The sequence below is a fragment of the Coregonus clupeaformis genome, chromosome 24 (assembly GCF_020615455.1).
Source record: "Coregonus clupeaformis isolate EN_2021a chromosome 24, ASM2061545v1, whole genome shotgun sequence".
Taxonomy (NCBI): domain Eukaryota; kingdom Metazoa; phylum Chordata; class Actinopteri; order Salmoniformes; family Salmonidae; genus Coregonus; species Coregonus clupeaformis.
This window is the reverse complement of record NC_059215.1, coordinates 43901330-44045508: the sequence shown is the minus strand read 5'-3', so window position 1 is coordinate 44045508 and position 144179 is coordinate 43901330. Positions and strand designations below refer to the sequence as shown.

At 44.5% G+C, this 144179-nt stretch overlaps 2 protein-coding genes across 4 annotated transcripts; both read right to left on the bottom strand.

The window, feature by feature from the left end:
- Positions 1-6954: 6954 nt before the first annotated feature.
- On the bottom strand, positions 6955-17993 carry LOC121538574. Its single transcript, XM_041846714.2, has 5 exons — positions 17430-17993; positions 15095-15283; positions 13227-13374; positions 8238-8402; positions 6955-8122 (listed from the first exon to the last, which is right to left on the bottom strand). The coding sequence occupies exons 1-5, from the start codon at positions 17512-17514 to the stop codon at positions 7741-7743; spliced, it is 969 nt and encodes a 322-aa protein (XP_041702648.2). The 5' UTR covers positions 17515-17993; the 3' UTR covers positions 6955-7740.
- Positions 17994-50760: 32767 nt separating this feature from the next.
- On the bottom strand, positions 50761-140306 carry LOC121538573 (FYVE, RhoGEF and PH domain-containing protein 3-like). Of its 3 annotated transcripts, none has more exons than XM_045207223.1 (19): positions 139965-140306; positions 75493-75657; positions 74234-74435; positions 73206-73848; positions 70353-70442; positions 69496-69632; positions 68664-68820; positions 68370-68508; positions 66910-66968; positions 66003-66149; positions 65760-65864; positions 65547-65626; positions 65372-65402; positions 62472-62576; positions 61622-61675; positions 60792-60893; positions 60478-60606; positions 59081-59221; positions 50761-52736 (listed from the first exon to the last, which is right to left on the bottom strand). In XM_045207223.1, exons 1-19 carry the CDS (start codon positions 139987-139989, stop codon positions 52491-52493), a joined length of 2757 nt encoding a protein of 918 aa, XP_045063158.1. In that variant the 5' UTR covers positions 139990-140306; the 3' UTR covers positions 50761-52490. The 3 variants fall into 3 exon arrangements, with proteins under 3 accessions (XP_045063158.1, XP_045063159.1, XP_045063160.1); XM_045207224.1 differs by having other exon boundaries at positions 73215-73848; XM_045207225.1 differs by lacking the exons at positions 75493-75657; positions 139965-140306 and having other exon boundaries at positions 74234-74495.
- Between the last annotated feature and the right edge of the window lie 3873 nt (positions 140307-144179).

Sequence of the window (144179 nt, the reverse complement as noted above, 5' to 3'; positions counted from 1 at the left end):
GAGGTTGTTGGCCAAGATCTCGCGATACATGGCCCCATCCATCCTCCCCTCAATACGGTGCAGTCGTCCTGTCCCCTTTGCAGAAAAGCATCCCCAAAGAATGATGTTTCCACCTCCATGCTTCACGGTTGGGATGGTGTTCTTGGGGTTGTACTCATCCTTCTTCTTCCTCCAAACACGGCGAGTGGAGTTTAGACCAAAAAGCTATATTTTTGTCTCATCAGACCACATGACCTTCTCCCATTCCTCCTCTGGATCATCCAGATGGTCATTGGCAAACTTCAGACGGGCCTGGACATGCGCTGGCTTGAGCAGGGGGACCTTGCGTGCGCTGCAGGATTTTAATCCATGACGGCGTAGTGTGTTACTAATGGTCCTGCCGTGTAGTTCTGGGCTAATCCCTCACCTTCCTCATGATCATTGATGCCCCACGAGGTGAGATCTTGCATGGAGCCCCAGACCGAGGGTGATTGACCATCATCTTGAACTTCTTCCATTTTCTAATAATTGCGCCAACAGTTGTTGCCTTCTCACCAAGCTGCTTGCCTAATGTCCTGTAGCCCATCCCAGCCTTGTGCAGGTCTACAATTTTATCCCCGATGTCCTTACACAGCTCTCTGGTCTTGGCCATTGTGGAGAGGTTGGAGTCTGTTTGATTGAGTGTGTGGGCAGGTGTCTTTTATACAGGTAACGAGTTTAAACAGGTGCAGTTAATACAGGTAATGAGTGGAGAACAGGAGGGCTTCTTAAAGAAAAACTAACAGGTCTGTGAGAGCCGGAATTCTTACTGGTTGGTAGGTGATCAAATACTTATGTCATGCAATAAAATGCAAATTAATTACTTAAAAATCATACAATGTGATTTTCTGGATTTTTGTTTTAGATTCCGTCTCTCACAGTTGAAGTGTACCTATGATAAAAATTACAGACCTCTACATGCTTTGTAAGTAGGAAAACCTGCAAAATCTGCAGTGTATCAAATACTTGTTCTCCCCACTGTATATACTTTAAAAACAATATATACAGTATATATATTTTTTTACAATGTATAGCAAAAATAGGACTTTGGGTTCAGAAGCACATATATGGTATCTTGCAATGTCAACAGAGTAACCAAGGCACACCCCTACATGTTGTAACTGTAACTAGTGTAATAAATAATAATAATAATAATAATAATTGGGTAACGGAGCTCGGATTAAAAAGGCAGGTCTAATGTTAAACCTTGATCTGGCTGGCTCTCTACAGTCTTGTCACGGATTCAGCCGAGGCTGCTCCTCCTCCTTGCTCGGGCAGGCTTCGGCGTTCGTCGTCCCCGGAGTACTAGCTGCTACCGATCTATGTTTCGGTGGTCGTCTTGTTTGGTCTTTATTGTTTAGTCCTGTTTCCCATTATGTTACATTGTATTCCCTTTATAACCCCCTGTCTCTCATTGGTTATTGTGTATGATTGTTTTCCGTAAGGTCGGCATTGCTGTTTGTATGCGAGTATTGTTTCCTCCCTGTTAGGAGGTTTTGTTTTGTATGTTCCTTTACTGTGTAGCAGTGGCGGCTGGCCGATAGAGGGCGCTAGGGCGCCGCCCCTTAAATAAAATTATTATTTTTTAAAAATAAAAAAATAATAATAATAATAAAAACATCAGTATGTCAATATTTGTGTGTTTGAAATATGGAATGCACACAGTAATATGTGTAAGATATGATAGAAAATCATATTCGCAACCTTTCCTCTGCCTGTCAAACGCCTCGTCAGCTCTGGGCGTACAGAAAGTGCCCCGAGGAGGCGGGTCTACGTAGCAGTTAAGCCAATTGCTAATTTAAGATATGAATGTATGACATAAAATGTAGCTAATCAGCGATTTTAATTCGAATCCAAGGAGGGCGATTATTTTATCGCCCCAAGCTCGCCCCTGATAAAATAAGGACCGGGCTCCAGTGGCGCCATTTTTACTAGACGACAATGGCGAACGCAAACGTTACTCCTCCAAGACCCAACCCTAACTCGGTGAAATCTCTCCTCCAAGATCCGTTTGAGAGGAGAACTTTGTCAGAGAAAGTTCGGGTGAAAGAGCTGGGCCCAGATCAACCTGACCTCTCAATCAGACAGCAGGCTAGCGAGAAAGGGAAGCAGTATATGCGCGGCTTCTCCCGTAGCTGGTACACCAGGAAGGCTTGGCTAGCTGGGTGCACTGATGCTAATGCTTTATTTTGCTTTCCGTGCTTGCTTTTTAAAACGACGGGGTCAGATTCAGCATGGACAGGTACCGGAGTGAGGGATATGAAGCACCTGTCAGAGAAGGTAAAGAAACATGAGAACACCAGGGCACACATGGACAACTCTGTAAAGCTAGCTGTATTAGGAAGGGTGAACATTGCTACGCAGCTGGATGACGGCCACAGGATTGCGGTGAGGAAACACAATGAGGAGGTGGATAAAAACAGGCACATTCTATCCAAAATTATCGATTGTGTGAAGTTCTGTGGGGCTTTTGAGTTGGCCTTGCGTGGGCACGAGGAGACTGACTCCTCGGACAACCCCGGCATTTTCCGGGGCTTAGTGGATTTTGTTGCCTCCCTCGACAGTGTGCTGGAGGAGCACCTGAAGACAGCTACCGTTACACAACACTGTGTACGAGTACAGGGATGACCTCCTAACGTGTTTCCAGACCATCAGAGACTCTGGGAACGTTGATGCCCCGACTGTCAGAGAGGCGGGGGGCTTTGTGAGGATGCTCGAAGACGAGGCTTTCTGTTTTTTCCTGGCACTGTTCCACAAGATCATGCCAAATGTGGACATGCTTTTCAGCCAGCTGCAGAAGAGGAACATCGACCCTGTCTTCATTAAAGCACTTGTCCAGAGGTTCACAGAAAGCATGCTAACAATCAGGTAAATAACTATATTTACTATTGGCTGATAAAGATGCTGTTAGAAAGATGAATAGTTCACTTACAACAGTTTAAAAGCCTAAATGTGTCTGGTCATCAAAGTGAGTGATTATCATAGAGCCGTCACAATTATATTTGTTTTAGTATTTTAAAAGGAAAGAGAAGACATTTACATTACATTTTAGTCATTTAGCAGACGCTCTTATCCAGAGCGACTTACAGTTAAGAGTGCATACATTTTTTCATACTGGCCCCCGTGGGAAACGAACCCACAACCCTGGCGTTGCAAGCGCCATGCTCTACCAACTGAGCTACACGGGACCACATTAGTTTTGGCAAGATCTGAAAAAGAAGTTGGTGGAGTGCAACCCTCAAACATTGAAGAATTACAGCAGTTTGCTGCTGAAGAATGGGCCAAATTGCCAGCAGAAAAGGTGCAGCAAGCTCATTGATGTCTACAATAAGCATATGTTGGCAGCTATCTTGGCCAAAAGCTGTGCAACCAAGTACTAGCTCCAGGGTGCCAATAATTTAGTCCATGACATTTGTCTATATTTTCTAAATTACAATTGTAAACTTAAGTTTACAGAAATATAATTAAAGGTGTGGAGACCCATTTTTTCCTCTCATATTTCAACTGATTTTAGAAGAAATAGGGAATTATTTAAGAAAAGCCCAAGGGTGCCAATATATTTGGACACAACTGTATGCCTTCAGTCTAATTGGAATGTATGGCAGTAGAGTTGTTTGTATTTCTCCCTAACCAAAATGGCTGCCATTAGGATACCATTCAGGATTTTTTTCACCTGTGTTACCACGACAATCACGCCAAATGAGCATTGCATTTGTGTGCTCCTTCAGTGTGAATGCGCAAATTTGATATGGGTCACATGTAAAACTGATACATAATTGATACAGATTTACGGTATGTTGCCTATATATTACTATATACCGGTATTGATGCACAGACCAGTTTGGGTTTTTACTTTACCTTCTATAACGGTATTTCAATGTTTGGTTTGTTAAATGTGGTAATGCCACTCCGCCATGTGTAACGTCCGTTTTTCTAGTTTACTCCGCAATTTGGGTCGTCTCTCTCCCTCTCTCACCAAGTACCACCCCGTCACCAAGGAGCGCAGTTGTTGTTACTCGACCACGAGAACAAGTGTTTGTCCAAAAAGACACAATCAGACGTTGATAATAATGCAGGAAAGTACTACACAGTTTGTAATAATTATTCAGGTGTCCACCAGGTCAATTTCTAGAAGAGGCCTAGTTGTTATTGAAGATTAACTTTATTGCTAAGTGCACAGCAGAACAAAATTATGTTGCATCCCTCTCACAAATGTAATAGAAAAAGGCTTTAAAACGTAATAACATCAGTTAATTATGTACATCACAGGTTAAAAGCAGTTACTAGACATAGTTTGTGTGTATATACACACTATCTGTCTGTCTGTCTGTCTGTCTATATATATATATATATATATATATATATATATATATAAGTCACTGGTTGTGTGTTGAGGGGGAATTACAGTGAGCTAAGAAGTCTGATTGCAAGTTATCAAATTAAACTTTATTTTTGGACCCAGGGCCTCAATTCCCTCTTTGTGTGGGGACAGCGCATCTGACGAGCAGCAACAGCCCATCAAGCGACGGAGGATGCTGGGACCAGGAGAACAACAGAGGTTGGCTATAGAGGTAAGTTGTGATGTAATTGTCAGTGTTTCCCCATAGAACTTTTTTCAGGCCTGGTAGTATGTAGCCAAAACCCTGGAACAATCAGCACCTTGGTAATCATATACTTGAGTTGGACATAGGCATGTGTCAGTCAGGATCACTTGCATCAAAATAGCTTAATTGCAAATTAAAGCTGATGATGTATCTTTTACAGGTATGTGATACCATCCTGAGTCATGCCAAAGAGAGGTTCTCCTTCACCCAGCACCTCATCAGCGCAACACTATTGCACGGAGAGTTGTTCCCACAACACAGTGTGAAGTTCCCCCGATACAGCGCTTGAAACAACCGTGGAGGCGTACCCCATGTTGAACAAGGCCAAGCTCAAAACCGAACTGTCCCTCATCTAGAGAACAGTGAGTTCAAGGCTTGTAGTGGTGCAGTGCCCCCTGTACCAGTTCTTCATGGAGAACAACCTTCAGAGCACTTTCACAGAGACTGCCAGCCTCCTCAAGATCCTCATCACCACACCCCATGACAACTGCTGAGTCAGAAAGGTGCTTCTCTACACTGAAAAGGATCAAGACCTTCCTGAGAAACAGCATGACACAGGATCGCCTGAACGCTCTGGCCATGCTCTCCATGGAGAAGAAACTTGTCAGGGACATTCCTGACTTTAATCAAAGGGTCATTGAGAGGTTTGCCACTCAGAAGGACAGACAGGGCAAAATTCCTGTACAAATAAGATGACAGACACACACACACAGAGCAGCTCTGGCCGCATGTTTCTTTGTATATAGTTGACCTTAGCATAAAAAATCCAGTTATATATGGTACTCTAGAAAGTCTTAATAGTGTCTTTGCTAATATTACTGTATATATGTTGTTTTGTATCAATTAATTGTTGCAGTTCTGGAGCACATTAACAATTAGTCACATTTAGTATGATCATAAAATACTGTATGCTATTCTTCCAGTCAAAGGTTTGAGTTCATCCACTTGATATCCATTTCTATATTATACATCCTTTTATACAGTGTAAGATTTCCTATAAACTTTATAATAATTTCATGTTATTGTCCACTTTCCACTCTGTTCTGACAGCATGCCTGTTGCGTTGCCTGTTTACTACCAATGGTAAAAAGTTCACTTTAAATGCAAATGAAAGGCTTGGGTTTGTGTAATATGTTTTTGTGTAAGAATGCCTCAACTTTTTAATATTGGCATTAAATAATTACTGAATGTTTCACTGAGCACTGCTGTCCTGCAGTTTGTGTTAAAATATATCGCGATGGTTACAGGAAAAAAAAGTATGGCACAGCCCCACCGAGAATATTTTTCACCAGCCGCCACTGCTGTGTAGTAAAGTACGTCTGCCAGTAGCTCGGTGTCCTGCGCTTGACTTAGCTCACCGCATACACGTCACCTTGACAAGTCTACACAGTAAGCCAGTGTTGTAGGCATTAGTCCTTCACTGAGAATTCGTTTTTAAGAGGTTTAGCTTCCCCTTTTAGAAACATGAATAGATCTTGCCATGCAAGGGGCACACTACGTGTAAGATGCACCTTGCAAAAGAGAAACAAGGTTTACATTCGGTATTTACTGTTATTGCTACAAAGTATCAAATTGCTATATATTAATGTTTAGCCTATATAGGCCTACTAAAATGTAAATCACATTTACAGTACTTGCTATAATTGTGGGTCTACTCTAATGATGGTAAAATAATGAAGTTAAATACAACCAATACTTTAGTTTGAGTTGTTGTAGATTGAGAAGGTCAGCATGCAACAGGTTCTGGGTGGCGAGAAGGCATGGTGGACAGTCGTGACAGATTGTACTCTGCAGCGCATGATCCGCACATAAATCAAAAGCCCCAAAAGCTATATTCAAATTCACTAACCTGCCATGGAAGAAAACGTCGCCTCTTCACCGCCAATGACTGCCTCTTTGCTAAATTCCCGCTCTCCCTAATTTGATGCTCTTCCCATGATGACAGCACACCCCGCCGGGGGTGACCCCGGCCATGCTGTAGTGGTGCACTAATGACTATTAATACGTGACGTCACCGACTGAGGTCTAAACTATGCAAGAATGTGTACCTACACTGTAATTACACTGTAGCCTACCTACCTATGTAATTCATATATGTTTTATATGGTACCCACATAAGTATAATATTGAGTCTATTGGATAACTCAAAAATAGTCTGTTCAATGATTGGTTGTTTTATTGATGGCAAATCTCTCATCCTAACTTGGTGACTGAGATAAAACTTACTCTTTTGGTTAGATTCTATTATCTTGGTAAAACTCCCTTACAATCTTATTCCTAACTGATTATAATGCAAGGTTCTGCAACATTCTTGTTCATTGATTGGAAAAGATTAAGAACATAGAATTTATTACATGATTAATTGTCAATCCATCTGCAGTGGGACTAATCAACTTTCACAACGTACCATCATTGTCAGTAGGCTATAGGAAAATAAAAAAAGTATCATAAAATTCCTTTTACATTCCAATAGTACAGAATAACATGTAACAGTTATTTATACTGTTAAGTACCATTACATATTGTACACAACAGGATTGGGAAATGTAGGCCTACACATGCTATCCATTGAGCCACCAAAGCAGTACCATCAAACCTAAAAATGCAGAATACTGTACAACATGATTCTTTCCAGAATCATAATTACTAGAGTTCATGGCTCAGAGATACAGGACATTCCATTTCAGAACTGAAATATTTACTGTGCACATTTATTACTACTGTACATTTCCAGGAGGAACATTGTGAAATCAGGCAGCAACATAATAAGTGATTCCTATGGAATAAAGACTGTCCCTGTAAGTGCAACTCTCCGCTTCGGGCAGTGTCCAGAGGGATAGGGTCTGCGTTTAAGGCACATATCTGATGCACCCTAGAAATGCTGCCTTGTCACTGAATGGTCTACTGCAGGTCAATGTCAAATGTCTAATTAATGGTCATGTGGTCATTTAGTCCGGCGATATTCAGTCAGTGCCTCATTGGTGCCTGGTTGATAATGGCATAGGCTTGGTAACAATTCAGGTGGTCCTCTTTCCTTTTGGATATAGTTTCCAGTTGGTTGATGTTCAGTTTATCCATGACCCTGTGGTCTATGTCCAGTCACGTCCTGGTTGTGACCTCACACGGATATGACCCGTATGGGGCGCTCCTGGACATAGAGGGGGTGTCGACACACCCTGTAGGGCTCCTCCAGAAGTGGAGTGCTCACTGCTGATACACTGCCCTCTTGTTCTCCATACTGCCTGACCAGGCCTGAGCCTGGGGGTACCCCTGGGTTCTGGACCAGGACCGCGGTCCGAGATGGACCTGGATACTGGGGTGGGATGGGGTTTTGAAGTAGGCCTGGATTGTGTGGCAGACCTGGGTTGTGGTAGAGGCCTGAGTTGTGTGGGAGGATGGGCTGGTTGTAGCCTCTGCAGGGAAGAGGAGCTGAGTTGAGGGCTGGGCCAATGGTGGAGGCTGGGACTGGACCAGTCAGAGCATAGGGGTACTGATGATACCTGTAGAGAGGACAGAGGCAGCGACATTGAGCTTTGCAAGGAAGATACGCATGAAAAGGCACGCACTCACGCACACACACATGCACACACACATGCACACACACACAGTCCTCACCAGCTGGGTCTCTTATTGTCACACATTGAAGGGTCATGGTTGACCCATGGTGGAAGTGCCTTCTCCTGGGCGTTGTTATTGTTGTTCCTGCCATTGTGGCCATAGCGAGAGGCCCTGTTCTCCTCCTGTTCCACTTCCTCCAGCTGGTGCCACAGACGCGTCTCCCTGGCAACGCAGAAAGGTTTTTACAGATGTAGGATCTTAATTTGATCACTCTTTTGTTGCTGAGAATTTTCCTGAACAGCAGGAAATGCAAACTTGTAGTGTATTTGAGGTTTAAAAAGGCTTCTAAAGTTTGTAATTTCCACTTTAAAATTTCAGACCTGACTTGCCCTAATGAAACATTTAGCAAACTGGCTCAAATTAAGATCCTACATCTGTATAGTCCCGTGTAGCTCACTTGGTAGAGCATGGCGCTTGCAACACCAGGGTTGTGGGTTCGGTTCCCATGGGGGACAAGTATGAAAATGTATGCACTCACTACTGTAAGTCTGAAAATGTATGCACTCACTACTGTAAGTCGCTCTGGATAAGAGCATCTGCTAAATGTAAATGGTGTTCTGCGTCAATAGGGACTCAATATCGTTATTAATCCCCTTGACCACATAGTATCATTTACGGCTCTCCATCTTTTTTTCTTTGTGTGTGTTTTACCCCCTTTTTCTAACACCTCTCCTGTCTTCTCTTTTCCTCTCAATCCCCTCTCTTCCATTCATCTCTCCTTCTCACATGTCCTGTCTCATCTTTTGGTCTCCTCTCCTCCTTCTCCCCTTTCACTAGTCATGGCTCCTCCTCACCTACTATCTCCTCTCACCTATCCTGTCTCCTCCATCTCTCCTTCTCACCTCGCCTTCCATCTTACTTCCATCTCTCCCTCTCATCTCGCCATCTCTCCCTCTCACCTCTCCATCTCTCCCTCTCACCTCTCCATCTCTCCCTCTCACCTCTCCATCTCTCCCTCTCACCTCTCCATCTCTCCCTCTCACCTCGCCATCTCTCCCTCTCACCTCTCCATCTCTCCCTCTCACCTCTCCATCTCTCCCTCTCACCTCTCCATCTCTCCATCTCACCTCTCAATCTCTCCCTCTCACCTCTCCATCTCTCCCTCTCACCTCTCACCTCTCCATCTCTCCCTCTCACCTCTCCATCTCGCCATCTATCCCTCTCACCTCTCACCTCTCCATCTCTCCCTCTCACCTCTCCATCTCTCCATCTCTCCCTCTCACCTCGCCATCTCTCCCTCTCACCTCGCCATCTCTCCCTCTCACCTCGCCATCTCTCCCTCTCACCTCGCCATCTCTCCCTCTCACCTCGCCATCTCTCCCTCTCACCTCGCCATCTCTCCCTCTCACCTCTCCATCTCTCCCTCTCACCTCTCCATCTCTCCCTCTCACCTCTCCATCTCTCCCTCTCACCTCTCCATCTCTCCTCTCACCTCGCCATCTCTCCCTCTCACCTCTCCATCTCTCCCTCTCACCTCTCAATCTCTCCCTCTCACCTCTCCATCTCTCCCTCTCACCTCTCCATCTCTCCCTCTCACCTCTCCATCTTTCCCTCTCACCTCTCCATCTCTCCCTCTCACCTCTCCATCTCTCCCTCTCACCTCTCCATCTCTCCTCTCACCTCGCCATCTCTCCCTCTCACCTCTCCATCTCTCCCTCTCACCTCTCCATCTCCCTCTCTCACCTCGCCATCTCTCCCTCTCACCTCTCCATCTCTCCCTCTCACCTCTCCATCTCTCCCTCTCACCTCTCCATCTCTCCCTCTCACCTCTCCATCTCTCCCTCTCACCTCTCCATCTCTCCCTCTCACCTCGCCATCTCTCCTCTCACCTCTCCATCTCTCCCTCTCACCTCTCCATCTCTCCCTCTCACCTCTCCATCTCTCCCTCTCACCTCTCCATCTCTCCCTCTCACCTCTCCATCTCTCCCTATCACCTCTCCATCTCTCCCTATCACCTCTCCATCTCTCCCTCTCACCTCTCCATCTCTCCCTCTCACCTCTCCATCTCTCCCTCTCACCTCTCCATCTCTCCCTCTCACCTCTCCATCTCTCCCTCTCACCTCTCCATCTCTCCTCTCACCTCTCCATCTCTCCTCTCACCTCTCCATCTCTCCCTCTCACCTCTCCATCTCTCCCTCTCACCTCACCATCTCTCCCTCTCACCTCTCCATCTCTCCCTCTCACCTCTCCATCTCTCCCTCTCACCTCTCCATCTCTCCCTCTCACCTCTCCATCTCTCCTCTCACCTCGCCATCTCTCCCTCTCACCTCTCCATCTCTCCCTCTCACCTCTCAATCTCTCCCCTCTCACCTCTCCATCTCTCCCTCTCACCTCTCCATCTCTCCCTCTCACCTCTCCATCTTTCCCTCTCACCTCTCCATCTCTCCCTCTCACCTCTCCATCTCTCCCTCTCACCTCTCCATCTCTCCTCTCACCTCGCCATCTCTCCCTCTCACCTCTCCATCTCTCCCTCTCACCTCTCCATCTCCCTCTCTCACCTCGCCATCTCTCCCTCTCACCTCTCCATCTCTCCCTCTCACCTCTCCATCTCTCCCTCTCACCTCTCCATCTCTCCCTCTCACCTCTCCATCTCTCCCTCTCACCTCTCCATCTCTCCCTCTCACCTCGCCATCTCTCCTCTCACCTCTCCATCTCTCCCTCTCACCTCTCCATCTCTCCCTCTCACCTCTCCATCTCTCCCTCTCACCTCTCCATCTCTCCCTCTCACCTCTCCATCTCTCCCTATCACCTCTCCATCTCTCCCTATCACCTCTCCATCTCTCCCTCTCACCTCTCCATCTCTCCCTCTCACCTCTCCATCTCTCCCTCTCACCTCTCCATCTCTCCCTCTCACCTCTCCATCTCTCCCTCTCACCTCTCCATCTCTCCTCTCACCTCTCCATCTCTCCTCTCACCTCTCCATCTCTCCCTCTCACCTCTCCATCTCTCCCTCTCACCTCACCATCTCTCCCTCTCACCTCTCCATCTCTCCCTCTCACCTCTCCATCTCTCCTCTCACCTCGCCATCTCTCCCTCTCACCTCTCCATCTCTCCCTCTCACCTCTCCATCTCTCCCTCTCACCTCTCCATCTCTCCCTCTCACCTCTCCATCTCTCCCTCTCACCTCTCCATCTCTCCCTCTCATCTCGCCATCTCTCCCTCTCACCTCTCCATCTCTCCTCTCACCTCTCCATCTCTCCTCTCACCTCTCCATCTCTCCCTCTCACCTCTCCATCTCTCCTCTCACCTCTCACCTCTCCATCTCTCCCTCTCACCTCTCCATCTCTCCTCTCACCTCTCACCTCTCCATCTCTCCCTCTCACCTCTCCATTTCTCCCTCTCATCTCTCCATCTCTCCTCTCACCTCTCACCTCTCCATCTCTCCCTCTCACCTCTCCATCTCTCCTCTCACCTCTCACCTCTCCATCTCTCCCTCTCACCTCTCCATCTCTCCCTCTCACCTCTCCATCTCTCCCTCTCACCTCTCCATCTCTCCCTCTCACCTCTCCATCTCTCCCTCTCACCTCTCCATCTCTCCTCTCACCTCGCCATCTCTCCCTCTCACCTCTCCATCTCTCCCTCTCACCTCTCCATCTCTCCCTCTCACCTCGCCATCTCTCCCTCTCACCTCTCCATCTCTCCCTCTCACCTCTCCATCTCTCCCTCTCACCTCTCCATCTCTCCCTCTCACCTCTCCATCTCTCCCTCTCACCTCTCCATCTCTCCCTCTCACCTCGCCATCTCTCCTCTCACCTCTCCATCTCTCCCTCTCACCTCTCCATCTCTCCCTCTCACCTCTCCATCTCTCCCTCTCACCTCGCCATCTCTCCTCTCACCTCTCCATCTCTCCCTCTCACCTCTCCATCTCTCCCTCTCACCTCTCCATCTCTCCCTCTCACCTCTCCATCTCTCCCTCTCACCTCTCCATCTCTCCCTCTCACCTCTCCATCTCTCCTCTCACCTCTCCATCTCTCCCTCTCACCTCTCCATCTCTCCCTCTCACCTCTCCATCTCTCCTCTCACCTCGCCATCTCTCCCTCTCACCTCTCCATCTCTCCCTCTCACCTCTCCATCTCTCCCTCTCACCTCTCCATCTCTCCCTCTCACCTCTCCATCTCTCCCTCTCACCTCTCCATCTTTCCCACTCATCTCGCCATCTCTCCCTCTCACCTCTCCATCTCTCCTCTCACCTCTCACCTCTCCATCTCTCCTCTCACCTCTCACCTCTCCATCTCTCCCTCTCACCTCTCCATCTCTCCCTCTCACCTCTCCATCTCTCCCTCTCACCTCTCCATCTCTCCTCTCACCTCTCACCTCTCCATCTCTCCCTCTCACCTCTCCATCTCTCCTCTCACCTCTCACCTCTCCATCTCTCCCTCTCACCTCTCCATCTCTCCCTCTCACCTCGCCATCTCTCCCTCTCACCTCGCCATCTCTCCCTCTCACCTCTCCATCTCTCCCTCTCACCTCTCCATCTCTCCCTCTCACCTCACCATCTCTCCCTCTCACCTCGCCATCTCTCCCTCTCACCTCTCCATCTCTCCCTCTCACCTCTCCATCTCTCCCTCTCACCTCTCCATCTCTACCTCTCACCTCTCCATCTCTACCTCTCACCTCTCCATCTCTCCTCTCACCTCTCCATCTCTCCTCTCACCTCTCACCTCTCCATCTCTCCTCTCACCTCTCACCTCTCCATCTCTCCCTCTCACCTCTCCATCTCTCCCTCTCACCTCGCCATCTCTCCCTCTCACCTCGCCATCTCTCCCTCTCACCTCTCCATCTCTCCCTCTCACCTCTCCATCTCTCCTCTCACCTCTCCATCTCTCCCTCTCACCTCGCCATCTCTCCCTCTCACCTCTCCATCTCTCCCTCTCACCTCTCCATCTCTCCCTCTCACCTCTCCATCTCTCCTCTCACCTCTCCTCCTTCTTCCTCTCCTCCTCTGCTCTCTTTCTCTTTCTCTCCCCTCACCATCTCTCCTCTCACCTCTTCTCCTTCTTCTTCTCCTCCTCCGTGACACAGTCGAGCAAACAGCAGGTGATGAAGGCAATGGACATGAGGAGGATTATGGCACAGCTGATGATGGATGCCACCACTGCCACACGGAACCCAAAGTCTTCCGATGGAGACACCGCTGGGAGAAAATATAAAATGATCAATTAATTGATGAGATCTGTCTACAGACAACAAACAAGATATATAAAAACAAATCTCTCCAGAAAGTGATGGAAATATAATATATTTGAATGCCTTTTTAAGTGTATTGCATCCATTTATAATAGACATCATTAAGTACCTCGGTATCATGGTACCTTAAATATGCCATTGACATCTACATGACATTGCCCATGGTCAGAGAGCACATAAAACTATCTCCAATATATTCCTCTATATTCCTATTTTTCAGAATAATGAAGAGGCTGACAGGCAGGCAGACACAGCTCTGGGGCAGTTTGCAATCCATGCACTTTTTACACTCAATGCATTCTGAAGCTTTAATATACTCCTACACACGCATGCATGCACGCACGCACACACACACACTTTCCTAAGAGGACAACTTTCATTTTCACAATAAAGCCGAGTCTGACTCATCCATAATGTATGACTGAAGTGACGGCTGTCTTCACATGCTCTCAGCCATTGATTGGCCAGCAGAGCTGACTCCCTAGAGTCAGATGGAGAAGGGTGAGAGAGTGACAAACCTAACAGTCTCTCATTTGGACTTCTGTTCCTCATAGAATACAAATATGCTTTACATAAGCGGCTTATAAATATGAAAAGGATGTCTATGAATATTTCAAGAACAAACATAACCGGCACTGTACTAATGCTGAGTGCTTTGATTGCTGGCTGGTATGTCATTTTCTATGACAACATGTCCTAAAGGGTTGCATGCACTGGTGTCCTCAGACCAACCCTGCCATATACTAACATATTGTAACTATGGACAGCCACACCTACAAGTAAAGCCCAGTGGTACATCAGTGTGTGAGTATCCTCTCAGCATTAGATGGGTCATTCCACTAATTCGGTGCCTTTTGAGAAGTGTAACTTTAAAAACATTTACAAATGTTTTTAACATTCTGTCATAAAGAGCAGATGTTCAACTTAATAAAAAACATGTTTTCCCATCTCAAGAGGTTAAATAGAAAATATGTAATATAGTAAGTGCCTATTAAGTGCCAAATATATTAACAGGGTTGACTGTAACAGAGTTGACGATTTCTTCTTAAATCAGCCATAAATCCCTTTGTGACAGGGGCAATGAAAGCTTGTTGTGTGCAACAGGCAGTGGCAATTGAATGTAAGCTTCACACAAAAAAAGAAATGTGTTAAAACATTTCTACCCTGTCTATCTATGGGTCACGGGGTGACGTGTTATGCTCGACCCACTCAGTTTTCCACCACAAAACACCAGAAAATAGCCAAAAAGTGTAGAACCAGCTCACCTGCTTTTACTCTATTAGATGTTCAATGTTTGTTTAGAATTTTTTTTTTTTCAATAGTTTCACCATATTAAAACGTAACAGGGTTGACCTTAAAATGAGGGACAGACGTAAATTAATCACTAATCACATTAAATGAATAATAATCTTCAGAAATGACTTTGTCATAGCAACAAAATAACGAGGGCTTTACAATGATGGTGATAAAATCTTCCTAGAAGTGACACAGGTTTGACGGGGGGCCATGTCAAAATGCTGAATTTTGGCACTTGACTTTAGCAAGCCTTTATTCATATTAAAGGGCACTTCATTTAATATAACAGGCTTTTAAAATTCTATATTGGTGCACAATTTCTACATACAATATCAACGGCACTCTTTTCGTGGAACGACCCAGATACATACGTTTACACCAGGGAGAGCCTCCTGACCACTGGGTGCTGTTGCTGTCCCAGACACAGGATACCTCATTGCCCCCCACCAGACGGTGTCTGGATGGACACTGCAGGGTGATCACCGTCCCCACATTGGTGCCATTCCCCTGAATGATCTTCTGGGTGCCCAGCGCGGGCAGGGGCATGGGCGTGCACTGGCCTGGAGGGGGAGATGGTAACTATGGTATATACAGTCATATGTGAGCAGAACAGATAACTCAAACTAGAACAGCCACAATAGAACTTTCAGAGGAGAGCGTACCACATGGAACCCTCACAATGGAATGCTGCTGTGTCCCTTCAGCACAGAACACTACATTACAGAACACTCTGCATAGAAGCCCGTTGGGGGGCTGCTCAGTATTGCGTGACAAAAACACACACCACATCTGCAGCCCTGCGCTTTGCTGCATCTAATGTTGATGGTATCAAAGCAGGAAACATGATAAATCATTAAATAAAAGGCCTGCTAGCTTGGCTGAAACTCAGGTCCCATCTGTGGCCATGTTAAACAGCTGCTTATCAGACTCAGCACAGTGCTGCAGGAAAATGGACTCCCGCTGTGAGCTCTGGTTTACACACTGAACTATGACCCTTAACAGAATGACACTGCTCTAATGCAAATATACAGGAGTGTATTTCGGAAGGAATCAAAGTAAGCCACAGCTTGTGGATAAACAAAACAGCTCTGTCACATCCTGTGAAGTGTATTCAGTCAATTGTTTTTACACTGGCTGTGCTACTGTAACTGGTTAATATAACAAGTAACACATTCACTGGGAACACTTTCATCTCATCACCTCAAGAGTATAATGGAAATGTAATTTAGGGACATTGTCTGTGAAATCATGTAGCCTAGGCCTATTACCATTCTGTATAAATTGTTGCATTGTCTCCTTGCCACCACAAGAGGCCCTACATGTTCAAGAAACTACTTTTCTGAACTCAATGGTATCTGAAAGAGGAACCAAGTTGTTTTAATTCAGATAAAGTTTGAAATAGCGTTAGTAAATTCCAAAACTTCTGAGTCTCATGAGAGTATTCCTTTGAATGCCAGCGAGAGAGAGAGAGAGCGAGAGAGATAGAGAGAGAGAGAGAGAGAGAGAGAGAGAGAGAGAGAGAGAGAGAGAGAGAGAGAGAGAGAGAGAGAGAGAGAGAGAGAGAGAGAGAGAGAGAGAGAGACAGACAGACAGACAGACAGACAGACAGACAGACAGACAGACAGACAGAGCGAGAGAGTGACTGAGAAAGAGAGAGAGACATAGAGAGTCAGCAAGCAAGAGAGTTATGTTGCTGACTGACTATCGGGTGGTAGGCTAATTCATAAACCATCATTTCTGCAGGGCAGGTAGACAGTGCTCTCCAGCAGTCTGACTCATAGATTTCTGATCAAAGATATCCGTTCTCTGTCAGTTGGGCTGGGCTGGCAGGGTGAGTTATATTGCTAGGTCTTACAAGGCCATGATGAAACCTCACCAGCCTGAACAGATCCACAGAAAACACCATATTTATGCAACATTTATTTAGTACACAAGGACTCCAATTTTATGTAACTTGTGTGAATGTGTGTGTGTGTGTGTGTGTGTGTGTGTGTGAGCGTGTGCGAGCGTGTGTGTGGGAGTGAGAATGTGTTTGTGTTTGTGTGTGTGTGTGTGTGTTTGTGTGTGTGTGTGTGTGTGTGAGTGTGTGCGAGCGTGTGTGTGGGAGTGAGCATGTGTGTATGTGTGTGTTTAAAAGTGTGGCTGTACATCCTAGCTCAGTACAACTGCAGTGTTAGTTGATGTGAAACTAAGAAACCATGCATTCTGAAAGCCACCTGCAGCTTCTCAGACCATGTGATCTATAGGAACACATTCTCACTTTCCCTTTCCATTGTTTTGCCCTTATACAGGCTCAGAATAGACATCGGCTGGCTACTCTATTATTCCATTAAAACCATATCTTATAAGACATTAAGACCTTTTATTCCATTTATGTTTTGTTGTCATAGGATAGTTTGTAAACATATGCTGCGTAGCTTGTAGAAAGTAGGCCTAATGATGTTTTCCTGCAATGTAATTCATTGAGTACAGATACATCATATAAATGAAGTGCTATTTGTGTGTCATGAAGTGCATTTTCTCCCAAAATATTAGCCTACATGTTGGTAGGTCCATTCTGTGATGGTATACACACACAGTTTGCAGCTATATTTAACAAATCCATTAAACAAATTCATAATGCCTCCAATAAAGCTTTACTTTCAGGCACTGTACTAATGACATGACATCTATGACCACACTGGATAGATCCTGAAGCTCACTTACCTGTATAATTACGGCCACGGTTGCCGTTTTTGGTTGAATAAATAGTTCTGGAAACATCAACCACCGAAGCTGTAACCGTTGACATTTCGGACGTGTAATCTACTCAACGGTCGACAACCCCTCCAAGACGCGCGTAAAAACGACAAGGAGACGCACAAGAGGATGCTACCGTAGCCTACAGCTGGAGAATTATGGTCACTGTGCTGGATTGTGTTCGCACTTTGTCTCACTGCCTGTGCGTGCTCACGCGTTTGCTTTTTCGGTCTCTTTCTCCCAGGCACACGGACCCTCCAGCAACCTATCAATGTATGTTGGTGTATCGGCTCGGCTTGTCGCGCTGCGCTCTGGGAACACACTGACTGTCCCGAGCAAAATCCGTCCTTCTTTGTCTGAGAGATTCTGCTAAACTAATCGGTGTGTAGGCTATGTCCGAATATCACTTGATGTCACGGTAATAGGCTTGTTGTCAAGGCGCTCCGAAGGTTGGCAGCATATAATTAGGTATTAGAATAGGCCTACATTAAGTAATGTAATAGGATCGCTATGGTTGGCAGTGAGTTCCTCCTTTCAGTTCACAATGCAGGAGTAATCTGTGTGTTTGTGGGCTAGAGGTGATTTTCTCACATTGCCCCGCCTTTGATGATCTGTTTGTGCACACATTAGACTTTATGACAATGGTACTATATACTGTCGTTTATAGCACTAAGCATATAACCAGTCATTTGAAGCTATTTGGAAGTAGTCACATTTTGTATTTCTTATAAGATGCAATTTATAAGCCTCAGATATCTGGACTGTGCTTAGGGTGTACCTACAGTATTACTGTTGCATGATGTAATGCATCAAAGGATATCATGGAGACTTTGATAGTGTCCACCACTGCACACTTCAATCTGACATCACATGATAGGGTCTGGCTGGCTTACATCCTGTACTCACATTACTTACTCTAAAGGCATAAATCCACTGTACTGTTGTAAGCTACATAGATTTTTAACAGATGCTTTCCAAAGCAATTTGCACAGATTATACTTTGTCGGGCTGGACATTTACTGAGGGGACCGATTGCGTGACTCGGTCTAGAGCACGACAGCTGTATAGCGGGGATTTGAACCCGTAACCTTTGGCCATCATCACTTAAACAGCTAAACCATTAGTCCCGGCATAGAGATTCCTTGGCAGATTCTGAAAGTATTAAGTCCTGGAGTTTGCCCTTCTGATTTATGGAATACAAATATAGCCTATTAATTCTTTAATGTAATATGATTTACATGAGGCTCGCCACTCTGTTCTCTGTGCCAGAACAGGAATCTTTTTAATCTTTATAAACAGTGGTCATTCATGTGCATGGCTGTTAATGTTAAAAGCCGGACAAGACCAGAGATAAGGGGGGGGGGAGAGAGAAAAGGAGAGAGAGAGAGAGAGAGAGAGAGAGAAAGAGGAGGAGGGGGGGTTCAGAATCAAACTATTCAGAGCCCATAATCAATGCCAGTGAAATCTATCAGCAGGACAAGTGTTTGTTTACCCATCATACCGTTCACCACCAGCTGTCCAAGAACAAGAACAATCAGCCAAACAGGAAATCATGTCCTCATTGATGCGTGCTGTGCAGGGGTGCATTTGAAAACATGACGTGGGAGTTGTTTTCAATCACTATCTTCACATCCTGGGTCTATAGAGCAGTCCTCTACCAACCATTTAACATAATCAGTCTTTTCTCCTGAAGAAAGAGTAAACCACGTCACTGTCCAAGGCGTCCATCTCATTCTCTACTGCAGGGGTACTCAACTCTTACCCTACGAGGTCCGAAGACTGCTGGTTTTCTGTTCTACCTGATAATTCATTGCACCCACCTGGTGTCGCAGGTCTAAATTAGTCCCTGATTAGAGGGGAACAATGAAAAAAACGCAGTGGAACTGGCTTCAAGGTCCAGAGTTGAGTTTGAAGGCCCTATAGTGTGTTTTTCCTGCTCCTCCTTTTGTGCCCTTGCAGATCGTTTTGATGTGTCATAGTTCAATTAGCTTATGGTAAACCATTTAATTGGTATGAATCACTTAGCTCTATTATACTGCTCATCGGGTAGCCTTATTAAAGGAATAGCCTTTATGCCAGCCAAGAGCGATACCCTGCTCGTAGCGGAGAGACCTACACACCAACTCTACTCTACTCTCTCCACACAAAGCAAAACGGACATCAGTACAAAATTAGATGCCAGGGTCATCAACGAAGGCAAAGTAACCATGTTAATTAATGCTGCATTAATTCTGAAAAAGAACAAAGTTATACTAGGTCAAAAATATTCCAAACGGTCCTATGGAATGGACAGATTCTGGCAGATCTTTTTTTTTGGGAATCAGACAAAGCAACATGCAGCTCAAATAAAGTATTCGTACAAGGACATACCAGGGTTGGGCTCAATTCATAATTTTTGAATTGACTCCCATTCAACTCATGACTTGAAATTCAAATTGAATTGGCCACACCCCACAGGATGTAGAATTTGAGTTTGAGTGACAGAAAGTATAATTTAATTCAGTGCAATTCAAATAAATTCCACTCAGTCATAGAACATGAGAGTCTCATTGAATCTGACAGGTCACACTTGCAGATACCAAAGAATATATCACTTTTCTCGGGAAACAATGTTCATAGACTCTTTTAACCTTAGTGCTAAGAATAGCCAATTATATTTCCAGCAACCGTTTCATTTATTTGGCTTCTTTTTGAAACCCTCACGGTCAACTTGCATTCTCGGAAATGTAATATATTCCCTATATTGAACAACATTTAAGTGATTAATGAAATATAATAACTTAGAATATTCGCATACAGGTTTGTCCTGAAAATCAATTGTTTCAACAATATTTTATATGCATGTATATAACAACATGTTAGATTTTTTATGTACAATATGTATATTTGTATAGACTACACCTAATATAGAATAGAAGAAAATAAAAATGTATTTGTCACATGCGCCAAATACAACAGGTGTAGACCTTACCGTGAAATGCTTACTTACAAGCCAACAATGCAGTTTTAAGAAAATAGAGTTAAGAAAATATTTACTAAATAAACTATAGTAAAAAATGAAAAATATACTGTATATATATATTTTAAGTAACACAATAAAATAACAATAATGAGGTTATATAAAGGGGGAACCGGTACCGAGTCAATGAATTGAATTGGAATTTATGAGGCATTCTCAATTCAATTCCGAATTGAGCCCAACCCTGGGACATACATACATGGATTTGCACAGACAGACCCAGAACGTCATACATAAGCCTTTTATAAACTTCTCAGTGTTTAGTATGCATCCAATGTTCCCTATTGACTCCTGGTCATTTGGAATGCAAAGTAGGTATGGGGCGGCTCATCTCTGCTTGATAAGTGAGTCTTCAGACTTGCACAGCCCCATTCACCCGAGGTACACGAAACAGATAGCCACCACCTCAGACACACACACACGCACGAATGCACACACATACTGTATACACACACACACTCTTTATACGATTTGTTTAAATAACAACTCAAGAATTGCAGAGCCACATGACTTTGGACTGAATCATATCTTCCTTCTGCTAAATCCTTCTCCCTCCTGTCTCCTGATTCTGCCTCTTCAACCCTACTCTCCTCCCTTTCCGCCTTATTTGACTCTCACTGTCCCCTTTCCAACCGGCCGGCTCGACCCTCCCATCCTGGCTGAGTGACTCAATGCATGCTCACAGAACAGGGCTGTGGGTGACTGAGAAACAATTTAGGAAAACTAAACTTCCGGAGGACCTATCATCCTTCCACTCCCTCCTCTCTACCTTCTCTTCTTCTGTATCTGCTGCTAAAGCCGCTTTCTATCACTCTAAAATTCCAAGCCTCTGCCTCCAACCCTGGGAAACTATTTTCCACCTTTTCCTCCCTCCTTAATCCTCCACCTCCTCCCCCTCCCTCCTCCCTCTCTGCAGACGACTTTGTCAACCACTTTGAAAAAAAGGTAGATGACATCCACTCCTCATTCACGCAGTCCACTGGTCCCACTCACACAGAACTACCCTACCTACGCCTTGACCTCTTTCTCCCCTCTCTCTCCAGATTAAATCCTGTGACTCATCAACTCATCCCTGACCACTAGCTGCAACCTCTCTGACTTCAAGATGGCCAGAGTCGCCCCTTCTTAAGAAACCAACACTCGACCCCTCTGCTGTAAAAAACTACAGACTGGTATATCTTCTTTCTTTTCTTTCCAAAACACTTGAGCGTGCTGTCTCTGACCAACTCTCTCGTTAGCTCTCACAGAATGATCTTCCTGACCCTAACCAGTCAGGCTTCAAGACGGGTCACTTAACTAAGACTGATCTCCTCTGTGTCATGGAGGCTCTCTGCTCTGCCAATGTTGACTCTCTCTCCTCCTTTCTCATCCTCCTATATCTATCTACTGCCTTCGACACCACAAACCATTAGATCCTCCTCTCCACCCTCTCAGGGCTGGGCGTCTCAGGCTCTGCACACTCCTGGATTGCATCCTACCTGGCAGGTCGCTCCTACCAGGCGGTGTGGAGAGTATCTGTGTCTGCACCACGTGCTCTCACTACTGGTGTCCCCCAGGGCTCGGTTCTAGGCCCTCTCCTCTTTTCTCTTTACACCAAGTCAATCGGCTCCGTCATATCCTCTCATGGTCTCTCCTATCATTGCTATGCGGATTAACCTCAACTACTTTTCTCATTCCCCCCTTTTGACACCGAGGTGGTGACACGCATCTCTGCGTGCCTGGCAGATATCTCAGCTTGGATGTCGTCCCACACCTCAAGCTCAACCTCGACAAGACGGAGCTGCTCTTCCTCCAAGGGAAGGCCTGCCCGCTCCAAGACCTCTCCATCATGGTCGACAACTCCACGGTTTCCCCCTCCAAGAATGCAAAGAACTTTGGCGTGACCCTGGACAACACCCTGTCGTCCTCTGCAAACTTCAAAGCAGTGACTCACTCCTGCAGGTTCATGCTCTACAACATCCGTAGAGTACGACTTTTCCTCAAACAGGAAGTGGCGCAGGTCCTAATTCAGGCATTCATCATATCCCGTCTGGACTACTGCTCTCTGTTGGCTGGGCTCCCCGCTCGTGCCATCAAACCCTTGAAACATTCAGAACGCCACAGCCTGTCTGGTGTTCAACCTTCAACCTTCCCCTCTCCTCCATACACTCCACTGGCTTCCAGTCATAAGCTCCCATTTACTACAAAACCATGGCGCTTGCATACGGAGCAGCAAGAGGAACTGCCCCTCCCTACCTTCAGGCTATGCTCAAACCCTACATCCCAACTCGAGCACTCCATTCTGCCACCTCTGGTCTCTTGGCTGTCCCACCCCTACGGGAGATCAGCTCCCGCTCAACCCAGTCAAAGCTCACCCCAATGGTGGAACCAGCTTCCCCCTGATGCTAGGACAGCAGAGTCCGTGCTAAAATGTCTGAAACCCTACATCTTCAAAGAGTATCTTAAATAAGACATCTGTCTTATTCCCCTCACCAAAACAATTTATAAGAGCGTCTGCTAAATTACTCAAACATAAAAATGGAAATGTAAAATTGAAATTGAATTGACCTCAAGTCTGTAGATCACTACTTGAAAAGACGCCCCACTTTGAAGGCAGATCTCAGTTGCGATGTTAACTCATGGAGTGAGTAGAGTATCCTTCCCTGCAGCTCACTGCGTCTCTCTGTAGGCGAAAGGCAACCCCAGCCCTGGGCTATATAGACCTAATGGATGAGAGAAGAATAGCAACACACTGTTAAAATGCAATGTGAGCCCTGGGGTTCCTTTGAAATTGGGTTTGAGTTTGTTTGTTTGCTCTCTTTCCACAACTACTGCAGAGCTACATGCAGTAAAAGAAAGTAATTGTGTGAGTCAACAGAGAAATGTGTCATCATGTCTCTGAGGAGAATGTTTGCATTGCTTTTGGATCTGAGGACACCTCAGTTGAAAGGAAGAAGATAAGTAGCAGAGAGGTTTTTTAAGAAGAGGATCTTAGACACTCAACCCAACCACAACACCTGGGGCAATCTAACTTCCTCATTTATAAACATAGACAGTCAAAGAGAAAGTGTACAGCCAAGACACACCTGGCTCATATGCTGTTGGTAAAATGTAGTGGGATATTTCCCAGAGGTGAGTTGAAATGGGATCGAAAGGGATAATGGGAGTTGGACATTATACTGTGTTGACACTCACAGTGAAGCACTCAAAAAGCATTAACGATACAGATTCAGTGAATCAACACACCTGCTGTTTACAGTATTTGTCCACAATAATTGAAGTCCTTCAGGTCGGTTTACTTTTCACTATCCAGCAAGCAAAGTATCACGCGTGTGTGTGCTTAGTGTTAGTGTGCAGAGCTTGAGGGAGCACAAACGCACACATGCAGGCACGCACACGGGCACACACACTGGTGACGCTCGTTGAGTTTGGTACAGCTCTGGAGTTATCCTCTCCGGTGTTGGAGAAGGTTGCCCAGCAACTGTGAATTTGTTCTGGCATGGTTTCTGCCCTCACAGTTTGGGCTACCAGCATCATGTATACATATCTATCCATATCCTCCTCTGATCTATCCATCCCTATCCTGTTCTGAACCACAAGGGCTCAATTCAACACAGTAGGGGAATCGAGCAGCAGAGGAGGAGGAACCAATTAATTCCAATAGGATCACTACAGTTAGTTCTACGGTATCAATATGTTAGTTCTATGTCTAAAAATGGACCAGCTCCCTCACTTGATGTAGTTGTACTGACTTATTCTTATATTCTGGCAACATGATCAAACTAACATAATACACATACTTCTATATCACGACCATACAGTTCCAGCTTTGGGAGTGTAGGGTTTTAACATACAGTAGTTTGCTACATGCCAATAACATACTGTGTGTTGTGTGTGCTTCAGTTGCTGTGTTGCCATATAAAGTAAATAAATGAACAGGCACATCATTGAAAAAAACTGAGCCTTGAGCACTGAGGGAAGGAATTGTGGTGAGGGTATGAGAGGGGAGATGCTGTGAGTTTAGAAAAAAAATTGCAAAAAAGAAAAGAGGTGGATTGCGAGAATAAGAGAATGGAGGAACGGGAATGTGGGAGAGAAAGGAATGTGGGAGAGAAAGATTGGGAGAAATAAAAGCCAGAGAGTGGGTCAGAGAGAGTCAGAGAGAGAGACTGAGAGAGGGAAAGAGAGAGAGACAGTGAAAGACTCATTCAGTTGAAGGGTGAGAGATTCAGGCTGCTGAGATTATTTTATTAACGTAATCTGCCCGCCAGACTTGTCCTCAGATCACCCAAAGCCTCCTGCCCTCCGGGAAGAGAGAGTGAGAGAGAGAGAGAGGGAGCGAGGGAGAGAGAGAGAGGGAGCGAGGGAGAGAGAGAGAGACCGAGAGGGAGAGAGAGAGAGAGAGAGAGAGAGAGAGAGAGAGAGAGAGAGAGAGAGAGAGAGAGAGAGAGAGAGAGAGAGAGAGAGAGAGAGAGAGACCGAGAGGGAGAGAGAGAGAGAGAGAGAGAGAGAGAGAGAGAGAGAGAGAGAGAGAGAGACCGAGAGGGGGAGAGAGAGAGAGGGCAAACAGAGCGAGGTCAAACGAAGGAAAGAACGAATGAAGGAGTGAAAGGGGGTCACCTCGGTGTGTCCGATCTGACACAGTGACACTGCTGGAGAGACCCACTCATCACACAGGGTAATTAACCACAACAGAAGGGGCTCCACGGATGCTGCTAACACCCCCGTCAACACCCACACAACTAGGCCACACACGACGAGTAGGAGGGGTCTGGGTGGAGGGAGGAGTGGAGGGTGGAGGGTGGAGGGGGAGTCAAGGTGCCCTCTCCAATGTGTACTTCTGTACATTTCTCTCCCTGTTAAGGACGTATTTTCTGTTTCGTAATAGATGAAAATATACTACGGCAAGAGTGTCAAGGTCCGCAGCACTGCTGGTTTTCATCAGTCATCTCTTCCTCTCTCAGGGACTGATCCAGTTCTGTGATTCAATATAACTCAATCAGCTACCAGTGACAAATGAAAACCTGGGACTTGAAGGCCCATATTTGAAACCCACCATAGCCATTTGAGAGTGAAACTGCTTCTTCCATAGCCTTTCTGTGCTCCACACAAAATACAGATCCACCTCTCCTCCCCGGTGGTCCTACTGCATCATCATTAATGCTGTGATCCCCGCTCTGTGTCTCTGACTGTGGGAGCAAATGTCATCACTCCAGACTGGATCCTGCCCACCGGCCTTTCTACTGCTACATCAATAATCTACTGTACTACACCATCATATTACAGACAGATCGGTACAGTCCCTTATTCGGGTTAGGAAATGGAGAAAGAGAGAGAGAGAGGAAGAGGAAAAATAAGGAGGTGTGAGGTGGGGTAGAGAGAGAAATATAAGGCTTTAAAGGGAAATTGAGTCTATCAAGCATTTTTGTGCAACGAATCTCCCCTCAATCTCATGTACAGTCCAGGGAGGCAGGAATAGTGTCAGTGCATTAGTCAGTGCAGCATGCAAGAGGATCTAGTTTAATACCATTGAGATGATGGATACACAGAGGCAGGCAGAAAGGGAGAAACTGTCTATTAAGCGTTTCTTGGGCTTAGGAAACAGGAATTTCTAGTGTTGTAAATGAAAAGGTATGGAGAACAGTGGCTGTACATTAGCTCAACATCCATAAGGATATGGTAATAACCACTGAGCTGATGAATAGAGGATTACTGGAGATGATTAATGTGCTAGATGTCTGCAAGGGAGGGTGTTCATCATACGGCACTATGGGTGAAACCTTGAGGCTGCACACACACATGCATGGGAGAAGAACACACACACACATGCATACATGCACACACACAAACAGACACACCAGTGTTGTAGTCCTCGAGACCACATATTGAGTGTCTTGGTTTTCTCTCGGTGTCATTTGTACTCGGTCTTGACTCGATCTCGGACAGTGAGGACTAGTAATTTCTTCCCGAGACCAGCCGAGACCAGCAAGGGAACAAAACTCATAATTATCAGCTTCCATTCAGTCAGCACATAAAACCGCTTCGCCAGGCCAAATATATACACTCCTTTCTTGAAACAGTAATATCTTAACAGCCTTCATATCTATTATAGACATGTTTGCGCAGTGGCAAATTTATAGGCCTTCAGTGTGTGACAGGTTCGTGATTCTGAAAGGACAGCAACCATAATACCAGCGCACTCATGCAGGAGAGTGCACTTTTTGTAAAACACAAAGGGCCAGTGGTGTAGTAATATATAATACATGCCATTTAGCAGACACTTTTATCCAAAGCGACTTACAGTCATGCGTGCATTCATTTTTACGTATGGGTGGTCCCGGGGATCGAACCCACTACCCTGGCGTTACAAGCGCCATGCTCTACCAATTGAGCTACAGAGGACCACCCATGGAGGGTATACGCAGGTATAAACCGTAAACACACTTTTCTTTCAGTGGGCATTGCTTATACTCACTTCTTAATCCCTACAGATGCGTATCGAAGTAGTGTATACGATTGATCAATTATGTATTACAATAGAGAAATCATGCACAAAGTAGCCTACACAATTGCAAAGCAGGTGAAATATATTCACATGAGCGCCGCACACATAGTGTCACGATCGTCTGAAGGAGCGGACCAATACGCAGCGCGTGGAGTGAACATGATGACTTTATTTAATTAAAGCAACCACGAAAAAACAACAAATGACGATACGTGAAGTCCTCTGTGACACCGACAGAACATACAACACTGGAACAATAACCCACAAAACAAAGGAGAAAACACACAGAATATATATGGCTCCCAATCAGAGATAACGAGCCGACAGCTGACACTCGTTACCTCCGATTGGGAGTCATAGACCAATCACCACTAGACACAAACAAAATGAAACTCACCCATCCCCAACACCACCAAATGAAATACACCCAAACCAATGACAATGAACAACCCTGGCTCAAATATCAAAGTCCATGGAGCCAGAGTGTCACAGTACCCCCCCCTAAAGGTGCGAACTCCGGGCGCACCAATATCAGGACTAGGGGAGGGTCTGGGTGAGCGTCTGTCCACGGTGGCGGCTCTGGCCCCGGTCGTGATCCCCACCCCACCACAGTCACAACCTGCTTCGGTAGCCTCCTCCCAATGACCACCCTCCAACTAACCCCACCTGGACTAAGGGGCAACACCGGACTAAGGGGCAGCATCGGCCTAAGGGGCAGCACCGGGATAAGGGGCAGCACCGGGATAAGGGGCAGCACCGGGACCAGGGGCAGCACCGGGCTAAGGGGCAGCACCGGACTAAGGGGCAGCACCGGACTACGGGGCAGTACCGGACTAAGGGGCAGTACCGGACTAAGGGGCAGTACCAGGCTAAGGGACAGCACCAGGATAAGGGACAGCAACAGGATAAGGAGCAACACCGAGCTAAGGGGCAGCACCTGACTAAATGGCGTATCCTGGCTGGCTGGCTCTGGCGGATCCTGGCTGGCTGGCGGATCCTGGCTGGACGGCTCTGACGGATCCCGGTTGGACGGCTCTGGCGGATCCCGGCTGGACGGCTCTGGCGGATCCTGGCTGGACGGCTCTGGCGGATCCTGGCTGGACGGCTCATGGCTGGCTGACGGAACTGGCTGCTCATGGCTGGCTAACGGATCTGGCTGCTCGCGGCTGGCTAACGGATCTGGCTGCTCGTGGCTGGCTGACGGATCTGGCTGCTCATGGCTGGCTGACGGATCTGGCTGCTCGTGGCCGACTGACGGATCTGGCTGCTCATGGCCGACTGACGGATCTGGCTGATCCTGTCTGGCGGAAGGCTCTGGCTGATCCTGTCTGGCAGAAGGCTCTGGCTGATCCTGTCTGGCAGAAGGCTCTGGCTGATCCTGTCTGGCAGAAGGCTCTGGCTGATCCTGTCTGGCGGAAGGCTCTGGCTGATCCTGTCTGGCGGAAGGCTCTAGCGGCTCCGGTCTGGCGGACGGCTCTGATGGCTCATGGCAGACGGGCGGCTTTGCAGGCTTTGGGCAGACGGGCAGTTCAGGCCCCGTTGGGCAGACGGCAGACTCTGGCCGTTTGAGGCGCATCGTAGGCCTGGTGCGTGGTGCCGGAACAGGAGGTACCGGGCTGAGGACACGCATCTCAGGGCTAGTGCGGGGAGAAGCAACAGGGCATGCTGGACCCTGGGGACGCACCGTAGGCCTGATGCGTGGTGCCGGAACTGGAGGTACCGGGCTGAGGACACGCATCTCAGGGCTAGGGCGGGTAGCAGCAACAGGGCATGCTTGGCCCTGGGGACGCACCGTAGGCCTGATGCGTGGTGCCGGAACTGGAGGTACCGGGCTGAGGACACGCATCTCAGGGCTAGTGCGGGGAGTCGGAACAGGGCATGCTGGACCCTGGGGACTCCCATAACGCCTAGTGCGGGGAGCCGGAACAGGGCATGCTGGACCCTGGGGACTCACCTCACGCCTAGTGCGGAGAGCAGGAACAGGCCGGGCGGGGCTGGCGACGCGCACCGTATCCCTGGTGCGAGTGGCCGGAACAGGCCGGGCCGGGCTGGCGAAGCGCACCGTATCCCTGGTGCGTGGAGTAGGAACAGGCCGGGCTGGGCTGGCGAAGCGCACCGTATCCCTGGTGCGTGGAGTAGGAACAGGCCGGGCTGGGCTGGCGAAGCGCACCGTATCCCTGGTGCGTGGAGTAGGAACAGGCCGGGCTGAGCTGGCGACGCGCACCGCATACTTGGTGCGTATGGCAGGAACAGGCCGAACCGGGCTGGCGACGCGCACCTTACACTTAGTGCGAGGGACCGGAACAGGCCGTACCGCACGGGGAACACACACTACTGGCTGCACCTCGGGACTAGGAACGGGCCGGACCGAACTGGTTACACACCCCAGTACCTCACGCCGTGCCTCAACACCTTCCTTCCCTGCTTTACCCAGTAGCCCCCTTGACCTGGTAGCCCACTGAATCCGTCCCTTCTCTGCCTCCGTCAGCCCCCTTAACCTGGCAGCCCTCTGACTCTGCCTTGTGGCAGCCTCCTGCTGCTCCGTCGCCCAAGCCATGTGCCCCCCCAAAAATTTCTTGGGGTTGCCTCTCGTCCTTCCGACGTTGGCTCTGCCGACGCCGTTGCTCCTCTCTCCGTCGCCTCTCCTCTGTTTCGCTCCATGGACGGCGATCCATGCCGTCCAGGATTTCTTCCCACGTCCAGGACCCTTTACCGTCCAACAGTTCCTCCCATGTCCAGACCCTTTGCTCCTGGACGCGCTGCTTGGTCCTTTTTTGGTGGGTTATTCTGTCACGATCGTCTGAAGGAGCGGACCAATACGCAGCACGTGGAGTGAACATGATGACTTTATTTAATTAAAGCAACCACGAAAAAACAACAAATGACGATACGTGAAGTCCTCTGTGACACCGACAGAACATACAACACTGGAACAATAACCCACAAAACAAAGGAGAAAACACACAGAATATATATGGCTCCCAATCAGAGATAACGAGCCGACAGCTGACACTCGTTACCTCCGATTGGGAGTCATAGACCAATCACCACTAGACACAAACAAAATGAAACTCACCCATCCCCAACACCACCAAATGAAATACACCCAAACCAATGACAATGAACAACCCTGGCTCAAATATCAAAGTCCATGGAGCCAGAGTGTCACACATAGCCTAGTTTCATCGGAATATCATCTGCAGGCAGCAAGAGTGTTCAGCTCTCAACTGGTTTTGGCATGGAGCAGCTCACAGAAGAAGGACATCGGTAGCGGGTAGGGTAGGAAAGACGTTTCAATTTATGATATCTACCAGTAAATGCTAACTAAGGCAACAATGGGTATGCAAACCAGGTGTTGAAAAAGTTTAGTCCGAAGTGTTGGGGAGTGAGGCCCTGACTGGCCCACCCAATCAGATTGATGTGGTTTAAGCATGGTTGTGGATTTAGACCATCACATTTTTGTATTTTTTCTATTAAAAAAAGAATGATTTTGAAAAATCTATAAGAAAACTCATAAAAAAACATAGGAAAACATAGGATCTTTCACACAGAGTGCCTTTCCTTCGCTGGGCGGGCCGTTTTGGGAACTTTTTGGCAAAATTAGAGTACCCACTTCTCCAGGTACCACTACACCACTACATAGGGCGGATGGATTCTACGGTATCTTAGACACTTTAATCATGTTTACATATCTGCATTACTCATCTCATATGTATATACTGTTTTCTATACTATTCTACTGTATCTTAGTCCATGCCGCTCTAACATCGCTCGTCCATATATGTATATATTCTTAATTTATTCCTTACTTAGATTTGTGTCTATTGGGTAATTGTTGTGAAATTGTTAGATATTACTTGTTACATATTACTGCACTGCCGGAGCTAGAATCACAAGCATTTCGCTACACTAGCAATAACATCTGCTAAACACCTGTATGTGACCAATAACATTTGATTTAATTTGATTTGGAAAGACAGCGGTCACACACAGCATGATGTTAAAGAATAAGCAGTCCATAAACTCGGACATAATAAGCCAGTAGGTCCCAATCATGACAATACAAAAACACAACCATTAAGTGGAACTGACAGCGTTTTAACTACTTTGCAGATATGAAACAAACAGACAATCATAATATCAGTAAAAAATATCAAATTCCCAGTTTATGCTACAAAACCTACCTTATAGGAGGTTTTAAAAATAGGTTCTACTTGACTCAACATTCCATGACATACACTAAGGCATTGCTGGCAGAATAGATGGATGCAGTTCAATGCATGATTAATATAATTCACCAATACATTTCTTGGTAGTCCAAAAAATATTGCTATCAGGTTGCAAATGACAGCTGGCCTGGTACATTGTTTGCTGCCTCCCTTCGGGATGCACTGTTTCAGTTTCAATGACTCGATATTCTGGACAAAAACAAACAAATGTAACTAAGGCTGGGAATGTCAATACAATCAAACTAGCAAGGGCAATGATCACAAGTCAGTCATAACATGGCTAATAGGCTAGCGTATCTATTTATGTAGCAAGCTAAAAACAAGGAGCCTAACGTTAGCTAGATAGCTAGTCATGTCATGCCATTGGAGGAGTGGGTGAGTGACTGACTTTTTCATATCATTTTTCGGTGGCTATACACAGCTAGGGATGAAGGTGTCATTTGGTTAGCTAGCATGAACTTGAACGACTGTTATACAGTTAGCATATCTCTTGCGTTCGCAAATTCACTCTGGCTATCTACTCCGATTTCAGAGCACTCTCGTCTGAGTGTGCAGAACAACTGATTAATTTACGAACGCGAACACCCGTTGAATATGACCGGTGTCAGTAAATGTAGGCAAAAAAAATAATAGTTAGTCAAGAACGCTCCAGATAACATGCAAACAGCCTAACCAGCTCTGCTACGGCGAGTAAAATGGTCAGAGTGAAGTGTTCTCTCATTTGTGTCAGGAAGTAGCTAGCTAGCAAGCTAGTCAACTTTAGCCAGTTAGCTTGGGTGCTTGGTTGGGACAAGCATGCATTGGCAGGCCAGCTGCAGAAGGACGAGGAGGCTACAATGCCCCATCGTTTATCAGTGCAATTTTGACGGCCAACTAGCTGAAAAGTTTGAGAGGGTTTATCTTATATTCCTTTGTTAGATTTGAGCTCATCTTGCTCTGGCTAGCATTGGTTTTTGATCTTGTTGTTGTTGATGTGCATAACTGAGGGACAGAGAGCCTACCTTTTCATGGTTGTTTGATCAATAGGACTGTAAAGTTCCCAAATGTAAGAGGACTCCTGTGGTGTTTACATATTTTCAGAAATCCATTCAGGTGTATTTTGTGGCTTTTGGCAAATGCGTTCTAATGATTTAAAGTCACGCTGTTGCAACTGCCTGTAAACACACAGTTCAGTTCAAAGTGAATGATGGCAGGCCCATGTGGCAAATTGCTTGTTTGTATAAAGGTCTACTGTAACTCTGATTGGCTATAGTGCACCGGTCTGTGTAGACTCCGGTCCTGGACAAGACAGATGTTTTTATTCAGTTTTATTTACTGCAGTGTCTATTAATTGTCCAAACACACGGCCGCTTTCCCACTCTATATTGCTATATAATTTTCACAAATGCCTTAGTATTCGTAATTCCCCAAAATTCTAAGAATGAATGAAAACGTGAAAATGACCATATCTAACTGGTCGCTTGTCAGATATAAAAACATGAACAGATGTTAATAAGATTTAATGTTGCTAAAATGCTGTCAGTTCCACGTTAAATGCGAAAAATTCACACACATAAGTTATTTTCAAAGAGATGGCTAACAACAGCAAGCGCTGCAGCAGGTGTTATCAAAGTCGATGTTCAAATCAAATCAAATCGAATTTTATTGGCCACATGCGCCAAATACAGCAGGTGCAGACATTACAGTGAAATGCTTACCTACAGCCCTTAACCAACAGTGCATTTATTTTTTAATAAAAAAGTAAAATAAAACAACAACAAAAAAGTGTTGCTCATTTGTTACCTTCTCCCTTTTCAAGAATAACTTCCATCAAGATAAAAACCCTGTTCCACTCACCAGATGATGATAATTTGAAACGTAACTTCTTGTTGAAAGTTATTCTTGAAACAAAAATAACAAATTAGCAACAACATCTTATTTGATAACACCTGCTGCAGCCCCTGCAAACTAGCCGACAGCAAAAGCTAGCTAGCTAGACCGTGTGAAAACTCCTGCTCACTATTGCGCAGTGACCTGTTGGCCTTCAAGAAGGCACAAGTTTCCATACATTTTGGTAAAAATAGTCCCATTGTCACTCCAAAACGTTGCCCTAATACAGTTGAATGGCATATGCCTTTATCTAGCTTCTGATGGCCTAGCCAATGGCTGATTTAGCTAGCTAGATTTATCTCCACAGAGACCAGCTAAAGAAAATCCTGATTGGATCTTTTTTTCTCTTTAGTGTTAACCCTTTCCTTTCCAACAAAAACTGAAGAGATTAAATCAGAACATCATTGAAAATAATAATATAATTAGCATTATTTTTATGTTATTATAATAATTATTTTATAAATCCTTAGCCCTTCTCTGAAGGCGTAGAAGGCCCATTGTTCCCCATTGTGTTTGGGTTAGTAATAATTTGTAGAGTGGCTCTATTTTCCCTCAGCATGCATTTTTTCACTGTTCTGAGTGTCTAAAGAATCCATATGTTGTTCTGAAATATGAACACAGAAATACTGGGCATTTTGAACTCTTATTATGGTGGTGATTTGACAAAATTACAATCATGGTCTTGAATTGGACTCGCATTTTTCTGGTCTCGGTTTTGACTCGGTCTCGGACCCCTTGTCCCCCTCCCGGTCTTGACTCGGTCTCGCCCCCCCTCCGGTCTTGGTCTTGACTCGGACTCGATTTGCTCCGGTCTTGGTCTTGAATCGGTCTCGCTTCAGGTGGTCTCGAACACAACACTGACACACACACACACACACACACACACACACACACACACACACACACACACACACACACACACACACACACACACACACACAAACATGAATCAACTTCATGCTACTGATATATGCTACTGTTGTGAGGCAGAGCCTACTGTGTGTTGGGCCTGGTCTTGTCTCAGCAGGACTGTTGTGAGAACATTTAACATGAGGTTACTGGCGACTAGGGTCATACGATACAGTACAGGCCAATGGCACAGACAGAACCTACACTCAAAACAATCACATTGCAATAGGAAAAACAAGTAATTGATAATCAGATCACAGAGAGAGAGAGATGTCTTGGAGTATATGTCCCTCAGTGAGACAAATACACAAATGAACAGTAGTGCTGTGGCCTTGATCAATGTTTCAGTGTGTGACCTGCCTGGCCTCAGTGATCCTCCTCCATGGTCTGTCCTGAGAGGCATGGATCTGAGAAAGTAGTTATAGCTCTGTTAGCTGATAACCATGCTGGTGCAGAGAATAACCCCCACTGAGCTATTGACACAAAGCTCTCTGTGGGGGGCTGGGAGTGATCTGGAGGACAGGAGGGGAGAGTGGGAGGACAGGAGGGGAGAGGAAAGAGTTGAGAGGGGAAAGAGGGGAAGAAAGGAGGGGAGAGGAGAGTGGGAGGACAGGAGGGTAAACAGGGAGGCAAGAAGGGGAGAGTGGAAGCAAGGAAGGGAGAGGGGGAGGCAAAAAGGAAGGTCCAAGGGGTTATTGAGGGTCTGGGATGATAATATTTGTGGCCACAAGAGAGACATCCTAGCAGGAACCCAGTTTCCAGAATGACCAATTTGAAGGTTTGTTAGTCTCAGTATAGAGATGGATTGTGGGAGGAGGAACAGTGGATCTGGTACTGAGCTAAACTACAGGGACTGCAGTATCACAGACTAACAGCTACATTTACTTCAGAGGCAATTTGTAAGTGATAAAAGTGCTAAAGATGGATGTAGAGATGGAGAGAGTTAGAGAGAGAGAGAGAGAGCATTTGTACCGGCGCTGTGATTGTTTTGGGGAATAATCGTTGATGCTTCTGCTTGGAAATGTATGTTTCCTGTCTTCTCACTCTTCCTCTATGGCAGTTTGCCAGCTGCGAAGAACTCCCTGACCAGTGTCTCTGGTTGCCATGGTGATATGACTGCTTCTGTTGAGTAGTTCTGAGACTGAGGGTGAGACATAATAACCGTTATTTGAGTGAGTGGGACGGTTCAATAACTAATTGTTACTTCTTTTATCCACCTTCCCTCCCGCAACGTTCTCCATTTTACCAGAAACGAAACTATCAAAAGACTTATATGGCTGTCAGCTGTTTGTGTGGGGAAAAAACTGGGAAGAGATTCTAACACACACACACACACAACACACCATCCCTTCTTTGGGAATAATTTATATCTGTATGCAATATTGATCTGATTGAGTCAATATACAGTATCTGATTGCATTGCTACCCCGACTCCTTGCTCCGGCTAAACGCTACGCCACACCCACGGATATTAGTTTCTTCGCCACAATGAGTCTGGATCTGAGTACCTCCCTGACCCTTCAACGAATGCGAACACATTCGGGGCCGTCTGATTGGTCTAAAAACGGATGGGTTGGGCCAGAGCCAGAACACACGTGGGTAAAGCGGCAGTTTGAAAATTCCTCATTCATTGGCTTTGATACTCTGATTAGTTAGAGACGATCCAATCGCTGATTACTTTGTTTGGTACAAAGCCCCTCATGCTCCTCAGCACCACAGACGACTTCAATGATGGCACTCAGACTAAAGTATGCAGCGAACGGCAGAGCAGCGTAGTCATTTAGTGTGAGCCGTCAGGCTATATACAGTATCTCCCAATGTGGCTGCATTCTGTTGTTCTACGATTGAACGATTTCTATAAATCAGTAAACCGTTCATCTCAAATGCTCCCTATTCATGGAATACACAACCCCGACAACTTTTTGTTACCTGATGCAAAGAAAAAAAACAGAAAACTTGAGCGTGCATATGTCACAACTTCCTCCGAAGCTGCCTCCTCTCCTTATTCGGGCAGGCTTCGGCGTTCGTCGTCACCGGCCTGCTAGCCACTGCCGCTCCTCATCTCATCATTCCATTTGTTTTGTCTTGTTAATTACACACACCTGGTTCATATCCCCTCATCAGTACCTGTATAAGTGTTCCCTCTGCCCCCTTGTCTTTGTGTGTGATTGTTTATTGCGTCCTCCGCTGGAGGTGGACCTGAGCAGCGTTCCACGTCTCCTCCGCGCGCCGAAACCAGTCATCCAATGCAGGAGCTTCGGTCTGGCTCTGATGCCACGGTGCCAGAACCGGCTGATAACCTAAAACACTTTGAAATGGCGATAGGTTAGAGGAGGAGTGGCGGAGAGAGTTCTGGGCATATTCTGCCCATGGCAAGACCACTGACCACTCCCCCGGCCGGTCCTGGCAGTAGGACCACAGGAAACTACCCACATCCTGATTCACCCGTTCCACCTGCCCATTACTCTCAAGGTGAAACCCAGAGGTCAGGCTGACCGAGACCCCCAGACATTCCATGAATGCCTTCCAGACCCTGGACGTAAACTGGGGACCCCGGTCAGACACTATGTCCTCTGGCACCCCGTAGTGCCAGAAGACGTGAGTAAACAGGGCTTCCGCAGTCTGCAGGGCCGTGGGGAGACCGGGCAGAGGAAGGAGGCAGCAGGCTTTTGAAAAGCAGTCCACAACGACCAGGATGGTGGTGTTACCCTGAGAGAGGGGAAGATCAGTGAGAAAGTCAATACACAGGTGGGACCATGGCCGTTTATATTATTATTTATTGTGGAGGTTAGAGAAGCTCGGTGGAGCTCCTTGTATTTTGTGTCTCCGGGTAATTCCCTGTGTGCCTTGTTGTTTCCAGTGCACCTGTTTTGCGCACTGAAGTGTTTTGACGCATTACTGCATAACTCTGTGTTTCTGAATAAATCCTGTTATTCTGTGATTTACCCTCCTGCGCCTGACTCCTTAGAAACCACTCATAACAGCAAAACTATTCACCCCTCCAAAGTCAATACTTTGTAGAGCCACCTTTTGCAGCAATTACAGCTGCAAGTCTCTTGGGGTATGTCTCTACAAGCTTGGCACATCTAGCCACTGGGATTTTTGCCCATTCTTCAAGGCAAAACTGCTCCAGCTCCTTCAAGTTGGATGGGTTCCGCTGGCGAACAGCAATCTTTAAGTCATACCACAGATTCTCAATTGGATGGAGGTCTGGGCTTTGACTAGGCCATTCCAAGACATTTAAATGTTTCCCCTTAAACCACTTAAGTGTTGCTTTAGCAGTTTGCTTAGGGTCATTGTCCTGCTGGAAGGTGAACCTCCGTCCCAGTCTCAAATCTCTGGAAGACTGAAACAGGTTTCCCTCAAGAATTTCCCTGTATTTAGCGCCATCCATCATTCCTTCAATTCTGACCAGTTTCCCAGTCCCTGCCGATGAAAAACATCCCCACAGCATGATGCTGCCACCACCATGCTTCACTGTGGTGATGGTGTTCTCGGGGTGATGAGAGGTGTTGGGTTTGCACCAGACATGGCCAAAAAGCTCAATTTTAGTCTCATCTGACCAGAGTACCTTCTTCCATATGTTTGGGGAGTCTCTCACATGCCATTTGGCAAATTCCAAACCTGTTTGCTTATTTTTTTCTTTAAGCAATGGCTTTTTTCTGGCCACTCTATCTGTAAAGCCCAGCTCTGTGGCGTTTATGGCTTAAAGTGGTCCTATGGACAGATACTCCAATCTCCGCTGTGGAGCTTTGCAGCTCCTTCAGGGTTATCTTTGGTCTCTTTGTTGCATCTCTGATTAATTCCCTCCTTGCCTGGTCCGTGAGTTTTGGTGGGCGGCCCTCTCTTGGCAGGTTTGTTGTGGTGCCATATTCTTTCCATTTTTTTATAATGGATTTAATGGTGCTCTGTGGGATGTTCAAAGTTTCAGATATTTTTTTATAACCCAACCCTGATCTGTACTTTATAATAATAATAATATGCCATTTAGCAGACGCTTTTATCCAAAGCGACTTACAGTCATGCGTGCATAAATTTTTTGTGTATGGGTGGTCCCGGGGATCGAACCCACTACCCTGGCGTGACAAGCGCCGTGCTCTACCAGCTGAGCTACAGAGCACCACCGTACTCTCCACAACTTTGTCCCTGACCTGTTTGGAGAGCTCCTTGGTCTTCATGGTGCCACTTGCTTGGTGGTGCCCCTTGCTTAGTGGTGTTGCAGACTCTGGGGCCTTTCAGAACAGGTGTATATATACTGAGATAATGTGACAGATCATGTGACACTTAGATTGCACACAGGTGGACTTTATTATGTAACTTTTGAAGGTAATTGGTTGCACCAGATCTTATTTAGGGGTTTCATAGCAAAGGGGGTGAATACATATGCACGCACCACTTTTCCGTTATTTTTTTTTTTTGAATTTTTTGAAACAAGTAATTTTTTTCACCAATTTGGACTATTTTGTGTATGTCCATTACATGAAATCCAAATAAAAATCCATTTAAATTACAGGTTTTAATGCAACAAAATAGGAAAAATGTCAAGGGGGATGAATACTTTTGCAAGGCACTGTATCTTACATATCAACTAGGTGATGATGGCCAAGTAAATCTCACTATCTGCTTGTTTTATGAAGCCTCCATTTTGTGATGAGTCTACTTTGTGAGTCTACTAGTCTCCCTCATCAGATGTGTTCTGTCTATATTCTGTATATTTTACAGTGCGCACGTGCATGTGTGTGTACACTGTGCAGTAGGCAGGTTGTTTTCAGTTTAAACACTCTCAAGGGGGAAGCTGATATCTGCTGTGAGATGTGTTAATGTCCCATGAAATTACTCTGGTTCTGTCCTGATAAATGTCTCCTCTTTACAGGGATAGGTTTTTAAGGGTGGAGAAGGACACACTTCGTTGGAGAAATCTCAGTTGTTCTAGTTCCCTGCGCAGGGAAAACACTGGTCACTCTCTGAAACACACTCCCACTGTTAAATGGACCTCGCACTCATCATCATTACATTCAGCTTAAAGTAGAACTGACAGCGTTTTAACTACACAGATATGAAACAAACAGACAATCATAATACCAGTAAAAAATGTCAAATTCCCAGTTTATGCTACAAAAACAACTTTATAAGAGGCTTTAAAAATAGGTTATATTTGACTAAAAATTCCATGACGTTGAGTAAGGTATAATTCACCAATAAATGTCTTGGTAGTCCAACAAATATTGTTATCAGGTTTTAAATCACATTGTTTGCTTCCTCCAGCCATTCAGGATGCACTGTTTCTGTAACGATCCCGGCAGTCTGAGTCGGGTCCTGTCTGGTGACTAGTTTTTCTGTTCGTGATCTCCAGTTTCCCGAGGGTTCGGGAACGCTCCGGGGAGCTCTCTTGATTTCCGCACCTGCATCCCATCAGCAATCTGCACACCTGGTCCTGATCATCACCCTTCTTAGGCTCTGGCCTAACATCCATTCCCTGCCGGATCGTTAGCCATGAACAGTAGGTTTACCAGAGTATCAGTCTTAGAGCCTAGCGTTAGTTTTGTTGTTTTTGCACCTTGTTGGTTTGTTGCTTACTTACCCCCGTTTTGTTCCATCTGCAGTCACCCGTCCGGAACCTTCATCCAACCTCTGCCTGGTGGTCGGCGGCTGCCGACCCAGGATGGGATCAACCACTGCACCCCCAACAACTAATCAACGCCGCCCGCTCTGTTCCCTGGATTATTCAGCATCACTCTTGAATTTGTAATAAACACTCACCTTCGTTTCAACTTACCTTGTCCTGGTCTGCTTCTGGGTTCTGGCTTAGCAACTCTTGACAGAACGATCCGGCCAGTAATGAACCCAGCGGACCTGGACTCTGTTCGCCATGCCATTACCCATCAGGAGAAGATGTTGGGCCATCATAGCACGGTACTACAGGAGATCGCGTTGTCAGTTCGGAACCTTTCTACCGGTCTGACGGAGGTCCAGAACCAACGCAAGTTTCCGGTGGAGGATCCACTACCGGTTTCACCCATCTCGCCTGCCGCTTCTGGAGCTGTGTCCTTCCGTGAGCCCAAGGTTCCGACGCCGGATAAATATGAGGGGGAGCTGGGAAGATGCCGTTCCTTCCTTATGCAGTGTGGATTAGTGTTCGATCTACAGCCCTACTCTTATGCCACAGACAAGGCTAGGATAGCCTTTGTGATTGCGTTGCTGCGTGGTCGAGCGCTGGAGTGGGCTTCAGCCGTTTGGGAACGACAAGACCCCTGCATGGCTTCATACCAGGGGTTCACGGCCGAGATGAGGAAGCTCTTCGACCATTCCGTCCGAGGGAGGGACGCAGCTAGGCGCCTGTTTTCGCTTCACCAAGGAACTCGCAGCGTGGCCGACTTCGTGATCGAGTTCAAGACGTTGGCTGTGGAGAGTGGGTGGAACGAGGAGTCTCTGCAAGCAGCCTTTTACCAGGGTCTGTCGGAGCAGCTCAAGGATGAGTTGATCTCCTATCCGGAGCCTAGTGACCTGGACAGCTTGGTAGCCTTGTCTATTCGGGTGGATAATCGAGTCCGAGAGCGAAGGAGGGAGAAGCAATGGGGTCCGTCCAATCGATCAGCTTCTCAGTTCCCAGTCGGGTCGGGTGGTGGACCAGAACACGTCGATCATTCTCCACCACAAAGGATTAGTGGAGAGGTCCTCTCTCCCGATTCTGAACCCATGCAAGTGGGGCGGCACGGGTTAACCAAGGAGGAGCGTCAACATAGACGTAAGACCAACTGCTGCCTCTACTGTGGTAGCTCGGGACATTACATCTCCACTTGTTCCCGGCGGTCGTCAAACTGCCCGGCTCGCTAAAGTTGGGAGGACTTTTAGCGAGCCAGTTTCAACCTCTCAGTACCTCTGTCAGACCCCGCTTCCCGGCTACCCTTGTGAACAGGAATCAGAGCTTAGCGATTAACGCTTTTATCGATTCAGGTGCCGATGGAAGCTTTCTTGATGCCGAGTTGGTGGAACAGCTGGGGCTTTCCAAGGAGCAATTGCCGGAAGCCATTGAAGCGACCACTCTGAACGGCAGTAGTCTGGCACGTATCACGATGAGGACTGAACCGGTTAAGATGTGGTTGTCGGGGAATCATTCTGAGATGATTTCATTCTTCATTCTGCCGTCTTCCCATGTTCCTCTGGTCCTTGGATACCCCTGGCTGAAGGAACACAATCCCACGTTCGATTGGGTGACGGGCAAGGTAACGAGTTGGAGCCTTGATTGTCATGCTAACTGTCTCAAGACTGCCTGCCCCCATTCGGTTCCCAGTCAGGTGATTGAGGCTAAACCCCCAGATTTGTCCCTGGTTCCCGAGACATATCACGATTTGGGGGAAGTTTTCAGTAAGCAGAAGGCTCTGTCACTCCCTCCCCACCGACCATATGATTGTGCCATCAACCTGTTCCCTGGAGCTGTCTACCCCAAGGGAAGGTTATACAGTATCTCCCGACCTGAACGTGAGGCTTTGGAGACCTACATCAAGGAGTCCCTAGCTGCTGGTCTCGTTCGTCCCTCGTCATCACCCCTGGGGGCAGGATTCTTCTTTGTGGGTAAGAAGGATGGTTCTCTTCGACCGTGTATTGATTATCGGGGGTTGAATGACATCACGGTCAAGAACAAGTATCCCCTGCCCTTGATGAGTTCTGCCTTCGACTCCTTACAGGGTGCTACGGTGTTCACCAAGCTAGACCTACGCAATGCGTATCACATGGTCCGGATCAGAGAGGGGGACGAGTGGTTGACGGGTTTCAATACACCGATGGGTCACTTCGAGTATCAGGTGATGCCGTTTGGACTGACCAATGCTCCAGCGGTATTCCAGAGTATGGTGAACGACGTCCTGAGAGATATGATCGGTCTCTTTGTGTTTGTTTACCTGGATGACATTCTGATCTTCTCGAAGGAACCTTCCGACCACGTCCAGCATGTCCGGCAGGTTCTGCAGCGATTGTTGGAGAATCGCCTGTTCGTGAAGGCCGAGAAGTGCGAGTTTCACGCCCACACGACATCCTTTCTCGGGTACATCATCTCCAGGGGAGAGATTAGGATGGACCAGGAGAAGGTTAGAGCGGTTCTGGAATGGGCCCAGCCCGGTACGAGATTGCAGCTCCAGAGATTTTTGGGGTTTGCGAATTTCTACCGCAGATTCATCCGGGATTACAGCCGTGTGGCCGCTCCGTTAACTGCCTTGACTTCCAGTATCAGGACCTTCAAGTGGAATCCGGAGGCGGATCGAGCGTTTCTGGATTTGAAGAGGCGATTCACCAACGCACCGATTCTCTCTCAACCGGACACGGCCCGTCAGTTCGTCGTTGAAGTGGACGCGTCTGATGTGGGAGTTGGCGCCATCCTGTCGCAGCGATGCTCCACGGACAGTAAACTCCATCCCTGCGCCTACTACTCTCGTCGCCTTTCGCCTGCGGAGAGGAATTACGATGTGGGTAACCGGGAGCTTCTCGCGGTGAAACTTGCCTTGGAGGAGTGGCGCCACTGGTTGGAGGGGGCGGAGCAACCGTTTATTGTCTGGACTGACCACAAGAATCTTGCTTACGTGCAATCGGCTAAACGTCTCAACTCCCGTCCAGGCCAGGTGGGCGTTGTTTTTCGGACGATTCAAGTTTTCCCTGACGTTCCGACCTGGATCTAAGAACGGCAAGGCGGACGCCTTGTCCCGGATGTTCTCCAAGACGGAGGAGAGTGGGTCCAAGACCGAGACAATTCTCCCCCGGAACTGCGTCGTGGGAGCAGTTATGTGGAAGATTGAGGAGGAGGTGCTGGCGGCCCTTCGGACTCAGCCCGGTCCCGGTAACGGTCCACCCGGTCGGTTGTTTGTGCCTGAGTCGGTTCGTCCTGCTGTCCTCAAATGGTCCCACGCCAGCAAGATGGCTTGTCACCCTGGCGTGGCTCGGACAATGGCGTTTCTTCGCAGACGTTTTTGGTGGCCTGCCATGGCCGAGGATACTCGGGGTTTTTGTTGCTGCCTGTCCAGTGTGTGCGCAGAATAAGAGTACCAATCGGCCCAGCTCTGGACTACTTCACCCCCCTTCCTATTCCCCGCGACCATGGTCGCATCTGGCCCTGGACTTCGTCACTGGGTTGCCCGCTTCTGAGGGGAACACGGTCGTTCTGACTATCGTGGACAGATTCAGCAAGTTCGCCCACTTTGTGCCAATTGCCAAGCTTCCCTCTGCCTCGGAGACGTCCGAGATCCTGGTTAGGGAGGTTTTCAGGGTCCACGGTTTGCCCAGTGATATCGTTTCCGACCGTGGCCCTCAGTTTACCTCTGCTGTCTGGAAGTCCTTCTGTTTGGCCATTGGAGCTACAGTCAGTCTCACATCGGGTTTTCACCCCCAATCCAATGGTCAGGCGGAGAGAGCCAACCAGAAGATGGAATCCACGCTACGCTGCCTGGTCTCTTCCAACCCCACCTCCTGGGTCTCTCAGTTGCCTTGGGTTGAGTATGCCCACAATACTCTCCCTACATCTGCCACTGGGATGTCTCCCTTCCAGTGCCTGTATGGCTACCAACCTCCCCTGTTCCCTTCTCAGGAGAAGGAGCTCTCAGTGCCTTCTGTTCAGGCCCATATTCGTCGTTGCCACCGGACCTGGCATCGGGCCAGGAAGGCACTCCTTAGAGTTTCGGACCGGTATCAGCTCCAGGCGAATCGTCGCCGGATCCCCGCTCCCACCTATTCCATCGGAGATAGGGTCTGGTTGGCCACACGGGATCTTCCGTTACGGACTGAGTCTAGGAAGTTGTTACCGGGTTCATTGGTCCGTTTGTGGTGGAGAAGGTGATCAATCCGGTGGCAGTTCGACTCAAACTCCCGAGGACGCTCAGAGTCCATCCCACCTTTCATGTCTCCTGCCTCAAGCCTGTTTTCCTCAGTCCTCTGTTGCCTCCTCCGCCTCCTCCTCCTCCTCCTCGGATGATCGGAGGTGGTCCTGCCTACACGGTGCGTCGCATCATGGATTCCAGACGGCGGGGCCGGGGTTTCCAGTATCTCGTGGACTGGGAGGGGTATGGTCCTGAAGAGAGGAGTTGGATTCCGCGGCGACAGGTCCTAGATGCTGACCTCATCAGTGACTTCTACCGCCTCCATCCTGGCGCTCCGGGAGTCCGCCCGGTGGCGTTCGTCGGAGGGGGATACTGTAACGATCCCGGCAGTCTGAGTCGGGTCCTGTCTGGTGACTAGTTTTTCTGTTCGTGATCTCCAGTTTCCCGAGGGTTCGGGAACGCTCCGGGGAGCTCTCTTGATTTCCGCACCTGCATCCCATCAGCAATCTGCACACCTGGTCCTGATCATCACCCTTCTTAGGCTCTGGCCTAACATCCATTCCCTGCCGGATCGTTAGCCATGAACAGTAGGTTTACCAGAGTATCAGTCTTAGAGCCTAGCGTTAGTTTTGTTGTTTTTGCACCTTGTTGGTTTGTTGCTTACTTACCCCCGTTTTGTTCCATCTGCAGTCACCCGTCCGGAACCTTCATCCAACCTCTGCCTGGTGGTCGGCGGCTGCCGACCCAGGATGGGATCAACCACTGCACCCCCAACAACTAATCAACGCCGCCCGCTCTGTTCCCTGGATTATTCAGCATCACTCTTGAATTTGTAATAAACACTCACCTTCGTTTCAACTTACCTTGTCCTGGTCTGCTTCTGGGTTCTGGCTTAGCAACTCTTGACAGTTTCAGTATCAATTACTCAATATTTTGGACAAAACGGACGAATGTAACTAAGGCTGGGAATGTCAATACAATCAAACTAGCAAGGGCAATGATCACAAGTCAGTCATAACGTAGCTAATAGGCTAGCTTATCTTTTAATGTAGCTATTCATTTACCAAGCTAAAAACACAGAGCCTAACGTTAGCTAGCTAGCTATCGTTTTTCTGTGGCTACAGCTAGAGATGCAGGTGTCATTTGGTTAGCCAGCAAGAAATGTGAATCACTTTGCTGAGACTGGTCTCATAGACTAGACGTAACATGTCTTATTTGTATATACAGTAGGCCTACTGTAGCTATGATTAGCTACGGTGCACGGGTATGTGTAGACTCCAGTCCTGGACAAGACAGATGTTTTTATTAGGTTTTATTTACTGCAGTGTCTATTAATTGTCCAAACTCATGCCCGCTTTCCCACTCTATATTGCCATTGAATTTTCACAAAAGCCTTAGTATTCGTAATTCCCATGAATGTATGAAAACGTGAAAATGACCATATCTAAGAGCTCACTTGTCAGTAAATGTACAAAAGGTGTCATATTCTTCCTGGGGGTGTATATGAACATATTTTAATAAGAGTTAATGTTCCTAAAACGCTGTCAGTTCCACTTTAACAGCTTTTAATTAGCAAGTAATGATGCAATGTTAAGCCTCCTGCTTCTGTCTGTGAATGGGAATTCATGCTTTTTGAGCTGTGGGATAGGATTGTATTGTGTCATTATGTTACCATCTAGTAAATGTCCCATATACAGTATATTCAAACACAGGACCACCTTTAAAGCTTGTGATTCCTAGATTTTGAAAGCTGTGAGTTAGACTGTAACTCTTGAAGGACTGCTTAGATTAAAATTGTCAAGGCAAATCACCTGTGAAGCTTTGTCCTCATTTGAGACTCCCTTGTGACACAGTACAAAACCGGATAAAGGTTGTTCCTTTACCACACAGGACAGACATTACAGGAACCTATGCCTTCTGAAACACAACCTCTGAGAAACCCAACATCTGAGGACGTATACATCTCAACATACTGTACCACGGAAATGACAGGAAACCAAATGACAGGTGCAACCGACTTCCCCTACACAAATGAAGAAATGTCTACACAGTCTTGCCAAACAGTGCAACAAAAGCTTTGCTGTGTGTGTGTCTGTCTGTCTGTCTGTGTGACACAGGAAATGCTAGCTTTGTGTGTACACCCACTCACAAACAGACACTGGTGAGAGGCTTACGTTCCAATGGCCTTAAAAAACATCCACATCTACAGTACCAGTCAAAAGTATGGAAACACCTATTCATTCAAGGGTTTTTCTTTATTTTTACTATTTTCTACCTTGTAGAATAATAGTGAAGACATCAAAACCATGAAATAACACATATGGAATCATGTAGTCACCAAAGCTGTCATCAAGGCAAAGGGTGGCTACTTTGAAGAAACTCAAATATAAAATATATGTTGATTTGTTTAATAGTTTTTATGATTCCATACGTGTTATTTCATAGTTTTGATGTCTTCACTTCTATTCTACAATGTAGAAAATAGTAAAAATGAAGAATAACCCTTTGATGAGTAGGTGTGTCCAAACTTTTGACTGGTACTGTACATTAAAAACATTCTCATCAGCTGTGTTTGGGGAATATTAGAGATCCAGTCCAACCCTGTAGCCCGGTACCCAGACTGCCCTGCTCAGTGTGTACAAATATTGCTTGGCACGGGATGGTAAGATATCTCACAGCAGAATTAAGGCTGTTTGGAAATGTGTGTTCTTTGACCTCACTTAAAGCGGTTCTCTATTGAGGTGCTGGCAATGATAGCAGCCATGTTGGACCTAGTCTGTTGTGTTGATGAGAGCAGGTCTGTGGCCTTGATGAATTAAGTCATTAAGACAAGCCTTGAGGCTCCTGGTAGAGGCCAAAGGAACAAACCCTATACAACCTTGGTGGATCTGACCGTACACAGAAAAACTGGGTTGGGTACTCTGTCTTTCTCTTTCGGTGCTATTTTCTAATGCACACACACACGAACACGTGCACACATACACATGTTATAAGCCAGTCAGCTGGTGCCTACAGGGAGGAGCAGGAGAAACAGAGTAGAATTCCTAATACACGAGAAAAAAAAAATGCAATTATGAACAATTAGGGAAAGACAAAACAGCTCTGCTGCTTTACTTCAAAAGCCCCAGCATCCATACACTGCCTCTGCTGCCTGGGGAGATATGCTGCTCAAAATCTGGCTTTGCTACCAACCAAAAAGTTGAAAAAACAAACATTGAAAGTGAGTTTTCTTTTGAAGGGAGAAACGATGAGTTTCTCAGCATGGTCTCTGTTTGGCAGTGACACAATGCACCCAGCTCTCAGTTCGAACTGCATGTAAACTATGACAGTCAGGAAGTAACCGTCAGCATTTTAGGGACTATCTCTGCACCACAGCACCCAGTTTGGGAGAGGGCGCATTTTTAATACATCACTTTGGCAGCTCAAATTGCTTTAAAAAGACGGGGTTCACACAATCTATCTATAACTGTCCCTCTTCATCACACACAGCACACATACACATATTGACGTGTTAACACACAACAATCTACATTTTGTATCACAGAAAGTCATTGCAGGTGGAAAACAAAGGTGAGAAAAGGTATAAGAGTTTGTGGAATGTGTGTGTAAGAGCAGCCCTGATATTCCCCACTACTCTCTTGCTGTGGTTGAACCCTCCTACCATACCTGTGTGTGTAAGAGCAGCCCTGATATTCCCCACTACTCTCTTGCTGTGGTTGAACCCTCCTACCATACCTGTGTGTGTAAGAGCAGCCCATTTATTCCCCGCTGCTCTCTTGCTGTGGTTGAACCCTCCTACCATACCTGTGTGTGTAAGAGCAGCCCATTTATTCCCCGCTGCTCTCTTGCTGTGGTTGAACCCTACTACTATTCCTGTGTGTGTAAGAGCAGCCCTGATATCCCCCACTGCTCTTTTGCTGTGGTTGACACTGGCTTCCAGTTGAAGCTCGCATCTGCTACAAGACCATGGTGCTTGCCTACGGAGCTGTGAGGGGAACGGCACCTCCGTACCTTCAGGCTCTGATCAGTCCCTACACCCAAACGAGGGCACTGCGTTCATCCACTTCTGGCCTGCTGGCTCCCCTACCTCTGCGGAAGCATAGTTCCCGCTCAGCCCAGTCAAAACTGTTCGCTGCTCTGGCACCCCAATGGTGGAACAAGCTCCCTCACGACGCCAGGACAGCGGAGTCACTCACCACCTTCCGGAGACATTTGAAACCCCACCTCTTTAAGGAATACCTGGGATAGGATAAAGTAATCCTTCTACCCCCCCTTTACTCCAACCCCCCCCAAAAAAATAAATAAACTTTGTAAAGTGGTTATCCCACTGGCTATAAGGTGAATGCACCTATATGTAAGTCGCTCTGGATAAGAGCGTCTGCTAAATGACGTAAATGTAAATGTAATGTAAATGTTGAACCCTCTTACTATACCTGTGTTTCACTATTCCCCTCCTTTCTGACCAAAACCAGATCCCCCCATCTCAGTCTGTGTGGTAATTTCAGACACAGACACTTGTCCTCTGGTACGAAAGCAGAGGCACGTACGTCCTGGAGACAGCCAGCGAGACAGTCAAAGACATTCTACAATAACTGACCATCACATACAGTACTGTAATACAATGACCAAAGGACATGCAGAAAGCACACGGACAAAACTCACATTATCAGTGATGTCATTCATACTGTTCTACTCTCTAGTACACATAACCCTTCTCAGGGACACACTCAGATAAGCTCAGAGGCTCTGTGGCTTTATGACTACTTGTGTTGTATTATAAAATGTTCTGACTTACCAACCTGAGAAGCTTTTGTTTTCATAGTGTAATGTAGATACGTATTGTTCTGTTCTCATGGAGAGATGTGACTAGAGCTGGGGAATGATGGTATAACATGGTCCCATAGTACTATGGGCCTTTAGTTAACATGGTCCCACAGTACTATGGGCCTTTAGTTAACATGGTCCCACAGCACTATGGGCCTTTAGTTAACATGGTCCCACAGTACTATGGGCCTTTAGTTAACATGGTCCCACAGCACTATGGGCCACTATGGGACTACTTGACAAAACTTTGTAAAGTGGTTATCCCACTGGCTATAAGGTGAATGCACCTATATGTAAGTCGCTCTGGATAAGAGCGTCTGCTAAATGACGTAAATGTAAATGTAATGTAAATGTTGAACCCTCTTACTATACCTGTGTTTCACTATTCCCCTCCTTTCTGACCAAAACCAGATCCCCCCATCTCAGTCTGTGTGGTAATTTCAGACACAGACACTTGTCCTCTGGTACGAAAGCAGAGGCACGTACGTCCTGGAGACAGCCAGCGAGACAGTCAAAGACATTCTACAATAACTGACCATCACATACAGTACTGTAATACAATGACCAAAGGACATGCAGAAAGCACACGGACAAAACTCACATTATCAGTGATGTCATTCATAACGTTCTACTCTCTAGTACACATAACCCTTCTCAGGGACACACTCAGATAAGCTCAGAGGCTCTGTGGCTTTATGACTACTTGTGTTGTATTATAAAATGTTCTGACTTACCAACCTGAGAAGCTTTTGTTTTCATAGTGTAATGTAGATACGTATTGTTCTGTTCTCATGGAGAGATGTGACCAGAGCTGGGGAATGATGGTATAACATGGTCCCATAGTACTATGGGCCTTTAGTTAACATGGTCCCACAGTACTATGGGCCTTTAGTTAACATGGTCCCACAGCACTATGGGCCTTTAGTTAACATGGTCCCACAGTACTATGGGCCTTTAGTTAACATGGTCCCACAGTACTATGGGCCTTTAGTTAACATGGTCCCACAGTACTATGGGCCTTTAGTTAACATGGTCCCACAGTACTATGGGCCTTTAGTTAACATGGTCCCACAGTACTATGGGCCTTTAGTTAACATGGTCCCACAGTACTATGGGCCTTTAGTTAACATGGTCCCACAGTACTATGGGCCTTTAGTTAACATGGTCCCACAGTCCTATGGGCCTTTAGTTAACATGGTCCCACAGTACTATGGGCCTTTAGTTAACATGGTCCCACAGTACTATGGGCCTTTAGTTAACATGGTCCCACAGTACTATGGGCCTTTAGTTAATTCAGCTAGGTTTCCTTTCTCTTGATGGGATGGAGTTATTCATCCTGTCTATCTATCTCTCTCGCTCTCCCATACGCACACACGCACGCACGCACACACACACACACACACCACACACACAATGATCCTTAATCCTAATGCACCCTATCCAAAGGTAAGATCAAATATCTGCTGGCATTTTATATCTGATGGATGTTTGATGTGCGATATCACTGATAGGAGAGACTGTCAATCCAGTCAATGGAGGATCTAATTTAAGTTACCTGGTAACCGTCCAAGAGGATTGGTCCATCACTTTACATTCACGATAAACTAAATCTTAAATCCATAGACATTGCATTTACATTTTAGTCATTTAGCAGATGCTTTTATCCAGAGCGACTTGAAGTTAGTGCATTCATCTTAAGATAGCTGGGTTAGACAACCACATATCACAGTCACAGTAAGTAAATGTTACCCTCAATAAAGTAGCTATCAGCAAAGTCAGTGCTATTAAGATAAGACAAGTGCGAGTGTTAGTTCAAGAAGTCACTTACACGTCAAGTATGCATCGTTTGCAAGTAAGCATTCAGTACCTATCTCCATCTATTATTGTAGTGTAGGACTACTTGACAAACGTAGCATGAGATCCGATATTCATACCTGATTAAACACTGCCATCAACTTGGGGAATAGAAATAGCAGAAGAAAGAGACTTATTTACAGAGAGAGATAGAAGGAAGGAGACAGAGAGAGAGAGAGAGAGAGAGAGAGAGAGAGAGAGAGAGAGAGAGAGAGAGAGAGAGAGAGAGAGAGAGAGAGAGAGAGGGAAGGAAGGATTTAGAGAGAGTGAGAATTGAGAGAGAACACAAACCGACAGGACACTAGAAGGATCATGTTGGACAGTATGACACTGAGTGAGCCATATGTCTCTTTATTGATGAAATGCTTGACTGCTTATCCACAGCGCACAATCTGGGGTTAAAACACGCAATACTGAGTCTGCTCACTTTACAGTACGACAAAGAGGAAAGAGGGGCACTGGGGTTTTCAGAGTACGGTACATAAATATGAGTGAGTTTATACTTGCACATAGAGAGCCACTGAACAGTCCTCTGGTTATTTACAAGTTGCTGCCAGAGGGGTTGGGGGGCAAGGCAAAACACACAGTCTTGAAGGCTCTGCATGGTCAATCTGACATCTGAGGTGGCTGCGATGCAGCCTCTGCAGACGTCAATGCTTTCATACTTCTTGCGTTTAGCGGAGCAGGGCAGAGTTATTGTGAAGGAAGTTGTCAAGGAAGTGAGTTTGTATTTATACAGGATGTACCGCCCCAACCTACCATCATCCAATCATGTCAATGTGGAGCTATACGGAGCCCTCCGCGTTGTTACACAATTTGATAGGCGCAGGGCGATGCGGTAGGGAGCTTGATTTGGCCTCTGCATGGAAACAGGAAGTGGGAGTATCCTCCTGGCCGCTGAGGGCAGAGTTTATAGAAAGGAGAGGGAGGGACCAAGGCCATACAGGAGCCAGGGACTAGCTATACATTGTCTGTAGACACTGATTTAAGGCCAGTTTTGCGTTGTTTCCCAACATGGTGATTTGGGGAGGGGAAGCTGTTCCTAGATCTGTGGTAAGTAATGTCCTGATACTCTACAGTGGCTTCCTCTCCTCAGCTACTGGACAGGTCAAAACAACATTGGCAGGAACTCCACCCAGTCTACTAGTGGAAAAGGGACAAATTCCACCATATTAAATCGACTATCCAGTCAGATAAATGGTTTACAAAGGAGAGAGAGCAAAGAAAGAAAGTATTTTTTAAAACACTGGGACACAGCAAGGGAGTAAGGTGTGTCTGGGGGGTGAGGAGTTGGGGGGCTGATAGTGGGAGCATCAGGTGGCCAGCCACAAGCGTTCGTTCACGTCTCTTAAGTTAAAATGGAGCTCTTTTAGCTAATGACACACTATAGTATACACACTGTACAATCACCACTGAGCTGCCACTGGGTCCACAGGGGTGGGGAGAGGGGCATCTGCATGTGGGGTTCAATACGCTAACATTCAATATTGAAATAAAACACAGGAGCAACACATACACAGACACAGACACAGACAGACCGACAGGGGTTAATGGTTCACAGTCACACAATGTACAAGGAACTTCACCTTTTTATAAAATCATACAGGATCCATATTATAAATGCCTTCGGCTATAATTCAAAACATGTTAAGTCAAAGAGTATTCTGTTCTTCTTGAACTGCAGAGAACACTGAGAGAAATAAAATGTAACCACGCATACAATGGTGGCGGAGTTGGTGGCACAGTTGTGTATGTGTGTGTGTGTAATGTGTGTGTGTGTAATGTGTGTGTGAGAGAGAGCGATAGAGAGAGCGATAGAGAGAGCGAAGGAAAGAGCGAGCGAGTCTGTGTGTAAATGTGTGTGTCTGGTGGAGGAAAGGGTGAAGTGGGAGCAGAGGGGGGAAATCTTGCCTCCCTTCAAAGAAAACAAAATAAAAAGTGCAAAGGTAAAAGTGAATTCAAGTAATGTGTGCTCTGTCCACAGGAGAGGGGTGAAAGGTGGGAAGGAGGGGAGGGTCCTGTGGCCTCAGCGGAGCCGTCCTATTGGCTTTCCCTGTGCTCCGTCAGGCTGACGGGCGTGTCTGTGGGCGTTTCCCCACGGGCGGCTCTAGAGAGAAGCTCCACCCACTTGGCCTGTACTTCTGCATCCTGGGCGCTGAACAGCAAAGCCTGCTGGGAGTGACTCAGCTGGAACGTGTGCTTGAGCTCTGATTTCTCTGTTGCCGATGGCGCTGCCACGCTCACCTCAAACCCTGGAAGGGGTATGGCCCGTGCCCCGCGAGAGTCCTGAAAAGACACAACAAACAGGACAATCAGTCAAGAAGAAGCATACCAGTGCAGTTTTAATAATAATAATAATATGCCATTTAGCAGATGCTTTTATCCAAAGCGACTTACAGTCATGCGTGCATACATTTTTGTGTATGGGTGGTCCCGGGGATCGAACCCACTACCCTGGCGTTACAAGCGCCGTGTTCTACCAGCTGAGCTGTTTTCCCCTCTTTAATGCAGGGGCCTAGATTGTATTTCATAAGGCACTTTCATAAGCTCCCTCCCCCTCCTCGTTCCCCAGTTTCTATCAAATCATAAAAAAAATGCTCATCTAACAATCATTAATCACTGATTTCTGAAGCCTTTGGGGCTTTCACCAAATTGTGCCAAAAAACGGTTCATTACGCTTTTAGTGACATCTACTGGTCAGCAATGAAAAACAGTGTTTTATGTTCATATACGATTTATACGATTTTTCCACAATATTCATCAAATCTCTGTGGCGCGGCGGTTAGTCTCAGGTCTTAGTAGCCTACTATCAGTTACCATACAGGTTTGCACCTTCCATCATGCTTCCATTTTTTGCTGTGAATCCCTTTTTTTGCTGGCAAAAACTGTAAATCTATGGCATAATTTTAGATGCTTAAGACAGAAGCTTATGCTTTACTAAATAAAACTAATTTTTTGCACAACAATGTGCAGAAAGTGTGGTTTCACATAAAACTATTTTATAAATAATATGACTTCTACGGTATTCGATCCCATTCCCTGTCGTCTGAGTTTTCTGGTCCCAGAGACCCCGACTCTACCTGATGAATTACCGTTCAGGTAACGTTCCATGAAAAAATCCTAACTACATTTTAAGTAGGGTGTCAAGTAGAGGTCGGTGTTTGAAAGCAGCTTGGAATCAAAGAATGCACCGGAACCATGGCGAAATCAGTGGGATCTCGCATTTAGCAACACAATTTGAATAACCATGTGATCAAACTAAGCTTCGGACGTCATTTGATAATATTACTTTGAAACGAGCATCGGTACATTGTGTCGGATCAGTAGTGCTTTGAAAACTGCATCGGAGCATTGGCGCTCCGGTATCAATCATCCCTTCACTAGCTTTCAGCCCCGGATATGTCTGCATACTGTACCTATACTATACAGGACAGTGGTGAAGCACCCTCAGGAGGGGGTTAGAAGGATAAAGTCATCCTTCTAACCCCCCCTTACCCACCCCACCAAAAAAAAAAAAAAAAAAAGGTGAATGCACCAATTTGTAAGTCGCTCTGGATAAGAGCGTCTGCTAAATGACGGAAATGTAAATGTAAGTACTGTAGTTAGAGGTTTCCCCTAACAATTGACACAGGTTCAGTTATTTTCCATCCCATCCAGGGTTAAAATTCCACCTGGTGAGTCCCACCCACCTTTTGGAAGAGGCCCTCTGGTCACCTCTGGTCACACAGTGCAATAATATAGTAATACCACCATGGTGATGACTGTGTAATAATAGAGTAATACCACCATGGTAATGACTGTGTAATAATAGAGTAATACCACCATGGTAATGACTGTGTAATAATAGAGTAATACCACCATGGTAATTACTGTGTAATAATAGAGTAATAACACCACGGTAATTACTGTGTAATAATAGAGTAATACCACCATGGTAATTACTGTGTAATAATAGAGTAATACCACCATGGTAATGACTGTGTAATAATAGAGTAATACCACCATGGTAATGACTGTGTAATAATAGAGTAATACCACCATGGTAATGACTGTGTAATAATAGAGTAATACCACCATGGTAATTACTGTGTAATAATAGAGTAAGACCACCATGGTAATGACTGTGTAATAATAGAGTAATACCACCATGGTAATGACTGTGTAATAATAGAGTAATACCACCATGGTAATGACTGTGTAATAATAGAGTAATACCACCATGGTAATTACTGTGTAATAATAGAGTAATACCACCATGGTAATGACTGTGTAATAATAGAGTAATAACACCATGGTAATGACTGTGTAATAATAGAGTAAGACCACCATGGTAATGACTGTGTAATAATAGAGTAATACCACCATGGTAATGACTGTGTAATAATAGAGTAAGACCACCATGGTAATGACTGTGTAATAATAGAGTAATACCACCATGGTAATGACTGTGTAATAATAGAGTAAGACCACCATGGTAATGACTGTGTAATAATAGAGTAAGACCACCATGGTAATGACTGTGTAATAATAGAGTAAGACCACCATGGTAATGACTGTGTAATAATAGAGTAATACCACCATGGTAATGACTGTGTAATAATAGAGTAAGACCACCATGGTAATGACTGTGTAATAATAGAGTAATACCACCATGGTAATGACTGTGTAATAATAGAGTAAGACCACCATGGTAATGACTGTGTAATAATAGAGTAATACCACCACGGTAATTACTGTGTAATAATAGAGTAATACCACCACGGTAATTACTGTGTAATAATAGAGTAATACCACCATGGTAATGACTGTGTAATAATAGAGTAATACCACCATGGTAATTACTGTGTAATAATAGAGTAATACCACCATGATAATTATTGTGTAATAATAGAGTAATACCACCATGGTAATGACTGTGTAATAATAGAGTAATACCACCATGGTAATGACTGTGTAATAATAGAGTAATACCACCACGGTAATTACTGTGTAATAATAGAGTAATACCACCACGGTAATTACTGTGTAATAATAGAGTAATACCACCATGGTAATTACTGTGTAATAATAGAGTAAGACCACCATGGTAATGACTGTGTAATAATAGAGTAATACCACCATGGTAATGACTGTGTAATAATAGAGTAATACCACCATGGTAATTACTGTGTAATAATAGAGTAATACCACCATGATAATTATTGTGTAATAATAGAGTAATACCACCATGGTAATTACTGTGTAATAGTAGAGTAATACCACCACGGTAATTACTGTGTAATAATAGAGTAATACCACCACGGTAATTACTGTGTAATAATAGAGTAATACCACCACGGCAATTACTGTGTAATAATAGAGTAATACCACCATGGTAATTACTGTGTAATAATAGAGTAATACCACCACGGTAATTACTGTGTAATAATAGAGTAATACCACCATGGTAATTACTGTGTAATAATAGAGTAAGACCACCATGGTAATGACTGTGTAATAATAGAGTAATACCACCATGGTAATGACTGTGTAATAATAGAGTAATACCACCATGGTAATTACTGTGTAATAATAGAGTAATACCACCATGATAATTACTGTGTAATAATAGAGTAATACCACCATGGTAATTACTGTGTAATAGTAGAGTAATACCACCATGGTAATTACTGTGTAATAATAGAGTAATACCACCACGGTAATTACTGTGTAATAATAGAGTAATACCACCATGGTAATTACTGTGTAATAATAGAGTAATACCACCACGGTAATTACTGTGTAATAATAGAGTAATACCACCATGGTAATTACTGTGTAATAATAGAGTAATACCACCATGTAATTAGTGTAATAACAGCTTAATAGCACCAAGGTAATTAGTGTAATAATAGAGTAATACCACCATGGTAATTACTGTGTAATAATAGAGTAATACCACCACGGTAATTACTGTGTAATAATAGAGTAATACCACCACGGTAATTACTGTGTAATAATAGAGTAATACCACCATGGTAATTACTGTGTAATAATAGAGTAATACCACCATGGTAATTACTGTGTAATAATAGAGTAATACCACCACGGTAATTACTGTGTAATAATAGAGTAATACCACCATGGTAATTACTGTGTAATAATAGAGTAAGACCACCATGGTAATGACTGTGTAATAATAGAGTAATACCACCATGGTAATGACTGTGTAATAATAGAGTAATACCACCATGGTAATTACTGTGTAATAATAGAGTAATACCACCATGGTAATGACTGTGTAATAATAGAGTAATACCACCATGGTAATTACTGTGTAATAATAGAGTAATACCACCATGGTAATGACTGTGTAATAATAGAGTAATACCACCATGGTAATGACTGTGTAATAATAGAGTAATACCACCATGGTAATTACTGTGTAATAATAGAGTAATACCACCATGATAATTACTGTGTAATAATAGAGTAATACCACCATGGTAATTACTGTGTAATAGTAGAGTAATACCACCACGGTAATTACTGTGTAATAATAGAGTAATACCACCACGGTAATTACTGTGTAATAATAGAGTAATACCACCATGGTAATTACTGTGTAATAATAGAGTAATACCACCACGGTAATTACTGTGTAATAATAGAGTAATACCACCATGGTAATTACTGTGTAATAATAGAGTAATACCACCACGGTAATTACTGTGTAATAATAGAGTAACACCACCATGGTAATTACAGTGTAATAGAGTAATAACACCATTGTAATTACAGTGTAATAATAGAGTAATACCACCATGGTAATGACTGTGTAATAATAGAGTAATACCACCATGGTAATTACTGTGTAATAATAGAGTAATACCACCATGGTAATGACTGTGTAATAATAGAGTAATACCACCATGGTAATTACTGTGTAATAATAGAGTAATACCACCATGGTAATGACTGTGTAATAATAGAGTAATACCACCATGGTAATGACTGTGTAATAATAGAGTAATACCACCATGGTAATTACTGTGTAATAATAGAGTAATACCACCATGATAATTACTGTGTAATAATAGAGTAATACCACCATGGTAATTACTGTGTAATAGTAGAGTAATACCACCACGGTAATTACTGTGTAATAATAGAGTAATACCACCACGGTAATTACTGTGTAATAATAGAGTAATACCACCATGGTAATTACTGTGTAATAATAGAGTAATACCACCACGGTAATTACTGTGTAATAATAGAGTAATACCACCATGGTAATTACTGTGTAATAATAGAGTAATACCACCACGGTAATTACTGTGTAATAATAGAGTAACACCACCATGGTAATTACAGTGTAATAGAGTAATAACACCATTGTAATTACAGTGTAATAACAGAGTAATCACACATGGTAATTATTGTAATAACAGTGTAATACCGCCATGGTAATTACAGTGTAATAATAGAGTAATAACACCATGGTAATTACAATGTAGTAATATAGTAATAATGCCATGGTAATTACAGTGTAGTAACAGAGTAATAATGCCATGTAAAAACAGTGTAGTAATAACATAGTAATAACACCATGGTAATAACAGTGTAGTAATAATCTAGTAATAACACCATGGTAATAACAGTGTAGTAATAATCTAGTAATAACAGTGTAGTAATAATCTAGTAATAACACCATGGTAATAACAGTGTAGTAATAATCTAGTATAAACACCATGGCAGTAACAGTGTAGTAATAATCTAGTAATAACACCATGGTAATAACAGTATAGTAATAATCTAGTAATAACACCATGGTAATAGCAGTGTAGTAATAATCTAGTAATAACACCATGGTAATAACAGTGTAGTAATAATCTAGTAATAACACCATGGTAATAACAGTGTAGTAATAATCTAGTAATAACACCATGGTAATAACAGTGTAGTAATAATCTCGTAATAACACCATGGTAATAGCAGTGTAGTAATAATCTAGTAATAACACCATGGTAATAGCAGTGTAGTAATAATCTAGTAATAACACCATGGTAATAACAGTGTAGTAATAATCTAGTAATAACACCATGGTAGTAACAGTGTAGTAATAATCTAGTATAAACACCATGGTAGTAACAGTGTAGTAATAATCTAGTAATAACACCATGGTAGTAACAGTGTAGTAATAATCTAGTATAAACACCATGGTAATAACAGTGTAGTAATAATCTAGTAATAACACCATGGTAGTAACAGTGTAGTAATAATCTAGTATAAACACCATGGTAGTAACAGTGTGAGCTGCAGCAGCCCCATCTGAGATCGGAGTGACAAATCCTGCTGACCCAAATCTACTGAGTACAGACAGTGGGAACACACATGACAAGGACACAGACTGTACAGTACAGGAGGTGTAAAGCACACTGACACACAGAATATCATTGATAGGATGAAAAATAACTGACCCTGTGTCAGTTGTTAGGGGAAACCTCTACCTACATATACAGGTGGCCTGGGCATTGAGACAGGATGTAGACAAGACAGTGGTACAAAGACACAAATAAACAGACAGACAGACTGGTACATAGACACAGATATAGACAGACATGGGTGTGTGTGAGGTTAACCCTTACCTGTCCGCTGGTCTGCAGGTAGAGCACTAGAGGATCAGTCTTGGTGACAGCCACCCAGGTCTTGTTCCAGGTCTTGCCCTTCTCCTGCACCTGCAGCTGGCCACACAGCAGACAGTTGTCCCCCGACAGAGACACCTGCTTCTGGAGAGACAGAAACACACACAGGAGGCAGAGTTAAAGGCACAATCCCAAAGTTGATCTATTGCAGTGGGTGCCAATACTCAAATAATATTCCACAGTTCAACACAAATACAGTAGCTCTTTCCCCATGCACAAACCAATGTTTGGAATTCACTTTCACTATCAATTCAAAGTGATAATCAGCCTGGACGTTTAAGGGGCACTCAAGGATAAAGGTCTGGTACATTCTCTTACATAACAAACCTAGTGTCCAGCATGTTGGACAGATTTATAGAGAGATTTGGACATGGACCAGTGTTCATGCTGCTGCCCCGCTGTTACTGATGTGGTGCTGTAGCCCCCTTGGTCAGAAATAATACCACTGCAGATCACTGCCATTACGGTACTGCTACTGCGATAGATATAGTGTGTGTGTGTGTGTGTTTGTGTGTGAGACAGTATGACCCCAAGACAGACAGCCAGACCGGCTCAATTGAACCAGATTAGACTGCTCAGCTGTTGCGTCATACACATGAAGTGGAGCAGAGAGACTGCTCACTCAGCAGAGTCTGCTGCTTTCCACTAAGCCCCTTAACTAGTCATGAGAGAGGGAGATCGTTTCTTAGTAGTTTCTCTTACAGCAGCATTGTGAGTTTGATAGACATGGATAATGATACTGCAATAAAACAATGATATTCCATTAGAAAGATATTATTCAGTGTTGCCTACAGGCTTTAAGACACAACGATCTGCTTCATCCAGTCTCTGTTATGTGCTGTGCTCTACAAGGCAGTCTGTTGAACACTAGTTCACGGTGACTCCTGGTACACACACAGAGATGGATCTTATTGAGCCGTGCAGACTATAGACTGTGTGTGCCACTGTTCTATCTCTCTAGTGTGTGTGTGTGTGTGTGATTGATAGAGGTGCACGATGCTCTGTGGGGCTGTCTGGGCTGAGCTCTGTCTTCTCTGTCATACTGGGGCGACTAAGGTAATTATGCCACTCTCCAGAGGCTGGAACTGAGACAGTGTGCCCGCTGCCAACCTCCATACTCCAACCCCCTTCTTCAGACCTGCTCTGCTGGGAGTCCGCTCTTGGCAGCCTGTCCATGCTAGCTTCTCAACAACACTGTGCCATATACAATAAGTATGATGTCTGATTGTCTTATGATATTTGTGAGGGGTAGCCAAAAGCAAGTCTCTGGATGGAACATTTGTTTAAATGAAGTTATATTCTACTCTTTTCTATAGTATAAGCTGAGAGTCGGTCCTCACCTCGGCTTTCCTCTTCAGCTCTACTGGGGCCCCTGCAGTCCCCTCAGGGCCCTGGCTCATCTCGAAGCACTCCGGACACACGCGACACGTCTTGTTCTCCAACATCTTAGAGCATTTACCACAGATGGCCTGCAGAGGGAGGGAAAGAGCAAAAGAGGAAGAGAGGGAGGAATGGAGGGAGAGAAAGAGATATTTAGACAACTGAAAATCAATTATACAGGACATCCACTGGTGAAAATGCAGCATACTGGCACTAACTGTTCCCGCCCCTCCCTCCTCCCTCCTCCCGCCCTCCTCTCCCTCTCTGTGCTCACCGCTCCACAGGATTTGCAGTGGTGCTTGCGCTTGGTGAAGTTGAAGCTCTCGTTGCAGCCTTTACATGTCTGCTTCTCCTTCTCCTTCTTCTTTGAACTTTTCTGGAAAACAGAGAAACACATACAAACAATGTATCAAGATCTGTCCAATCACAAGGTCATCTCGTCTCAATACATCTTTGTGTTACCTAAGTAACCCTGAAATAGTTGGGTGAAGGGGCCTATGAGGGCCCTTTCTCTCTCTATCTCGCCATTTGCCCACTCTCTCTGTTATCTCCCCTATTCTTTCTCTCCCACTCCCAACATCTTCCTCTATAACCGGAAAATGAAAATCGAAGCCCTCCTGTTGCTCTCTCAGACTGGGGCATCGGTAGCACCACCAGCCGTTTAGCACATTCGTATTGTGGGAGGGAGTGTGAAATTCACCCCCTGATCGTGTCTCATCTCTCCACAGACACCCCTCACCGCTACTAGAGAGTGAGCTAGTGATGCTATCCCCATAGAGAAGACAACTTGCTATATATACCTCTCTGCAGCCTACTGTGTGGATTATAGATCCACACAGTCTTGTTACCTCAAACAAAGACAAGACATCCAGGCTTTAGAATAGGAGAGATCAATGTACTTCTTGTTATGAACTCAGTCATTCATGGTACACTGAACTCACATTCTATTGCCCATTGTATGGTTTCTATTATAATGTGGTGCAATGCCATTGACACTGTAGCAAATAAATATACATTATCTTCCAATCAAAAGCATAGTCAGTAACACAACAGCAGGCTATAGAGCCTGAGGAAATGTATTGTATAAGGACGTTTGACACCTACCCTTTCTTGCAGTCTTTCACTGTCTGAGTCTATGGATGTGTTGCTCCAGGGACCCTGAGAAGAGAAGAACATGAATACACGATCAGAGTGACATATTTAACCCTGGGAGAGATGTATGAGTTACATTGAAAGTACATCCATTGTTATTACACGGCTAGCACTTAACTTCAGGTGTCAACATATCACTGACAAAGCACTCTCACACATTGCCAGAGAATGGGAACAACAGCCTCTGAATATTACCTAAAGCTGCTGTGTGTGTTTGTCCCCACTAGATGGCAGCCAGGCCTCAGAGACAGACAATAGGTCTGGCGTGTGTTCCTACGTTGGCCTGTGTCCAGGTCCAGCCAGCCCAAAGTGGGTCATTGGAGATTCAGAAGAGATTTGTGTACAGTGTGCATGGGGGCTTCCCCTATTAGGTCATGAGAGAGTGCCGAGGGAACTAAAGACAGACCATGACAGAGTGTGTGTGCGTTTGTGAGTGTGTGCGACTGTCAGACACTGAGAAGAAAGAGCTCCTTTATAAGTATGCGTGTGTGTGTGTTTGTGTGTGTATGTGTGAGTTAAGTAAGAGCTTCTTTGTGTGTCTGCAGCGAGAGGCACATGACACACACGGCTGTGTGTGTGTGTGCATGCTGTGTGTGTGTGTGTGTGTGTGTGCGCGTGTGTGAGGATAGCTGCTTTGTCAGACAAAGGCCTGAGTGTGACACACTTTCTGACCAAGCCATAGTACTTTCATATTGATATATACATGCATAGTGCAGGTTGACGCATGGCTTGACAGAGAGAAACAAAGAAACAAAGAAACAAAGAAAGAAAGACAGACAGACAGACAGACAGACAGACTGACCGGTGAGTCTGGCAGGTGGTCTTCGTCCCTGGAGAAGGAGCTATTGAAGGCTTTGTTAAAGGTCTCACTGTTCTGCTTGTGCTTCTCTATGGTGGCCAGGATGACCTGGGAGTGGAGGGGATGGGGAAGAGGGAGACAGGAGAAGATGGAGGGGAGAGAAGGAGATAAGCCATTAACAGAGGCCCGCAGTTTCAGACAGTTAAAATATTCTTCACTGGTTTACAATAAAGGTGAAGAGGCAGTGAAGTCACTGATGTTATAATGGTAGAAATTCTACGACAACCTACAGCCCCTTCGGAGAGAGAGAGAAAGAGAGAGAGAGAGAGAGAGAGAGAGAGAGAGATGAGATGGCTGCTGTTTTACGGGCTCCTAACCAATTGTGCTATTGTTTGTGTTTTTTCGCGTTATTTGTAACTTATTTTGTACATAATGTTTCTGCCACCGTCTCTTATGACCAAAAAGAGCTTCTGGATATCAGGACAGCGATTACTCACCTCGTACTGGATGAATAAAAATTTTTTAGCGAGTCGGACGCAAAGGATTTACTTCAGACACCCAACAAGGCCCAAATCCCCGTCATTCGCAGGAGAAAGAGACGGAGATATCGGGGACGTAGGTCGGGGTGCCTTGTAAGGATCCAACGGCGAGTGGGTAATCTGCCTCTACCATCAGTCCTATTAGCCAACGTAAAATCATTGGATAACAAAATAGACGAGCTACGATCACGAATATCCTACCAACGGGACATTAAAAACTGTAATATCTTATGTTTCACAGAGTCGTAGCTGAACGACGACATGGATAACATACAGCTGGCGGGGTTTACGCTGCATCAGCAAGATAGAACAGCCGCCTCCGGTAAGACAAGGGGTGGCTGTCTGTGTATATTTGTAAACAACAGCTGGTGCACGAAATCTAATATTAAGGAAGTCTCTAGGTTTTGCTCGCCTGAGGTAGAGTATCTCATGATAAGCTGTAGACCAAACTATTTACCAAGGGAGTTTTCATATATGTTTTTCGTAGCTGTTTATTTACCACTACAAACCGATGCTGGCACTAAGACTGCACTCAATGAGCTGTATAAGACCATAAGCAAACAGGAAAACGCTCATCCAGAGGCGGCTCTCCTAGTGGCCGGGGACTTTAATGCAGGGAAACTTAAATCCGTTTTACCTCATTTCTACCAGCATGTTAAATGTGCAACCAGAGGAAAAAACTCTAGACCACCTTTACTCCACACACAGAGACGCGTACAAAGCTGATTGTGGACTACAGGAAAAGGAGGACCGAGCACGCCCCCATTCTCATTGACGGGTCTGTAGTGGAGCACGTTGAGAGCTTCAAGTTTCTTGGTGTCCACATCACCAACAAACTATCACTGTCCAAACACACCAAGACAGTTGTGAAGAGGGCACGACAAAGCCTATTCCCCCTCAGGAGACTGAAAATATTTGGTATGGGTCCTCAGATCCTCAAAAAAGTTATACAGCTGCACCATCGAGAGCATCCTGACTGGTTGCATTACTGCCTGGTATGGCAACTGCTCGGCCTCCAACCGCAAGGTGCTCCAGAGGGTAGTGCATCCGACCCAGTACATCACTGGGGCCAAGCGTCCTGCCATCCAGGACCTCTATACCAGGCGGTGTCAGAGGAAGGCCCTAAAAATGGTCAAAGACTCCAGCCACCCTATGTAATAGACTGTTCTCTCTGCTACCACACAGCAAGCGGTACCGGAGCACCAAGTCTAGGTCCAAAAGGCTTCTTAACAGCTTCTACCCCCAAGCCATAAGACTCCTGAGCAGCTAATCAAATGGCTACCCGGACAATTTGCATTGTCCCCCCACCCCCTCTTTTACGCTGCTGCCACTCTCTGTTTATTATCACTTTAACTCTACCTACATGTAAATATTTCATAAATTACCTCGACTAACCTGTGCCCCCGCACATTGACTCTGTACCGGTACCCCTGTATATAGCCTCCCTACTGTTATTTTACTGATGCTCTTTAATTATTTGTTATTTCTTTGTATTTTGTATTTTTTTTTTACTTATCTATTTTTTACTTAACACTTATTTTTCTTAAAACTGCATTGTTGGTTAAGGGCTTGTAACTAAGCATTTCACTGTAAGGTCTACACCTGTTGTATTCGGCACATGTGACAAATACAATTTCATTTGAGAGAGAGAGAGAGAGAGAGAGAGAGAGAGAGAGAGAGAGAGAGAGAGAGAGAGAGAGAGAGAGAGAGAGAGAGAGAGAGAGAGAGAGAGAGAGAGAGACTGCCTGTTAAAGAGAGGAGAACAAAGAGAGAGACTGTGCTGTCGTCTGGACTGACCCTGTTATACAGAGATGACATCAGCCATGACATCAGAGGGCCAAATGTATCACGGACCTCTGATCCAGCCCAGTGGTCTGTGTCAGAGACTGGCCTCTCTACTGCACTAACAGAGTGTATGTGTGTGTGTGTGTTTGTGTTTGTGTGTGTGTGCGTGTGTAGTGGGCACTGTATTCACGTGTGAATAATAGACTCTGTGTATGCACAATCTTTGTGCCCCCCGCTCCAAAGTATAAAGACTACACATTCCTCTGTGTCCTTCAGATTGCTGAAGGGCTCTTCCACTCCTTTCCAAACACTCCCATACCCACTGCCTGGCACACACCCCTCCCCTCCAGCCTATGAGCCCTTTTAAATCAGCTTTAGTCAGCTTTAATGGGCTAAATGAGCTTTAATGAGCAGCTTAATGAGTATGGCAGTGTGGAGGAAAGCCTCCCTAATACAAATACTGTTCCTAATACAGTGTAACTGTGGAGGCACAAATCCCCTATAAAACCCATTCCATGTTAGTGTTATGTTTCACAGAGTCGGAGTGGATGAATAAAAAAATATTCTGGTATTCCTGACCTGTATCCAGTCTTCCTTTTCCTCAGCCGTCCTGAAAAACAGAGGGAATGTTTCAACAACAGCCCTATAGCTATCAATACATCTATGTGTTCTAGCATGTGCCTGAAATGTTGTGTTTCCGTTACCAAAGGCACAGTTCTACAGTTCTCCCATGTAATCGCTCCATAGTTCTTACCTGGCCTGTAGCTCTAGTGAGCGCTGCTTGCCGATGATTGCGAACGTGTGGGGGAGGTTCTGCTTCACGTTCTCCTGCACCTGAAGCCGCAGAGGAGAACAGTGCCACTTTTACCTCTGAGGCACTAAAGAAGAATGTCCCTTCTATGCGTCACCCATTCAGAATGGAACAAAATAAGTAACAAGAGAAGAGAAGATGAGTGCCTTCTGTTACCTCCTTCCTGACCTCCATCCCAGCGATGTCGATCCTCTCTCTCACACTGAACTTCTGCGCCATCAGCCTCAGCTTGGGAACGCAGTACAGCACCATGTTGTTGAACTGCAGCACGGACACACAGAGAGAGGGGAAAATGGATGAGTATACACAGTAAACAGACACACACACACACATACACACTTTGATATAGTCATCCCATTCCTACACATTCTCTCCATTCCAACTCCTCCTGCCACTCACCAGGTAGAGGTATCGGTCCTGGGCCGTCCCATTCTTGGCAGACATCTTCTTGATGTGTCCTTCTTTGATGAGCTCGTTGGCTGGGTTCACAATGTCCTCCTCTCCCCCAAGTCTCTCATAGACCTGCAGCAGTTTGTTCATCTTCTCCTGAGGAACACCAAGGATAAGGAACCATGTGAAACACACACATACAGAGCAGATGGAACATGATAAAATTATACATGTATATAAGTCAGGGGAAGCTATTGGAGGAGCTATTGAACTAAAACTGTTGAGACAAAATAAGACATGATAAGTCACACACCAGAGGGCAGAAGTGTGACTGTGTGTGTGTCAGAGACAGCCGTCAGTCTTCCGCAGGCTGTGAAACTAGTGGCAGGAAACGGCAGCTTCCTGTCTGCACTAAAGCACCCTGCCTCCCTCCCTCCCTGTACGTTGTCGCAACCAACGCAGTTTGGACAGTGAAGGACGCTGGCTGGCTAGTTCTGCAAGCTATTCCCAAGGAGAGCAACCACTGCCATCTGGAGGACTATTCAAATGTATTGTATTTTGTTCTTTGCACAGTCGTTTCATTATTTTGGACATGTGATGTTTACTACAATTCAGTTTTTAGCTGTGAATGTGTAACATGTTTGATGTTTTAAGAGGACCACAATGGAAAAAAATATTCATCAACAAATGTTTCAATGCGTTGTATCCACGTTTGTGGTTGCATTGTTTTTTTAAATTGTCAAATAAATAAAATCAATGAATCAATCAAAACTCCCTCCCTCTCCCTCCCTCATATACTGTCGGGAACTACAACATCCCCACCATGAAAACCATAAAAAGTAGGAAAAGTATGTCAAAGAGATTCACAGGTGGAGGGAACAGAGAGGGCTCCAAGCAGAAAAAAACATAATCTTACCATTTTCCTGATGGCAGCATTGGAGTGGTTGGCTGCTGTGGATATGAGTTTCAGGGCCTCTATAAAACACACACAGACAGTGTTAGTGTTACTGCAGCAACTCTACATAACCATGCATCAGCCCTACACATTTGAAACACTCACTGTTTATACACTGAGTGCACAAAACATTAGGAATATTGAGATGCACCCCCTTTTGCCCTCAGAACAGCCTCAATTCATCAGGGCAGGGATTCTACAAGGTGTCGAAAGCGTTCCACAGGGATGCTGGCTCATGTTGACTCCAAAGCTTCCCACAGTTGTATCAAGTTGGCTGGATGTCCTTTGGGTGGTGGACCATTCTTGATACACACGGAAAACTGTTGAGAGTGAAAAACCCAGCAGCGTTGCAGTTCTTGACACACTCAAACCGGTGAGCCTGGCACCTACTACCATACACCGTTCAAAGGCACTTACATATTTTGTCTTGCCCATTCACCTTCTGAATAACAAGTGACATCAATAAGGGATCATTGCTTTCACCTAGATTCACCTGGTCATGGAAAGAGCAGGCGTTACTAATGTTTTGTACACTCATTGTCTATACGACTCGTAGTAATTGCATTGAATACTGTGACAAATAGGTCAGTGTCTAGCCTTTCACTGCAGCCAGCCTGTACACCATCATACTATAGGCCTACTGTAAATGACCATACATCAAACATATACAATGTTTGTGTTACACAGACAGGGAGACAGTGTTAGGCCTCTCATAGCATGTACATTACCCAACATCAGAGACACACATTCTACATTAAACACACACTGCATTAAAGTCATTAACTACATAAACAGAGCTGACGTTCCCCTCTACATGACCAGTCCTAGGAGAGTCCTGGGCCTCTACTAAACCGACTACTGACACCACGGTAGATTATGTAGGCTTTACCTAGACATTACTTCAAACAGGGACAATGTACAGTACAAGGTTATGGTAAGGTCACAAGACATGGAGCTTGTAGAGTGGCTAGTATGGTTCCTAGTGAGGGACAGACAGACAGACAGACAGACAGACAGACAGACAGACAGACAGACAGACAGACAGGTAATGAGTGGTGAGCCGTGTGTAGGCACAGACAAACAGACAGATAGACAGACAGACAGACAGACAGACAGACAGACAGACAGACAGACAGACAGACAGACAGACAGACAGGTAATGAGTGGTGAGCCGTGTGTAGGCACAGACAAACAGACAGATAGACAGACAGAGAGACAGACAGACAGACAGACAGACAGACAGACAGACAGACAGACAGACAGACAGACAGACAGACAGGTAATGAGTGGGTGAGCCGTGTGTAGGCACAGACAAACAGACAGATAGACAGACAGACAGACAGACAGACAGACAGGTAATGAGTGGGTGAGCCGTGTGTAGGCACAGACAAACAGACGGACGGACAGGCAGACAGACATACTCTCTGTGTCCTTCCTGTCCAGTGCATCGTCAGGCAGTTTCTTTAGATAGTCCTTGAGCAGGAGTTCATAGCGAGGAATCCTCTGCACAGGCTCCAGCATGTGGTGCTGGAGAGTCAGGTTCCCACACACATCCTGCTTCTGTAGGGATAGCAAACACAGCAAAACACTTACACATACAGTACAGTAAAACAGGCCTACTACATACTGTAGGTACACTACACTGTAATGCACATTTAACAACAGCATACGTTACCATAAATAAACACTGATTCTGTGGGAGAGATGCCACTTACTTGTATGTTCTGGACCACACTCTTGAACTGTGATGACCGCTGGCTCCAGGTGTTGACCAGGTCCATAGCACGGTCAAAGTTCTTCACGTACTCTCCGTACATCTTCATAAACGGAGCCAGCTTCTGGAGGATGTCTCCAATACGTGGGTTTGAGTCCCTAACACACAGACCACACACCCGCCCACATGGCTTAAAACTCAGTCAATGTGCTAAAAAAAGGTTCATGGTAGATTTCCATGTCTATGTTTGTACTGTACTCTGAACTTAAGAGTATAGTTGTAGTACACATTCCATTCAATGTAAAATTACAATATGGAATTCACAGAAATAGTAACCTACAGTACATTTACTCTATAATGTGCGCAGAATGTGACAGGTGGAATCGCTCTACATAATTTGTATGAGACTCAATAATCTCTAGACAGAGAAAGACTAGCGTTGGCACACACACACTTTTGGTACATTTCCTCCCAGCAGATGAAGACAGGCAGATAATGCCCCCATTCTACCAGGCTGGCTCACACACACACCAAACCTCCGCCCCCAACACAACCCACTGCCCAGCAACAACCCCCCCCCTCCCACTGCAACCCAGCTGTCAGAGTTCTGCAGCCAAAACACAACTGACCACCGCAGAATTATCACTATTCAGTAATGAGAGAGAAGAGCGAGAGAGAGAGAGAAGGATCTAAGCAGAAACCCAATATCACGTAGGTGTTGTTTGTAGAAGATTGAGCATCTTACTGCCCAAAGAGTCTTGATCTTACCACTGCTAATAGAACTATATAACGTTACTGAATCCCTATTACGACATTGTCCCTGGTCTCCTCACCATTCTCCAGTGATGCGTGTCTTGAGCTCAGGGAGCAGGAACTTGTGGTGAAAGCAGTAGATGGAGGATATGTTGGAGAAGATCCCCGTTATCACGTCTTGAGGGATTCCAGCTTCTGTCAGCTTAGTGCAAAATACCTACAGACAACAGGAGAATAATGGTAGAAATCATATTAAACACACAGTAATATTACTAACCACATTACTATAAATTATATAACAAACCATGGGCTCTTTGATCAAATAATATTGTTTTATAGGGGGATGTTTATGATGTTTACATCTGTCCGTCATCACCAGGTCCATGACCTTTCACGTCCTTGTCAGTCACCCAACCACAGTTGGGTTTCCATGGCAAACGGTACCACTGTGAGGGAGCAGAGGCTTGACAAAAACAGGAAGCAGCTCTGAGATTAGCCTACTGTCTGTGCCAGTACATCTCCTTTTGTCTGTAGTCATGTCTGTGATTGTCACCCTCAACAACAAATATGTATATCTCACACCAGATGTAAAACACTATGAATATGGCCCAACCCGGGAGGAGTAGGCCTTCATTAAGGACAAACTGTATGTGTGTATGTGTGTTTCCATAACTGGGTGTGTATGTGTAGCACATGGAGATATGTGAAACCTACTCCTCAGCCTTCAGTGTCCACATTTGCGCTGCTCAAGAGCTAGCGACCGGTAGAGGCGCTTGAGGGAGAACGGTGTTTGTGAAGCAGAGGTCCCACGTTCGAGCCAGGTATGTGCCGGATCGGGAGCAAGTGGTACTCGCTAAGCAAGCAGCCTGACGTCCTTTGCATGTGGTTGTGTTTTTCAGAGTACACAACCCCACTGTGTGTGTGTGTGTGTGTATACCTGGTCCAGGAGGTTGAGTCTCTTGACGTAGGCCTCCTCAGTGTGAAGGAGCTCTCTGGCGATGTTCAGTAACCTCTGGGTCTCTGAGCACTGAGGGAGAGAAGAGGACACAAACAGTCAGAACCATCCCATATAGAAAACACTCAACTACACAAACAGTCAGAACCATCCCATATAGAATACACTCAACTACACAAACAGTCAGAACCATCCCATATAGAATACACTCAACTACACAAAATAAACAGTCAGAACCATCCCATATAGAATACACTCAACTACACAAACAGTCAGAACCATCCCATATAGAATACACTCAACTACACAAAATAAACAGTCAGAACCATCCCATATAGAAAACACTCAACTACACAAACAGTCAGAACCATCCCATATAGAATACACTCAACTACACAAACAGTCAGAACCATCCCATATAGAATACACTCAACTACACAAACAGTCAGAACCATCCCATATAGAATACACTCAACTACACAAACAGTCAGAACCATCCCATATAGAATACACTCAACTACACAAACAGTCAGAACCATCCCATATAGAAAACACTCAACTACACAAACAGTCAGAACCATCCCATATAGAATACACTCAACTACACAAACAGTCAGAACCATCCCATATAGAATACACTCAACTACACAAACAGTCAGAACCATCCCATATAGAATACACTCAACTACACAAACAGTCAGAACCATCCCATATAGAATATACTCAACTACATTAGACCTTTATCATACACTAAACATTTGCCTCCGGGCCTATGACCTTTGAGAGAGAATATCAGCAACATTAGGGCCTGTTGGTGAAAGCAACCAAACTCTAACCAGTGATTACATACAAAGATAAAAGTGGTCTGAAATGGGGTTGTCCGCTGGCGCTCTTTTCATCTCGGTTGTTGAGGGAAACTGGGCCAACCTCATAATGTGTCAGTGCATGTTGCAACAATCGGCAGTCAGTGCTGCTTTACTGAGAGCTGAGTTAGTCACCAATACTGTCTTTACTAGTGGAGCTGAGATAACATGTAAGGTGTTGCGGATGTGTATTCAGTTTGACTACTTCAGGAACAGGGATTAACTTAATGGATGAAATGACATTCCTGTGACGTGACTGAGACCAGTCCTCAGTGTACTACATTGTGACATTGTGTTTTGCAACAGCCGTCTGGTACACACAGACATGCACACACTAAACCAAGACATTTGAGTAAATTGTGAAACATTCACTCTTAGAAAAAAAGGTGCTATCTAGAACCTAAAAGGGTTCTTCGTCTGTCCCCATAGGGGAACCCTTTGAAGAACCCTTTTCGGTTCCAGGTAGAACCGTTTTCTCTTTCAAGTATTTCATTTTTTAAGCAGAAGACAAAACTAAACATGTCACCTGGTGGCAGAAAAGCCACACAACATTAGTAAACAACAAAACAATACAAAACAAAACAATTGACAGCAAAAAGGAAGCAATACAAGTGAAAAAGTTTGAGTCCTTTTGGTTCCAGGTGGAACCCTTTTGGGTTCCATGTAGAACCCTTTCCGCAGAGGGTTCTACATGGAACCCAAAAGGGTTATACCTAGAACCAAAAACGGTTCTATCTGGAACCAAAAAGTGTTCTCCTATGGGGACAGCCGAATAACCCTTTTGGAACCTTTTTTCTAAGAGTGTACAGTAGAGATATGTCCACAAACAAGCACACATGCACATACTGTAAGCATGACACACACATGAACACACTCACACTCACTCACAAACACATACAAACACAAACAATATATCTATATATCTAATCTATTTCTGTAGCAGACAATGCTAAACACTGAAAGAAGAGAAATACATGTATTTCTTTTCCTGTTGCAATGTGCATCCTCAAAACCCACATCCTCTGTGACATTAAAAAGTTGTCAACATGTCAGCTATTAGTGTCAGAGAAGTAGTACATTTACATTTACGTAAATAAGTAGTACTGTTCCCTCAACACAACTTTCCTCTGGGCAGTAATGCTGATATCAGGAAACATAGGATACCAGAGATCCCTTTGCCCATTAGGCAAAGGGTGTGGGCTGCCAATACAGGGCGTGTGTGTGTCAGTGTGTGCTCATGTGTGTTTGGTGTGGTGCCTAGGTACCGGGAGTGTTGGGCTGTGCCCCATTATAACAATGCTGAGGGGATAAAAACAGTTCTGCTGACACCCATGATGACTGTCCTGTGCCAACATACAACAACTCTAACCAGTTTCAGCTCCTACTCACACACCCGTCTCTTTCTCTTTCACACACTCCTTTTCATCACACTCTCTCACTACTCTGGCTCTCTATTTTTTCTCGACCTCCTTTTCTCCCTCTCTCTATTTTTGTCTGATGTTTCTTGACCTTCCCCCTATCCTTTTATTTCAGTAAATAGACAGTCTTTTTCTGGCAGGGGGTTTAATGAATACCGGTATGATGTGAACTTCTCTGTTTGATGTGTTGGTATCACACTCACACAGATCAATGGTGGAAACATTAGCTGAGCTGAGTGCATTTTTCTGTCTGTTTCTGTCTGTCCTCTAGCTGCAGTCACCAGCTCCTGTTACAGCCCTGGGCAGGTACGCCTTTCCTCCACACCCCACAGCAGATCCATTATTAGATACGGCAACAGACGCTTGTGACCACCACACACACACTAGTGCGTCTGAAATAGTGTGTCTGTTTGTTTGTGTATAAAAAACACCTAAGTCTAGACAGCATGAAACTGACACAGATAAGAATAGACAGACAGACTACGGTTACTGAACTACGGACTAAGGAGATTGATAAGAATGTGTGTGTGTGTGTGTGTGTGTGTGTGACTCACCCTGTGTACCTCTGTGTGTGTGTCTGCCTTCTCCCCTCCCTCCGTCTCTCCACTGCTGACCTCATCCAGGTCACTGTCCTCGTCCTGCGTGGAGTCACGCTTGTTGCCCAGGGTTACGCAGCAGGACACGCTAGTCTCTGTCTCCGTGACGCTGTCGTAGCGCTCCTCCTCGTCGATGGCGTCCTCGTTGGGGAACACCTCGCCCTCCACTGCGCACGATGGGCTGTCGATCCCACTGTCCCGGTTGGGAATCTTTCCGTTCTGCTCCGAGGAGTGTGAGTCCGGATTGTCATGGAGCTCATTGGAAGAGTCTCTCTCCTCCCTCTCCGCGTTGTCAAGGCAACCAACTCCATCACCGTGGACGACGTTGAGGTCGTCCTCTGTAGAGTCGCCGGGGCCGTCGATGCAGAGTGAGGCCAGGCACAAAAGTTCTGTCAGCTCAGTGACCTCATCAGTCCGCTCCGAGACGATAAGTGCAAGTTTGTCGGTTGGGGAGGGTTCCCCAGAGTCCTTTGCTCCTGCTGACCCTGAAGGGGCATGTGCTGTGGGGTCAGGGGCAGAAGGGGCTGGGGTTTTGGATGTGGCGTCCATAGTCAGGTACAGGTGAAGCTGACTCTTCGGAGGGACACCAAGAATTGGAACCCTGGGATATAAAAAAGAAACACTTCACAAAAGAACTGTGAAATTAAACCTTTCTCACGTTTCAGCCTTGGTTCGGCTGAAACCACAACACACCACCGGAACCTAACATTCCCACAGAGAGAAGTGTGAAACACAGGTTGGGTAACAACAGAAGAACATCAGAACATTCCGTGCAAAACATTCAAAGTCCTACTCATACTGTATAACAATAACCACATCATAAATCATCCAACGAAATATAATTATGTATGAACATCTGTCACACCTCCAGTTTTTTTACACACACACACACACACACAAACACATGCACAAAACATTCATCTGATGCGTCAACAGGGCGAGAGCAACTTGTGGAATACCCTACCCCCTGCAGGACAGTACAGTACCTGGAGTTCTCGAACCTCTCGATGAGCAGCCCCACACTCTGGGCCTCTCTCTGAGGCTGTGTGGCCAGGCCAGGGGGTGTCTGGCTGGGCCGCGGTTTGGGTGGAGGTGGAGGGGCAGGCAGAGGCCTGGAGGGGGCTGGGGGGATCCTCTTGGGCTTCTTGTCCTGTCCGAGGGCCAGCAGGTGGGGGGGTTTAGGGGGCACTGCAGGTCCAGGTCCAAGAAGAGGGGTGATGGAGGGAGGAAGAAGGAAGGAGAGAAAAAGAGAGAGACAAAGTCAGGTCACTGGCGTAACCACGGAAACAGTCCTGTTTCAAGTGCCCCGGTGAGTTCCGAGAGAGAAAGCCTCCATTACTGTATTCCAGAAGGCTGCTGCTGCTACCTACTACAAACTACAAAACCACAGTCCAAATACCACCACAAAACACAAAATACAATCGCTAAACTCTGAGAGTAGGTTCTCGAACGCAGCGCAGGAGACGGTTCTGCTGCTGCTTCACAGAGCTAAGACAGCTTCCTGATTTCAGAACAGGATATGGAGATGAGTGTGTCTAAGTCACTGTGGTTTCACAGACAGATAAAGAATAAACACGCACACGCAGTCGCACAAATTACAGGCAGAGAGCAGTCCAGAAATAGACTCCTCAAATGGCCGCCCACGCTATCAGAGGCTAAAATGCTACTGTTTGGCTAGCTACTTGTTATAATAAATAATAAATAATACTTGTTATAATACTTGTTATAATATATATAATATATAATAAATAATACTTGTTATAATAAAACATGGTTACTGCAGAATGCATTTAGAGGACAGTAGGCTTTCTTTATATATTTTATGCAGGCCAGTCTTTGCTGTGTGCTTGGTGTTGTATTAGGACTGAATGAGGAAGCAGGTATCTCTGTGAGGTGTCTCTGCTTCCTTCCTCTCTGAGTGTGTGTGTGTGCAGCTACAGCACAGCAGAGAATGGCAGGCCGTTTCGTGTGGAAACTAAACTGATGTATCAACAGGCAGATAGCATGAGGCTATAGTAGGACTAACAAGGAGTTTTTTTAGAGCCGTCCATGTGTCTATCTGACTGATGTGTTTGTGGGATAAATACTGTAAACGGGTGAAGGGTGACCTGACCAGGTGAAACTGGGGTCAGGCTGATAACACGACTTTACATTGTACCAACACCGTTAGTCAATGGTAATGACATTATTGATATTATGAACAACTAGTAGTAGTGCTGAAATGAGTGATAAACCAACACTGTACCTTGAGGTTTTTGAGAGGTGGGTGTGGCTGTGAGCTGGGGGCGGGGCTTGACTGCAGGCCGGCCGTGACATGGTCTGGGAGGGGGCAGGTCTTTCTTCGCCAGCCGTGGGGAACACAGGAAGTCCACCGATCCACACTGGCACTGTAGAGAGGAGGGAGGGATGTCTGAGAGAGAGAGAGAGAGAGAGAGAGAGAGAGAGAGAGAGAGAGAGAGAGAGAGAGAGAGAGAGAGAGAGAGAGAGAGAGAGAGAGAGAGAGAGAGAGAGAGAGAGAGAGAGAGAGAGAGAGAGAGAGAGAAAGAATATATTAGATTGACTGAGTGCATTACTTCCGTTCACACAACATGCAGGAACGCAACCTGTTCTGAAGGAACACACACTCTTAGAAAAAAGGGTTCTGCGGCTGTCCCCATAGGAGAACCCTTTTTGGGTTCCAGGTAGAACTCTTTGTGTAAAGGGTTCTAATTGAACCAAAAGGATTCTACCTGGAACCAAAAGGGGTTCTTCAAAGTGTTATCCTATGGGTACAGCCGAATAACCCTTGTTGGTTTTAGATAGCACCTTGTTTTTCTAAGAGTGCAGTATTACTTTGCCAGAGAGGGAGCAGACAGCCCCTGCATCGATCCTGACACCAGGCCAGGGGAGAGAGAGGAGAGGCTTCCGCCTCAATGAGTCTACAGAGAGCTCTCTGATAGGCCTGCCTATATCTAATACATTTCTACACCCTGATCCTCAATCCTTTTAGACTGTCTGGGAGTGATACTGACCTGTGTGTCTCTTACTTTCTCTCTGTATGTCTGTGTTATCAGGCTGTGTTTTTGAGAAAGTGTGTGAGTGTGTGTCCCTGTATAAGCGCATCACAACCCACTCAACAGAACTACAAACAGATGCACTGTAGGACAATGAGGCCTTTAGCAGCTAGCTAGTTACATCAGGGAATTGTCTGTCAGTGATTCCAATCATGTGATGCCTATAGGGGCTCTTTGAAATCCAGTCAAGTGAATTAAAGTGTGGCCTTTGTAATGAATGCTGTTTTGTGTAATATGTTAGTATGGTCACATAATGTATTGTTTGTGTTTGCGATGAAAGAGGGGGAAGTGTGTGTTTACAGTATATAGTTTACAGTTTAGCAGACGCTCTTATCCAGAGCGACTTACAAGGGCACATCGACAGATTTTTCACTTAGTTGGCTCTGGGATTCGAACCAGCAACCTTTCGGTTACTGGCCCAACGCTCTGTGCCTGTGCGTTTGTGTGTACGCCTGTGTGTGTGTGTGTGTGCCTATATGCGTGCACCTGTGTGTGTGTGTCTAAGTACTGCTATGTCTTTGTTCCAAGTGCCCTAATCACAGCCTTTGTTTAGACTGGCTGTGTGTTATCGGATGTGGTTCTCCATTAGAGGACAACGATAACCCCAGCAGTAGATTATGATAATCACTATGTAAACTAGCATCCACACTGCTCCATCTCGTGCAGGCTTAGGGCCGGTATCTATTCACTCCACATGCATCTCCAAAGGATTAGTTTGGAGATGGTAGTGAGACCCCTGAGGAGCGCTTCCATGTCTAATTTGGTGTTTCCCAGCCAGTGAAGGCAGAGCTCTGTGAGTCTGTAATAGGTCCTGCTACGCTGTCTGCCCCCATGAGGTCCTGCTGCAGGCTGGATTCCCACCATGTTATACAATTTTACCAAACCACAAAGGGAGGCAGAGAGAGAGAGAGAGAGAGAGTGTGAAAGACATCTTTTCACTTCAGAAATAAACAGTATCTGTAATACACACAGCCAATAATACGTGCAGCTACTTGGTCAATAGATGTACAGTAGCAAATCCTAAAATAGAGGCCAGTTCTAGTTCTCACTTCCCTACCGTAGCAACAGAAATGGGGTAAATGTAAAGGGGTTACCGTGAATTTGACAGTAATTTACAGGCAGCTGTACACCTACTGTAATATACATATGGTATCAAAGCAAGTACTGTGTAATGACACAGAGTACACTACTGTATTATAATGTAAAAAAGCAAATGCTACCGTAATCAGAATGAATGAATGGATGAATGAAATTCATTGAGGAGAGGGGTATTGTATTTCACAGTATTTTATAAGGGATTGTGCAAGCAGGTTAAAGTGTTTACACATTACAGCATATTAATTAATATTTGGTGTTTAATATCACTTGCACTTCTAGAGGCCTTAACAAAGGCTTCCAAACTGGCAGTGACTAAAGGGCAAAACAGACCAAAACGGTATGGCAAAATGCTCAACCATTTGAGGTTTAAGACTAGCTACCCCTCCAATCTGTCCCCTATACATTTTAAATTGATGGGGCACTATAACCACATAGAAGTTAAATTGGTACAGCATTCCCACTCACGGGTGCTACAAATATAGCCTCTTACAAGGCATGCCTCAAAATATGTTAATGAGCCAGAAACAACAATACCATGAACCCACTAGTGGTCAAAATGTTTTTTGGCGCTCCAAAGATACGTTACTGAAAAAACATTTCAGAGTTTTTTTTACTGTTGATAATACCTAACATTACCGTATAAATTACAGTTTTCTGTTACAGTGTAGAGTACATAGCATCCTACAGTCTCCTTTTGCCATTCATCAAAAATAATTGGTCTTGAACATCGTAAAACAGACTCTGGTATCAGCTTTTCTACACCCGATCCTAACCATTATGGGGATGAAATTAAAGCAAGTGGTTAAAGGCAACATCTATCTACTCTGAAGTCGTTCAGCTAAACCACTGAGAAACTCTTTGACTCTAGACAGAGGTCAGGTCTTGGGAAAAACAAACAGTCTCTAGTATGCAGACAGTAATGAGACCGATGGTGCCGATGGTGCCATAGGGGTCTGGGCCTATGGAAACATTCCATAGTCATGGTTACCTAAGACCCGCAGATCCAACATCCTAACAGTAAACAGGAACTTGACGACACAGCACCGAGAGAGGAACTACTTCTACCCAACTCACCATAACACTCAACTCCATATACAACTTCATACAACTCTATACAACTATACAACTCTACACAACATTCACTTAAAACTCAACAGAACACTCCCAATTATACTACACCTCTATACGATACCGAAAACTCTTGAAGACCAAAGGTTGTTCTGTTTAATTGAACATTTTCAAGAAAATAATGATAGCGAAACAACAACCTAAATCTGATAAATAGACTGAGCTTATTTTAGGAGTGTTAAAGACAAGAAAATACAAGAACAAGAAAGAAAAAGCTACCGTCTGGTTGAATATTCTGCCTTTCCTTAGATACCAAGAATCCAGTGAACCATTTCAATAGGGAAATCCAACACACCTTCCTTGGTCAACAAAGTAACTCATATTCTCCCAGTGTGTGTGTGTGTGTGTGTGTGTGTGTATAAGACCGGAAAGCTCTCTGTGCCAGCTCCCTGCACACACACACCTGTAGTTAGGTGTGCTTTAGTCTAACTGCACCTATCTAACCTGCTCTACACACCTGCCCCTGGGCCCAGCTGATGTGTGTGTGTGTGTGTGTGTGTGTGTGTGTGTGTGTGTGTGTGTGTGTGTGTGTGTGTGTGTGTGTGTCTGCACTTCTCAGAAACAGAGACATTTGAATAGTAACCACAAACATGCAGATTATGTGCTTACTATTATGGCAACAGTAGGTAAACAGACTCCCTGATCACCCCTGTCTATGCAACAGTACAGGGCAGGAGCCCAGATCAAACACGACAACAATGATGGTCCACACACTGCATGAACACTAAGGCTATGGGAAAGATATGAACCTCTGTGTCTGTTACTTTGCACACTCCATCAGGTCCTGCTCAGAGTGGCAGAGTGGTATAGTTATGTGCGCACGCACGTGACTAAAAAGAGGGAAATTACAAATCAGAACCAAGGTTATTATAGTAAACTAAAACTAATCATGAAAAAAATATTTGGTAAACTGAAATAAAATAATGAACAAACCCGTTTGAAAAACTAAAATTATACTGAAACTATTATCTTTCACTCCAAAACTAACTAAAATAAAACAAAAACCATCATGAATTATGTTCAGTTTTAGTGTTTTGTTCTTCTAAACTTCGGACAAATATTTAATGGGGGTTTCAATGGGAAATCCAAATCAGGTCTGAAAAAACAAATATAAAAACACAAAACTATAATAACCTTGATCAGAACATAGCAAACAACTACAGGAAAAACAGCCACTAAACAATGTTTGACACAAACTGAGTAAACTAATTAATTTGCTCACAGAGGGAGAGATGAGATTAACATTCTGTAATTATGAGAATCCATTTAACAGCAATTTAAGTGGATTTCCTCTTCTAAGGTCCAATCATGATGAGGAACAGAGAAATACAACAATTTGCTTCCAAGGACAACCATCACCACAGTGCCCTGGGGAGCAGTGGGTTGCCAGGACGATCTGACTTAGAAGGCCAACTCATCAACGACCATACCCCATCATTATGGACAGGCAAAGGATTGCATCTCCTAGGCAACCTGTTGAATCACCTGCCTGTTCCTTGAGAGTGGAGATGGTGATGTCACCGCCACACACTCCAGTCAGAAGAGAACAGGAGAGATTGGGATGGACTCAGAGAGCACAGAACAACACTAGAGAGAGCAGTAACCTGAAAGACAGCAGTACTGCTAGCGCTTAGGCAGTGGTAAGGTAGTGTGTGTTCGGATACACTGAGGTATTCTGACACTCTTAAGGTATTTGGACTGCGGATATGGAAGCATAAAGGTATTGTATGTGTGTGTGTGTGTGTGTGTGTGTGTGTGTGTGCCAGAGGTGACACACTAATATAATGCAACTCTATGGGTGACATAGAGAGGACGATGTGTTGAAAAAAAATGTTTTTGCAATCCTTGGTCTATCAGATTTCACCTCTAATGACAACCTTTACCCATCTCCTGCATGCACATGTACACACAGGCATTCACATGCGCTGAGAAGTGCAGACACACAATATTCACTCTTCCCCTCCCCCTTTCTCTTGCTGAACACTGAATGTTGAACACACACACACTGCTGCCAATCACTGTCAGCCCTGAGGCGACCCTGTTGGAGTTGTTTATTACCCACCATCCCTAGAGTAAAGTCTTCCTGCCCCAGTGCTGTCTGGGAGATGGATCACTCCCGACGTGGGAGCGTCTCGTCCGTCAATCACCACTCCCCTGATCCCCCCCCAACCCCCATCTCCCAAACACACAGCTACCCCCACACCTACCAACACTCCGTCTCTCCCCTTCACTCTGTAAGTCAGTACGTCATTCTCTGTGCGTCTCTCTCTATATCTTTCTCACAATCTCCCTCTTACGCTGTCTTATCTGCCTCTTCTTCTCTCGTAGACAGTCGTTCTATCCATTTCTCTGTCCACCTTTCCCCCAACTTCCTTCTCTCCACCTCATCCCTCCCTCCCTTTCTCTCTGACCCTGGCCTCTGCTGTCTGTTGTCCTGAAATACAGAGACAGACTGAAACAGACTATCTCCTCTAATGGCACTTTGATTTATAATGGCCATTGATCAGAGCAGTGTTACACAGGCACGCTAACAGAGACACACAGAGACACACAGAGACACACAGAGACACACAGAGACACAGTGGATTGCATCCAATCTACTTCTCCATCCTGCCACATTACGCTGACAGCCACACACTCACACGTATGCATGCCCAGCTGTCTAAAACTCAACAGTATGAACTGGGCTCTGTTCTAATTACCCAGTGGAGGCAGTAGAAAGAGAGATGAGTGCATTGGCTGAGAGGGAGAGGAAAGTGTAGAAATGGGGAGAGAAAGTGAAGACTGAAGAAGGGAGAGAGAACCATTATGTCCCCTGTTATATCCCCAGGAGCCTCTATGACAGAGGTTTCTCTCTCTCTCTCTCCATACTTCTCTCTCTCTCCCTCTCTCCATTTCTCTTTCCTTTCTGCAACTCTGAGACAGTAACGAGTGCTCTGACCTTGATGTGTCTCTCACATTTATACGGCCAAACCCCCTTAATTACACACAGAGACCCATAAAGGAGCTCCACAGGAGACATGTACAGAGATAGAGAGAGACAGACTGGGAAACACATGGAAATACGCACAAAGAGACACACACAGAGGCACACAGATAGACAATGGAAAACACATTGATTGAAATACTGTAAATACACTGAACAAAAACATAAACGCAACATGCAACAATTTCAAAGATTTTACAGAGTTACAGTTCATATGAGGAAATCAGTCATATGAGGAAATAAATAAATTAGGCCCTAATCTATGGATTTCATATGACTGGGAATACAGCTATGCATCTGTTGGTCACAGATACCTTTAAAAAAAAAGGTAGGGGCGTGGATCAGAAAACCAGTCAGTATCTGGTATGACCAACATTTGCCAAATGCAGTGCGACACATCTCCTTTGCATAGAGTTGATCAGGCTGTTGATTGTGGCCTGTGGAATGTTGCCCACTCCTCTTCAAAGGCTGTGCGAAGTGTCTGGATATTGGTGGGACCTGGAACACGCTGTCGTACACGTCTATGCAGATCATCCCAAACATGCTCAATGGGTGACATGTCTGGTGAGGATGCAGGCCATGGAAGAACTGGGACATTTTCAGCCTCCAGGAATTGTGTACCGATCCTTGCGACATGGGGCCTTGGATTATCATGCTGAAACATGAGGTGATGGTGGCGGAAGAATGGCACGACAATGTGCCTCAGGATCTCATCACGGTATCTCTGTGCATTCAAATTGCCATCAATAAAATGCAATTGTGTTTGTTGTCCGTAGCTTATGCCTGCCCATTCCATAATCCCAACGCCACCATGGGGCACTCTGTTCACAATGTTGACATCAGCAAACACGCTGTCTTCCATCTGCCCGGTACAGTTGAAACCGGGATTCATCTGTGAAGAGCACACTTCTCCAGCGTGCCGGTGGCCATCGAAGGTGAGCATTTGCCCACTGAAGTCTGTTACAACGCCGAACTGCTGTCAGGTCAAGACCCTGGTGAGGACGACGAGCACACAGATGAGCTTCCCTAAGACGGTTTCTGACAGTTTGTACAGAAATTCTTCAGTTGTACAATGGATGTGGAGGTCCTGGGCTGGCGTGGTTACACGTGGTCTGCGGTTGTGAGGCTGGTTGGACGTACTGCCAAATTCTCTAAAACGACGTTGGATGCGGCTTATGGTAGATAAATTAACATTAACTTCTCTGGCAACAACTCTGGTGTACATTCCTGCAGCCAACATGCCAATTGCACACTCCCTCAAAACTTGTGACATCTGTTACAAAACTGCACATTTTAGAGTGGCCTTTTATTGTCCCCAGCACAAGGTGCACCTGTGTAATGATTATGCTGTTTAATCAGCTTCTTGATATGCCACAGCTGTCAGGTGGATGGATTATCTTAGCAAAGGAAAAACGTTTACCAACAGGGATGTAAACAAAGTTGTGCCCAAAATTATAGAGAAATAGGCTTTTTGTGCGTATGGAAAATTTCTGGGATCTTTTATTTCAGCTCATGAAACATGGGACCAACACTTTACATGTTGCGTTTATATTTTTGTTCAGTATAGTTTGAAAACACAGAGATTGATAAACACAGCCTGGCACCGGTACTGTACAAGTTAGACAAGCCTTGATCTATAGTATAAGGTCTGGCATGGTTTGCTGTTGGACTGATGTCTACTTAGAACCAGAGCTGTACTGCTTAGAACTTAAGGACAGGATTCATATTCACTAACTAGAGCAGATCTCTACACAAGCGGACACTGCTTCTTACAGCTCAAAAAAAGGGATCTCTATTATCTACACAGGGGAAAGGCTTACAGTGGAAATACAGTACAACAGATGCTCTAGGGACGCAAGGGACATAGAATATGGGCTAGAGCTCTTCCCAATTGATGGCAATTCAGCAGATTTCTCAGTCGAGTACAGTAGACTACAGTACAGTAGAGTGATACTGCTGGTTCAATCCGTGGCTTATCTATACACATACAGATGGAGAAGGATCCCATCCAATCACACAGGCTATAAGTACAGTAACAGCTGGCCTCCCTCAACAGATTACTACTTTGCTTCTGCCCATCCATTCATTTCTCTCCTCCTATCTGTTTGATTTAACCACACAACATCAGACAGCACCTCTCTCCGACATTTAGACCTAAAACCAGGCTGTGGTTCTCGAGGAATGAGCAATGCATCAAAGCCTCCATGGTATCATGGCTTCCCAAACTGCGCTACAGAGGGAAGGGAACGGGGTAAGAGGGGGATCAGGGATAAGTCATCCTGCTCCTGGCCCTGTTAGTCCTAAACCAGGTCAGTGGGCACAGCAGTAGAGATAATCAACCCAGCTCACACATTAAGTCGGAGTATTTCACCAGCTCCCACAGATTAAGATGGAGGGATTTTGGGGGGATGAGAAAGAGGAGAGAGAGGATAGAGGATGAGACAGAAGGAAGGGGAGAGAGAAAGAAATAGAGAGTATGTTTAGAAGGGAGAACGAGGGAAGTGATAGAGGAGGAGAACATTGAAGGTGTCACGAGTTGCTAAGACCGAACCCAGAAGCAGACCAGGACAAGGTGAGTAGAACGAATGAGAGTGTTTATTACAGAACAGATGCAGAATAGTCCAGTAGACGGAGCGGGTGGCGGAGATGAGTAGGTGGTGGTGAAGTAGCAGATGAACTGATGGCACGGCAGGGGTTGGGTGAAGGTTCCGGGAGAATACTGTAGACAGAACAAACGGAGGTAAGTACAAGGCAGGTCAACAAGGTGCAAAAAACAACAAAACTAACGCTAGTACTCTGAGGCTGATACGCGGGCAAAACATACTGTTTATGGCTAACGATCCGGCAGGAACTGGATGTTAGGCCAGAGCCTAAGAAGGGTGATGATCAGGACCAGGTGTGCAGATTGCTGATGGGATACAGGTGCGGAAATCAAAAGAGCTCCCCGGAGCGTTCCCGAACCCTCGGGAAACTGGAGATCACGAACAGAAAAACTAGTCACCAGACAGGACCCGACTCAGACTGCCGGGATCGTTACAGAAGGGACAAAAAAATCCCTCTCAAGACAAGCTGTAGTTATTATAGAGATCTAAGTGACATGCGGACAATAATAAGCAGTGCTGACACAGACAGACACACACTGTAACAGGAAGCAGTATGTAGGATGCAGGCCGACAGGCAGTAAAAATAGGAAACTTTCACCTTCCACAAGAGGAGCTAGCACAAATAAGTCCTGACGAGTTAATGCTAGAGTGACATCCTCCTTGTGGAGTTGCAGGCTTAATGAAGCAGGGGAAACCAGTGGAACAGGGCATCGTCACGGTAACAGACCAGATGATCCATATTGGTAAGATAGCAGGTGGGTCAGGGAGACTGGGACTACTACCACAGCTGCCCAGTTTCACACTTAGCCTATATATACGGTTAGTTTTCAGCAGGCACTTTTTCAGAAGGACTAGATACTGTAAACACCATGCCTAAACCTTCTGAGCTGACCAGAAACCAACACTTCTACCCAAAGGTGTGTAGAATCTGTTTGCCCTTTAATGAGAAGGCCAGTCCTGTTCTTCTTCACACCTCTACAGGAGAGCAGTGTGGCGTGCAGACACCAAGCACTACGACAAAGCACTCTGTCAAACCAGTAACACACAGCCTCACACACAAACTGCAAGGCACCATCTCATGGGGAAAGAGAGTAAAAATAGAGCCCGGTGTCAGTGCACCGTTCATGTGGTGCGGTGTACAGGAGAGGTCAGATGTATGGGAGGACACAGATCCACCGTGGCGAGCTGATCCTCTTCAACAGTGGCTAAAGGACATCACAGCAGCCTAACATACTCACCAACACACTCCTACCATACGTGATGTCATATCAGAGCACTAAAAAGGTTACGGTGAGTCCACTGTTGCTTCCACGAACTGATGATGTTAAGATTAAGAGTGTGTGGTTGAACACAGAGATGAATCATCATGCATGCTGCTCACCAACCATGATGGATGGATATTACGGTGACTGGAAAACTAGTCCTTTATCTTACGGTGGATTGACATTAGTAAAGAATGTGTAGTACATTGTAGGGTGTCTACCCAGTCTGTCCAATTTCACTTCCTTATGTTCTAAAATACATTTTTACCAAGACAAATATGATTCTTCATGTTCTGAATCGTTCAGTGGGGTCTTTCTCTAACATATCATTAACATTATATCCAAAAAGTCGGATTTCGTAACCTAATACATCCGATAATAAGCACCGAGCTTTGTTGACAGAGCGCTGCACTTTCTCGAAACAACTTTTGAGGATTTTACATGTTGTAGTGGTTGTCTGCAAAGTTGTTTACACGGGTCACAAAAAGTCAAATTAATATGACACGAGCTGAATGACATGTAAAAGGCTTTGATAGTAAAAAGCTTGCGGTACGCTCAGTGATCTGTTGACATTTCGCAAGATACGCTTGTTGTTGTGATAAATCTTTGAAAAAGAACAGGAATTTTGCATTAATATTAAAAGCGTATACTAAAATATGGCATGTCTCAAAATCGATATCTATCTTACCGCTATATTGTTTTGTCCTCCGGATTCAAGAAGAAAGATGAGTTCAACGGCCTGACCTGGCTACTGGTATAATGCATTTACTTAGAGAGTTAAGTAGTTTAACTGCACAAATGGATTGATTGCACAAATCAGTTGACTGCATGTGTGGGTAACATGTGGGTATGCAGACCCCGAAGCCACTGTGGCCCCTCATGATGAGTTCAGATTTTTTGTGGCCCACACCCCCATCAAAATTGCCCATCCCTGATCTACAGCTACTCAGACAGACACACATCCTCTCATTGGAAAGGAGAACACACACATGGCTGGTGGAAAACAACAGTCCCACCCTGACCACTGTCACTAGGGGAGGATGGTTGCACTTCAGTAAACCTGAATCATGGCCCTACCAACAACTAGCCTACTATAAAGAGAAAATTGCCTATCATTTAAATTGGTTATCCTTCATTATGTAGATTCTGAGACTTGATTCCCTCTAGGTTACAGGTCAATACTCTGTCTGCTAGGTTCTACTGACTAAGGGCTTCTGAAGTGTGAAAGTATTGATTATCTTAATATAAAGTGACTGGTCTGATTTAACCAATCACTATGACGGATAGGACTGGCTTACTGAATGACCAGCAGGTGACAGCATGATTGATGATTTTAAATGTGATTTTGAATGATAATTAATGTATTAAAGTCCAACCCCAACTTCCCGCACCCAATGCCACTGGTTACACACGCACAAATGCCCACACAAACACACTGTACACACACACTCAGTTCAGAGAGGGTTCACTACTACTCATTGCCTCTGCAGCTAAGCCTGGTCCTCTAAGATGTCAAACACTAAACTGAGAGTGAGACCACAAAATCCCTGTGACACTTAACTCATGTTAACATTGCTAACATTACACTCCCACTTTAACATTTTACAGCTCTCACTAAAGGTCCCACCGCTACCACACAATAACATTCTACTGAGACCAAAAATATAGCCCTACAAAGCAACTATTTCACATAGAGCCCCAAAAAACACATACCCCACACTTAGAACATTTCACAGACAACCTAGACACCTCTCACTGCCACAAAATAACATTTCACTAAACCCCAAATTCTCTTCCACACTGTAATTTACTGGCTATGTAACTGTAGGGAGAGAGAAACGGTCTGTGTACGTGTGTGTGTGTGTGTGTGTGTGTGTGTGTGTGTGTGTGTGTGTGTGTGTGTGTGTGTGTGTGGTACAGCCTGCAGTTTCACTTGGAGACAGTTTATCAAGAGACCTGCAGCAGGAAGTGGCATTTAAAGAGGCAGTCATAGCACTAACATGTGATTCTGTGTGTTTGTGTGTGTTGATACTGCACTTATACAAATGAAGCCTGCTAGGTATAGAGGTGTTATTTTCTCTGATTACATTATACATGTACACTACCATTCAAAAGTTTGGGGTCATTTAGAAATGTTCTTGTTTTCCATGAAAATATACATGAAATGAGTTTGAATAGGAAATATAGCAAAATGAATAGGAAATGTAGTCATTGACAAGGTTAGAAATAATAATTTTTAATTGAAATAATATTTGTGTCCTTCAAACTTTGTTTTCGTCAAAGAATCCTCCATTTGCAGCAATTACAGCCTTGCAGACCTTTGGCATTCTAGTTGTCAATTTGTTGAGGTAATCTGAAGAGATTTTCCCCCATGCTTCCTGAAGCACCTCCCACAAACTGGATTGGCTTGATGGGCACTTCTTACGTACCATACGGTCAAGCTGCTCCCACAACAGCTCAATAGGGTTGAGATCCGGTGACTGTGCTGGCCACTCCATTATAGACAGAATACCAGCTGACTGCTTCTTCCACAAATAGTTATTGCATAGTTTGGAGCTGTGCTTTGGGTCATTGTCCTGTTGTAGGAGGAAATTGGCTCCAATCATGCGCCGTCCACAGGGTATGGCATGCCGTTGCAAAATGGAGTGATAGCCTTCCTTCTTCAAGATCCCTTTTACCCTGTACAAATCTCCCACTTTACCACCACCAAAGCACCCCCAGAACATCACATTGCCTCCACCATGCTTGACAGATGGCATCAAGCACTCCTCCAGCATCTTTTCCTTTGGTCTGCGTCTCACAAATGTTCTTCTTTGTGATCCGAACACCTCAAACTTCGATTCGTCTGTCTATAACACTTTTTTCCAATCTTCCTCTGTACAGTGTCTGTGTTCTTTTGCCCATCTTAATATTTTCTTTTTATTGGCCAGTCTGAGATATGGCTTTTTCTTTGCAACTCTGCGTAGAAGGTCAGCCTACCGGAGTTGCCTCTTCACTGTTGACGTTGAGACTGGTGTTTTGGGAGTACTATTTAATGAAGCTGCCAGTTGAGGACCTGTGAGGCGTCTTGCTCAATTGTGCACCGGGGCCTCCCACTCCTCTTTCTATTCTGGTTAGAGCCAGTTTGCGCTGTAGTAGTACACAGCGTTGTATGAGATCTTCAGTTTCTTGGCAATTTCTCACATGGAATAGCCTTCATTTCTCAGAACAAGAATAGACTGACGAGTTTCAGGAGAAAGTTATTTGTTTCTGGACATTTTGAGCCTGTAATCAAACCCACAATTGCTGATGCTCCAGATACTCAACTAGCCTCAAGAAGGCCAGTTTTATTGCTTCTTTAATCAGCACAACCGTTTTCAGCTGTGCTAACATAATTGCAAAAGGGTTTTCTAATGATCAATTAGCCTTTTAAAATGATAAACTTGGATTAGCAAACACAACGTGCCATTGGAACACAGGACTGATGGTTGCTGATAATGGGCCTCTGTATGCCTATGTAGATATTCCATTAAAAATCAGCTGTTTCCAGCTACAATAGCCATTTACAACATTAACAATGTCTACACTGTATTTCTGATCAATTTGATGTTATTTTAATGGACAAAAAAAATGACAAGGACATTTCTAAGTGACCCCAAACATTTGAACGGTAGTGTATATGGAAGTAGTGAGAAATACAAGAGAAGAGAGAGAGAGAGAGAGAGAGAGAGAGAGAGAGAGAGAGAGAGAGAGAGAGAGAGAGAGAGAGAGAGAGAGAGAGAGAGAGAGAGAGAGAGAGAGAGAGAGAGAGATAGGAGAGAGCTAGCAACTCCTTATTCGGTCTCTATACAGATATCATTATGTGTGTGTGTGTGTGTGTGTGTGTGTGTGTTTATTTAGTATGGGCTGCTATCACTGACAGGGAGGGATGAGACCAGTTTCCCCCTCATCCTCACCCCTAACCTCTCTCCAGCCTGGCTTCATAGCCCTCCTCCCTCTCTTTTCCTTCACACGTGTGGTGGGGTCCTCCATGTTGACAGTCAGAGTGGTCCTGTGGGGGAAGATAGATCAAGTTCTGCCTGGGTCTGGGGTTGGGATTGGGGTATCGCCCAGGACAGGACAACTAGCCCTGTCTAGACCACACCAGTACACTGATGGGAGGGGATGAGAGGAGTGGAGATAGAGATGGAGGAGAGCGAGGTGAAAGGGGTGAGGACAGAACAGAAGAGACCAGGAAGAGGATGTGTGCTAGAGGTGGGGTGGAGAAGAGAGAAGTGGAGGTGAGAGAAGAGGAGATGGAAGGGGTGAGGGTGGGTTTGCTGAGGGCATGACAGGGGGTGACACCCCCCACTGATCTCCTGTACTGATACACACTGGACTCTACCCAACAAACAGACACAAAGGTCACTGCACACTGCACATTAACTGGGCTTTAGTATCTTACTTTGACGTCATTACCTGTTTCATAAAGTCACTCAGCGTTTTGGGCCTCAAAATGGCAGCGTCAGCATGGGAACGTTCCAAAATTGAAGAGCTCTCGCCACGCACGCTCCTGTTTTCAAAACTATGCGGTGAATAATATGTGAGACTCAGGACTCAAAGAGGAAGGTTCAACATTTCATGTGACTCTTGTACTTGAAACAATAACAAAACAAGATTTGTGCATGTGATATCCCTGAAAAACACAAAATCCCTCAGTTCATAGTGATAGCTAGCAAACACACACACAAACACAGTGCAGTGTGGGAAAAACGTGGCCTTGGTTATAGAGCACAGAGTGTTGCTCTGCTATAGGGGGGAACTCTGGAGCCATTAGAGAGGAAATAGCATCCTTTATTACCCTGTCTACTCTACACCTGAGGCATGTTAGCAAGCCCACAGGAGACATACCGATTTCCTGTTCACTCAGTCAAATCACGGAAACTGGCAAGGCCATTGGGCTCTTAATGAGAGAGCTGTCACCAGGGCCGGTCCTTGCCTTTCTGCCGCCCTAGGTGAGACCAAAAAATGCTGCTCCCGCAAAACTAGAATAGTCCCAGTAAGCAGAATGACGTTGAAAAGTCGTCTAAAATATACATTTTCCAGACTGTGAAGTTAGGTTCAATTTAGGTTCGGAATGAAAGGTGAAAAGACGTATTTTCCGGACGTTTAAAATACACATTTTCCAGGATGTTGAAAAGGCGCCAAAGACGTTGAAAAATACGTATTTTCCAGACTTTGAAAATATGTCCAAAAGGCATCAGCATTGGTCCGTGCTTACTGAGGTGTAGCCTACAGTGTTGCCTGAAATATAATTTTATGAACGCCCATCTATGTGATCAGCCTACCTTTGTAAAACACCAAAAAGACGCCCGGACAGGACCAAAAAAAGACGTCGGCTCGTGCTTACTGGGGTGTAGCCTACCATGTCAGCAAACAATGGAATTTTATGAATGTCCATCCAAGTGGTAGGCCCACCGTTTGTAAAACAAGCTGTTGCATTGGCTTTATTAGTCATGATTCCTGTGACTAATCAATTTGGCTATATAAGCTCTGAATATCAGCTACCCAATTTTGGGGGGAAATATCGTGAGCCTATTTGCAATGTGTTTACACAGCAGGAAATGCAGGAGTATTTTCATTTTCGCTATGATCAGCTTGTCAAAAACCACTGATCATGACAATGGGGTGAAACTCCTGGACAACAGTTGTGATTGTCCATTCCATATTGTCCATTTTACTTTTACCTGTTTTTAGGATATGTTGTTGGTTAACGTGACCCCGCATTTTTTATTTGATTCTGTGCCATTTAGGTTAGCCTATTGATGTAGAAAGTGTCCGTCTCAATACATTGTCATACATTTTATCTTCAGCCTGTAGGCTACAGAAAAGGCCACTTACCATTTCTACAATATCCTGTATCTGCTACATGATTTATGCTGGATGTTTTTTTTAACGGAGTGTTGGTGGAGCACCGCAGCGATGCGTCTCTCCAACAGCACCCTGGAAAGTCATGGCTGGGAACGCACAAGCAGAATATTTTGCGCCCCTGCCTTTGACAAAGTGGGCACTGCTTATCACAGGGCGGCATCAGCGCTCACCTAAAAATCCATATGCCACTGGTTGAGAGAAATTGTCATTGTTTCTGGGCAGAATTATGTGAGGTTTTATGTGTTGTTGTTGGAGGTGCATCTTGGTCAGTTTTGCCCTGCTAGAGCTGCCCCGGTCAACTGTAAGTGCTGTTATTGTGAAGTGGAAAGGTCTAGGAGCAACAACGGCTCAGCCGCGAAGTGGTAGGCCACACAAGCTCACAGAACGGGACCGCCAAGTGCTGAAGCACGTAGCGCATAAAAATCGTCTGTCCTCGGTTGCAACACTCAACTACCGAGTTCCAAACTGCCTCTGGAAGAAATGTCAGCACTGTTCGTCGGGAGCTTCAGGAAATGGGTTTCCATGACAGAGCAGCCGCACATAAGCCTAAGATCACCATGCGCAATGCCAAGCATCGGCTGGAGTGGTGTAAAGCTCGCCGCAATTGGTCTCCGGAGCAGTGGAAATGCGTTCTCTGGAGTGATTAATCACGTTTCACCATCTGGCAGTCTGACGGACTAATATGGGTTTGGTGGATGCCAGGAGAACGCTACCTGCCCCAATGCATAGTGCCCTGTAAAGTTTGGAGGAGGAGGAATAATGGTCTGTGGCTATTTTTCATGGTTCTGGCTAGGCCCCTTAGTTCCAGCGAAGATAAATCTTAACGCTATAGCATACAATGACATTCTAGACGATTCTGTGCTTCCAACTTTGTGGCAACAGTTTGGGGAAGGCCCTTTCCTGTTTCAGCATGACAATGCCCCTGTGCACAAAGCGAGGTCCATACAGAAATGGTTTGTTGTGATCGGTGTAGAAGAACTTGACTGGCCTGCACAGAGCCCTGAACTCAACCCCATCGAACACCTTTGGGATGAATTGGAACGCTGGCTGCGAGCCAGGCCTAATCTCCCAAAATCAGTGCCCGACCTCACTAATGCTCTTGTGGCTGAATGGAAGCAAGTCCCCACAGCAATGTTCCAACATCTAGTGGAAAGCCTTCCCAGAAGAATGGAGGCTGTTATAGAAGCAAAGGGTGGACCAACTCCATATTAATGCCCATCATTTTGGAATGAGATGTCCGACGAGCAGGTGTCCACATACTTTTGGTCATGTAGTGTATGTGTACAATCCCCAATGGAGAAAATATATTGCAGCAAACCAGCTGGGGTTGTTCCAATTACTGCCAGGACAGCTGACTATAATGGCAGCCATATCCTATTCCATGTGTCCATTGGCCAAATCAGACCCCACTTTCGATTTCTTTAGAGAGAACCACAGTGAAGCATCATGAGGACATTGCCATAAAGGGTCTCCTGGGATAAGTTTCACAGACCTGCAGATACAGCACACCTGACCACCTGCACATACTGTACAATGAATATACAGTACTGCCTGGGTCTGGGACTTTGGATAAAACAATTCTGCTAAGCTAGATGACCATATTAGTGGGATAGAGGAAGCCTATTGGTCAAAGCCAATGCCAGGCCAATGATATGTGGAGGATGTACATTTGTGGAGCTTTAGTCTGGGTGGAGAGAATTCCTCAAGGTAAACTCATAAAGGTAAGCAAAAAATGCAGAGCGTTTTTCAGGAAATTGCATCCCAAAACAAATGTGGTACCCATAAAAGCATTTAACAATCATATACTGTGGTAAATCTGGTGGAAAAACAGAACCATAATACTGTTTCCCCATTTCTATTCTTGCAACAGTAGCAACCACTAGCCTATCTAATAACAGAGCACAGCAGCATCATATGCAACAACTACAATTCATGGTAAACGAGAGAGAAAAAAAGAGTTTTCTTTGTGATGCATTTATGTGTACCTACACATTTACAGCTGAAGGTATCCCTGTCACGGGCCCATGTGTGAGCATAAGCACCGAGATTCCAGCTTTAAAGCAGCCTTCAAAAATGCTTCCTGATGTTAGTGTAGGAGGCCTTGACTCTGAAATCTTACATCCTCACACACACACGCACATACACACACACACAACGTGGCCTACAGCGGTGAGAGGGGCTCTTTGGGTTTGTTAAATGTCCTGTTATTCGCTCCTGGAACTCATCCCTCTTCTTCCCCAGACTGGTAGGAGACTAGAGGAGGGTACTACAAAGGCACAGCTCCAGCATCACTGATACCTCGCGGCTCCTGCTTTCTTTTGAAGTAATGAAGCTCTTTAAAACAGGAGACAGAAATGAGAGGAAAATGGCCTCCCCTCCTAGAGGAGGTGCAAGCTAAGAGATGTTAAAGAACCTCCTGGCTGCTAGCACTACAGAGACTTGGCTATCAAACACACACACACACACACACACACACACACACACACACACACACCACACACACACGATGCTCTGCTGAACTGCTCTTTTATTTAGATGTAGGCAGTTTGTGTGTGTGTGTGTGTGTGTGTGTGTGTGTGTGTGTGTGTGTGTGTGTGTGTGTGTGTGTGTGTGTGTGTGTGTGTGTAGGTCTAGACTTGTTTAACTATACTTGTGGGGACCAGATGTCCCCACAAGAATTGTAAAACTTTCTTTTTTTGACCACCTGGGGACATTTTGTTAGTCCCCACAAGGTCAAATGCTATTTCTAGGAGGTTTAGGGTTAAGGTTAGAATTAGTGTTAGAATTAGGTTTAGGAGTTAGGGTTAGTTTTAGGGTTAGGGTTAGGAGCTAGGTTTAGGTTTAGGGTTAGGGTTAAGGTTAGGTTTTTGGGTTACGGTTAGGGTTAGGGTTAGGGTTAGGGTTAAGGTTAGGGTAAGAGTACGGGTAAGGGTTAGGATTAGGGGTTAGGGAAAATAGGATTTTGTATGGGACTGAATTGTGTGTCCCCACAAGCTTAGCTGTACAAGGCTGTGTGTGTGTGTGTGTGTGTGTGTGTGTGTGTGTGTGTGTGTGTGTGTGGTTATCCTCTTTCTCTGATCTGATGCTGAAGTTTCTTCTAGACACAACACATATGCTTCACTGGAGAGTGCGCCTAATGCTTTCTGACTGGCTAAGCAATTCTGCTGCTGTTCGCACAGGAACACACACACACACACACACATTGTATAATCAACAAAACCACTGACATACACGCAGATACACATTGACACATACACAAACACACTGTCCTCATGCTTCTTAGAATCCAACACGCCAAAGAATCTGAGGGAAAGTTCTCCAAGGGCTGGAAGGCTGTATATATTGAAGGCTGTAGATGGTGACGGCTGTAGATATTAAAGGTTGTAGATATTGAAGACTGTAGATATTAAAGGTTGTAGATATTGAAGGCTGTAGATATTGAAGGTTGTAGATGTTGAAGGCTGTAGATATTGAAGGCTGTAGATGGTGACGGCTGTAGATATTGAAGGCTGTAGATATTGAAGGCTGTAGATGGTGACGGCTGTAGATATTGAAGGTTGTAGATATTGAAGGTTGTAGATATTGAAGGTTGTAGATATTGAAGGCTGTATATATTAAAAGTTGTAGATATTGAAGGCTGTAGATATTTAAGGCTGTATATATTAAAGGTTGTAGATATTGAAGGCTGTAGATATTTAAGGCTGTATATATTAAAGGTTGTAGATATTGAAGGCTGTAGATATTGAAGGCTGTAGATGGTGACGGCTGTAGATATTGAAGTTTGTCGATATTGAAGGTTGTAGATATTGAAGGTTGTAGATATTTAATGCTGGTCCAGTGGTCAGTGTGACATAGCAGGATACAGGATATAGTATATACAGTTGAAGTCGGAAGTTTGCATACACTTAGGTTGGAGTCATTCAAACAAATTTTTCAACCTTTCCACAAATTTCTTGTTAACAATCTATAGTTTTGGCAAGTCGGTTAGGACATCTACTGTGCATGACACAAGTAATTTTTTCAACAATTGTTTACAGACAGATTATTTAACTTATAATTCACTGTATCACAATTCCAGTGCGTCAGAAGTTTACATACACTAAGTTGACTGTGCCTTTAAACAGCTTGGAAAATTCCAGAAAATGATGTCATGGCTTTAGAAGCTTCTGATAGGCTAATTGACATAATTTGAGTCAATTGGAGGTGTACCTGTTGATGTATTTCAAGGCCTACCTTCAAACTCAGTGCCTATTTGCTTGACATCATGGGAAAATTAAAAGAAATCAGCCAAGAACTCGGGAAAAAAATGGTAGACCTCCAAAAGTCTGGTTCATCCTTGGGAGCAATTTCCAAACGCCTGAAGGTACCACGTTCATCTGTACAAACAATAGTACACAAGTGTGGTCCTCTGTAGCTCAATTGGTAGAGCATGGCGCTTGTAACGACAGGGTAGTGCGTTCGATCCCCGGGACCACCCATACGTAAAAATTTATGCACGCATGACTGTAAGTCGCTTTAGATGAAAGCGTCTAGTAAATGGCATATTATATTATTATAAGTATAAACACCATGGCACCACGCAGCTGTCATACCGCTCAGGAAGGAGACGCGCTCTGTCTACTAGAGATGAACGTACTTTGGTGCAAAAAGTGCAAATCAATCCCAGAACAACAGCAAAGGACCTTGTGAAGATGCTGGAGGAAACAGGTACAGAAGTATCTATATCCACAGTAAAACAAGTCCTATATCGACATAACCTGAAAGGCCACTCAGCAAGAAAGAAGCCACTGCTCCATAACCGTCTTTTAAAAGGCAGACGGTTTGCAACTGCACATGGGGACAAAGATCGTACTTTTTGGAGAAATGTCCTCTGGTCTGATGAAACAAAAATAGAACTGTTTGGCCATAATGACCATCGTTATGTTTGGAGGAAAAAGGGGGCTGCTTGCAAGCCGAAGAACACCATCCCAACCGTGAAGCACGGGGTGGCAGCATCATGCTGTGGGGGTGCTTTGCTGCAGGAGGGACTGGTGCACTTCACAAAATAGATGGCATCATGAGGAAGGAAAATTATGTGGATATATTGAAGCAACATCTCAAGACATCAGTCAGGAAGTTAAAGCTTGGTCGCAAATGGGTCTTCCAAATGGACAATGACCCCAAGCATACTTCCAAAGTTGTGGCAAAATGGCTGAAGGACATCAAAGTCAAGGTATTGGAGTGGCCATCACAAAGCCCTGACCTCAATCCTATAGAAAATCTTTGGGCAGAACTGAAAAAGCATGTGCGAGCAAGGAGGCCTACAAACCTGACTCAGTTACACCAGCTCTGTCAGGAGGAATGGGCCAAAATTCACCTAACTTATTGTGGGAAGCTTGTGGAAGGCTACCCGAAACATTTGACCCAAGTTAAACAATTTAAAGGCAATGCTACCAAATACTAATTGAGTGTATGTAAACTTCTGACCCACTGGGAATGTGATGAAATAAATAAAAGCTTAAATAAATCATTCTCTCTACTATTATTCTGATATTTCACATTCTTAAAATAAAGTGGTGATCCTCACTGACCTAAGCATTTTTACTAGGATTAAATGTCAGAAATTGTGAAAAACTGAGTTTAAATGTATTTGGCTAAGGTGTATGTAAACTTCTGACTTCAACTGTACATGTACAGTGGGGAGAACAAGTATTTGATACACTGCCGATTTTGCAGGTTTTCCTACTTACAAAGCATGTAGAGGTCTGTAATTTTTATCATAGGTACACTTCAACTGTGAGAGACGGAATCTAAAACAAAAATCCAGAAAATCACATTGTATGATTTTTAAGTAATTCATTAGCATTTTATTGCATGACATAAGTATTTGATACATCAGAAAAGCAGAACTTAATATTTGGTACAGAAACCTTTGTTTGCAATTACAGAGATCATACGTTTCCTGTAGGTCTTGACACACTGCAGCAGGGATTTTGGCCCACACCTCCATACAGACCTTCTCCAGATCCTTCAGGTTTCGGGGCTATCACTGGGCAATACGGACTTTCAGCTCCCTCCAAAGATTTTCTATTGAGTTCAGGTCTGGAGACTGGCTAGGCCACTCCAGGACCTTGAGATGCTTCTTACGGAGCCACTCCTTAGTTGCCCTGGCTGTGTGTTTCGGGTCGTTGTCATGCTGGAAGACCCAGCCACGACCCATCTTCAATGCTCTTACTGAGGGAAGGAGGTTGTTGGCCAAGATCTCGCGATACATGGCCCCATCCATCCTCCCCTCAATACGGTGCAGTCGTCCTGTCCCCTTTGCAGAAAAGCATCCCCAAAGAATGATATTTCCACCTTCATGCTTCACGGTTGGGATGGTGTTCTTGGGGTTGTACTCATCCTTCTTCTTCCTTCAAACACGGCGAGTGGAGTTTAGACCAAAAAGCTCTATTTTTGTCTCATCAGACCACATGACCTTCTCCCATTCCTCCTCTGGATCATCCAGATGGTCATTGGTAAACTTCAGACGGGCCTGGACATGCGCTGGCTTGAGCAGGGGGACCTTGCATGCGCTGCAGGATTTTAATCCATGACGGCATAGTGTGTTACTAATGGTTTTCTTTGAGACTGTGGTCCCAGCTCTCTTCAGGTCATTGACCAGGTCCTGCCGTGTAGTTCTGGGCTGATCCCTCACCTTCCTCATGATCATTGATGCCCCACGAGGTGAGATCTTGCATGGAGCCCCAGACCGAGGGTGATTGACCGTCATCTTGAACTTCTTCCATTTTCTAATAATTGCGCCAACAGTTGTTGCCTTCTCACTAAGCTGCTTGCCTATTGTCCTGTAGCCCATCCCAGCCTTGTGCAGGTCTACAATTTTATCCCTGATGTCCTTACACAGCTCTCTGGTCTTGGCCATTGTGGAGAGGTTGGAGTCTGTTTGATTGAGTGTGTGGACAGGTGTCTTTTATACAGGTAACAAGTTCAAACAGGTGCAGTTAATACAGGTAATTAGTGGAGAACAGGAGGGCTTCTTAAAGAAAAACTAACAGGTCTGTGAGAGCCGGAATTCTTACTGGTTGGTAGGTGATCAAATACTTATGTCATGCAATAAAATGCAAATTAATTACTTAAAAATCATACAATGTGATTTTCTGGATTTTCATGCTTTGTAAGTAGGAAAACCTGCAAAATCGCCAGTGTATCAAATACTTGTTCTCCCCACTGTATGTCCTAAATCCTTGAGGGCTTTACTCCTGGATCATTCACGTTGAACACAGGTCAAAAGGTCGGTGAGTACACGAACGCAACAGTCCCCTGCCTCGCACAGCTGGCGCCGGTCGTCATGGAAACACTTCAACTCCATACGACTCAAGACAATCCCCTTAGTCAGCTGAAGGATGGTGTGCCGAAACCCAGAGAGTGAATAGACACAGTAAGATACCTCCAAAATAGTAATAATAGTGGTTCAATTAGCTTGCTGTTATGGCTGGGTAATCTTTCGGGATAGTGTGGGATGTGGTCATGCCCTAGATGGTTGTGGACAGCTGAATAAGGTCAGTGGTGTGTTACCTTGTTTCAAAATGACCTCTTCCTCCTGCTGATCGTTAACTGGAATGGGACCGGGCGTTGTAAAATCATCAGAAGGACATTTTAAACCGCTGCCATTACATTTGAAAACCCCCATAAATGATCTAAACTGAGGGAGGAAGGGACAACTCTTACTCACCTCATCAGTCAAACACCCAGTAATATAGACACACTGAGCAGGAATGTAAACGGTTAACGTAGTTCACACACTCATTCCCACACTGCTCAGCTAACATCACTCTTTCAAGGAACGCGAGGGCTCGATTCTGTACCTATATTATCCATAAGTATGATAGATGAATGGTAAAAACAAACGAGGACAGAGTAACAAACCAAAATACACCCAGCACATTAGTATTCACTGAGTTTATCAGGAAGTGTATAGGAGATGTTGTGCCCACTGTGACTATTAAAACCTACCCTAACCAGAAACCGTGCATTCGCGCAAAATTGAAAGCGCGAACCACTGCATTTAACCATGGCAAGGTGACTGGGAATATGGCAGAATACAACCAGTACAATGGCTGTGGCTGCACTCACTCCGCAAGGCAATTAAACTGGCAAAACATCAGTATAGAGACAAAGTGGAGTCGCAATTTAACGGCTCAGACACGAGACGTATGTGGCAGGGTCTACAGACAATCACGGACTACAAAAGGAAAACCAGCCACCGACGTCTCGCTTCCAGACAAGCTAAACACCTTCTTCACCCGCTTTGAGGATAACACAGTGCCACCGATGCGGCCCACTACCAAGGACTGTGGGCTCTCCTTCTCCGTAGCCGATGTGAGTAAGACATTTAAGCATGTTAACCCCCGCAAGGCTGCCGGCCCAGACGGCATCCCTAGCCGCGTCCTCAGAGCATGCGCAGACTGTCACGGTCGTCTATGTCGTCCAAGTATGACCAAGGCGCAACGTGTCCAAGAAACATGACTTTATATAGCAAAGTAACCAAAATCCAAAACAAAAGACGACTCAATGAAGTCCACGGTACACAGACCGAAAACGGAACAAAAACCCACAAACCCAACAAGAAAACATACAGATTAAATATGGCTCCCAATCAGAGATAACGAGCCGACAGCTGACACTCGTTACCTCCGATTGGGAGTCTTAGACCAAACCTAGAAATGAACCCAACAGAAAGGCAAACCTAGAAATACACACAACAGAACTACCAACATCGAAATACACCCAAATACCCAACAAAACAAAATACACCCTGGCTCAAATATCAAAGTCCATGGAGCCAGAGTGTCACAGTACCCCCCCCTAAAGGTGCGCACTCCGGGCATACAGTCTAGGGGAGGGTCTGGGTGGGCGTCTGTCCATGGTGGCGGCTCTGGCCCAGGTCGTGGTCCCCACCCCACCTTAGTCACTATCCGCTTCCGTAGCCCCCCTCCACATGACCACCCCCAACTAACCCCCACTGGATTAAGGGGCGGCACCGGACTAAGGGGCAGCACCGGACTAAGGGACAGTACCTGACTAAGGGGCTCTGGCGGATCCTGGCTGGACGGCTCTGGCGGATCCTGGCTGGACGGCTCTGGCGGATCCTGGCTGGCGGAAGGCTCTGGCTGATCCTGTCTGGCAGAAGGCTCTGGCTGATCCTGTCTGGCGGAAGGCTCTGGCTGATCCTGTCTGGCGGAAGGCTCTGGCTGATCCTGTCTGGCGGAAGGCTCTGGCTGATCCTGTCTGGCGGAAGGCTCTGGCTGATCCTGTCTGGCGGAAGGCTCTGGCTGATCCTGTCTGGCGGAAGGCTCTGGCTGATCCTGTCTGGCGGAAGGCTCTGGCTGATCCTGTCTGGCGGAAGGCTCTGGCTGATCCTGTCTGGCGGAAGGCTCTGGCTGATCCTGTCTGGCGGAAGGCTCTGGCTGATCCTGTCTGGCGGAAAGCTCTGGCTGCTCCTGTCTGGCGGAGAGCTCTAGCGGCTCCCGGTCTGGCGGACGGCTCTGAAGGCTCATGGCAGACGGGCGGCTTTGCAGGCTCAGTACAGACGGGCAGTTCCTGCGGCGCTTGGCAGACGGACAGTTCAGACGGCGTTGGGCAGACGGGCAGTTCAGACGGGCGTTGGGCAGACGGACAGTTCAGGCCCCGTTGGGCAGACGGCAGACTCTGGCCGTCTGAGGCGCATCGTAGGCCTGGTGCGTGGTGCCGGAACAGGAGGTACCGGGCTGAGGACACGCATCTCAGGGCTAGTGCGGAGAGAAGCAACAGGGCTTGCTGGACCCTGGGAACGCACATAACGCCTAGTGCGGAGAGCCGGAACAGGGCATGCTGGACCCTGGGGACTCACATAACGCCTAGTGCGGAGAGCCGGAACAGGGCATGCTGGACCCTGGGGACTCACATAACGCCTAGTGCGGGGAGCCGGAACAGGGCATGCTGGACCCTGGGGACTCACATAACGCCTAGTGCGGAGAGCCGGAACAGGGCATGCTGGACCCTGGGGACTCACATAACGCCTAGTGCGGGGAGCCGGAACAGGGCATGCTGGACCCTGGGGACTCACATAACGCCTAGTGCGGAGAGCAGCAACAGGACGCACAGGACTCGGGAACACACAGGAGGCTTGGTGCGTGGTGTATGCACTGGTGGTAATGGGCTGGAGACACGCACCATAGAGCCAGTGCGTGGAGGAGACACAGGGGCTCTGAAGACGCACTGGAAACCTGGTGCGTGGTGTAGGTACTGGTGGTACTGGGCTGGAGCGAGGAGGTGGTACCGGAAATACCGGACCGTGCAGGCGTACTGGCTCCCTTGAGCACTGAGCCTGCCCAACCTTCCCTGGGTTGATGCTCCCGTCGCCCGACCAGTACGGGGAGGTGTAATAACCCGCACCGGCCTATGTGGGCGAACCGGGAACACCATGCGCAAGGCTGGTGCCATGTACGCCGGCCCGAGGAGACGCACTGGTGACCAGCTGCGTGGGACCGGCTTCATGACATCCGGCTCAACACTCAATCTGGCCCGGCCGATACGTGGAGCTGGACTGTACCGAACCGGGCTATGCCTGCGTACAGGAGACACCATGCGCTCAACTGCGTAACACGGTGTCTGCCCGTACTCTCGCTCTCCACGGTCAGTCCAGGGAGTAGGCGCAGGTCTCCTACCTGACTTCGCCACACTCCCTCTTAGCCCCCCCAAGAAATTCTTGGGTAGTACCCACAGGCTTCCAGTCTTGCCTCCGTGCTGCCTCCTCATATCGCCGCCTCTCGGCTTTAGCTGCCTCCAGCTCTTCACGAGGACGGCGATATTCTCCCGGTTGTGCCCAAGGCCCCTTACCATCCAGAATCTCCTCCCATGTCCATGAATCCTTTATGGGTGGATATAAATCCTGTGTAGGTGGATCCTGTTGCCGCTTGACACGCCGCTTGGTCCTTTTATGGTGGGTTTTTCTGTCACGGTCGTCTATGTCGTCCAAGTATGACCAAGGCGCAACGTGTCCAAGAAACATGACTTTATATAGCAAAGTAACCAAAATCCAAAACAAAAGACGACTCAATGAAGTCCACGGTACACAGACCGAAAACGGAACAAAAACCCACAAACCCAACAAGAAAACATACAGATTAAATATGGCTCCCAATCAGAGATAACGAGCCGACAGCTGACACTCGTTACCTCCGATTGGGAGTCTTAGACCAAACCTAGAAATGAACCCAACAGAAAGGCAAACCTAGAAATACACACAACAGAACTACCAACATCGAAATACACCCAAATACCCAACAAAACAAAATACACCCTGGCTCAAATATCAAAGTCCATGGAGCCAGAGTGTCACACAGACCAGCTGGCTGGTGTGTTTACGGACAAATTCGATCTCTCCCTATCCCAGTCTGCTGTCCCCACATGCTTCAAGATGGCCACCATTGTTCCTGTACCCAAGAAAGCAAAGGTAACTAAACTAAATGACTATCGCCCCATAGCACTCACATCTGTCATCATGAAGTGCTTTGAGAGACTAGTCAAGGATCATATCACCTCTACCTTACCTGTCACCCTAGACCCACTTCAATTTGCTTACCGCCCCAATAGATCCACAGACGATGCAATCGCCATCACACTGCACACTGCCTTATCCCATCTGGACAAGAGGAATACCTATGAATACCTATGCTGTTCATTGACTATAGCTCAGCATTCAACACCATAGTACCCTCCAAGCTCATCATTAAGCTCGAGGTCCTGGGTCTGAACCCCGCCCTGTGCAACTGGGTCCTGGACTTCCTGACGGGCCGCCCCCAGGTGGTGAAGGTAGGAAACAACATCTCCACTTTGCTGATCCTCAACACTGGGGCCCCACAAGGGTGTGTGCTCAGCCCCCTCCTGTACTCCCTGTTCACCCATGACTGCGTGGCCAAGCACGCCTCCAACTCAATCATCAAGTTTGCAGACGACACAACAGTAGTAGGCTTGATTACCAACAATGATGAGACCGCCTACAGGGAGGAGGTGAGGGCTCTGGGAGTGTGGTGCCAGGAAAATAACCTCTCACTCAACGTCAACAAAACAAAACAAAGGAGATGATTGTGGTCCTCTGTAGCTCAGCTGGTAGAGCACGGCGCTTGTAACGCCAAGGTAGTGAGTTCAATCCCCGGCACCACCCATACACAAAAAAATGTATGCATGCATGACTGTAAGTCGCTTTGGATAAAAGCGTCTGCTAAATGGCATATTATTATTATGATTATGACTTCAGGAAACAGCAGAGGGTGCACCCTCCTATTCACATCGACGGAACCGCAGTGGAGAAGGTGGAAAGCTTCAAGTTCCTTGGCGTACACATCACTGACAAACTGAAATGGTCCACCCACACAGACAGTGTGGTGAAGAAGGCGCAACAGAGCCTCTTCAACCTCAGGAGGCTGAAGAAATTTGGCTTGGCACCTAAAACTTTTACAGATGCACAGAAAATAGCATCCTCTCGGGCTGTATCACCGCCTGGTACGGCAACTGCACCGCCCGCAACCGCAGGGCTCTCCAGAGGGTGGTGCGGTCTGCCGAACGCATTACCGGGGGCAAACTACCCACCCTCCAGGACACCTACAGCACCCGATGTCACAGGAAGGCCAAAAAGATCATCAAGGACATCAACCACCCAAGCCACTGCCTGTTCACCCCGCTATCATCCAGAAGGCGAGGTCAGTACAGATGCATCAAAGCTGGGACAGAGAGAATGAAAAACAGCTTCTATCTCAAGGCCATCAGATTGTTAAATGGCCATCACTAGCACATTAGAGGCTGCTGCTGCCACCCAAGCACACTGGCCACTTTAAGAAATGGAACACTAGTCACTTTAATAATGTTTACATATCTTGCACTACTCATCTCATATGTATATACTGTATTCTATTCTATAATATTCTACTGTATCTTAGTCCATGCCGCTCTGTCATTGCTTGTCCATATATGTATATATTCTTAAATTCTATTCCTTACTTAGATTTGTGTGTATTGGGTATATGTTGTGAAATTGTTAGATATTACTTGTTAGATATTACTGCACTGTTGGATCTAGAAGCACAAGCATTTCGCTACACCCACAATAACATCTGCTAAACACGTGTATGTGACAAATAAAATTTTATTTTATTTTATTTATTTGAAATAACACCAGCAGGGAGACTGCAGGCAGCATAAATTGTCCCCAACGTTAAAACATGCAGGCTAGCATGAATATTTCAACAGGCTAAAATAATTAGCCCATATTCAGCAGACAGCTTCTACCTCATACATCCCCGCACACCCCCTCGACCCAGACAGAGGTTCAGAGAAAACACACACACTCATATACACACACATACTTACAGACGGTCTGAGACGGACATTACAGACATCACTACAACTGGCTGTGGCTGCACAGATAAGCAATGTGCATAAACAGAGAATGTGTAAACACAAGTCAGTGAAATAACCACATACACTTGTTTATCATAAATTAGAGTGTTAAAAAATGTCCACTTATGCAAACACACACACCCACAGTGAAACTCACCAGCTAAGCACAGGCTGCCATCTGCACTCTATGTTATCCTGAAATCTCTGTAGGCTCACTCTTCTCCAGTCTGACACACACCACACACACTAACACCAATCACAAGGGTCCAGTTTAGTCCAGCAGCATGTCCTTGCAGCCACGGGGTTGTTGTGAGAGAAGCCTGGATGGGTCTATTACAGTAGTAATGTGGTTCTTCAGTCAGTCAGGCAGCATGACTCTCCTACTCCAGGCTCTCACAGACTCACTCCGCCCAAGCCTCCCTCTCTCTCTCTCTCTCTCTGTCTCTCTCTCTCTCTCTCCTCCTCCTCCTCCTTCCCCCACTCTACAAATGCACTATCCCAGCCCCAAAAATGTGCTCCTGTCCTCCTTCTTTCTCTCTCTCTCTCTCTCTCCCCTCGTCCCCCTCTCTCCCATTCAGCCGAGCGCTGGTGAACAATGCCCCCACCGCCGCAACTCTCAAAGCCGTTCTCAGCTGCCAATAATGCCTATCCACCATCACCATGGAAACTAATGAAGGCCCGGCTGGATGGGGGGGTCTAGAGAGTGAAAGGAGGGGGAGAGGGAGGGCAAGTAAGAGAGAGAGAATGAGGAGGAGAGATAGAGAATGAAGGGAGGGAGGGGAGTGGTTGAATGAAAGATGGAGGAAGTGTGTGAGTGAATAGGGGGAAGGTTTGAGAATGATAGGTTTAGGCAGTGCTGATATACAGTACAGATTTTATTGTTAAAGGGGAAATCCTAAAGTATAACTACAGAAAGAAGCAGGTGACATCGCCCGACTCCCGCACGGAACCCGCCATGAATAGTTGTGATTTCCATGGAAACGGCATCGAAGTAATCGCTGTTCCTAAATCACAACGTCGAATTAGAGGAGAGGAAGCGAGGGGGGATGGATGAAATTTAGTCAAGAGACGCACGTGATGTGACATTGAGCAAATTTAGGAAAGAGAGTAAAACGCTAGCATGAGAGCCTGTTGATTTTGTGTTGATCCTGCCTTTCTAGGCTGTAAATGTACTGTGGTAACCTGTATTAATATACATACCTCATCATCTACTGTACTGCTGCTGTCTGAAGCATGCATGGTGATTGATATTCTCATAGACTGAATTCTGGATCATACTGGAGTTGTGGGTCAGCTGCTCCTCTCCCTAGTACTAAAGCAGGGTGCTGAACCCAACACAACTACTTAGATAAAACCGATCTGAGGAAAAACAGACCTAATCTTCTATTTAGGAGTAGATAGCAGGGCAGCAAGGTGGAAAGGATTGTTGAAGAGACACTTTTACTCTTCACACAGAAGAGAGGAACACTGTGAAACAGAAAAGAATTCAAAAACTTCCCATCATCCTTCCTGCTACATCCCTTTGGCTTATGCAACACTGGTGAACAGGGACGGGGTGTGTGTGTGTGTGTGTGTGTGTGTGTGTGTGTGTGTGTGTGTGTGTGTGTGTGTGCACGTGCGTGTGTGTGTGCGCAAACGTGTGTCTTGGGAAAGTAGTGCTGAGCTAAGTTGGTCAACCCTCCCTGGCCTATATGTGTACCCTCTTTCCTTATGTCCTACAACCAGGCCATTCTCACCAACTAAACCGCAATCTATTGCACTCTACTCTACAACTGTAGTCAGATTCATTATATCTTCACAGTGCAGTGTAGGGGTTTATTCTGATCACGTCACCGATACGCACACACACACACACTGACGGATGCACACACACATGCACGTATACACACTGCGAAGAACACCAGTCTAAATATTCTGTTCTTCATGCATACGCTCCACTGACCTGAGCACAGCATCTGTCTCACAGCTGCCTGAGGGGGTCAACACACATGCATGAAATAGCACCAGTTTTGACCAATAGTGCTCAAATAACACTAGAACACACATTGCATACACAGACGGACACACAGAGACAGATGGAAGACACTACTTCTAATTTGAGGGAAGATTATATTCCTTTGGCAAGGTCTGACACTGTGAAAAAGTCAAGGTCGGCCAACTTGACAGTGTGTGCGTGTGTGTCTGTATGTGTGACATACCTACTTCCAGAGACAGGGGACCTGATACTGAACACTACAGATAGATTAATAACTAAAATTATGTTTAAATAGCTCATATAAACCGATGAGATGTCGCCATGGTGACGCTGCCTGTCGCTGGGTGCACTCAGTACACCCTATGGATATGAGCCGGAAGCAGGACACTGGGCTGTCGTCATGGAGACCACGCTCACATTCCGCAGAATGTTGACAGAGCACCAGGATTTTTACAAACCCTCTCCAAAAGTAGAGACACAGAAACACACTGCCGAGCAGGCACGCACAGATACAGACTAACACACAAATGCCCACATTCACACTCATATGAGCAAGTACAAATACATAACGTGAATGCAGAACGCAAATGCCTGTGCAAGCAAGCACGCCCGCACAGACACTCACACACAAACACACGCACGTGTCATAGCCTATCCTGTGAAGACAGACAGTGTTTCAGTGAACACAGGCTTATCTCTGAAGGCCTGTGTGTGTGAATCTCGCCAATGTCAGAGACACAACATGCTGCCTGGCTTCTGTTCTGTAGGGGGAAGAGGTTGCGAAATGACACTGGCATCGCAACAGGAGGCCCCTCTATGCTCAGCTACTAAGAAAAACACTCTTTATACACACAAACCATCAAATAGATTCTGGTCTAATTCTATTGCTAAGCTACTATCATAATGTAATTTATTGAGAGTTTGGGAATTACAAATAGAAAACAAATGGGTGGAACATTGTAGGCTTTGCCCAAGTGTGTATCTCTAATCAAATCAGTCTCCAGACGATCAAATACACTGAATGTCCTAATGTTGACACTGACAATCACCTTTAAGGCGTCCGCATGCTTCCCATCTGAAACAGTTCAGAACAGTTTGTGCATGCAGTATATTATGATGTCATTTTGTGAAGTTTTTATTCGATTTGATCTTCATCAAGCCGAAGTTCAGTAGCCGAAGTCTACGCCCTTTCATCGGTGATTGGCCAATAGTAGGGATTCTTCAATTAAGTGTTTGATGTCATTCAATGAGAGACGACTTGTTTTCATGCAATTTTTTTCACGAGAAATACTGCACCAGACATCTTAGTTAGATGTAAATTGCGTGACTAAGATCTCCTCAGCAAAAATGTCAAAATGAATTACAGATTTCTTGAGTTATCTTAGATAAATTCTGACTATTTTGAGGAAGCGTATATTGGCTACGGCGTCTCAAGATGGACAAACAGTACTATTGCCGCTTTTTACTTGTCTTTTAAGGGAGTATATGAGCATACTTGTTCAGTTCGCCTAAGGTGCCAGCCGAACCAAAGCATGCGGAAGGCTTTACTTAGCTCCTCAAATATTCAGTAGCCCAAATCACAATGGGGTTTAAAACCCTCTGATCTGCCCATCTCTTTCTCCCCTTATCATCAGCCACAGCGTATCTTTAAAAGAGCAAAGCCATTAATATTTCACCCAGCTGGAGGAGCCTTTAATGTATTATTCATATTCAAACAGATCTGGTGGAGCGAAGAAGAAGCTGAATAACGAAGAGGGCAAACCTCTGTATAATCCTAGTCGTCCCGCTAGATAGAGAGCTACTAGACCTGCTCTCCCACTGAGAGCAGCGGTCAGGCATGTCAGTGGACTAGAGTGGAATGATCTGGCGAATGCATATCTATGCTTGTCACGCTGTTCGAGGTTGACTGACCCCGGGGCTTAGAGAGGGCGAGAAAGAGCGAGATAGAGGAGTCACGTGAGCCATTAGAGTGTGTAATAGATGACACTGCCCCAGGGGGTGACGGTTAGAGGTGCTCGGCCATGGAAACTCCGTTTTGAGGCACCCCCCCCCAACCCAGAGTCCCCCTCATCACCCCCCCCCACACACACTACTACAAGTTGATAATTGATAGTGTTTGTCACAAAAGAGTACAGTTGGTATTGATTTGACTGCTATGTGGGTATCGATTAACTTGAACTTCAGAGAGCGGAGACATTATAAGTGCTGTAGTTTATTCTGTTGTAATGGTGGTGGCGGGAACTATGACTATGCTTTAGAATGTTGTAATGGTGTAGTTTAGTGTGGTGTAATACTATTGTAGCCGTAGATGCAATATGACTCCAAAACAGAAGTGAAATTATGAAACATCATTAAGCTCATAGTGTAGAGTTCATACAGTGTGACTGCATCATGACAGGAAGCAGAATGGGACTACAACACTGTGGGACTACAACACTGTGGATCTACAACACCAAACAGCCCCCAGGCCAGGATGGGCAGAGATATGATAAGGGGGATATGATATTACTAACAAAATTTACATTAGCTTCATCAGGCACTTTAATCAATCATCCTACAGGAATATACTGAGAAATACCAGGCAATATACAGTATACTGTACACAATTGTTATTGGGATCAGAAAAGGCTAGAGAGGTCAGAGATGTGTCCTTTGTGCAGTGAGGAGATTGTATTACACCATATCAAATAATGCACAGCTCAAATTTCAGAGCTTTGCCGTTTTTACATTAGGGTGCAGAGAGCAGAACTGAAGGGTACCTCACCGATATCATTAATATTGGCAAATCACATTCTCTTTTCAGAGGGGTTTGACAGAGAGTAATTAAGGTGTGATATCCTGCTCTTCCTCTCCTGTATACCTTTGTGCCAGAGTATGTGTGACAAACTATGTGATGTTCTGTGTTTGAGAGCCCATGGCTTTATCCTGGTCCATTAGAAAAGGTGTGATATTATATAAAGTGTGTCTGTGCACACGGTCCATTTTCTGCTTCTAGTAAAGGTGTGATATTTTGTGTATTGCCAAGTTTGTTAGAATCTTTTTCTGACCGCTGTGTTCTGTACCCAGTACACTGTGTGCGATTGTATTTATCTATGCAGGTTATATTGTGTAAAGATATATTCCTGTGTGATGTGAGTAAAGGGGTGACATTGTATGGTGCTATTGTTAAAGGTGTGATTGTGTGATGGTGTGTGTAGTGAGCAGTGTCCTCGGTGGGGTTTGTTTATCTGATCGAGCTACAGGCTCATTTCATCTCCCCATCAAGCCCAGATGGCCTGCAGAGATTAACACAGAGAGAGAGGGAGAGAGAGGGGGTGGACGGACGGGAGAGAGAGAGGGAGCGAGAGGAGGAGGGAGGAAGGGAGAGGGAGGGAGAGAGTGATGGAGAGAGAGAGAGGTGGTGGCAGTAAGATGCTGCAGGGTAGGACACCTGGCATAGAGCAGGGATCAGGACTGACAAGCTGTGCTTCAACGGAAGGTGACACACACACACACACACACACACTACATCCTTCCCTCATCCTTTCCCATAACCAAATATCTCAACCTTATTCTAACGATAGACATTAAAACCAGTAGATAGTGATTGCGCTAACGTCATCCATGTATTCCTATGGAAAACTCCCGATGGCGTATGAAGCCGGAAGTATTTGAAGAGCGCCATATTGCTGAATGGGGCTGAATGGCACAAAAAAATTGCTAAGGATCATGGTGAAAGTGGCCGTAACTAGCAAAGGATCATGGTCGATGTAGTCGTTTTCATCCTGCCTGAGAGAGTCAACATTAATGTCTATGGCATGAGGGCGCGAACATCCTCGTAGCCTGCCGGCCCGTGATTGGTCTGTGTCAGTACATGGCAGTCAGAATGGATCACTATTTAATTTAATATCTCGATTTGTAGCAAATTTTAAAAGAATTCAGTGTGGGGATCGAACTTGCTCATACTAAACTCATTTTAGAGCCCAAAACGGTCATCAATCTTTTTTTTGCTTGGCCGTTCTGGCGATTGTACTTTACATATAGGCTTTCTAGGGCAGACCAGGACTTTTGGCTCGTGACTTCAGGCTCCAGACCGGACACAGGGGGCCTGGTTCTAACACAAACTCCCTAAATCGCATCATCATCCCTCAACATTCAACCAACATTCTCTAACTAAAATGTCACCTCAACCATTCTCTGACGCACAGATGTAGAGGGTGTCATCGTGATCACGTAATAGAGCTCCTATCTACATTCTGTGAGGTGACACACACACAGCAGCAGCAGGTGATGGATTGGGGCCTGTTCCAGTGTGACTGTGTCAGCTCAGAGTTCCACATGAGGACATTCGTCACTAGATTGCAGGGTGGCATGATGGATCACGCCATTGCTCCTAAAGCACACCAATATAGTGCACTGATAAATAAGTAGAACCTTTCCAAAATACCATTTATGTTATACAGTTTATGTTGGGAGCTGGAGGCTGGAGGCTGATTCCGAAGTGGCTTTGAAAGGTTTATGTTAAATATGAAGCGACATTCCAAGTGAAAGTATCTGCGGACTGTGTTTATAGAGCTAAATGTATGATGTGGTTAGATAAACAGACTTAAACAGTAGTAGACATTTACACGTTTTATTAACACAAATGTACAGTATATGTACACTACCAGTCAAAAGTTTGGACACACCTATTCACTCAAGGGTTCTTCTTTATTTTCATGATTTTTTACATTGTAGAATAATAGTGAAGACATCAAAACTATGAAATAACACATATGGAATCATGTAGTAACCAAAAAAGTGTTAAACAAATTAGATTCTTCAAATAGCCACCCTTTGCCTTGATGACAATTTTGCAAACTCTTGGCATTCTCTCAACCAGCTTCATGAGGTAGTCACCTGGAATATATTTCAATTAACGGATGTGCCTTCTTAAAAGTTAATTTGTGGAATGCGTTTGAGCCAATCAGTTGTGTTGTGACAAAGCTAGGGTTGGTATACAGACGATAGCCCTATTTGGTAAAAGACCAAGTACATATTATGGCAAGAAGAGCTCAAATGGCGGGTTGGAAAGTAATAAAGGGGAATATATATATATATTTAAAGGATATGTATGTATGTATGTGGGTGTGTGGGTGTGTATGTGTGTATATGTATATGTATATGTGTATGTATGTGTGTATGTGTATGTGTATATATATATATATATATATATATAAAACATGGGGGATTGGAAGTGATGCAGACAATTACATTGATGGAAGTTACAATCTATCTGCAATATTAAACTTCCGACTTCAACTCTATATACAGTAACTAGAAAAGTTCCACATAATACAGCCCTATACAGTCAAACATTGATTCACAGGAGGCATTAGAGCCATGTTATTATTTAATGTTTACTTGTTCATATCACTCAACAGCACCAGGATCTAAAAATAAGTAGAGGACAATGAGAAGGTTATTGAAGAACGCAATCCATGCAGAGATCCTGTTTGTGATTATGACAGTACTACCTGGTTCTAATTAGTTGTCAGTGCGAATGGTTCACCTCTGAGTGTGTTGCTGGCACATCCTGGCTGTCAAAATAGTTGAAAGACGGGTTGTTGTGTTGTTATCATTATCAGTCTAGAAACAGTAACAACGCAGGCCAGCCATATGCTATAGCAGGGGAGTCATGTTAGCTGGAAGGCAGATTGGATTGTGTGTGTGTTCTCTAGGTTTGGGCAGTATTCAGACTGTTATACTGTCGTACCATTTCTGTACCATACTGGGGTGCACACAAGGGGCTCTATAAAAAAAGGAACAAAGTATATATATACAGTCCTGTGAAAAGGTATTTGCCCCCTTTCTAATTTTCTCTACTTTTGCATATTTTTGATACTGAATGTTATCAGATCTTCAACCAAAACCTAATATTAGATAAAGGGAACCTGAGTGAACAAATAACACAACAATTACATATTTAATTTATGGGTCCCATTATGTCTGGTGAAAACCAAACAGTGCATTCCACAGTAAGAACCTCATACCAACAGTCAAGCATGGTGGTGGTAGTGTGATGGTTTGGGGATGCTTTGTTGCCTCAGGACCTGGACGACTTGCCTTAATAGAAGGAACCATGAATTCTGCTCTGTATCAGAGAATTCTACAGGAGAATGTCAGGCCATCCATCTGTGAACTGAAGCTGAAGCGCAGCTGGGTCATGCAGCAAGACAATGATCCAAAACACACAATCAAGTCTACATTAAAATGGCTAAAAAGCAACACATTTGACATTTTGGAATGGCCTAGTCAAAGTCCAGACCTAATCCCAATTGAGATGTTGTGGCAGGACTTCAAGTGAGCAGTTCATGTTTGAAAGCCCACAAATGTCGCTGAGTTAAAGCAGTTCTGTATGCAAGAGGGGGCCAAAATTCCTCCACAGAGATGTGAGAGACTGATCAACAACTACAGGAAGCATTTGGCTGCAGTCATCGCAGCTAAAGGTGGCACAACCGGTTATTGAGTGTAAGGGGACAATTACTTTTTCACACAGGGGAATTTTGTGTTGTATAACTTTGTTAGCTAAATAAATCAAACTTTTTTAATGTATTTTTTTATTTGTAAACTCAGGTTGCCTTTATCTAATATTAGGTTTTGGTTGAAGATCTGATAACATATATATCGTTTTTTTATGATATTGAAAACCATACCAACGGTATTAACGGTATATCGCCCAAGCCTAGCGTTCTCTATAATGAGCCCAATCATTCAGTCTTACTCCACATTGGTAGATGGCAGCTGAAGAGGGTACGTTTCATATTTCAGACTTGTTTCACTAAGGTAATTAATTACAACCATTTACCTGCAGGCATTTGGAACAGTGGAAATAGGAAAGAAGCCCTGCAGGCTCTCAGCATCTCTATCACACCCACACACAAACACACCACACACAGCTGCCAGCGTGCCTGAGGCGTGTTGTTGGTTTTTATTACATTTTGACCCGACTGGATTGTTGTTAATCTAATGAAGTGCTTGATAGTGAATTAGAGCCTCAATGAGAAAATAAAACCTTATCTACAATAACTGGAGGAGGAAATGAATGGACAAAGACCAGAGTGACAGGATCCATCTGTATGGGATGTAGCCCTCATCCCCTCATTAAGGCCTGGGTGTTGTATTGCTTCTGTGATGACAGCTGGAGCTGTCAAGGTGTGGTGGTTTAGTGGTTAGGGAAGTGGACGCTAGACCAAAGGGTTCCCGGTTCAAATCACACTGAGACACTGTGAACAGGAAGGAGCGTCTATATAGGGGATTTGTTAAAGGGATAGTTCCCCCAAATGACAAAATTACATATTGGTTTCCTTACCCTGTAAGCAGTCTATGGACAAGGTAAAGTATGACAGCAATCCATGGTTTGGTGTAGTTTTGCTGGCATTGTTTCCACATGCGAACGTTTTAGCATTCGTAGCACAAATCCCATTCAAGTCATGGGACCGATAGCATTTTTTGCGCATGTTCAAATAATCTATAAGTGACTTTGATGAGATTCACAATCAATTTTAGATAATTTCGGATGATTTGGACTTAATATCAGTCCCATGACTTGAATGGGATGTGTGCCACAAATGCTAAAACGTTAGCATGCTGAAACAGTGCCAGGGAAACTTGAGCAATGATTGCTGTCATGCCTTGTCCATAGACTGTTTACAGGGTAAGGAAACCAATGTGTCATTTTGTAATTTGGGTGAACTATGCCTTTAACATCTCACATCATAGCTGTGGTAATGTGTGGTGTGGAGCGCTGTGGAAAAAGTGCAAGTCATATTTGATATATATATATATATATATATATATATATATCTAAAGAAAGAGAGAGCGAGCGAGACAGAGAGAGAGAGAGACTCCCCTAAAAGTATCCAGTTTTACAAAACCATTACTGCCTGAACCCAGAGAGAGAGGATAGAAGAAGATAGTGACATGATATATGGCTCACAGTGTGTGCTGACTATAATAGGACAGAGAAAGAGAAGAAGAGCAGAGATGGGGAGAATCAGTCTGCCGTCGTCAAGGTGACCTTCAGAGTCAAACACCTTGACAACAGCCAGAACGAACCGAGCACCGCTGAGCTCAATCTGGATCCCCTCAAACCCCAGAGGTCCCCAAACTCAGGGCAAGACCAGTGAGTCAGCGAACACTAAGCAATCACAGTTTAACATGTCAGGTTGTAACTTTTCATACTTAAAAGTCAAGGTGAATCAGGAGAAATCTGCAGACCTCAATCCCAAATTAATGAGAAATATAGAAAGATAAAGTTAGAGCTTTCGCATTCATGATGGGTTGAGGCAGGCAGAGCAAAACTATTTGTTGAATAGAGAGTGCATTTGTGCAAAACAGGCCAAAGAGACCATAGGAATCTACAATAAAGGTTATGCAATGCCATGCAGCCAGTGAATGATTTCTTAAAACCTAATGTAAATTGATACCAATTCCTTCCCGTAATGAAATGCCATTGTGTATTCATCATTGGTTGAACACTGACTCAGAGTGGTCATGGGCAGGGTTTGTGAAGGCTGAGAAAAGGCACCATTCAGGCTGTGTTATGGTGGCCTCTAGTGGTCAAACTGGAACGGTACAGGCAGAGATAGTACAGTAGAAGAGTCCCAGTCCCATTAGGTCCTATGTGAAAAGGAATGCATGACACCCCTTCCTATTATTACAAAACAATTCATATATGTCTTAAAAAATGTAAATAACCACATCTAAACAGCAAGAGCATGAGAAGTTATTGAGCAAGTGAGCATGTGAAGGGAGAGAACTGGGTAGGTGAAAGAAAGGAAAGGTGAGAAGTTGAAACTGGAAAGAAAGGGAGGATCCCACACCTCTCTCCTTCCCTTGGAGTCAATCAGACAGACAGAGCAGCAGTCATAACTCACCTCAGACAACACAGCAAAAACAAAGAATATGTCTGCAATTCACTTAATTAAAATGTTCCTTTCAATTTCTTGAGCGCCTCAAATTCAGATCGCTCATTAACACTCCAGAGACAACATGTGGGAGGAAAGATAAACAGACAGACTATATGCAGACATTATCACAAAGCCATACAAAGAGACAGTTGAGAATTTCCATAAGTACAACTGTAACAATGAACTAGTGTTAACAACTATTTACTGTAGTGTTAACAATTCTACAGCATTGAGTAGTTTCAAAAGTGGTCTCCAGATCCTTCTTTCTCTGTCTTCTGTATGATAAGCCAACAGGGAGCCTAGTGGGCTCTTAAGATAACAACACACTTCATTCATAAAGCCTTCCTCTCAAATACAGCATAACAACCAAAGCTCTGCTGACACCAGCACACACCCTTCCCACCCCTCTATCCTTTCCCTCGTTCCTTCACACACTCTTTCTGTTATCCCCCCCCTTGTAGTTTTGTTATTCTTCTTGTTTTATTTTGAATGTTCATTTTCTTGATTGTGAAAATGTTTGTACTCAGGGCACCATTGTGAATGAGACCCTGGTCTCAGTTGGGCTCCCCTGAATAAATAAAAGTCACATAAATAATAAATAAAAAAGATTCTCTCCCCCTTTCTCCCCTCACAGTGAATTTGTAATAACACCCTGAGAGTGTGCAAACAGGCAAGCTATTTAGTCTGGGGAGACATGGTGACAGGCTTGGACTGGTGCCACAGAGAAGATGGATGAAGTGTTTGGTTTCCAGGTGACTGATATGACCTGAGGGCTGAGGACATGGTATTAGCTTAGCTTAGCATAGCCCATCAGGATGTTTGGAGGGTTTAGCCTAGTTCATTATGTTCAAAAATGTAATGTGTTAAAACTGTTAGATTTCTGTCGGCTAGGCTTCTTCGGCTGTCCCCATAGGAGAATCATTTTTGGTTCCAGGTAGAACCCTTTTGGGTTCCAGGTTGAACTAGGGATGTGGCAGTCATTTTAGCTTAAAATGTTGATTAACTATTAGGCTATTTCTTCACATTATAAGCGCAGCAATGCGCACATGGTAGTAGGCTATAAGTGCAAATGTTCCATTAGCGGAAAACACCATTATCAAAAGTGACCACAAATGCGATTATGCACGTAATGCTTTTATTATTTTTTATGGTGAAAATTATCTTCCACAAACTTGAAACTCACGCGTTGCTTATTTATTCCAGTTAGGCTCTACACCCCTTGTAAAGCGGATTAATGTGCTTCATTTTAAGAAGTTATTTGGCCACTTTAGTTGTGATACAAACCTTATTAAAACATATAGGCCTATGGGCTAGGTTACATGAGGTGTGCGACTATGATTAGAAAAAGTCACAAAAAAAGGCATTGTAATAAAATATGTTTCACAAGTGATAGGCTAATATTGTCACCCATCAGACTATTCTTGATTTAATCTTGTCTTTACATATATACTAAATAATATATGTGTGAAATTATTTTTGATTTAGAATGGACCATTATCATGCACCTGTCTCGAGACAGGGGCAGGGGAAAAAATATATGTGATCTCTGCACTTAAAATAGCGAATGGAGGACGCTTTTCTTGTGGTTCATTTTCATGCCAGACAAGTAGGCTATACTCCTGTTGTAAAAAAAAAGAATTGTGTTTAATATCAGGAAAGGTGAGAAATAAATATAGTAGGCCTTGCCTATAGAAAGCTGATGGGATCCTCCTCTTTTTAATAGATGCCATCACTCTGTTTCTCGCTATTGCATAGCCTATAGAAATGTTCCACAACATGAGCTCATGGGCTCTCATGAAGTGTTTGATTAGATTTTAGATTACATTTGCATTGATGTCAGAGTGATTAGAGGGACAATAGTGCTGAGTACCAGGCAGTTAGCAAGTTTGGTAGGCTACTAATGACCATCAGCAGAATCAGAGCTTGGAGAAGCCGAATTACCGTGACTAAACGGTCACGTGGAATTTGACTGCCTTCATGACTTGTGACTGCCGGTGTGGCAGTAATACGGTCCCCGCAACAGCCCTAGGTAGAACCCTTTTGGGTTCCTTGAAGAACCCTCTATAGAAAAGGTTCTACGTGGAACCCAATAGGGTTCTAGCTGGAACCAAAAGGGTTCCACCTACAACCAAAAAGGGTTATTCAAAGGGTTCTCCTATAGGGACAGCCGAAGAACACTTTAAGGTTCTAGATAGCACCTCTTTTGTATCTATTCTTCTAGCCCTTCCCTTATGTTCTATTCGGCTATACACTAGTTATGTTCCGGGTCAATTTGGCACAGTACAGTAAGCACAGTAAATACAGATGCTTCCAGATGCTCTTTTCTCGGGGTTGATAGTCCAAACCGTTAAGAAATTTGAGCCAAATGTTTGATGCATGTAAAAAGTATCGTCGGTGATCCGACGTCGTAAATCATCATTTGTCAAAACTCTGTTTTTAGCTCAAACCCTCTGAACGTCATAGAGAAATCATACTTACAGTGAGGGGAAAAGTATTTGATCCCCTGCTGATTTTGTACGTTTGCCCACTGACAAAGACATGATCAGTCTATAATTTTAATGGTAGGTTTATTTGAACAGTGAGAGACAGAATAACAACAACAAAATCCAGAAAAACGCATGTCAAAAATGTTATAAATTGATTTGCATTTTAATGAGGGAAATAAGTATTTGACCCCTCTGCAAAACATGACTTAGTACTTGGTGGCAAAACCCTTTTTGGCAATCACAGAGGTCAGACGTTTCTTGTAGTTGGCCACCAGGTTTGCACACATCTCAGGAGGGATTTTGTCCCACTCCTCTTTGCAGATCTTCTCCAAGTCATTAAGGTTTCGAGGCTGACGTTTGGCAACTCGAACCTTCAGCTCCCTCCACAGATTTTCTATGGGATTCAGGTCTGGAGACTGGCTAGGCCACTCCAGGACCGTAACGTTCTTCTTCTTGAGCCACTCCTTTGTTGCCTTGGCCGTGTGTTTTGGGACATTGTCATGCTGGAATTACCCATCCACGACCCATTTTCAATGCCCTGGCTGAGGGAAGGAGGTTCTCACCCAAGATTTGATGGTACATGGCCCCGTCCATCGTCCATTTGATGCAGTGAAGTTGTCCTGTCCCCTTAGCAGAAAAACACCCCCAAAGCATAATGTTTCCACCTCCATGTTTGATGGTGGGGATGGTGTTCTTGGGGTCATAGGCAGCATTCCTCCTCCTCCAAACATGGCGAGTTGAGTTGATGCCAAAGAGCTCAATTTTGGTCTCATCTGACCACAACACTTTCACCCAGTTCTCCTCTGAATCATTCAGATGTTCATTGGCAAACTTCAGACGGGCATGTATATGTGCATTCTTGAGCAGGGGGACCTTGCGGGCGCTACAGGATTTCAGTCCTTCACGGCGTAATGTGTTACCAACTGTTTTCTTGGTGACTATGGTCCCAGCTGCCTTGAGATCATTGACAAGATCCTCCCGTGTAGTTCTGGGCTGATTCCTCACCGTTCTCATGATCATTGCAACTCCACAAGGTGAGATCTTGCATGGAGCCCCAGGCCGAGGGAGATTGACAGTTATTTTGTGTTTCTTCCATTTGCGAATAATCGCACCAACTGTTGTCACCTTCTCACCAAGCTGCTTGGCGATGGTCTTGTAGCCCATTCCAGCCTTGTGTAGGTCTACAATCTTTGCCCTGACATCCTTGGAGAGCTCTTTGGTCTTGGCCATGGTGGAGAGTTTGGAATCGGATTGATTGATTGCTTCTGTGGACAGGTGTCTTTTATACAGGTAACAAGCTGAGATTAGGAGCACTCCCTTTAACAGTGTGCTCCTAATCTCAGCTCGTTACCTGTATAAAAGACACCTGGGAGCCAGAAAACGTTCTGATTGAGAGGGGGTCAAATACTTATTTCCCTCATTAAAATGCAAATCAATTTATAACATTTTTGACATGCGTTTTTCTGGATGTTTTTGTTGTTATTCTGTCTCTCACTGTTCAAATAAACCTAACATTAAAATTATAGACTGATCATTTCTTTGTCAGTGGGCAAACGTACAAAATGAGCAGGGGATCAAATACTTTTTTCCCTCACTGTATATCTATGTGATCGGCATGGTCGCACCATTCCTGTGCAAGAAGCAGCTTGTTTCTAAGACACACCGTTAAAGAGTTATACGTCAAAGGTCGAAGATCAAATTGCAGGTCAAATTGACTTCAGATCAGTGTTGCTCACCCTCTGAGCATCATAGGAAAATCATACTTAAATCTCTGATGTGATTTCAAACTCAAAAATTTGTAAAATTGACACGGAACATAAGGGAAGGGCAATCAGCAGCACTGAGACCACATGTGTGTGTGTGTGTGTGTGTGTGTGTGTGTGTGTGTGTGTGTGTAAACGGTGTGTAAAATGTAAACGGTTATTAGGGTTATTTTATTTTCGTGACAATCTTCATCCATAACCATTGGTTACACGGTTATACAGTAATTGTGCCAGCCCAAAGTACCAATTTAGAACACATTGTTGTTGAGCTCCACAGCAGACTAACACAGGTGCTTCCTCGTCCTCTCTTCCACCCATGACCGACCACCCGCCACCTCCCTCTACCCCTCCTCCCTGTCTCCCTCCCTCCCTCTCTTCCTCCCTTTACATCTATCTCCTCTCTCCCCTCCATCCTCTTCTGTCCTCCCTTGTTCTACCTCTCTCCCTCCTGTCCTCCTCCAATTTTCTACCTCTCTCCTCTCCTCCTCCTCCTCCTCCTCCTGTCTTCTACCTCCCTCCCTCCGGATCCCTCAGCCTCACCCCTGTGTGTGCAGGAAGCTTCCATTCCAGAGAGTGGGCTTCTTTGATGATCAGAAGGGAAAAACACAATGCCGACAGTGTGCTTGAAAGAGCACAACTCATAAAACACACACACACATACACACACACATGCACACACATAGAGAAATCCAATGGAACGTGCTTTTAATATTACGTTTTTTTTTTCTTTCCATATGACTTTCCCAGGAAAATCCCCCTCATCAGTGTAGGTCCAACCCAGTCAGACAGCCCTGAGCCTGGGGAGAACAGACAAAGACAGGAGCATGGAGAGTCTCTATAACTCTCCTATACCTATGGCCCAGATAGTTGTTTGAGTGTGCATGGAGGCTCCACAATGTCCATAGGGTTTATACAGGTCCACAGATACAATATTACTGCATCAGTGTTTAGTATCTAGACCAAGATAAGCTACTAGTGATAGTCAATATGTCAAAGCTATACATTATTCCCAAGTCACTGAGCACATCAGCTCTATATTGGATGACACTGTGTAAGGTACAATTCAGTCAATTTCTGGAAGGCTCCAACAGTTCGTACCATTTAGCAAATCTAGGTCACTTCCGCCTTCTGTAAAACTGCGTGTGTGTAGCAGGATGTGTGTCTCAGCCAGGACCTACTCTGAGAGACCTGCAGTATAAACACATGGTACTCTGGACAGAAACATCCTTCTCGCTCTCTCTCTCTCTCTCTCTCTCTCTCTCTCTCTCTCTCTCTCTCTCTCTCTCTCTCTCTCTCTTTATCACACAACTGTCTCACCATCACTCTCTCTCTATCTATCCCTCTTTCAACCTCAGTGTTATTCCTACAGGTGGACTATATTTCACATTGATAGGGCTGTTGTGGAGCGGGTCGAAAGCTTCAAGTTCCTTGGCGTCCACATCACTAAGGAATCAACATGGTCCACACACACCCGCACAGTCGTGAAGAGGGCACGGCAGCGCCTCTTCCCCCTCAGGAGGCTGGAAAGATTTGGATCCTCAAAAAGTTCTACAGCTGCACCATCGAGAGCATCTTGACTGGCTGCATCACCACTTGGTATCTCAAATGCACCGCCCTTGACCGCAAAGCGCTACAGAGTGTGGTGCGGACAGCCCAGTACATCACTGGGGCTGAGCTCCTTGCCACCCAGGACCCCTATATCAGGCGCTGTCAGAGGAAGGCTCGAAACATTGCCAAAGACTCCAGCCACCCAAGCCATAGACTGTTAACTCTGTTATCGTCCAGCAAACGGTACCGGAGTATCGGCTCTCGGACCAACAGGCTCCGAGACAGCTTCTATCCCCAATCCATAAGACTGCTAAATAGCCAGACTGATAAATAGGCAATTAATGGTACCTGAACTATCTGCACTGACTCTATCTTGCACTGACCCTACACACACTCACTAGACTATATGCACACTCACATTGACACTCCCACACAAAACCCACAAACATTCACATACACTGCATACACACACACACACACACACACACATAACACATACACGTGTACCGACACAACACAAACACACATTCAGTGCTTTCAGAAAGTAGTCACACTCCTTTATTTATTCCACATTTTGTTGTGTTACAGCCTGAATTTAAAATGGATTAAATGTAGATATTTTTTTAACTGGCCTACACACAATACCCCATAATGTCAAAGTGGAATTATGTTTCTTTCGAAATTTTTAAAAATTAATAAAAAAATGAAATGCATAAAGGTCTTGAGTCAATAAGTATTTAACCCCTTTGTTATGGCAAACCTAAATAACGTTCGGGGGAATCTTAACAAGTCACATAATTTCCATGGACATGATTGTTTAATTACTACCTCATCTCTGTACACCACACATACAGTTATCTGTAAGGTCCCTCAGTCGAGCAGTGAATTTCAAACACAGATTCAACCACAAAGCCCAGGCAGGTTTTCCAATGCCTCGCAAAGAAGGACACCTATTGGTAGATGGGTACAAAAAAGCAGACATTGAATATCCCTTTGAGCATGGTGAAGTTGCTAAATAAACTTTGGATGGTGTATCAATACACCCAGTCACTACAACGATACAGGCATGCTTCCTAACGCAGTTGCCGGAGAGGAATGAAACCGCTTAGGAATTTCGCCATGAGGCCAATGGTGACTTTAAAACAGTTGGAACAACGACATTGTAGTTACTCCACAATACTAACCTAATTAACAGAGTGAAAAGAAGGAACCCTGTACAGAGTAAAACATATTCCAAAACATGCATCATGTTTGCAACAAGGCACTGAAGTAAAACTGCAAAAAATGTGGCGAAGCAATTCACTTTCTGTCCTGAATACAAAGTGTTCTGTTTGGGGCAAATCCAATACAATACATTCCTGAATAGCACTCTCCATATTTTCAATCATAGTGGTGGCTGCATCATGTTATGGGTATGATTGTAATCGTTAAAGACTAGGGAGTTTTTCAGGATAAGAAGTAAAGTAATGTAGCTAAGCACAGGTAAAATCCTAGAGGAAAACCTGGTTCAGTCTGCTTTCCACCAGACACTGGGAGATGAATTAACCTTTCAGTAGGACAATAACCTAAAACACAAGGCTAAATCTACACTGGAGTTGCTTACCAAGAAGACAGTGAATGTTCCTGAATGGCCGAGTTATAGTTTTGACTTAAATCTACTTGAAAATCTATGGCAAGACCTGAAAAGGGTTGTCTAGCAATAATCAACAACCAATTTGGCAGAGCTTGAATAATTTTGAAAAGAATAATGGGCAAATGATGCACAATCCAGATGTGGAAAGCTCTTAGAGACTTACCCAGAAAGACTCACAGCTATAATCGCTGCCAAAGGTGCTTCTACAAAGTATTGACTGAGGGTGTGAATACTTATGTACATTGAAATATTTCTCTATTTCATTTTCAATAAATTAGCAAACATTTCTAAAAACATGTTTTCACTTTGTCATTATGGCGTATTGTGCGTAGATGGGTGAGAAAATAAATATATTTATTCCATTTTGAATTCAGGCTGTAATACAACAAAATGTGGAATAAATCAAGGGGTATGAATACTTTCTGAAGGCACTGTACATATACATTACACACACACATGCACACTCACACACACACACTTTTACACTCATCATTTGCTGCTGCTACTCCGTTCTTTATTTTATTCCTATCCTAATGCCTAGTCACTTTACCCTGCCTTCGTGTACATATCTACCTTGATCTGGTACTGGTACTCCCTGTATATAGCTCCATTCTTGTGTATTTTATTTTGTGTTACTATTTTATGCCTCATTGGGAAGGGCAGTAAGCAAGCATTTCAAGGTAAAGTCTACACCAGTTGTATTCGGCGCATGTGACAAATAACCTTTGATTTGATTAACTTAGCATCCCATTCATTTGGATGTATATGTAAAGAGCAGCAGCCACTGTGTCTTTCAACATTATAGACTGAGACTGCTTTGCTGGAGGCGCCAAGCCCATAGCACTTAAAGATGAAGATTAAGTTTACACTTGGTGTTAAGTCATTTCTCTACAAGAAAATGACAGTAGAAGATTCAACATCTTAATGTGGTTGAACAACCATTTCCCCAGTAGTACAAAGTGGATGCATTCAGTTACACGCAAGGGTGTCAAACTCATTTTCCCCGTGGGCTGAATCCAATCTTCACGAGGTCCGGAGGGCAGCACTTAAAGGAATTTTGGATGCTCCCTGACTGTATATCTTTCGTTTTGATGACTGTTAGCAAGCTGAGTAAAGAGACTATAAATGTAGGTCCATTATCATTTCTACACAGTTTCGAATTCGTTTTAGTCCTTTAAATGTCGATTCAGTTAGACACGCCTTGAGTTAGACCTAGAGTAAATAAAAATAAATGCTGACAGTAATCATACATTAACATAAATGTAACGTGCACACACAGACGGACACACACACGGAAACACACAACATCTGTCAATCACACTTTGTCTGGGTGTCAGTAATCTCGTTCCCAGACACTTCTGCCCAAATGCGCGAAGAGTCTGGTGTACCAATGCGTCAAACTCGGCCTTCGTTAGTCAATGCAGAAAGATCGGGAGAAACTCCAGACGCATAGGCTTAATCGGTTTAATCTACCAACCAATCATCTACCACAACACCTTCCCCCCAACCCTCCCCTGTACGTGTCTTATGCGTACCACAAGTTCCTGCCAAGGTCCTGCCTCCATTTGGAGCCACGCCTAGCAGTCGTGTGATTCGCTAGAATTAAATAATGACAAATACTTTACTCAGTAAGGTCACTCCCATAGAGTTCTATGGTCACTCCCACTAACACCAACTTTGAATCGTTGATGTCCCAGGCTTATATGTGCTGTGTGCAATAGCCTGACGAGGTTAGGGTGTCAGTGACGGACCAAACCAGCATTCCTCTCTGCACCTCTGGGAGGATTATACCATCACTGTTCACCAGTTTACAGTCCCTGTGTTCTCTGTCATTATGGCTAATGTTTAACACAACATACACACATATATCATCAGAACAGTTGGAGATGGAGCAAAGATCCAAACAATGGACTTTAGGACTGAAAATGTGAATAGAAGAGTAGGCTGTAGTTCCCTACTCTGAATGTCACAAATGAATGTCATGTCACCAGTCAAGCAGCATCATCTGAGGGAAACACTCACACACTGCATGGCACGCGAACACAAGCACACACATTCCTACAGTCCATTCAAACAGCGAGTCCATTCCTTCCGGAAATCCAGCAAAAATGGCCTCGATCTCTTCTTACATAGCACTGATCAGAAATCCCCTGATGGACACTCACGCACGCAGGCACTACAAGCACACTCTCTCTCTCTGCAGGCTCCATGATGTGCCTCCAACAGTGAGTGTGTCCCAAGCATGAACACCATTAGAGAAATCAATGTGACACACAGGCAGGGAAGAGACCTGGGGCTTCAATAGGCCTTTAGCACTGAGTCAGAGAGAGACAGACAGACAGAGACAGAGAGAGAGAGAGAGAGAGAGAGAGAGAGAGAGAGAGAGAGAGAGAGAGAGAGAGAGAGAGAGAGAGAGAGAGAGAGAGAGAGAGAGAGAGAGAGAGAGAGAGAGAGAGAGAGAGAGAGAGAGAGAGAGAGAGAGAGAGAGAGAGAGAGAGAGAGAGAGAGAGAGAGAGAGAGAGAGAGAATCTGAAGTCAAATGTCTACTGTTTGCTGATGATCTGGTGCTTCTGTCCCCAACCAAGGAGGGCCTACAGCAGCACCTAGATCTTCTGCACAGACCTGGGCCCTGACAGTAAATCTCGGTAAGACAAAAATAATGGTGTTCCAAAAAAGGTCCAGTTGCCAGGACCACAAATACAAATTCCATCTAGACACCATTGCCCTAGAGCACACAAAACACTATACATACCTCGACCTAAACATCAGCGCCACAGGCAACTTCCACAAATCTGTGAACGATCTGAGAGACAAGGCAAGAAGGGCCTTCTATGCCATCAAAAAGAACATAAAATTCGACATACCAATTAGGATCTGGCTAAAAATACTTGAATCAGTTATGGAACCCATTGCCCTTTTGTCACGCCCTGGCTCTGGGGACTCTTTAAGGTTGAGCCAGGGTGTTAGTTTCTATGTTTAGTTTTCTAGGATTCTGTTTTAGATCGTTGTATTTCTATGTTGGCCAGGGAGGTTCCCAATCAGAGGCAGCTGATTCTCGTTGTCTCTGATTGGGAACCATACTTAGGCAGCCTGTTGGCACTTTTGTATTGTGGGATCTTGATCCGTAAGGTTTGTGTTTAACCCTAGGACTTCACGTATCGTTTATTGTTTTGTTCGTGTGTGTACTCATTAAAAGAATGTACGCTTATCACGCTGCGCCTTGGTCCGCTGTTTATGACGATCGTGACACCTTTATGGTTATCAAAATCCAAAATCCAGAAAAGAGACGTTAAATTCTACAACCACCTAAAAGGAAGCGATTCCCAAACCTTCCATAACAAAGCCATCACCTACAGAGAGATGAACCTGGAGAAGAGTCCCCTAAGCAAGCTGGTCCTGGGGCTCTGTTCACAAACACAAACAGACCCCACAGAGCCCCAGGACAGCAACACAATTAGACCCAACCAAATCATGAGAAAACAACAAGATAATTACTTGACACATTGGAAAGAATTTACAAAGAAACTGAGAAAACTAGAATGCTATTTGGCCCTAAACAGAGAGTACACAGTGGCAGAATACCTGACCCCTGTGACTGACCCAAACTTAAGGAAATCTTTGACTATGAACAGACTATGTGAGCATAGCCTTGCTATTGAGAAAGGCCGCCGTAGGCAGACCTGGCTCTCAAGAGAAGACAGGCTATGTGCACACTGCCCACAAAATGAGGTGGAAACTGAGCAGCACTTCCTAACCTCCTGCCAAATGTATGACCATATTAGAGACACATACGTCCCTCAGATTACACAGACCCACAAAGAATTAGAAAACAAATCCAATTTTGATAAACTCCCATATCTGTTGGTTGAAATACCACAGTGTGCCATCACAGCAGCAAGATTTGTGACCTGTTGCCACAAGAAAAGGGCAACCAGTGAAGAACAAACACCATCTACATTTCCCCCCTCCTCCTCCTCCTCCTCCTCCTCCTCTTCTCTTTCTCCCGTGTTCAGTGTTTATTTAACATGGGACGATGTTTATACAGTCTAGGTTAAACACAGACGGAGCCAATCACTTTTGTTAATAATAAATAACGTAAACTGCCATACGCCGCAAAGCATGCTGGGATGACTGGCGTGCCAGGGGTATTGTCCTGTATCTGGATCTGACCCACTAACAGACAGAGAGACAGCACCCACATTCACATTTACCCACTTCCCTGGTAGAGAAAGAGAGAGGGAGAGTCGAGAGAGAGAGAGAGAGAGAGAGAGAGAGAGAGAGAGAGAGAGAGAGAGAGAGAGAGAGAGAGAGAGAGAGAGAGAGAGAGAGAGAGAGAGAGAGAGAGAGAGAGAGATCTGAAGTCAAATGTCTACTGTTTGAGGAAGAGTGTGTGTGGTCATGCAGAAGAGAAGAGAAAACGTGGACAAACGGGGATAGATTCATCTGTAGAGTAGAGGGAATGTGACAAGGACTCTGTCATCTTTAGTCAGAGGAGTGGAACCCTTAAGGAGGCTAAAACCTGTAGGGGACCGCAATCAACACAACAATAAAAGGAGAAAGGAATACTTTTTTCCCACAAGAAAAAATACTACAGTTTACTATATAATACTACAGTACTACATACTACAGAATTCTGACAGTAAACTGTAGTGTACTCTAGAATACTTATAAGGAGGAAGATATAAGGAGGAAGAGAAACCCAGTAAGGAAACAGATCAAGGGAAGGTGAGACAGACTGTGAAAAAAAAAGAAGAAAGAGAATGAGAAGGTCAGAAAGGAAGGGAAAGAGATGAAAAAGAAGAGAGAAAGGGAGGAGAAGAGAGCAGAGACAGACAGCAATAAGAAGGTAGGAGTACAGAATAATTTGTTGTGATAAGAATACAGTTAGTAGGTCTTACTTAGCCAGTAGTAATACAGTTAGTAGGCCTTACTTAGCCAGTAGTAATACAGTTAGTAGGCCTTACTTAGCCAGTAGTAATACAGTTAGTAGGCCTTACTTAGCCAGTAGTAATACAGTTAGTAGGCCTTACTTAGCCAGTAGTCATACAGTTAGTAGGCCTTACTTAGCCAGTAGTAATACAGTTAGTAGGCCTTACTTAGCCAGTAGTAATACAGTTAGTAGGCCTTACTTAGCCAGTATTAATACAGTTAGTAGGCCTTACTTAGCCAGTAGTAATACAGTTAGTAGGCCTTACTTAGCCAGTAGTAATACAGTTAGTAGGCCTTACTTAGCCAGTAGTAATACAGTTAGTAGGCCTTACTTAGCCAGTAGTAATACAGTTAGTAGGCCTTACTTAGCCAGTAGTAATACAGTTAGTAGGCCTTACTTAGCCAGTAGTCATACAGTTAGTAGGCCTTACTTAGCCAGTAGTAATACAGTTAGTAGGCCTTACTTAGCCAGTAGTAATACAGTTAGTAGGCCTTACTTAGCCAGTAGTAATACAGTTAGTAGGCCTTACTTAGCCAGTAGTAATACAGTTAGTAGGCCTTACTTAGCCAGTAGTAATACAGTTAGTAGGCCTTACTTAGCCAGTAGTAATACAGTTAGTAGGCCTTACTTAGCCAGTAGTAATACAGTTAGTAGGCCTTACTTAGCCAGTATTAATACAGTTAGTAGGCCTTACTTAGCCAGTAGTAATACAGTTAGTAGGCCTTACTTAGCCAGTAGTAATACAGTTAGTAGGCCTTACTTAGCCAGTATTAATACAGTTAGTAGGCCTTACTTAAAATCAAATCAAATGTTATTGGCCACATGCGCCGAATACAACAGGTGCAGACATTACAGTGAAATGCTTACTTACAGCCCTTAACCAACAGTGCATTTCTTTTTAACAAAAAAAAGTAAAAATAAAACAACAACAAAAAAAGTGTTGAGAAAAAAAGAGCAGAAGTAAAATAAAATAACAGTAGGGAGGCTATATATACAGGGGGGTACCGGTGCAGAGTCAATGTGCGGGGGCACCGGCTAGTTGAGGTAGTTGAAGTAATATGTACATGTGGGTAGAGTTAAAGTGACTATGCATAAATAATTAACAGAGTAGCAGCAGCGTAAAAGGATGGGGTGGGGGGGCAGTGCAAATAGTCCGGGTAGCCATGATTAGCCAGTAGTAATACAGTTAGTAGGCCTTACTTAGCCAGTATTAATACAGTTAGTAGGCCTTACTTAGCCAGTAGTAATACAGTTAGTAGGCCTTACTTAGCCAGTAGTAATACAGTTAGTAGGCCTTACTTAGCCAGTAGTCATACAGTTAGTAGGCCTTACTTAGCCAGTAGTAATACAGTTAGTAGGCCTTACTTAGCCAGTAGTAATACAGTTAGTAGGCCTTACTTAGCCAGTAGTAATACAGTTAGTAGGCCTTACTTAGCCAGTAGTAATACAGTTAGTAGGCCTTACTTAGCCAGTAGTAATACAGTTAGTAGGCCTTACTTAGCCAGTAGTAATACAGTTAGTAGGCCTTACTTAGCCAGTATTAATACAGTTAGTAGGCCTTACTTAGCCAGTAGTAATACAGTTAGTAGGTCTTACTTAGCCAGTAGTAATACAGTTAGTAGGCCTTACTTAGCCAGTAGTAATACAGTTAGTAGGCCTTACTTAGCCAGTAGTAATACAGTTAGTAGGCCTTACTTAGCCAGTAGTAATACAGTTAGTAGGTCTTACTTAGCCAGTAGTAATACAGTTAGTAGGCCTTACTTAGCCAGTAGTAATACAGTTAGTAGGCCTTACTTAGCCAGTATTAATACAGTTAGTAGGCCTTACTTAGCCAGTATTAATACAGTTAGTAGGCCTTACTTAGCCAGTAGTAATACAGTTAGTAGGCCTTACTTAGCCAGTAGTAATACAGTTAGTAGGCCTTACTTAGCCAGTAGTAATACAGTTAGTGGGCCTTACTTAGCCAGTAGTAATACAGTTAGTAGGTCTTACTTAGCCAGTAGTAATACAGTTAGTAGGTCTTACTTAGCCAGTAGTAATACAGTTAGTAGGCCTTACTTAGCCAGTAGTAATACAGTTAGTAGGCCTTACTTAGCCAGTAGTAATACAGTTAGTAGGCCTTACTTAGCCAGTAGTAATACAGTTAGTAGGCCTTACTTAGCCAGTATTAATACAGTTAGTAGGCCTTACTTAGCCAGTAGTAATACAGTTAGTAGGCCTTACTTAGCCAGTAGTAATACAGTTAGTAGGCCTTACTTAGCCAGTATTAATACAGTTAGTAGGCCTTACTTAAAATCAAATCAAATGTTATTGGCCACATGCGCCGAATACAACAGGTGCAGACATTACAGTGAAATGCTTACTTACAGCCCTTAACCAACAGTGCATTTCTTTTTAACAAAAAAAGTAAAAATAAAACAACAACAAAAAAAGTGTTGAGAAAAAAAGAGCAGAAGTAAAATAAAATAACAGTAGGGAGGCTATATATACAGGGGGTACCGGTGCAGAGTCAATGTGCGGGTCACCGGCTAGTTGAGGTAGTTGAAGTAATATGTACATGTGGGTAGAGTTAAAGTGACTATGCATAAATAATTAACAGAGTAGCAGCAGCGTAAAAGGATGGGGGTGGGGGGCAGTGCAAATAGTCCGGGTAGCCATGATTAGCCAGTAGTAATACAGTTAGTAGGCCTTACTTAGCCAGTATTAATACAGTTAGTAGGCCTTACTTAGCCAGTAGTAATACAGTTAGTAGGCCTTACTTAGCCAGTAGTAATACAGTTAGTAGGCCTTACTTAGCCAGTAGTCATACAGTTAGTAGGCCTTACTTAGCCAGTAGTAATACAGTTAGTAGGCCTTACTTAGCCAGTAGTAATACAGTTAGTAGGCCTTACTTAGCCAGTAGTAATACAGTTAGTAGGCCTTACTTAGCCAGTAGTAATACAGTTAGTAGGCCTTACTTAGCCAGTAGTAATACAGTTAGTAGGCCTTACTTAGCCAGTAGTAATACAGTTAGTAGGCCTTACTTAGCCAGTATTAATACAGTTAGTAGGCCTTACTTAGCCAGTAGTAATACAGTTAGTAGGTCTTACTTAGCCAGTAGTAATACAGTTAGTAGGCCTTACTTAGCCAGTAGTAATACAGTTAGTAGGCCTTACTTAGCCAGTAGTAATACAGTTAGTAGGCCTTACTTAGCCAGTAGTAATACAGTTAGTAGGTCTTACTTAGCCAGTAGTAATACAGTTAGTAGGCCTTACTTAGCCAGTAGTAATACAGTTAGTAGGCCTTACTTAGCCAGTATTAATACAGTTAGTAGGCCTTACTTAGCCAGTATTAATACAGTTAGTAGGCCTTACTTAGCCAGTAGTAATACAGTTAGTAGGTCTTACTTAGCCAGTAGTAATACAGTTAGTAGGCCTTACTTAGCCAGTAGTAATACAGTTAGTAGGCCTTACTTAGCCAGTAGTAATACAGTTAGTAGGCCTTACTTAGCCAGTAGTAATACAGTTAGTAGGCCTTACTTAGCCAGTAGTAATACAGTTAGTAGGCCTTACTTAGCCAGTAGTAATACAGTTAGTAGGCCTTACTTAGCCAGTAGTAATACAGTTAGTAGGCCTTACTTAGCCAGTAGTAATACAGTTAGTAGGCCTTACTTAGCCAGTAGTAATACAGTTAGTGGGCCTTACTTAGCCAGTAGTAATACAGTTAGTAGGCCTTACTTAGCCAGTAGTAATACAGTTAGTAGGCCTTACTTAGCCAGTAGTAATACAGTTAGTAGGCCTTACTTAGCCAGTAGTAATACAGTTAGTAGGCCTTACTTAGCCAGTAGTAATACAGTTAGTAGGCCTTACTTAGCCAGTAGTAATACAGTTAGTAGGCCTTACTTAGCCAGTAGTAATACAGTTAGTAGGCCTTACTTAGCCAGTAGTAATACAGTTAGTAGGCCTTACTTAGCCAGTAGTAATACAGTTAGTAGGCCTTACTTAGCCAGTAGTAATACAGTTAGTAGGCCTTACTTAGCCAGTAGTAATACAGTTAGTGGGCCTTACTTAGCCAGTAGTAATACAGTTAGTAGGTCTTACTTAGCCAGTAGTAATACAGTTAGTAGGTCTTACTTAGCCAGTAGTAATACAGTTAGTAGGCCTTACTTAGCCAGTAGTAATACAGTTAGTAGGCCTTACTTAGCCAGTAGTAATACAGTTAGTAGGCCTTACTTAGCCAGTAGTAATACAGTTAGTAGGCCTTACTTAGCCAGTAGTAATACAGTTAGTAGGCCTTACTTAGCCAGTAGTAATACAGTTAGTAGGCCTTACTTAGCCAGTAGTAATACAGTTAGTAGGTCTTACTTAGCCAGTAGTAATACAGTTAGTAGGCCTTACTTAGCCAGTATTAATACAGTTAGTAGGCCTTACTTAGCCAGTAGTAATACAGTTAGTAGGCCTTACTTAGCCAGTAGTAATACAGTTAGTAGGCCTTACTTAGCCAGTAGTAATACAGTTAGTAGGCCTTACTTAGCCAGTAGTAATACAGTTAGTAGGCCTTACTTAGCCAGTAGTAATACAGTTAGTAGGCCTTACTTAGCCAGTAGTAATACAGTTAGTAGGCCTTACTTAGCCAGTATTAATACAGTTAGTAGGCCTTACTTAGCCAGTAGTAATACAGTTAGTAGGCCTTACTTAGTAAGCCTTACTTAGCCAGTAGTAAGTATGACAATGCTACAGTGTAGTGCTGATGTAAGCCAGGGGATGTGCTAGCAAGGGGAGGTGTATGTAAACAAACATATGAACATCATTATATTCAGGGTTGAAAGTAAGGTGGTACGGTCCAAATAAATAGTGGGGGTATGCTCTACCAGTAAAACATGAGCCCAACACAATACTGAAAACAAAAGAAAACGGTAGCCTATTCCACCATTATTTACCATTATTTATCATTACAGCATGTCAGAGGCTTGACTAATGACTGAATGGACATGAAAACGGGTGGTATAGCCTACGCTCCAAAATGCCATGTGGTTCAACGAGAACACGGACATTTTGCCAAGGTAGAGATTAGTGCCCAACACCGAGATGTGCGCGGAGAGCAGTGGACACATACATTCAGGCCTCATGACAATCGCCAAATGTCATTACACTCTTTGGTGTTTTGTGTAGCAGATGTCTCTTTCCATTCACCACTGGTTGGAGGCTGGACATTTGTTGCGAGTGGATGAAGCTGTAGAGCACGGCGCTTGTAACGCCAAGGTAGTGGGTTCGATCCCCGGGACCACCCATACACAAAAAAAAAATGTACGCACGCATGACTGTAAGTCGCTTTGGATAAAAGCGTCTGCTAAATGGCATATTATTATTTTATTATTATGAATGTGTGCGGCTAGCCTAGTGAAGGAGCCCTTTAAAGTGATTGTTTGACAATCAGATGAAAACATCATGACTGGTTGTGTTTATGCAACAATAAAAGGTCATGCGCTTTAAAAGTTAAATAAATGACAAATCTTTACGACTAGACACACAGAGATCCTATTGAATTAATAGGTATTGTATATGTAATTCTATAATTAGGCCCATAAAATGTTTTTATGCATGCACACATAGGAAGAAATGACATCTACCTTCACCCCTGCATATATTAGTGACGTTACATGGGTGGGTTAGTATGTTTAGAGGTTATAAGGGTTGTGGGACGGGGGATGCAGAGTTAGTCCCCTGTAGCTCAGTTGGTAGAGCATGGCGCTTGCAACGCCAGGGTTGTGGGTTCGTTTCCCACGGGGGGCCAGTATGAAAATGCATGCACTCACTAACTGTATGTCGCTCTGGATAAGAGCGTCTGCTAAATGACTAAAATGTAATACTTAAGCAAAAAGGAATGAGAACCTGGGGTTTATCGTGTGAATAACTCCCCAACTAAGGGCTGTTCTTAGGCCCGACGCAAAGCGAAGGGAAACAGCCCTTAGGGGGGTGTTATTCACAATAATTCCAGGGTTCGAGGGCCTTACTGCGTTTATAAAACGGTTACCAACATATTTTTAAAAAGATGAACAACGTGTTTTCATGAAAAGAAATATTTTAATGAGTAAATTGGTTTTATTTCATCCTTCCACCAGACGATATAGTCCAGGCAAAAGCCAGTCGTTAGTTGTGATATTCTGAAGTTGCTAGCCAAACAAGCTGGTCATCCATTCCATATCCATAGTTCTAAGCAAAAAAGGTTGCTTTGGAGGTTAGCTACTTCTCCATTGCTAGCAAGCCAACTAAAGCTAACACCCATTCACATCAAGCTGCTGAAATGTCAGAAAACTATGTGCATTTTCATTTGTTTTACCTTTGTTTCTATTGCCATTTCTTTGGATATATCCATTATAATAATCCTGATGAATTTGCCTGGCTCAGAGAAGATGTCAGTCTAGTCACGTTCCTTCACTCTATGGCACAGTGGAGACTGCAAAAAAAAAAACGCCAACATTGTTGCACATGGTCAGAGAGGCAGGCAGCCAAAGTTTAGACAAATCCCAACTGTTGCAAACCAAATGCTAGCCTAGTATAATTTTTTTTAACAAGTTATTTTTTTCATCTCACTTCACCAATTTGGACTATTTTGTGTATGTCCATTACATGAAATCCAAATAAAAATCCATAAAAATGTCAGGTTGTAATGCAACAAAATAGGAAAAACGCCAAGGGGGATGAATACTTTTGCAAGGCACTGTACCTCACGAAGCAAATGCCCTCTATCCCTCTCGATCGCGCGATCCTCTGTCTCTTCTCTCCGTCTCAGACCGGACAAGTAGGTGCGCAATGGATTATGGTCATTGTAGTTAATTACCATGTTTTCTGCGCTAAACTATGTAGAATATTGGCCTGTTGGAATCTATAACTCCCTAGTACATCGCACAGTTCGGGCTTGATCTGATTTATCTCTAGAGAAACTGTGCATTGCTCTAAGACAAAAACAGAACGAAAGGGAATTCAAATAATTGAACCGACCCCCGACGTCCGGTCAATTAGTTGTTTAACAACTGGAGCAACATGACCAAAATAACTAACGACCAGATTTCTGTCCGGACTATGAAATTGTATGAATTTACTTATTAAAATAAAGTTTTTTATGAAAATGTGTCATTAATTGTTGTTCGCCATCGGGCCAAACAACGCCATTTACCTGTGACTGTATTCATGATACAGCACTGCCACTTGTGTCTTATTGCTTAAATATACTACACACTGTAGTATCATCAATCATGTGTAGTACTTACTATAGAATGCTGTAGTATACTGTAGAATACTATAGTAAATACTACAGTATACTACAGTTCGCAAAAACACTACAGTAAATACTACAGTAATGTCCGCAAAAACTGCCAACATCAGAAAAATCTTATTTCATTTGACAGCTGCTAAGTACAAGACAAGGAGAGTGTGGGAGAGAGAGAAAGAGGAGGTCTGAAAGAGAGAGGTCTGGGAAAGAGAATGTCTGGAGGTCTGAGAGAGGGAGAGCGAGATATGTGGGAGGGAGAGAACTGTGGGAGAGAGAAGACAGCGAAGACAGACTGGCGTAAGGCAGCTGGGAGGAGAGCCAATCGATCCCTCCCCAGAGACCAACAACAAACACACTCTCTACAGTTCACCTCCCCAACAACCTTTGATATTGTCCTATCAACACTATCACGCTCTCTCCATCTTTCTCTCCACCCATCTCTCTCTGACTGTCTCCCATTTAGTACACCCTCTTTCTAAGAGCTACAGTATAGTGTTGCATCTCTATGACTATGCTAAGATTTAATTATCTAATATTATGTTATGGTTCTCAAACTCTTTGTGGTTTATTGGCACTCTTAAAGGCAAAATGCCCCAGATCTTTCAAATAAACCCATGCAAAAGACCCTAACAGGTAAAGGACATTGCCTTTAACTGTTATGTCAGTGGCTGTCTGGGTACCTGTGACAACTGTGTGATAACACCACTGTAGTTAACTATCTACACAAGTAACACAACTCTATATTAAGAGACAGAGAAGAAATGTCTCAAAACGTGCGTTGACACGCGCATACACACACACACATACATACTCACTCTCTCTCTCCCACTCCCCCTCGCTCCCTCTCTCCTATCCCTCGCTCTCTCCTATCTAGTAATCTCATTCCTGAGGCCAGGCGATCCTTCTCTCATCTCCTCTCCTAGATTCTGTCTGCAGACACTCTCCTCCAGTCTAATTATATTCTTCACCATGAGTGATTCACATGTAGCAGAGCATTAGAACACTAGTCTTTATACACACACCATGTATCAGCCTCAGCCTCTGACTCCCCCCTGACTCCCCTCAGACTACATCCTGCACACCAGATAGCTTGCCTGCATATCATCGAACATTATCATGATCATCATTATTATAATTCATTGTAATCATTATCATCATCACCCCTATTCACTGGCTTCATAATCTTCAGCAGCACACATCAGAAACCTACTCCTCTCTACAAGTATCAGTTATTGGCCTCTCGTGATCACCATCATCACCATCACCACCATCTTCATCGTGCTTATCATATCTCAGTCTATAACTCCCCTCAACATCCTGTCCCCCAGATACATGTCATATAAACATCCTCATCTCAAACATCCTCCCTCCCTCCATTCAATACAACTATTTCCCTGTAGCCTAATAATCATCATCAGACAAATGAGAGGGAATTTTACAACAAAGAATATATTCTTGGCAGGGGCGGACTGGGACATGAATTCGGCCCTGCCATTTTATCCACACCAGCCCACATCACTGCACGCGCCGCAAACTCAATTTCCCTTAGTGTCACTAACTTTTATAGTTGGTGGCACCTGCACCAGCCCATGATTTGGTCAGACCCAAATCATGAGTCGGACCCAAATCATGAGTAATCATCTTATAAAGTAATTCATAATTTGTTTAGTAGATGGGAATACTTGCAAATGTATAGAAAATTAAATACAGAAATATCTTGTTTACATTAGAATTCACATAAGTATTCACACCCCTGAGTCAATACTTTGTAGAAGCACCTTTGGCGGCTAGTACAGCTTTGAGTCGTCTTGGGTATGTCTGTATCAGCTTTGCACATCTGGATTTGGGGATTTTCTCCCATTCTTCCTTGCAGATTTTCTCAAGCTCTGTTAAGTTAGATGGGGAGCGGTGGTGACAGCAATCTTAAAGTCTTTCCACAGATTTTCAATGAGATTCAAGTATGGGCTTTGGCTGGGCCACTCAAAGACCTTAACATTCTTGTTCTGAAGCCATTCAAGCGTTGCATTGGCTGTATGCCCCTGTAGCTCAGTTGGTAGCACTTGCAATGCCAGGGTTGTGGGTTCGTTTCCCACGGGGGGCCAGTATGAAAATGTATGCACTCACTAACTGTAAGTCGCTCTGGATAAGAGTGTCTGCTAAATGACTAAAATGTCAATGTAAAATGTATGCTTGGGGTCATTGTCCTGTTGGAATGTAGCTCTTTGGCCCAGTCTAAGGTTGTTTGCACTCTGAAGCAGGTTCTCATCAAGGATGTGTTTGGCTCCATTCATTGTTCCCTTACCAGTCCCTGTTGCTGAAAAGCATCCCCATAGCATGATGCTGCCACCACCATGCTCAAGGCAGAGTCTGGGTAGTTCTGTATTTGTTCAATTTCCCAATGATGGAGTCCACTGTGCTCTTGGAAACTTTCAACACTATAAATTATTTTATACCCTTCCCCAGATATATGCCTCATCACAATTCTATCTCGGAGATCTACGGCCAGTTCCTTGGACTTTATGGTATAGTTTCTGCTCTGAGATGCACTGTCAACTGTGGGACCTTATAGAGACAGGAGTGTTTATTTCTAAATCATCTCCAAACAATTGAAATGGCCACAGGTGGACTCAAATCAAGTTGTAGTAACATCTCAAGGATGATCAAAGGATATTGGATGCACCTGAGATCAATTTGGAGTGTCATAGCAAAGGGGTGTGAATACTTATGTAAATTAGATATTTCTGTATTTCATTTTCAATACATTTGCTAAAATGTCTAAAAACATGTTTTGCATTTGTCATTATGGAGTATTGTGTGTAGATGGGTGAGATTTATTTTTTTACATATCCATTTTGAATTCCGGTTGTAATGCAACAAAATGTGGAATAAGTCAAGGGGTATGAATTCAATCTAAAACATTTCGCTATAGTACTTTCAAATACTTCTATTAATTATAACACAGAAATATATTACCGCTCCGCAATTTTCTCAATCTTAGCCTATCTAGTAATTTTACGATCATCTAAATTTGGTAGCCTTCTCATAAAAGGTCTGCGGCAGCAAGAGAGTTCAGTACAGGGATAGACATCATTTTACATGCAAATCTCGTTGGATACAGCGTTTGATTATTTTTTAACTTCAGAGTTGCTTTTTTCTTTCTGAGGGCTATTCAGGGCCATTTTCGGGGACAGCTCTAGCCGGGGACAGGCCACCAAAATCGGGGACGTCTGGTCACCTTAGTCAAAATTGGACTCCAGAATGTCCTGATATTTTCTTTTTCAACAGAGAAATATTACATACATCTTTATGTGCACTAACTAATATCAGCTAATTCATTTGGGGTTCAACACCTGAGGAAGTGGAAACTCAACACACATGAACTAGATCACTAACTCTAAATATAATACCCACTGCTAGTAGCCATGTATTCATCCAACAGTAAATGTAATGTCCTGGCTACTACCCACGAGACCTATAGGACTATGCCCTTGCAATGGCCGGAGCGCATATCTCAAACCCATATAAAATATATTGGTTGTAAAAGAGTTGCTATTGAGCTGAAAATTGAAAGTTTTCTGTACCTACAGAAAGCTGAGAACCTCCTCTCTTCGACAGTGACAAGGGGACAAAGCTTCCAAAGCTGTGTTTTCCCGCAATTGTATTTTGAAATATTATATTTTTCTCTCGAGCTCATTGGGTTGAGAGGAGAGTAGCTTACTCATCACAGCAGCATTCCCTATCGAGGGCGCAGACACAGGGGCAGACACTTTCATTAAAGGAATCATGAGGATAATACACTTTTCTGTTTGACCAAATGGTTTTAGCTGCCCAAAAAATAGGACGTTTAGAGTGAGGTGACAATGTAGAATGTGCTTTCTACATTTATAGGCACCCTTTCTGTTTTTTACGATCCATGATCTTGGCTGTCTAACTGATGACAGAGTCGGAGGAGATCTCTTTGCTGATGCCGTGTTTGACTTTGAATGTGTATTTGCGTGACCTCAGCTCAGCCTCAGAAAACCGGGCCAGCCCATCTTGGTAAGGGCCAGCTGTTGCCCACTGATCAGCCAAAGGCTCATTATAGATTAGTATGGCCATGTCACCTTTCTCATTGTTGTATTTTTATATTTAAAAAATATTTTGGTGTGTCAATTTCGACCAGCCCACCCAACAAAAAAATTGTCTAGCCCATCTGGCATTTGCCAGGATTGCCAGATGGCCAATCCACCCCTGTGTCTAGGGAGCTTGTGTGTGTGTGTGTGTGTGTGTGTGTGTGTGTGTGTGTGTGTGTGTGTGAGAGAGAGAGAAGCATATGCCTTATAATGCGTGGTACAGGCGCAATGGTGAAGTCAGAGCTGCTGCCACTTGGGGTTTGGTCCCGATTTTCCCTCTTCTCCCTGTGAGCTCCCCAAGGACCTTGACGTTTTTGTTGTGGTGTGTGTGTGTGTGTGTGACATTTAATTGAAAAGCAAATATGCTGCTATGCAGGCCTACTAATAATGATAATCCGTTTGTTGAAGTTCGTCTTTCTCACCCGCATAAACTGCATTCGTTAGACATATATCGGGGATAATGCAGCAACTGTTCCAATACAAAGGACAAGTTTGCGCCATTAAGGAGATCGTTTTTGCTACATGTAGCCTCCCCTGTTGTAACTTTGTAGCACCATACTGCCACTAGAAATGGATACTTCAAGACAACCCCCCCCAAAACAAGAAACATAACTATTCAGAGCTGTAAAGTGTGTAGCCTAACCGTTGGCTTACCAGTTGATGCTGAAACCCCCTGCATCTTGCCGACAGTTGTTGTCCCGCTTGGCTGAAACCCCCCTCTCCGACGCTAGGCTTACAGGAGCTTGGAAACAGTGCCCAGACGAACTACAGTCGACTCAAACGAAGGAGTGTCCCGACTTCAGAGTCCTCTGCGTTTTCCCTTCTCTTGGCAAAACTCTCTAGCCTCCGCGGCAGTGCATAACTGGCATGTAGGGTTTCTCTCACGGATATAGGAGGGTGTCCAAGGAGCGCGTTTGATGCATTAGAGCGCTGATCCATTCACTCCTCCTGGCTCTGTCCTCCTTGTATCAAAACAATTCTTCTCTTTGCGCTGTTTGCGCTCAACTCCGCCACTGGAAAAAGGAGTTGCGCGTTCACGCTGATGTTAGGCGCGGTCACGACTACCGTGGTCATTCATTGAGTACAGGAGAAGAAAGTGTTGCTTTGTTCTTTTACACAATTACCTACAAAATGTTTCTGTTTTCTCAATGACATTCAATTCAGCATTAAAAAATTGTGCAAGTTTAAGTTTGTTCCACCTGAGCAAGTCTGACCACAAGCTCTCCGTGTAGCTCAGATGGTAGAGCATGGCACTTGCAAAGCCAGGGTTGTGGGTTCGACTCCCACGGGGGGCCAGTATGAAAATGTATGCTCTCACTAACTGTAAGTTGCTCTGGATAAGAGCGTCTGCTAAATGACTGAAATGTAAGTCAGAGACCACTATGATGGCACTTGAAATGTGTTTGATGGATCCCCTTTGGCTTCTTCTAATGCCTCTAAAGGGGAAAGTAACTGAAAGTAATCAGATTACGTTACTGAGTTTGGGTAATCCAAAAGTTACCTTACTGATCACAATTTTGGACAGATAACTAGTAACTGATTACATTTAGAAAGTAACCTACCCAACCCTGAACCTACAACGGTAGGCTATTACCATATTATAACCCCAAATCTACGTTTTTTTTTAACCATTGATTTTGTTTTTGAGTCTTTGTAAACAGTGCTTTAAAATATGTTTAAACAAACTATCATGTCAGTTTCATGGACTGTCAGTTCCCACTCAGCCCCATCCCTCTACCAAACAAAGTGGCAGGCTCAGGCTGTGAAAAACACAGATTGTTTTACCTTCAATACTGACCATTTAGCAGGGTCATTATAACAGAACATACACTACCAGTCAAAGGTATGGACACACCTACTCATTCAAGAGTTTTTCTTTATTTTCACTATTTTTTACTTTGTATAATAATAGTGAAGACATCAACACTATGAAATAACACATATGGAATCATGTAGTAACCAAAAAAGTGTTAAATAAATCAAAATATATTTATATTTGAGATTCTTCAAATAGCCACCCTTTGCCTTGATGACATCTTTGCAAGACCTACTGGCTAATTGTGTTACCATTTTGAACCAATCACATGGGTAATGGTCAACTGTGGTAGGTCCCTCTCTCTCTCTCTCTCTCTCTCTCTCTCTCTCTCTCTCTCTCTCTCTCTCTCTCTCTCTCTCTCTCTCTCTCTCTCTCTCTCTCTCTCTCTCTCTCTCTCTCTCTCTCTCTCTCTCTCACTCTCTCGCTCCCTCTGAGTTAACCCATGTCAACTTTGCTACACGCAATGAACCCCTTTTGTGTCTGGTTCTATAGCTGCACGCTCCTCGTCTGCCCTAGATCAACACAGACAATGTGCTGGAGTCTGTAGTGACATGCCCACTGGCTGGCTGGCTGCCATTCACTTGTTCATTCACTGACACTCTGCAGTCTGTGATAGTCTGTGTCCGGCTACAGTAGCTAGCCATACCAGGCACTATGGGCAAGCACAGAAAAAATGTTGTAGGCTACATTATTGTAGGCTGCAGGTATTCTAGCGGTTCGAGCATTGGGCTAGTAAACAGCAAGATGCTGATTCAAATACCCAAGGTGAAAAGTCTGTTGATGTGCCCTTGTCACACAAAATGAGTAAGGCACTTAACAGTGTTGTGTTCAAGACCATCTAAAGTGAAACTGGAGCAAATTGAGTCAAGACCAAGACCGGAGGAGGGGTGAGACTGAGCTGAGACCGGGAGGGGGACAAGGGGTCTGTTGAGACCAGAAAAATGTGACTCCAATTCTAGACCATGATTGTAATTTTGGCAAATCGCCACCATAATAAGAATTCAAAATGTCCAGTATTTCTGTGTTCATATTTCAGAAGAGCATATGGATTCTTTAGACATTTAGAATGGTGAAAAAATGCATGCTGAGGGAAAATAGAGCCACTCTACAAATTATTACTAACCAAAACACACTGGAGAACAATGAGGGCCTTCCTACCTTTATAAGGATTTATAAAATAATTATAATAACAATAATAATAATTACATTATTCTTTTCAATGATGTTCTGATGTAATCTCTTCAGTTTTTGTTGGAAAGGAAAGGGTTAACTTTGAAGAGAAAAAAATATCCAATCTGGATTTTTCTTTAGTGGTCTGTGGGGAGATAAATCTAGCTAGCTAAATCAGCCATTGACTAGGCCATCAGAAGCTAGATAAAGGCATATGCCATTCAACTGTATTAGGGCAACATTTTTGAGTGACAGTGGAATCAACCAATCACCTTTTGACTTGTAATGGGTGGGACCATTTTTACAAAAAACGTATGGAAACTTCTGCCTTCTTAAAGGCCAACAGGTCACTGCACAATAGCAAGGAGTAGTTTCCCCACGGTCTAGCTAGCTATCTTTTGTTGTAGGCTAGTTTGCAGCGGTTATGGCAGGTGTTATCGAAGAGGATGTTGTTGCTCATTTGTTAGCTTCTCCCTTTTCAAGAATAACTTTCAACAAGAAGTTAAGTTTCAAATGATCATCATCTGGTGAGTGGAACTGTGTTTTTTATTGCAGCGTGTTTGCTGTTCATCTCTTTGAAAATAACTTATGTGTGAAACATTGTTGCATTTAAACTTTAGGTCACCGGTTACTTTGTGTGCTAAACGGGAAATGTGTTTTTGCAATGGGAAGCAATCGTTGTACATTTTGATAAGGAAATGCTTAGCCTAATGGTTGTGTGTTTGTATTCTTATGATTGGGACCTATTTGCTTATGTCGGAGTGAATGGACAGCTTAACCTTTAACCTCATGCTGTGTGTGACTGCTGTTTTTCCATCAGCCCTATGCAGTGGTGTAGTGGAGTCTGAAGAAGTGGGTATACTCCAATTTTGCACAAAAAAATTCAAGATTTTAATTAGTTTTCCTATATATTTTCAGATTTGAACTCTCCAAATCACACCTTTTTGGAGGTCTGAGAAGTATTTTTGTAATAATAATGTATTATTTTTCAGTTTTTGCTCAAATTGATTGGGTGGGCCTGGCTCCCCAGTGGGTGGGCCTGTGTCCACCCAGGTCCACCCATGCCTACGCCACTGACACAAACAGGGCATGATGACTGAATTGCGCATCACAAATAGCCTACTAACCAAACTTTTTCAACACCTGGTTTGCATACCCATTGTTGTCTTAGTTAGCATTTACTGGTAGATATCATAAGTTGAAACGTCTTTCCTACCCTACCGGCAACCAATGTCATTCTTCTGTGAGCTGCTCCATGCCAAAACCAGTTGAGAGCTGCACACTCTTGCTGCCTGCAGATTATATTCCGCTGAAACTAGGCTATGTGTGCGGTGGGCATGTGAATATATTTCACGTGCTTTGCGATTGTGTAGGCTACTTTGTGCATGAATTCTCTATCTAAATACATACATAGCATGGTAACATACAGTACAACTGAATTTCCACTTTAGGAGGATCATTTTGAGAATGGCGTTACTGAAACTGAAGTATTTTTGAGGGAGGACTTGAATCTTTGCTCGCATAGTTGCAGCCTGGGGCCTCTGCTTGTGCCTCTGTCTGTCTTTCTAGAGAGAGCTGTAAGCCAGCCAGTCAGTCTCACACATGCTGGACCAGAGAATGGAGAACCACAGTCCCCTTCGACAACATCCTCTGGTCCCCTGGGGGCTCCCACAGTCACAGCCACAGACATTTACATAATTTAGCAGACGCTCTTATCCAGAGAGACTTACAAATTGGTGCATTCAACTTATGATAGCCAGTCGGACAACCACTTTTCTTTCTTGTTTTTGTTATGGGGTGGGGGTGGGGGAGGGAGGGGTAGAAGGATTACTTTTATACTATTCCAGGTATTCCTTAAAGAGGTAGGGTTTCAAGTGTCTCCG

What these genes read in the sequence shown, in the direction of transcription:
- LOC121538574 (XM_041846714.2), bottom strand. Translation starts at nt 17,514, where the DNA reads ATGTCAACGGTTACAGCTTCGGTGGTTGATGTTTCCAGAACTATTTAT. An exon ending in AGGCTCTCCCTGGTGTAAAC is followed by an intron (nt 13,375 to 15,094) that starts GTATGTATCTGG and finishes ATTTTCTCCCAG; the next exon opens with CGGTGTCTCCATCGGAAGAC. An exon ending in GAGAAGAAGAAGGAGAAGAG is followed by an intron (nt 8,403 to 13,226) that starts GTGAGAGGAGAG and finishes CTGCGTTGCCAG; the next exon opens with GGAGACGCGTCTGTGGCACC.
- LOC121538573 (XM_045207223.1), bottom strand. Translation starts at nt 139,989, where the DNA reads ATGCAGGGGGTTTCAGCATCAACTG. An exon ending in AAAAGGAAGACTGGATACAG is followed by an intron (nt 62,577 to 65,371) that starts GTCAGGAATACC and finishes CTCCACTCCCAG; the next exon opens with GTCATCCTGGCCACCATAGA. An exon ending in ACCACCTGCCAGACTCACCG is followed by an intron (nt 61,676 to 62,471) that starts GTCAGTCTGTCT and finishes TTCTCTTCTCAG; the next exon opens with GGTCCCTGGAGCAACACATC.